The 130,108-nt window shown below is 36.5% G+C and overlaps 1 protein-coding gene across 1 annotated transcript; it reads right to left on the reverse strand.

Moving 5' to 3' along the window:
• Positions 1-15,787: 15,787 nt before the first annotated feature.
• Positions 15,788-100,103, reverse strand: MRPL1 (mitochondrial ribosomal protein L1). The gene is made up of 9 exons (XM_008693265.2): positions 100,058-100,103; positions 83,921-84,032; positions 73,802-74,060; positions 70,958-71,041; positions 69,521-69,592; positions 65,730-65,841; positions 55,557-55,663; positions 24,401-24,482; positions 15,788-15,978 (listed from the first exon to the last, which is right to left on the reverse strand). The coding sequence occupies exons 1-9, from the start codon at positions 100,095-100,097 to the stop codon at positions 15,860-15,862; spliced, it is 987 nt and encodes a 328-aa protein (XP_008691487.1). The 5' UTR covers positions 100,098-100,103; the 3' UTR covers positions 15,788-15,859.
• Between the last annotated feature and the right edge of the window lie 30,005 nt (positions 100,104-130,108).

The following is a 130,108-nucleotide window of genomic DNA, read 5'->3' on the forward strand; positions in this document are numbered from 1 at the left end:
AAAAAAAAAAATGAATTATGTGTGGTGATGAATGTTATCTAAACTTATTGTGCTAATCATTGCACAATATATACATATATCGTATCATTATACTGTACACATAAAACCAACATAATGTTGTATGTCAATTATATCTCAATTTTTAAAAAATGTCCCACGTGTCAGGGGCACCTGAGTGGCTCAGCTGGTTAAATGTCTGACTCTTGATTTCAGCTCAGGTCACCATCTCAGGGTCTTGAGATCAAGTCCCACCTCACCACCTCAGGCTCCACACTGAGTGGAGCTTGCTTAAGATTCTCTCCCTCTGTCCTTCTCTCCCCCCACTTGTGTGCTCTCTTCTTCTCTCTCTTTCAAAAAAAAAAGTTTAAGAATAAAATAAAACAAAAGTTAAAAAATGTCCCACATGTCACACACACACACACACACACACACACACACACACACTCCGGCTGGCTCTGCAAAAATTGACAAACTGACTATATAATTTGTATGGAAACTTAAAAGATCCAAAATAAGTCCAGAAATAAACCCTCACACTTCTAGTCACTTGATCTGTAACAAGAGTACTAAGACCATTAGCATGGGAAAAGTAGTAGTTTTTGCAATACATGGTGGTGCAACAACCAAATACTCATACACAAAAGGAATGAGGTTGAACCCCCTACCTCACACTATATAAATATTTAACTAAAAATGGATCAAAGACCTAAATGTAAGAGTTACAATTATTAATGCAGTTAGAAGAAAACAAGGTGTTAATTTTCATGACCTTGGGAAAAGATAAGATACCAAAAACACAAAAATAACAAAAATAAGCAAATCAGACATCAAAAGTAAAAACGTTTGTGCTTCAAAGGACACCATCAAGAAAGTGAAAAAGCCAACTCAAACAATGGGAGAGAAATTTTGCAAAACACTGATCTAATAAGAAACTTGTATCTAGAATACATAAAGACACCCCACAAATCAATAAAGAAAACAAATAACCCAGTTTAAAAAATGAGCAAAAATTTGAATATACATGTCTCCAAAGAAGAAGAAATCTCCAATAAGCACATCTTTAAGTATCCAAGAAATGCAAATCAAAACCACAATGAGATACCAAATCACACCCACTAAAATGGCTCTATTATTTTAAAAACCCAGATAATAACAAGTGTTGGTAAGGATGTGGAGAAATTGGAATCCTCACACACCACCAGTAGTATTATAATATGATGCAGCCATTTTGGAAAACAGCCTGATATAGCGACCAAACAAAGAGTAACCATTTGGTCCAGCAATTCCACTGGTAGGTAAATATCCAGGAGAAATTAAAACTGTGTCCATACCTATGAAATTCTTAACTATAGGAAACAAACTGAGGGTTGCTGGAGGGGAGGTAGGTCGGGAGATGGTGTAACTGGGTGATGGGCATTAAGGAGGGTACTTGATGTGATGAGACTGGGTGTGTTATATGCAAATGATAAATCACTAAATTCTACCTCTGAAACTAATAATACACTGTATGTTAATTAAATTGAATTAAAAAATATGTCCATATAAAAACCTGTATACAAATGTTTATAGTACCATTGTTCATAACAGCCAAACAATGGAAATAATCCAAATGTCCATTAATTGAAGAATGAATAAACAGTGATGTAGCCATACAATGGGACATTACTCAACAATAAAATAAAGTACTGATACATGCTATAGCATAGATTAACCTTAAAAACATTATGCTAAATGAAAAAGCCAGTCACAAAAGACCATATATTATATGATTCCATTTATATGAAATATCCAGAATAGGCAAACTTTTTAAAGATAGAATGTTTAGTGGTTACCTAGGGCTGGAGAAAGTATGTTAGGAAAACAAAGAATGAATGGATAGGAAATTGCCTTTGGGGGTTACACATTTCTTTTCAAATTGATGTTGGCAATGGTTGTACAACTCTGAATATACTAAAAAAACCTGTACACTTAAATGGGTGCATTGTATGGTATGTCACTTATATCTTAATAAAGCTGCTATAAAATTTTCAATTAAATATGAACTGCATAAACAGAGAAAAATCAATTAATCTAAAGCTGCTTTTTAAAAAAGATCAATAAAATAATAAACTTCTAGCTTAGAAGAATCAAGAAAAAAAGAAGACACAAATTACCAGTATAGAAAAGAGGGGCATCACCATAAATATTATCAATATTAAAAAGATAATAAAGATATACTTTAAAGACATTTATTGCAACAAATTTGGTAATTTAGAAGAAACAGACAAAACCAAAACAGACACAAGAAAATATTTTTTTAAAAACCCTGAATAGCCCTGCATCATTTGAAGAAATGAAATTAGTCATTTAAAATGTTCCCACAAAAAATATCCTAGTTTCAGATGGATTCACTGGTTAACATTTATCCAATATTTGAGGAAGACATAATAGTTATCTTACTGAAAGTTTCGGAAAATAGGAGTACTTCCCAATTCATTTTGAATCCAGCATTACCCTGATGCTAAAAATAAAGCTATTACAAAAAATTTAAAAATTAATTAATTAATTAAAGACCAATATCTTTCCTGAACCTTGCTGGAAAAGTTTCTAATAAAATCTTATCAAATCTAAATTGCAACATATAAAAAAGATAATGCAGCATGACCAAGTAGGATTTATCTCAGAAGCAGAAAGTTGGTCTAACATTTGAAAACAACCAATGTAATTCATCATGTAAACTAAAAAAGAAAATCCATATGGTTTTCTATGTAAGTGTGGGAAAAGCGCTTGATAAAATTTAACACTTATCATGAACAACAATAACAAAAAATTCTCAGCAAACTGGAAATAGAAAAGAACTTCCTCAATCTTTCTCTTTCTGAGAGCCATTAAAGAAAATTTAAATCAACTGAGAGAGATACCAATCATGGATTATAAGACAAAACTCTTAACATACTGCTTCTCTCTAAATTAAACTGCAGATTCAATGAAATCTCAATCAAAATACAACAGCCCATTTTGTAGAAACTGGCAAGCTGATTCTAAAATTTATATAGGACTACGAATGGCCTAAAATAGCAAGAACAAATTTTTTAAAAAATAAAGTTGGAGTGCTTACATTATCTGCTTTTAAAGACTTACCATAAATTACAGTTATCAAGAGAGTGCAGTATTAGTACAGACAAACAGGTCTGTGGAACAAAATGGAAAGTTCAAAAATATACTTATATATATATATATATGATTGATTAATTTTGACCAAGGTGCCAAAGATGGGAGAACAGATGGTCTTTTCAACAAATGGTGCTAGAAAAATTAGATCTACATGGAAAAAATGCACTTCAATCATTTTATCAGGCAAAAAAATCTATTTGAAATAACTCAGAAACCTAAAAATGAAGTTTAAAACTTACAATCTTATAGATGAAATGTAATACAGCAAAATATAGAAGAAAATGTTTGCAATTTTGGGAAGGGAAAAGATATCTTAGGAAACAGAAAGCATTAACTAAACAAGACATTAATAAAATAGATATGAAAATTGTAAAATTCCACTCTTTGAAAGACATAACTAAGAAAATGAAAAGTCAGTTCACAAATGGAAGAAAATATTTGCAACACATATATTACAAGGGACTTGAAACCAGATTATATAAAATACTCTTATAACTCAGTAAGACAACCCAATTTTTAAAGAGCAAAACATTTGAACAGACACCTTGTTCTAATTACAAAAGAAGATATGAGAACATCTAATTAGCACACGAAAAGAAGCTCAACATCATTAGTCACCAGAGAAATGCAAATTGAAATCACAATGATACCACTACACACCCACTAGAATAGCTAAAATTAAACAGATGAAAAACCCAACTAAGTGTATGAAGTAATTTCAACTTTTAAGGCGTTGCCAGTGGAAGTATAAAATGGTAAGGTCAGTTTGTAGACCTATTTGGTTGTTTCTTAAGAAAGTTGTCAGTTATCATATGACCTAGCAGTTCCATTATTTATCCAAGAGAAATGAAAGCAAATGTCCACAAAGAAAAAAAAAAAAAAGCTTGTACATGAATATTCACACAAGTTTTATTCATAATAGCCCCAAACTGGAAACAACACAAATACCCATCTGTTGAATGGATAAATAAACTTGGCATACCTACATGAGGGAATATATTTCAGCAATAAAAAAAGAACAATGTATTTGATATACACAGCAACACGGATGAATTTCAAAACATTATTCTAAGCAAAAGAAACCAAACATAAAATACATGCATCACATCATATGATCCATTTATATGAAAGTCTAGAGTAAGAAAAACTAGTGACAGAACGCAAATCTACTGTTGCTTGACGCTAAGGCAGGAATTAGTATAAAGTGCACTAAGTAAACCCTTTGAGGTGATGAAAATGCTCTGCATCTTAATTTTCATCACGGTCACATGAGTATAAACTTTTGTCATACTCAGTGAACTGTACAGTCAGTTCTACTATAATGCTTATTTTTGACAATGCAAATTTGTTCTAACACAGTACAAAAAATTTTAATATAACTTAAATTTTGATTTTATGTGTTATTTCATGCACTAAAAAACACCAGATGAACACAGAAAATTGTACCCAGCTGAAGTGAGACATGTATATGGGACTCGCCAACCTTTACGCTACTACTTTCATATATTTTACTTCCAGCTGTCATAAACCCCACCATACAGTTACTACATTTGCTTTTAAAAGGTAATTTTTTTAATGAAAAATGAAAAAAATCAGGGGCACCTGAGTGGCTCAGTCAGTTAAGTGTCTGCCTTCGGCTCAGGTCATGATCCAGAGTACCAGGACAGAGCTCCGCATTGGGCTCTCTGCTCAACAGGGAGTCTGCTTCTCCCTCTGCTCCTCACCCTGCTCGTGCTCTCTCTCTCTCTCAAATAAATCTTTTTAAAAAATGAAATCTTTCATATTTTCCCACATACTTACCATTTGTGGCATTTTTCATTTATTTGTATGGAACTAGGTTTGTATCTGGTATCATTTTTCTTCCTCCAGAACTTCTTTTATCATCTCTTGTAATTCGGGTTTGCTGGAAATAAACTCTTTGCTTTTGTCTGCCCAAAAATGTCTTTATGCTGCTCTCATTTTTAAAGGATATTTTCACTTGACATGAAATCCTAGATTAACTTTTTAAAAAAGCATATTAAAGTTATCATTCCGTTCCTTGTTTTGGCTTATTTCCGACAAGAAATCAGTAGTAATTCTTATTTTGGTACCCTTGTATTTAATGTTTTTTTTTTTCTCTGCCTGCTTTTCAGAGCTTCACTTTATCAGTGGTTCTCAACAATTTGAATATGATATGCCTTATAAGTTTTCCTTTCTATTATCCTGCATGGAATTTGTTGAGTTTCTTAGATTTAGGAATCAGGTTTCACCTTTTTTGAAAAAAAATTAATCCATTGTTCCTTCAACTCTTTCTTCTTGCTCCTCTCCCCTGCTCTTTTCAGGAATTCCAATGACATATACATTAGATCACTTGAAATATTTCTCAGGTCACTGAGAATGTGTTCTCTTCATTACTACTTTTTTTTTTTCCCTGTAGCTCAATTTGAATAGTTTCTATTGCAGTATATTCAAGTTCACTATTCTTTTCTTCTGCAGTGCCTAATCAGCTGATAATCCATAGGTGAATTTCCCACTCAGATACCGAATTTTGTAGCTCTAAATTCCCTTTGCTTCTGTTTAATATCTTCCACTTCTCTCCTTACTATGTTCATGTTTCCCATTACATACTTGAACATATGTGTAACAGTTAAAGTTCAGTGTTATCTGCTACTACATTAATCTCTGTCATTTCAAATCAGTTCCTATTGATTTTCTTCTTTGCATTTTCCTGCTTATTTGCTTGTCATATTTTTTATTGGATACCAGACACCATAAATCCTATGTTAAGATTTTAGATTTTGTTTTATTCATTTGAAGTGTTGAATTTGGCAGGCAGTTACTTGCTAATCAGCCTGATCCTTTTTAAGTTGTTTTTAAACTTTGCTAGTATTAGTCTAGAGTAGCCTTTACTTACAGTCCTTTTGATCCATTCTAAGGCATGACTCTGGGGTACCTACTGAGCACCCAAGATTTCAATAAAGTCTTGCCACTCTGGTGGCGAAAATTCAAATGTCTCTCCCCCATGTGTAAGCTCTGGGAATTGTCCAATTTACAGTTCCCCAGTAACAGCTTTTTGTCTGACCTTATGGCATTTCATTCTATGCATGTGCTCTTTAGCAAACAGCAAAAGCCCTTTGACACCCCTGCAGATCCCTAGAGCTTCTCTACAGAGCACCTATATCTCTGGGTGCTGTGTCCCACAAACTGAAGCTGCCAAAGACCTCCCATAATCTGATTTCAGTGTCTTCTACACAGAAACTGCCATGCTTTCCTTGGTTTCCCCCCTTTTGTACCCAATCTGGAAAGTGACTCTAGGCAAAACTTAATTTGACCTATGAAGCTGTAGCAAACCTCTCAGAATTTTTACTAGTCCAAATGGAAAAAATTTTTTTGATTAAATATTAAATAGAAAGGCAAAAGAAAATTTAAAAATGAAACAATACTAAACTAAAAGCCAGCCAGCTCCTCAATCACTATGATTAAGTAATAGATTTAAATTACAGCTTTCTAAGAATGAGACTCATTTCTTTTAGCCTAATATAGGGCTGACAAATATGGCAGCACTTGAGAAGATTTTAAGACTCAGCAAATTACCTTGTACCTTGAGATATAGGATGAAAAAGGTGTCTTAATGTTCTACCACACTTCTAATCAACAGTGTGACTGTGTAGAGCACTGGATTGAGAAAAAAAAAATCTGAGACCATGTAGAAGTCAGTGGGAATGAATTCTGTGATTCACACCATCTGTTACAATTTGCCTGGTTGGAGATGGGGGATGATAGAATGTAAGCCATGAATTTGCAGTCCTAATTCTAGGTTGAATAGTAATATTTGAAATTGCATAATGTACCAGAAACAACACTTTTAAAATTTTAAAGGCCTAATTTTATTGAATATTGGGATTCAGATTTAAAGAGGGGGCAATGTTCAAACCCAGGTTCTAGAGTCTGAGAACCCTTCATTACATAGGATAATCCAAACAAAATTAATTCCTTCCCATGAAGCCAGTAACTTGTTGGAATCATAAAATCATTATTTCCAGCACCTTTTAATCTTTTAAGAAAAAATTATTTTATAAATCCCAGCAAACTCTAGATCACCAAATTACAACTTTAATCTGTGGAGAGTGATATCCTAAATTGTTTCCTCTACTAAAGGAATTTAAAAATTCTTCAAATATTACTAGACAATGTCCATTCAGCAAAATGGTCAAAATGAAAAAGATAAACCAATTATTGGCAAGGACATGGAGGAGGTACAACTCTTACATGTTGTTCAGAGTGTATATTGTCACAACTACTTTGAAAAACTGTTGAGCATTATCGACTATAAAGCTGCTTTGTAGTCCATGAGCTGCTTCCTATCCTTTCCCAATACCAGTTGTTTGACTTTTCCTTAGATTCTGTGAATCATCCCAAATCCTTATGATACATTCCTTCTCCGGTTAAGTCAGTCAGTCAGTCAATTTCCATTGATGGTAATGGATATAGTTGGACGTAAATACACTCAATAAGAAGGTCACCACTACTTTTTAAGAGTCCATAGCATTGAAATTTTGTTTAGCTTTGTGCCATACCTAACTTATGATCAAGTAAATGCACTTCTTAGGTATATATCCAACAGAAATGCATATATATGTTCACGAAAAGAAATGGACAAGGCTATTAATAAGCATTATTCATAACCCTAAAACTTCACTAGAATGTACAAGAATGTTCATATCAGCTTTATTTGTAATACCCCGAACTGTAAACAATCCACATATGCATCACAGAATGGAAAAACTGTGATACATTCACACAATGGAATATTCTACAGCAATTAGCAAGTGAGCAAAATTACAACTACACACAACAATATGATGAAGTTCATAAACATACTGTTGAATGAACACAGACCTCCTCCCCAAATACTCATAATTATTATTCCATTTACATAGTTTAAAAATTGATAAAACAAATACATGGTCTTAGAAGTCATAATATTGGTCACCTTGAATAGTAGCTTCCAAGGAAGGAATGAAGGGGTTTCTGGGGTGCTGGTATTATCTATTTCTTGATCTATGTGCCAGGTACATACTCGCTTTGGGAAAACTCATCAAGGTGTTCCTATTTCTGAATTTAGGTTTTAAGTCAATAAAACTTGCCTTAAGAGCCGAGATGCCCTTCAACAGATGACTGGATTAAGAAGTTGTGGTCCATATATACAATGGAATATTACTCAGCTATCAAAAAGAACGAGTTCTCAACATTTGCTACAACATGGATGGCACTGGAGGAGATAATGCTAAGTGAAATAGGTCAAGCAGAGAAAGACAACTATCATATGATTTCTCTCATCTATGGAACATAAGAACTAGGATGATCGGTAGGGGAAGAAAGGGATAAAGAAAGGGGGGGTAATGAAACATGAGAGACTATAGACTATGAGAAACAAACTGAGGGCCTCAGAGGGGAGGGGGGCGGGGGAATGGGATAGGCTGGTGATGGGTAGTAAGGAGGGCACGTATTGCATGGTGCACTGGGTGTTATACACAACTAATGAATCATCGAGCCTTACATCGGAAACCGGGGATGTACTGTATGGTGACTAACATAATATAATAAAAAATCATTAAAAGTCAAAAAAAAAAAAACTTGCCTTAAAAATACTGGGCAATAACAACAATGTACAGGTATATAGCAGAGTTGGAATGTGAATCCCTATAGTTCGACTCCAGGGTCTGTGCTCTTAATCACTGTATTATTTTAGCAACCTACCTTAGAGAAGTATTTGCTCATACTCACAAAGACACACATGACAATGATGTTCATCAATATGACATATTGGAAAACAACTAAATGTCTATCAATAGGAACTAGTAACATACATCTTTATTCCATGACTACTATATTTTTGAAAAGTTTTTATGTTGCTCCAGAGATTGAGTAAAAAGTTAATTGTAAAACATTAAATATAGTATAATATGATCGATTTTTATCCATATGCCAACAGGCAGTTAACTGTCTAGATGTGGGAAGAGAATTTGCATAAGTATAGAAGATTCACATGGAGCCACCAGAGAGGTTGGGTGGGGGATTCACAGTTTTGGTCTGACTGAATATTTTTACCATGGGAATCTGTTCATGTGTTTATATTTATGTTTAACACAATGAAACTGACATTTCTCCCTGCCAAAAAAATAAATGGGCAACATTTTTTTCTGCATTCAAAAAATATTTGCTATGTGTGTAAAAATACTTTGACTAACAAATATTGAGTTCATAGAGGTAATAGTTATTGATTTCACAGAAATCACAGGAGACATTTAATAAAAATTCAAGGAATGAATCGGCCTTAGAGATTTGTGGACCCTCTGATCTGTGCTCGTAATTCTTCCTAAATATCCATCCAGTCTGTAGTGACTTAATGTAGTGGGCATCTATTTGGTTTTCCTGCCCAGCACGCAGTAGCTGCTTCTTTTGGTAAAAACACTTCGATGTTCTTCTGGGGAATTTCTTTCACCCTACTGCATGCACTTTAGGTGAGATGATCAATTCTGTCTTCTCCTGACCAAGGAGTGGGCATGTAAACTAAACTAGGCCAAGTAGACGCTCTGCCTTGAGAACTTAAATCTTGAGTGGAATGACAGAAGGTCAGAAAACAGAGCTGATTTAGTAGCTCTCTGAGGAAACTGTCCATTGGTTCCTGCCACTTAGATTCCATAAGCTGCTTCCTATCCTTTCCCAATACCAGTTGTTTGACTTTTTCTTAGATTCTGTGAATCATCCCAAATCCTTATGACACATTCCTTCTCTGGTTAAGTCAGTCAATTTCCATTGATGGTAATGGACACAGCTGGATGTAAACACACTCAATAGAGTCCACAGCATTGAAATTTTGTTTAACTTTGTGCCAGAATTTGCTTCTTTTTAAAATCTGCATTAGTTCTAGCTCTACCTGTAGAGCTTCATAGTATCCAAGCTCCAGCTTGCAATCGTATTTAAAAACTACTATCATTTATACCTAAATACTTTCTCAGCAAAAAACTCATTTTCTCAATTAAAATATGTATGACTACTAAACACTCACTAGAAATAGCTTTAATAAAAAAAGACAGACAGTTCCAAATGTTGACAAGAATGTGGAGAAACTGGAAACTTCTTACCCTGCTGGAGGGGAATGTAAAATAGGGATAGCCGCTTTGGAAAGCAGTTTACATATTTATACAATTTACTTAATGTTGTTAAATGGGCTTTACAAATAATCACCTATTGTAATGTCATCCATGTCATGATACCCATAAAATCATGGTCTTTATATGTTACATTTTTCTATGATACAGTAACGGTATACTTTACTATTAATTTAAAATGTGGTTCACTTACCATTAAAATTCATTTTTTTGTGCCACTAAATGGTATATACTTATTGCCCTTTGGGAAATGCTGGGTTTTTTCTATTTAAAAAAAATGTATAAATTAGTTTTCATTAAAGTCATTATCAACTTAGGAAACAATAATATAAAATTTATGTAACGTATAATGAGATACAGAAAGTGTTAGACCTTTCATTCAGCAAATACTTAGTAATTGGTTTTGGTTGCCTTTTTCCAAAAGGAAGTGACTAAAGAGCTGGTGATGTGGGAAACTGCCAGAGCCAAGAAGTCTCCCTTCTACTCTGAACCCAATATGGTCACAGCCACACTATTTCAGGGAAAAAGGTGACGTCCACATAGAGAAAAGGAAAAAAAAGGAAGTATAACAAGATGTTAAGTGATTATTTAAGGAATTATGGGTCATTGTTTTCTTTAAATTTTTCACTGTTGTTCTTCCTTTCTCTACTTTGCCAAATTTATTTAAGATGCTTCTATTTTTTAAAATAAAATATAGTAAAACTTTTTGTTCCTTTGACAAAAATATTACTTCAACCTATTCCTTACAATAGTTACATTTCTGATTTTATTTTTTGATTCAAAAATAAAAATTAGGGGCGCCTGGGTGGCACAGCGGTTAAGCGCCTGCCTTCGGCTCAGGGCGTGATCCCGGCGTTATGGGATCGAGCCCCACATCAGCCCCTCCTCCACTATGAGCCTGCTTCTTCCTCTCCCACTCCCCCTGCTTGTGTTCCCTCTCTCGCTGGCTGTCTCTATCTCTGTCAAATAAATAAATAAATAAATCTTAAAAAAAAAATAAAATAAAATAAAAATTAAAGTGAAGATATCAACTTCTTCCTTATATTTTGAAGTATTGATATTTATATACAACCTTTTATAGCTAATTATGTTACTATGCACTGAGTTCTCAGAGCAAGAGAAATAGATATCGCCCATTATTACATGAAAAATATATAGGTATCTTCCCAGTATTACATGAAAAATATAATAAAAACTAAATGCTCTCAATGGCCAGAGTAGAACACAAAAACAATGGGTTCTGAGACCCATTCTTGTTGTAATTATAGCTATAATTATAAAAAATCTTCTTGTAATTATTGCTTGATTATTCTTAAAACACTATAGTTAAGAGATATGACATATAGAATTCTTCAGAGAGCCATGTAGCCTAATGGATAAAGCGTCTGACTTCGGATATATGGGATTTGCTTTTAATTACTCTAGCAGGCATAAGGACAAAGTGGGGTCTGGTGGACAGATGAAAGGGATAGATGTAACTAGCACAGCTGCATAATATTGATAATTGCTGAGGCTGGGTGATTAATAGGTGTTATTTTTAAAAATTTACTGTATGTTTGAAAAATCCTATGGTAAAAGTTAAAACAGGAATAAAAGAATTCTAAATGCACTATTTACAATGACAACTAAAGCAAACTCCATGGTACGTCCAAAACAGAATAAAATGAACAAATAGAAAAGACCCATTAGAAAACAAAGCTCCAACTGGTCTATATAGTAATTTTGCTTCTTTATCTTTCTAGTCAAATGAAAAAACAAGTGTTTACCAATAAGCACAAGGCTATTTAAAAGTTGTATGATAGGTTATGATCGCCACCTACTGGACACTGTGATTAACTGCTTGCTACAGAAAAACGATCACTATTAAGCGCCCCCATCTCCTGCCAAGCACCTGGTCCTTCACAAGATAATCCTAATAATACCATTAAGTTTATGTTCACATGTATATTAGTAATATTAATTAATAGTCTTTATTATATAACTTCTAACAACATGAAATGCCACCTGCAAAAAAATGTAATATAAAATTTTGTCAGAAAGTACAGTGATCATTTTATGATGTCCTTATTTTATGGAAGATTCCAGATTTTGAACTGCTTTCTCACAGAGAACCCAGAATTTATTTTCTCATAGAGATAGACCAGAAACCTATAAATTAGTCCTGGCTCTTAAATTTGGTGCATTATCTTTTTATTATCTCAGTTTTAAAAATCACTCGGAACTTTTAACTGCAAATTTTACTTTTCTTTATAACCTAGCTAATTGCATATACCAGTGATTCTCAATCGTGGTGCATTAGAATTACCTGCGGAATTTTTTATTTGTTTTTGTTTTTGGTAAGTCGGCTCCATGCCCAACATGGGGCTTGAACTCAGGACCCTGAAATTAAGAGTTGTGTGCTCTACTGACTGAGCCAGCCAGGTGCCCCTGGAATTTTTAAATAAACTGTTGCTGGTACCACAGCCAGAGATTTTTTTTTTTTTTTAATCTAGCCAGGATTAAACGAGCCATTAGTAAATAACAGAGGTTCTCAAAATGTTGTCATGGAACAGCAATATCATCACATGGGAATTTGTGAGAAATGTTAATTTTCAAGGGCCACCCAAGACTGCTAAGCAGAGCCCAGAAATATATGATTGTGAGCCTACCAGGTGACTTGGATCCAGGCTAAAGTTTGAATATCACTGGTACTTAATAGAAAATTATTAAGTTTTTAATCTCTTTAAATACAAGATTTAATTTTCTGTTCTCTAAGAAGAAAATATAATAATACAAAAGAGAAAGATATTTACATTAAGGATAATCTAGTACAGTTCTATTTCCAAAAATAAACCATATAAACACTCAACATTAGTTCTACTTAGCCAATAGGAAAAATGCTTAATGGAAGGGTAGGGAGTAATTTATCAACAGGCCAGTTAATAAAACCCTGGAATGTTCTTGCCCAGAGCAAGTTTTCCAACCATATATTTCCTTGTTCTGGTTTGTTCTGATCACAAAGGCACCTTTCTAAGACATAATTAAGACTTCTAGCCATATCATACCTTTTAACCCAGGAATGTCACTGCTAGGAATAGAGAAGAAAATAAATTATACTCAACGATCTTCTCCAAAGCTCTGTAAATAATAGAGGAGGGGGATCTGAAAGCAAGTTAAATGCCCAACAGTTAAGAAACGAATCCATAAATTACAGCATCAACAAGACGGAATATTGCTCAACCATTAAAATGATGCTTTCCAAATGAGATTTTAAATAATATGGAAAAATGCTTACTTTATAGCATCATGTGTGTGTATGTTCTCTCTCTCTCTTTCTGTCTCCCTGTCAATTGAAAAAGACAATGAAGAGCACCAAAATATTAATGCTGGTTATCTCTGAGTAATAGGATTATGAATAGATTAATTTTTTATATTTATTAATGTTTCTAAAACTTCCCATCATAAGAGTACACTTAATCTACTAATCAGAAGATCTACAAATATAATAATAAGAGCTTTTACTCTGAATTAGGATCTTCAAATAACGACTAATCAGTAAGCTTTCAAAAGAGTAACTGGGGAAAACAAGTATCTTTTTCCTCTCCCTATCCTACACTACTGTTTTCTCATACCACTCCTTCTAACCCTTTTATTTGTACTTTCTTCACATCAGCTCTGCCATAACCCTGTAACTAGAGATACGAAGACACTGAAGTATAATTATCCAATGTTTTTACAATTTTAAACTGTTTGGCTAAATGGTCTGATTTATCTTAGAATATATAAAAAGGAGATCAATGCCCCAGTGGTTAAGAGAACAGACATATCTAGGTTTGAGTCATACTTTAGGGGAGCCCACACAGGTTTCAATTTCCTTAACCTGTAAGTGGGAGTACCAATCCTCCCTCACTGAACTGCTATGAGGGTGAAATGAGAGGATGCGTGTAAAGCGTAAGATAGTAGTAGGCACTCATCAGGAGGTAACTGCTATTACTGTTTTGTAGTTAATGTTAAGATTGTTTCTGGTGGGTGCCTGGGTGGCTCAGTCGGTTAAGCATCTGCCTTCGGCTTGGGTCATGATCTCAGGGTCCTAGGATCGAGCTCTGTGTCAGGCTCCCTGCTCACCAGGGAGTCTGCTTGTCCCTCTGCCTGCATGTGCTCTCTTGCTCTCTCTCAAATAAATAAATTCTTCTTTTTAAGAAGTTCTTTTTGATAAACAGCCCTCAAATTTTAATCTTCCTGTGGGAAAAAATGAGGTACAGTGGTTTCCTGTGGGAAAAAATGAGGTACAGTTGTTGCTCACAATCATTTGGACTCCTCCAACCACTTCTATTTCAAAACCAATTTGGGAGCTGCCAAAATACTCTTTACAAAGTGGGTGTTACTAAAACCCACCAACAAATTTATCAACACTATTGTTTCATGAAGAAGCAGCATTTGAACATCTGCTAAAAAAAAAAAAAAAAAAAAAGCAGTCTCTGAGTAAAGGAAATCATTCCAAAGAAAGGGCAGTGAGCAACTGCGTGCCTAAATTATCCTTATGTTTTCCATTTTGTCACCTACCAGTACATACTTAGACCAACAACAGTTTGTAAACTGACATTTGATGAAAGACACTCAACTTCCTAGTCTGATTCTTCTCCATTAAATGAAGTTTTTCTATCTACATCATGGGATGTTCATTCAACAAACACTAACCAAGGTTAACCTATTACTTGCTATTAAGCAAAGGAATTCAAGCTCAAATGAGGTTAAGTATACGAAAACACGATACACTATATGTATATTGCAAAGCACCATTAAGTTATATAGTATGGTTATTATTAAAAACCACAAATATTATAAATTAATTCCTAAAATGAAAAAAGATTTCCCACCCACATGTTTTAATGTCTTAGTCATTTTCTATATTCATGTTATCACAAACGACATTTAGAATCTTTAGAATGAACACTTGCCACACATTTTTTTTAGAAAATAATCATATTTGTGATATAGCTCATGACTCTGTCATTCTCTGTCTTATGAAAATTGAGAATATTACTTTTCCCTCAGATGGTATGGTTCTCAAGGGAAAGTTATTAAGCTAGAAATTGCTGCTATAATTACCAGCATGCAGAATCTAAATTCTAAGGAAGATAATTTTTAATAGGATTTAAAATATAGGTTCAGACAGAGAAAATTTTATTTTCTTATTTTTGAAAGTGTTGTTGTGGGGTGTCTGGGTGGCTCAATCAGTTAAGTGTCTGCCTTTGGCTGAGGTCATGATCCTGGAGTTCCAAGATCGAACCCCGCATCAGGTTCCCTGCTCAGTGGGGAGTCTGCTTCTCCCTCTGCCCCTCACCTGCTCGTGCTCTCTCTCTCTCAAATAAATAAATAAGACCTTTTGAAAAAAAAAAAGAGAGAGAGAAGAAAAAAAAATAAAGTGTTATTGTAGGATTTTCCAAGTGTTAAAATTCACTGTCAAGTACGATGACTGAGAAATAACAACACACCAAATGTAGAAATTACAGTTTTATAATTTTCTCTGTTGCTTCTTAATAAACTGAAAATAATTTCATAATATAACATTTTTAGGCATCTTCTCTGTTACTTTCTTCAGTTTCTACTTCTTTAGGCAACAATGGCTGGATCTTTAGTAACAAACCTTCACTTGTTGAAGTACGAAGGAAAGCTCGTACCACGAAAGGTCCTGGAAACAAAGACAAGAATCAACTTTTATTTTATTCCATAAATATATGAGCAAATAGAAACATACAACAACAAATCTTATAAAACTCATGCTATATTTTCCCCTTGAAAAGTACTGATATTACTGAACTAATATTTTGAATCATAAGGAATATCATCTCATGTCTAGAGAAGACAAACCAACTGTACTCTAGTATATTAGAAATTTATCCTTAAAACTACATATTCTATAATAATTCATTTCTCTCTTCCAGAAGATGACCACCTAGAATTTATTTTACTGCAAAGCTGAAAGTGAAGGGAGCAGGTGGTAATATTTACATTTGATGGCAATATTCTAAATATTTATTTGAAATAGCACTGATGCTATGTCTGTGTTACCGAACATTTAGTAAAATTCCCTAAAAATTAAAAAGCTTTTCATAAGAACAATTAAGGGACTTCATTTAAAATGGCAAAAAAAAAGATGGATAGTTCAAGATGGCAGCATAAGATCCCTAACTCACCTCCTCCCACAGACACAGCAAATCTACATACAAGGGCTGCACTGAGACAGGCAGGAAAGTCAGAGATGACACTCTCTGCAAAAACCCCACCCCAGGTAAGGTGACCGACAATCAGGAGGGATCTCAAAAATACAGAACTTTTCCCTGAGGACCAAGGGTTTTGTCTCCCACACCAGGCACCCCAACCACTGTGTCCTGTACCAGAGAGATGAGCTCCCAAAATATATGGCTTTGAAAACCAACAGAGTGCATCCAGGAGGACCACAGAACTGGAAAGAACAGAGAAATTACTCTTAAAGGGCTCACACACAAACTCACTCCACAATCCGGTTCAAAAGCAGTTTGAAAAGCCTCTAGACCATATGTGAAGGAAACCCCCTTATTAATCTTAAAGCCACAGCTGGAAAGCAGGAACCTGTTGAGACTCTCTTGGGGATAAAAGTGCAGGTGGATGCCATTTTTGCAATCTCATTCAACCTTTCTAATGCCAGTGCTGGAGCATGTTGGCAATCCTACTCTAACCTGCTAATGCCACTGGGCATGCTCTGCATCCCCATGCCACAGCCACAGCACAGCTGGTGGGCAAGAGCCCCATGTACTATTACCCTGCTGGGCTGCAGCCAAACCCCAACCAGCCAGGTGAGCAGCCCCACCCAAAAATGCAACCTGTTGCACAGCCAGCCAGGTGAGACCCCACCCCTGCTCCCTCATTCCTACTGTGCCACAGACAGACAAGTACCCCACACCCATCCCACCCCACCCCACACAGAGCTGGCAGGTGTGTGAAGCCCACACAGGGGATGCACCTTGAGTGCATGGCTCCCTCCTACTTCTAAGCCCAACGGAAAATCTTGTACACAGGGCCACTCCCTCAAGACTGGGAGAGGGAGCTATTTCAATACACAGAAATACACAGAATCAAGCCAAATTAGGAGACAGGAATTTGTTCCAAATGAAAGAACAAGGCAAAACCTGGGAAAAAGACCTTAATGAAATGGAGATAAGTAATCTACCTGATAAAGAGATCAAAGTACTAATGGTCATAAAGATGCTCACTCAGGAGAAGAATGAACAAACACAAGGAGAACTTCAACAAAGAGAAAAAAATATATGAAAGTACCAAACAAAAATCACAGAGCTGAAGAATAAAATTACTGAACTGACAACTACATGGGAGGGGTTCAACAGCAGACTGAATGAAGAACAGATCAGTAACCTGGAAGACACAGCAATGGACTTACCCAGACAGGGAAACAGAAAGAAAGAAGAGTTTTAAATAGTGAAAATAGCTTAAGGAAAACACAGGACAACATCGAGCAGAATAACATTCTCATTCTGGGGGTCCCAGAAGGAAAAGAAAGGGGCAGAAAGCTTACACAAAGAAATAATAACTGAAAACCCTAACTTGCGGGAGGAAATCAACATCCAGATCCAAAAGGGTCAGAAAGCTCCAAATAAGATGAAACCAAAGAGATTCACGCCAAGATGTAATTAAAATGTCAAAAGTTAAATAGAGAGTCTTAAAAGCAGCAGGAAAAAAACAACTTGATACATACAAAGGAAATCGCATAAAGCTATCAGAAAATTTTTCAGAAGTAACTTTGAAGGCCAAAAGTGCTGGTGGGACATATTTTAAAGGAAAAAACATACAACCAAGAATACTCTACCAAGAAGGTTATCATTCAAAATAGAAGGAGAGAGAGAGTTTTTTAGACAAGTAAAATCTGAAGGAGTTCATGATCACTAAACCAACCTTACAAGAAATGTCAAAGAGACTTCTTAAAGCTGAAAGGAAACAGTACTAATGACAAGAAAACATACTAAAGTAAAAATCTCACTGGAAATACATTGTAAAGGTAGCAAATTTACTCACTTATAAAGCTAGCATAAAAGACAAAAGTAGTAAAACTAAAACTATAATAACTAGTTAAGGGTTACATAAAATGAAAAAGTGTAAAATGTGACATACAAACCATAAAATACAGAGGGTGGAATAAAAATGTCGAGTTCCGGAATGAGTTTCAATTAAGTTGCTACCAACTGAAAACGGACTGCCATAGAATGGCATGGTTCATTCACTATGGGAACCTCATGGTAACCACAAAGAGAAAAACTTATCACGAACATAAAAAGAAAATGAGAAAGGAATCTAAACATAACACTAAAGGAAATTATCAAACCAGAAGGAAAGAAAGAAAGAAACAGAGAGGAAGAAAAACACCCAGAAAACAATGAACAAAATGGCAATAAGTACACACCTATCAATAATTACTTCAAATGTAAATAGACTAAATCCTTCAATCAAAAAACAGAGAGTAGCTGAATGGATTTAAAAACAAAAACAAGGGACACCTGGGTGGCTGACCTGGTTAAGCATCTGCCTTTGGCTCAGGTCATGATCCCAGGGTTCTGGTATCGAGCCCCACATTGGGCTCCTTGCTCAGCAGGAAGCCAGCTTCTCCCTCTACCTGCCGCACCCCTGCTTATGCTCACGCTCTCTCTCTGACAAATAAAATAAAATCTTAAAAAAAAAAAAAAAAAAAGAAACACCACAAGATTCATCTATACCCTGCCTATAAGAGACTCAGCTCAGAAGTAAGGACTGAGGCGCGCCTGGGTGGCTCAGTAAGTTAAGAGACTGCCTTCGGCTCAGGTCATGATCCCAGCATCCTGGGATCAAGCCCCAAATTGGGGTCCCTGCTCTGCAGAGACCCTGCTTCTCTCTCTCCCTCCGCTGCTCCCCCTGCTTGTGTGCTCTCCCTATCAAATAAATACATAAAATCTAAAAAAAAAAAAAAAAAAAAAAAAAAAAAAAAAAAGTAAGGACTGAGAGTAAAGCGATGGAAAAAGATATTCCATGCAAATGGAAACAAATAAACAAAAAGCTGGTATAGCTGAATTTACCCAACAAAACAGATTTTAAAACAGACTATAACTGAAGACAAAGAAGGGCATTACATAATGATAAAAGGGTCATCCTGGCAAGAAGATATACCAGGTACAACATGGGAGCACCAAAATATATAAAGCAAATATTGGGGCGCCTGGGTGGCACAGCGGTTAAGTGTCTGCCTTCGGCTCAGGGCGTGATCCCGGCATTATGGGATCGAGCCCCACATCAGGCTTCTCCACTAGGAGCCTGCTTCTTCCTCTCCCACTCCCCCTGCTTGTGTTCCCTCTCTTGCTGGCTGTCTCTATCTCTGTCAAATAAATAAATAAAATCTTTAAAAAAAAATAAAGCTAATATTAACAGACCTAGAGGAAGAGACTGACAGCAAGAGTAGGGGATTTTAATGCTCCACTTACATCAATGAAGAGATCATCTAAATAGATAATCTATAAGGACACACCCTTAAACAACACATGAGACCAGATGAACTTCACAGATTTATATAGAACATTCCACCCAAAACAGAACACACATTCTTGTCAAGTCACATGGAACATTCTCCAGGACAGATCATGGATTAGGCCACAAAACAGCTCTCAGTAAATTTAAGACTGAAACCCTATCAAGAATCTTTTCTGACCACAATGGTATGAAACTAGAAATCAATTACAAGAAGACCGGAAAAACCACAAAAACATGGAGATTAAATAACATGCTACAACAATGGGACATCAAAGAAATAAAAGGAAAAATTTAAAAATACCTAGAGACATATGAAAACAGAAATACAACATACAAAAATCTAGGGGATGCATCAGAAGCAGTTGTAAGAGAGAAGCTCATAGCAACAGGCCTACATCAAAAACACAAGAAAAATCTCAATTTAACTTGAAACCTAAAGGAACTATAAAACGAAGAACAAATGAAACACAAAGTTAGTAGAAGGAATGAGATAATAAAGATCAGAGTGGAAATAAATGGAAAAAAAAGAAAGAAAGAAATGAAATAGACCTAAAAGGACAACAGAAAAGATGAATGAAACTAAGAGCTGGTTCTTTGAAAAGATAAACAAAATTGACAAACCACTAATTAGACTCAGCAAGAAAAAGAGAGGGCAGGCTCAAATAAATAAAATCAGAAATGAAAGAGAATTATAACTGATACCACAGAAATACAAAGGATCATAAGAGACTACTATGAACAATTATATGCCAACAAACTACACAAGCTAGCAAAAATTACCAAATATCGAGAAACAAACAAACATCCAAGACTGAATCAGGAAGAACAAAAAATCTGAACAGACTGATAATAGCAAAGAGATTGAATGAATCAGTAATTAAAAACTTCCCAACAAACAAAAATCTAAGACCAGATGGCTTGACTGGTAAATTCTAACAGACATTCAAGGAAGATTTAGTACCTAACCTTCTTAAACTCTCCCAAAAAAACTAAAGATGACAGAATGCTTCCAAACTCATTTTATGAGGTAAGTATTACCCTGATACCAAAATTAGACAACACTGCCACAAAAAAAAGAAGAAAATTACAGGTCAATAACCCTGATGAACACATATGCAAAAATTCTCAAGAAAATATTAGCAAACCAAATTCAAATATACATTAAAAGAATCATACACCATGATCAAGTGGGATTTATTCCAGGGATGAAAGGATGGTTCAACATGTGCACATCAATCGATGTGATACAGATTAACAAAATGAAAAATAAAAATCATATGATCACCTCAACAGATGCAGAAAAAGCATCTGACAAAAGTCACATCCATTTACAATAAAAACGTTCAACAAAGCGGTTAAAGAGAGAATATACACACCTCAACATAATAAAGATCATATACAAACCCACAATCACTATCATACTAAATGATGAAAAGCTCAAAGCTTTTCCTCTAAGATCAGGAACAAGACAAGGATGCCCACTCTCCCTACTATTACTCAACATAGTACTGGAAGTCCTAGTCACAGCACTTAGTCCCGAAAAAAAAAAAAAAAAAAAAAAGTCACCCAAATAGGAAAGAAGATCTAAAATTGTCCCTGTTTGCAGAAGACATGATACTATATATTTAAAAAACATGAAGACTACACCAAAAAACTGTTAGAACCAATAAACAAATTCAGTAAAGTGGCAGGGTATAAAATCAATATACAAAAATCAGTCGTTTCTATACACTAAAACAAATTATCAGAAAGAAAAATTAAGAAAACAATCCCATTTACAATTGCATTGAAAAGAATAAAATACCTGGGAATAAATCTAATAAAGAAGGTGAAAGATTAGTACACTGAACACTGTAAGACAGTGATGAAACTGAGGATGATACAAAGAAATAGATATTCCATGCTCATGGATTAGCAGAATATTGTTAGGATGTACATATTACCCAAAGCTATCTACAAATTCAATGCAATCCTTATCAAAATTCCAATAGTATTGCTCACAGAAATAGAACAAATAATTCCAAAATTTGTATGGAAGCACGAAAGACCCTGAACAGACAAAGCAATCTCGAGAAAGAACAAAACCAGAGATATCAAGCTTCCTGATTTTAAACTACACTACAAAGCTACAGTAATTAAAAGAGTATAGTATTGACATAAAAAGACATATAGATTGGTGGAACAGAATACAGAACCCAGAAATAAAGCCATACATATATAGTCAATTAACTCACAACAAAGGAGGCAAGGATATACAATGGAGGAAGGATAGTCTCTTTAATAAATGGTTCAGTTGGGAAAACTGAAGAGCTACATGCAAAAGAGGGAAACTGAACCAATACCTCACACCACATGCAAAAATTAACTTAAAAAGATTAAACACTTGAAAGTAAGACTTGAAACCATAAAAATCCTAGAAGAAAACACATTTGGTAAGCTCCTCAACATTGGTCTTAGCAGTTTTGTTTTGTTTTTTTTGGATGACTACAAAGGGCAACAAAAATAAAAATAAACAAATGGGACTACATCAAACTAAAAAGCTCTGCACAGCAAAGAAAACCATCAACAAAATGAAAAGGTAACCTGGTGAACAGAAGAAGGTATCTGCAAATCATATAACTGATGAGGGATTAATATCCAAAATTTATAAAGAACTCATACAACTCAATAACAAAAAAAAATCCAATTTAAAATGGGGCAGAGAATTTAAATAGACATTTTCCCAAAGACATACAGGTGGACAACAGTCCCATGAAAAGAAGCTCAACATCATTAATCACCAGGGAAATGCAAATCAGAACCACAATGAGTAATCACCTCACACCTGTCAGAGTGGCTATTATCAAAAATAACATGTTGGCAAGGATGTGGAGAAAAAGAGAACCCTCATACACTGTTAGTGGGAATGTAAATTAGTGCAGACACTGGAAAACAGTATGAGAATTCCTCAAAAAATCACAAAGAGAATGACCATATGACCCAGCAATTCCACTTTTGGGTATATATCAGAAGAAAATGAACACACTAGTTTGAAAAAATACATGCACCCTATGTTCCTTGCAGCATATTTACAATAGCCAAGATATGGAAACAACCTAAGTGTCCATTTATACATGAATGAATAAAGAAGATGTGGTGTACACACACATACACACACAATGGAATACTACTCAGGCATATTAAAGAATGAAATCTTACTATTTGTGATGTTAATGGACCTATGCTAAGTGAAATAAGTCAGAAAGAGAAAGACAAATATCAATGATTCCATTTATAAGTGAAATCTAAAATACAAAACAAACTAATAAAACCAAACCAAACCCAGTGTCATAGATACAGAGAACAAAGTCGTGGATGCCAAGGGCGAAGAGAGTTGGGGGAGGCGACAAAATGGGTGAAGGGAATGAAGAGGTACAAACATTCAGTTATGAAATAGATAAGCCAAGGGGATGTAATGTACAGCACAGGGAGTACAGTCAGTATTATTGTATTAACTTTGTATGGTGACCGATGGTAACTAAACTTATGGTGGTGATCAATTTGCAATATATACAAATGTTGAATTATTACGTTGTACACCTGAAACTAAAAGATACTGTATGTTAATTACAGTTCAAGTTAAAAAATGGCAAAAAGAGGACCCACTGCTTTTAGAGATTTGCTATCTATCATTTCACTCCTGCCATGGTCTCAGAAGATCCTATACTGAAATCAAAGTGCCCCATGGAATGTAAGAATGCACACACACACAATTACTAAGTACTGTGGCCATAACTACAGCAGCAGAACTAACAAAGTATTTATTCACCAGTGTGCTTCACTCCCAAAGAAGGTAAAAATTGGTTAAGACTGTGATTTAATTATACATTTGGTTATAAATCTAAACCTGACAGAGTCCTGTCATGGTAAGTCTATAAATGAAGAGTCTACTGAGGATAATGAACCCTTTTTGGGCTACAACCGGCCAGGGGTGAAGTTCGTCTGAGGAGAGAACATGCATGGTACATAATGTGACACGAAGGGTCTGGCTATGTGTTCGTAGCCAATGAAACAGCTTCCGCATCTCAATCAAGTTTCATTGCTCTCCATGAATCACCCTGTTTATAAGAAGTGACTCTCATGACATGATTAAAAACTTTGCTTTTTTTTAAAAATAAATAAGAATAAGAAAGACAATTGCTAATGCCAGTGACAAAGTGAATGGTCTAGCCCGAAAATATTTCATAAATGATTTTAGTTTCTATTTAACACTATTGCAAGTTTAAGGCAATCAGTTACAGTTTTCTTTCAAAGTCTATTACATTTAATGATAGAAATAATGGAATTTACAAAGATTTCAGGATGTATTCCTTATTAATGTTACAGAGGTCTCCTCTCCAAACAACTACAACTTTTTAATAAGGTAATTATGAATCCTTTGGATAGTTAAGTTTTATTTATTTAATCCCTGAAAATATTGCTGCAATTTATATTGTACTTGCTATTAACTTGATTGTTTCCTTAATATTTTACATTTTTAAAGAATCCCAGAGCTATGGGGAAGTCTACCCCACCAAATCACTTACCCAAACTGAGTGGTCTGTGCTTACAAACTTCACTGATAACTGCTTGCAGATTTGCAGCTATCTGGTCACCTGGCATATCCAGCTGAAAGAAAAGGACATATAACATTGATAATGTGAAAGTGAGAAGATAATACAACTTCTGGTAACTGTATAAGTATTTATTTTAGACAGTATTTTTCAAATATTCAACTAATGCAAATCAAATCTAATGCAAACTATTAAGAGACCCTACTGTGAAAGAAAAAACTTCTGTAACTCTTCATTTAGAATGCTACCTTCACACGTCTTTACATGTCAAGACTTAATTACCTTATGGAACATGTCATAGTAAAGTATTTTGAAGTTGCTCTACTTGAGATTCCTTGATTTCCAAGTATTTTCCCCAAAGCACATCTCCTGATCTCTACACCCAAGGATTTAGGGATAGTTCCTCTTGAAGTTTTTTGTTGATTTACTTTTATTTTTTACTTTTTTTTTTTTTTTAAGATTTTATCTATTTTAGAGAGAGAGCAGAGGGAGTTGGGGGAGAGGGACAAGCAGACGCCACGCTGAGAGCAGAGCCCGACATGGGGCCCAGAGATCATGACCTAAGCAGAAGTCAGACCCTTAACCAACTGAACCATTCAGGCGCGCCCACACATTGACACAACACATATCTGATATAGAGACATTTTCAGGATGCTATCGTAACACTCGATGCAATACCAAATATCCTGCTATTCAACAAAAAATTACAGTAAGTAAATATATAGTGAATAAGCCCTATTCATAAAACTCCAAAACCTAGCTCACAACTTTGGAAAGTCCTTATGTTTATCATTCAAATTCAATGCATGTTACTCTTCTAAAATACACCAGTTAAAATCAGTTATATTACATCCCAAAGTTTAAAGGATTTTACACTTTGCCAAATGAATCAATTTTTAAAAATTCATGTAAAATTCATAATGAACATGGTAATAGTTCAAGTTCAAGCAAGGTTTCTATTTTCCAGTGACTCTGAGACCCCTGTGAAAAATGTGCTGTGTAAGCATGAAGAGAAGTCCTCATGAAAAAAAATTATTCTCATCATCACCAGACAACATTTATTTGACACTGACTTGGACATGATGCAATACCAAACCCTAAATGAGAAGGTCTGGACATTACTGAAGGAATTTTCACTTAAGCCAATCCATAAGTGGGAGTTTTGAGAGGAAAAAAAAAAAAAATCAAGCAATGCTTAAATTCACCTTCTTAAGTCCAGAGAACTTAAAGGATTTAATCAAGTAGTTCACTGGCAGAAAAGGCACCTTACATTTGCTATGTTAGAAAACAAAACAAAATAAAACAAAAACTAAGGGTATCAACGTGTCTCCCTTCATTCCTCTCTTAATTCTCCACATTAATCAAATTGCCCTTTTTCTATTATCAACTGAAGTACCCACCACAGCTCTAGTAAGTTCCTCTACCCTTTGTTAAAGACCTATAGCTACCTTAAATTTGGGAAAGTAATAGATGCAAGAAAAAGCAAAATGTCCAATATATGCTTTCACTATTTACTATTAAGTTATGCTCTACACTGTTATACTATAATGTACTAAATAATATACTAAACTCAACTATACTTTTGTGGACTTATACTGCCAACAGTTAGCTCAAATAAGATGCTAAACACATACAACATATGCTTAAGAAATACGGAGGAAATACTTCCTCTGTGACTTTCATTATTAGGATGACTTCAAGGATTTCATTAAGTTCTAAAATATATAAAAGTGTTTTTAAACACAGTTCACATTTTTGTCCCAATTTTAGCACCTCTAATCTTTAGTACAGTGTCCTCTGTTGAATTTTAAAATATTTATAACCATAATACTTCATTTTATCTTTTTTAAAGATAATATACAAAATTATGAAAAATCTATAGATTTTATGGCTTATATAGTAACTGTGATTATTTAATTGGCTACTGGTGCTAATTATGGTCAAAAAAGCATGCATAAATTTTATCACAACTTACATAGGAAATGTATTTGGGCTGACAATAACCTAGAGATAACTCAGGAAAGAAACATGCAAGCTTCTCTACCTACATCTCAGTTACTCTGCATTTCCATGGTGCTCTCATGCAATAACATTTTGTAGTCTTACGAAGGTAAGGATGGACCATTTTGAGATGATATTATCTATTAGATTCTCAGTACCAGAGCATAAGACTTGGTACACCGGGAAAGAAAAAAAAAAAACTGGGATTGGTGGACCCTGAATTATGGTAAGCATCGTATTTGCATATCTGCATGTGTGCATTTGCATATCTAATAGTTACAATACTACTTATGTTTAGCTAAAGTGACTGCCCACTCCAGGACAAGATAGTTATTCTTCATTTTGTAGCAGATACGGTTTCAAGAAAAGACTACCTTACTGAATCCTACCTTCTGCTTAACATCCCTTATTATGTCAGAAATAATTCCCTAAATGAACACCTACCACTTACATCAATGTGGATGGAACTGGAGGGTATTATGCTAAGTGAAATAAGTCAATCTGAGAAAGACAATTATCATATGGTTTCACTCATATGTGGAAATATAAGAAATAGTGCAGAGGATCACAGCGGAAGGGAGGGAAAACTGGGAAGAAATCAGAGAGGGAGACAAACCATAAGAGACTCTTGACTCTGGGAAACACTCTGAGGGTTGTGGAAGGAGGGGGGGGATGGAGCAACTGGGTGATGGGCATTAAGAAGGGCACATGATGTGATAAGCGCTGGGTGTTATACGCAACTGATGAATTACTGAACATCTGAAACTAATGATATACTACATGTTGGTTAATTAAATTTAAAGAAAAAAGAAACAATTCCCTAAGCAGACTACATGGAAAACTTACCAAAGATGTTTGGGTGGAGGCTCAGTGGATACAGGTGAACTCTATGTTCCCCTTTGCTTTAACTCTCAGATTTTCCTCTTTCCATGCAAATCCTAACCTTTGTCTTCAACCAGTTTTTACAATTACAAGAAAACTAAAAATTAGTGGTTCCCGACCATTTTTTCAGCCCTTTGAGATGCAGATGTATGCAAAGAAAACTGTAGTCATGAGTGTCTAACACAATGATTCTTTTTCCCCCAAGTTTTTATTTAAATTCCAGTTAGTTAACATACAGTGTAATACTAGTTTCAGATGTAGAATTTAGTGATTCATCACTTACATAAAATACCCACTGCTCATCTCAACAAGTGCGCTCCTTAATATCCATCACTCATTTAACCCATCCCCCCACCCACCTCCTCTCCAGCAACCCTCAATTTGTTCTCTATAGTTAAGAGTCTGTAGGGGCATCTGGGTGGCACAGTCTATTAAGCATCCAACTCTTGGTTTCAGCTCAGGTCGTAATCTTGGGATTGTGAGACTGAGCCCCGCATTGGGCTCCAAGCTCAGTGCAGAGTCTGCTTGAGATTTTCTCTCCCTCTCTTTTTACCCCTCCTGCTTGTGCTGTCTCTCTCTCTAAAATAAATCTTTTTTTTTAAAGAGTCTGTTTTCTGGTTCGCCTCTTTTTTTACTCCTATGTTCGTCTGTTTCTTAAATTCCACATGAGTGAAATCATATGATATTTGTCTTTCTCTGATTTATTTCACTTAACATAATACTGTTTTCTAGCTCCATCCATGTCTTTCCAAATGACATTTCATTCTTTTTATGGCTGAGTAATATTTCAGTGTATATATTTACCATATCTTCTTTATCCATTCATCAGTTGATGGACATTTGGCCTCTCTCCATAATTTGGCTATTGTTGATAATGCTGCTACAAACACTGGGATGCATGTATCCCTTCGAATCAGTATATCTGTTATCCTTTAGGTAAATACCTAGTAGTGCAATGCTGGATGGTAGGGTAGTCCTATTTTTAACTTTTTAAGGAATCTCCATACTGTTTTCCAGAGTAGCTGCACCAGTTTGCATTCCCACCAACAGTGTAAGAGTGTTCCCCTTTCTCCACATCCTCGCCAACATCTACTGTTTCCTGTGTTGTTAATTCTAGACATTCTGACAGATGTGAAGTGATATTTTGGTTTTGATTTGTATTTCCCTGATGATGAGGATGCTGAGCATGTTTTCATGTGTTTGTTCGCCATCTGGATATCTTCTTTGGAAAAATGTCTATTCGTGTCTTCTGCTCATTTTTTAACTGGAGTATTTGTTTTTTGGGTGTTGAGTTTATAAGTTCTTTATATATTTTGGATATTAAGCCATTATCAAATATGTCACTTGCCAATATCTTCTCCCATTCTGAAGGTTGTCTTTTAGTTTTGTTGTTTCCTTCACTGTGCAAGCTTTTTATCTTGAGAAAGGCCCAATAGTTTATTTTTGCTTTTGTTTTCCTTGCCTCAGAAGTATTAGATCCCTGGCCATGACCTTTTTTTGTCCTTTCTTTTGAGGTGAATTCCTCCATCTTGGTATCTTGTCTAGGTTTCTGTCTTCTGGGTGTGAGGAAAGCCTGTTATGTTTCCTGAACCTGAGAGTAATGGCTTTATGAAAAAGAGGTAATATAATGTCCAGGGCCTGGCACTTCAGGAAGTGTCTCCGGTGTGTGCTGTGTGCACCCTGCTGCTGTGTTATGGCTGCTCTATCCCTCAGGTCAGTCCCCTGCAGAATTTCTCCCTGCCTACAGTGGGGAGTGTTTGGACCTTGACCAGAGTGTGGCAAGTTTTAATGAGGCATGCTCTGGTCAACTTGCTTAAAGAGACCTGATGCTATTTCCACTAGAATTGAAGCTTTGCAGCACTCTATGGTCAGCAGATATGGTACACTTGCGGGTTTGTGCTGGTCTTCTGGGGGAAGGGCCCACTGCACTGGTCTTCAGGCACACTTGTTTTAGAAAAGTAGTACCAGTGGAGCATGGTGGCACAGGGGGGAGGGCGGGCAGGGCTTGGTACAAGCAGGTGAGGCAGCCAGTGTTGGCGCTGTGCTGTTTACTGAAGTTGGTTTGTGCCAAGGGGCAGGGGAAGGAAATGGCACCAGCCTGCTCCTTTGTCCCTGGAGAGAGGAGTCTGTGCTTGCTACTCTTAGGAAAGCACTTTTGGAGGAGTGAATAATTTCCCCTCATGTGTCACAAGCATTTTTCAGATCACTGATTTCACATTGCCTGTCTCTGGGTGGCTTGCCTGCCTGGAGCAGCACAGCACATTTTGGGCTCTAATTTAATCAGGCCTGCTGACTTTTAAAATTCCAAACTTCAGAGACTGGTGTGGCAGGGACCTGCACTGGTGTTCTGGGAAATGGTCTCACCACGCTGGGACTGATACAGGTTTGTCCAGAAGGGCAGTGGCACCAGACTGCAGGGGCATGGGATTTGGAGCAAGCAGGCAACAGGAGTGTCCCAGTTAGCTGCCCTCAGCAGGTGTCTCTGCACCTCTGCTGAAGGGTGGGGGAGGTTAATGGCACCCACCAGTTCTTTCATCCATAGAGAAGCAATGCCACCTCTCAGGGATGTGCTCCAAAAAGTACAGTCTCTCCCCACAGCCCTTAGGCAATTCTCAGAGAGCCCAATTCTCAGTTAGATAGCAATTCTCAGATAGTCTGTACCAGAGCTGTTTGCCTGCCACCACTCCACGAGTAGGACAGTGTCCTCAGGTCTCTATCACAGCCCAGCCGGGGAACTTCTGAAACTCCATTGAGCCCTGCTGGTTGCAAAAACTCACAAAATTCAGCCCCCCTCTGCTTCCCAGACAATGGCTTTGGGGAAGTGTTCTCCTTGTACCTATCCTTGTGTGCTCCACTCTCTTGCCTTTCTCTGTGACCAGGGCTCCGCTCCCTCCCCAGCACCCGCAATCCGTGTCTCCCCCAAACCATGTCTTGGCACTTTCTACCTTCCTTGAAGTGGCCTCTTCTCTCCCTCTAGCTGTGCTGTTTGTTCTCAGTCCTCATGCTGATTTCTTGAGTACTCAGAACGATCTGACAGTTATCTAGCCATGTCCAAGGGACAAGGCAAGCCTAGGGTCTTCCGACTACACCACCATTTTAGCTATCTCTCTCAAAGGCAATGATTCTTAAACTTTTTTTGGGTTATCAAACCTCACTCCAGAAAACTACACAGGCACACAAAAAAATTAGCCTATGTTTTCAGGGTCTTCATGGATTCTCTGATTAAAAGAAAGGGGAAGAGGGAAGAAAGGCTTCAGGATCCCCAGTCACACTTTGAGAACTGCTAGACAAAAAGTAAGTCTTAAAATATTTTGGAGGACTAACGACTACAGTATAGGAAAAGCATTTGACTTGATTTTTTACCTTTTACAGGGGAATAAAACTAAAAAACAAACGATGACAGGCAAAGTATTTACACATGATTTTTTAACAATCACATGATCCTCCCCAAAGTGGCCAGCTGCTGTCACTGTAAATGTTCTGACAGCCCGTAGATGAATGAGATCTCTAACTGGAAACTGGAGAGAGGACTGCTCCTTTGGCAAGCACCTGTTAGAACATCTGATCTCCAAAATCTCTTCCAAATGTAATGTTCTAAGATTAAATAAAGGATGCCCTAGCATACAGTTTCTGCAGATGAGCCAATGGTCTTAATCACCATGACTCCTAAGAGTCACAACCAAGAAAAGGGAAGATAATCTGTGTGTCTCCTATACAACATTAAGGAAGGTAATAATAAGAATAACTGACTGAGCAGCTCTATTTATTGAGCAAATACTCTGCGCCAAGCTCTACTCTAAGCATTACGTAAATATTCTCATTCATTTCTCCCAAGAATCCTTTGAGATAGGAACTACTTCGATTCCTTTTTTACCATTAGAAACTGAGACTTGGAAAACTTTGTAACTCATCCAAGGGTTCACACCCCTGGTAAGGAGTGGCTCAGCAGCTGTGTGCATGAGCTCTAAAGGCAGAGAAATTTGAATCTGAAGCCCACTTACACTACTTACTAGCTTCTGACCCTGGACACAGTTTTTAAGTATTGGTAACCCTTATGAAAAATTAAGTAGCAATTGCCTGGAAAACACAATCAACTTGTTATAAACATAGGGTAGAAAGAGAGGAAATGAAGTGAAATGCTTAACGGAAAAGAAGATGCATTTAAGTGGGAAAAATATGAATTTTTCTCTCTGCCAAATGAATCCTTTACTACCTTCCCAGGTTTTAGGTGGTAACACCATGCAATCCAGCAACCCTTTCTTGGTTCCCACTCTATCCATCATCATGCTGGGAACTAGGAATAAAAGATGAATAAGATACAAACCTTGCCCTCAAGGAACTTACAATCTGGTAGCTAAAATACAACATCACAGGTGCCACTTTAACTATATGAACGGCGTAGTACAAGGGCACAGAGGAAGTAGTGATTGATGTTGATGGAGAAGGCTACCCAAAGAAGGGGACACATGAGTCTTAATGATTAACTGAGTCTTAGAGGATGAAGAGTTTTGAGGAACAATGAGGATCTTCTAGGAGAGAGGAGCAGCATGAGGTAATGTGATAGCAAGGCAGAAGAGGTGAACATAAGGTGGCTCACTATATCTAGGCCCAGCATTGCAAACAAATGCCTACAGTGGCCAGAGCAGGTAATGTGCAGGATTCAGGACTAGGTTAGTGTGCATATTCTTGTAACACCTATGTGACACAGGCTGTGCAGAGGTGGACAGCACCACTCCATAAAGGGGAGGCAGGAAGCTACTTAGCACTAATGGACTGTTACACTGAGGGCTGTGGAGCCAATGTTAACAGAATTCCTGACTTGTCAAGAACTAGAAATCTGAATTTCTTTGTGAAAGTATCTAGTTTTTAAATGCTGATTCAGGAAAACAAAACCAAACCACTATTTGTACCCAATAAGCATGGGGACCAAATTCAGCCTGAAAGCTGCCAATCTTCAGCCTGCATCACTGAGAATAGCAAGAAATACTGAATTTGAACTTGACATAGTGATTGGACACCACAGAAATATCTGAATGTAAAGCTGAAGATTTTATTTAGAACTGCAAGCAGGGAGAAACTACTGTTTCTCAGCAGACAAATGGTATATCTGATCTAGGTTTTAGAAAGAATTCTACAGGAAGGGTCTATACAGAAGGTGGCAAACTTTCTCTATAAATGGTCAGACAGCAAATATTTTGGGCTTTGCAGACCAAACAGTCTGTGTTGCAAATACTCAACAATACTTTCCTTTTAGCAAGAAAGAAGCCATGGACAACACATGAATGAATGACTGCAACTGTGTTCCAATGAGACTTGCCTTACAAAAACAGGTAAAGAGCTAGAAATGGCGCACAGGCCAGCTTGCGAGCTTCTGGTGTGGAAGACAGACTGAAGGATGTTTGAGAGAGTGAACGGGCAAAAACAGCCATTAATTTTTGCTAGATCAAAAAAAATTTTTGTTTTGTTAACAGAAAGCTTTGTTGCGTGCTGAGAGACTTTTACTATGTATCTGTCTACTATGCAGATGAAGCAAAAAAAATGTTTTGTCAAACTAAGTATTGCATTGCCATTTAAAGTAACAGTAGGAAAAAAGCTTAGCAACTGTTTTAACAGCTGTCCTAAGCTTAGATATGTGTTTGGAAGAAGATGTTGTATGGAGCTTTTCTGGAAGCTTCTTCAGGACTGATGATTAGGTCCTAAATCTGAAAGCAAAAAAAGGGCATGTAGTACCCTATACTCTAAAGAAAGATGCCAAAAATTAAAGGCGCCAAAAAGATTCCATTATAATTAACATCCATCTGAGCAGAAGCAGGCCAAGCGAAGAGGCAAGACTCCAAGAAGCTACTCTGTAGAGATAGGGGGCACCTGTCAGGAGAGTAGACTAGCTGGCTGAACATGTGCTTTGAAGGACATCACACCAATAAGCTGTGATGTAGCAATAATCAAAGAGAAGTAGCAATAATCAAAGTAGGGACAAGAAACATAGGTAGGTAAGCAGAGGCATGTGCCTTTTCGCCCTTATTCCCTTCATCAGGCCTCTACCCCAGAGTTGTCAAGCCTGGGAAGCGATTGGGGCAAGGTATTTCAGAACTGAATCAAGTCACTGCAGCATTCTTCATGTCTAGAGTGGGAGGAGGTGAGAGTAAAAACTTGGGGCGCCTGCGTGGCTCAGTCGTTAAGCATCTGCCTTCGGCTCAGGGCGTGATCCTGGCGTTCTGGGATCGAGCCCCACATCAGGCTCCTCCGCTGGGAGCCTGCTTCTTCCTCTCCCACTCCCCCTGCTTGTGTTCCCTCTCTCACTGGCTGTCTCTCTCTGTCAAATAAATAAAATAAAATCTTTAAAAAAAAACCCAAAACTTAAAGCCCTCCTTACTTCAGATCACAGGAGCCATAAAAGCCTGGTTCCAAAGTGAGCAAGGGAAATCTTTGCATAGGAGATTAGAGTTCTTAACTGGATCAGATTGCACTTTTAATTATTGTCAGTCACTGGAATTATGAGATCTATCTAATGTGCCAGAAAAGGGAACAGAGAAAGGAAATCGTACACATGGCACAGCTAGAATCAGAGAACGAAAAAACCATTCCATGTTTGTAAACCACTAAATTCAGAGTTTTTAATAAAGAGTTACACATTTATACACAGAACTGTATTTCTGTACATATGAAAGACGTGAACTTACATTCACAGGAATGATGTATATAATGAGAGATACCAGAAACAGTCTAAATGCCCAAGAAAAGGAATATGGTTGAATAAATTATGATATATCTACATGACATGATATAGCTATTAAAATTATATCTTGCGGGGCACCTGGGTGGCACAGCGGTTAAGCGTCTGCCTTCAGCTCAGGGCGTGATCCTGGCGTTATGGGATCGGGCCCCACATCAGGCTCCTCCACTATGAGCCTGCTTCTTCCTCTCCCACTCCCCCTGCTTGTGTTCCCTCTCTCACTGGCTGTCTCTATCTCTGTCAAATAAACAAATAAAATCTTTAAAAAAAAATTATATCTTGCAAGAATTTTAATAATTTGGAAAAGTATTCAAGAAACAGTATTTAAGGAAAAAGAGAATACAAAAGTTAATATATAGTATGATAGCGACTACATAAACAAAAAATACAAGCAGAGACAGAGCAGTAATGAAAAGTACTAAAATGTTACCAAAGGCAATCTTTGAATGAATTTTATATTCTTCTGCTATTTAATATTTTTCAAATATTTTATTATGCACTGTTAGTAAAAAAAAAAATTAGTTACAGTTTAGCATTTAAAATTACAAAACCAGTCCTTTATGATGCTACAAATTACAAGGCATACTTTACTTCTTAATGTTTTTTTGAAATGAGACTCATTCATAGTGGTAATAGAGGAAAGAGCAAAACCCCCACCCTCACCACTACCACAGCTGCAACAGGCTAATTATGTTGTTACAGCTTAGATATTTTTAATTGTATTTTCAAGATTAAAAGGCAGTTACATTGGCCTTTTTTAGGTGTACAGTTCCATGAATTTTAACTCACACATATATTTGAGGAACTACCACCATAATACATGATAAACAACCAAAACAACTTCATCTGATCTCTCTTAGCCACTCCTAACCCCTGCAACCCTGGTGTCACTATCACATTATCTTCTCAAAAATGTCATATAAATGGAGTAACAGTATGCAATCTCTGTGTTTTCCTTTGTAATTTTTTAGAAGTGTGGTGGGTAAAATATACATAGCATAAAATTTACCATTTTAACTGTTTTGAAGTATGTGGCTCAGTGGCATTCAGTACATATTCACTGTTGTGCAACTCTCAACACCATCCACCTCCAGAACTTTTTCCATCTTCCTCATCTAAAACCATACCCCCTGAATGCTAATTCTCCATTCTCCCCTTCCCCCAGCCCCTGGCAACCACCATCCTACTGTCTCTATGAATATGACTGCTCTAGGTACCTCAAGCAAGTGGAATCAGAATATTTATCTTTTGTCAACTGGTTTACTTCACTTAGCTTAATGTCTTCAAGGTTCATACATGTTAAATATAGCATGTATCAGAATTTCCTTCCTTTTTAAGGCAATAATATTCCATTGCACATACAGGTACACCTCATTTTCTTGAGTTTCACTTTATTTTCTTCACAGATATTGCATTTTTCGCTAATTGCAGGTTTGTGGCAACCTTCTGTCCAACAAGTCTACTGGCAACATTTTCCCAACAGCATTTGCTCAATTCATATCTGTCATATTTTGGTAATTTTCACAATATTTCAAACTTTTTCACTATTACATTTGTTATGGAGTCGACTGATACAACAAACTTCACTGCTGACAGATTTTAAGGAATTTCCACAGCCACCTCACCGTTAGCAACCACTGCCCTGATCAGTCAGCAGCCATCACCCACAAAGGCAAGACCCTCTAACAGCAAAAAGATTACAACTCACTGAAAGCTCAGATGATGGTTAGGATTTCTTGCAATAATGTAATTCTTAATTAAGGTATGTACATTCTTCTTTTAGACATAATGCTATTTCACACTTTAACAGACTACAGTATAGTATAAATGTAACGTTTATATGCAGTAGGAAACCAAAAAATTCATTTGACCCACTTGACTGCAGTATTTACTTTATTGCAGTGGTCTAGAACTGAACCTGCAGTATCTCCAAAGTACACCTGAGTATACATTTTGTTTATCCATTCATCTGTCATGGACACTTGGGTTACTTCCACTTTTTGGCTATTTGAATAATGCTGCTATGAAAATGGCTATACATACACCTGTTTGAGTTCCTGCTTTCAATTCTTTTGGGTACATTATCTATAACTAGAATCTATAGATATATGGTAATTCTATGTTTAGTTTTTTGAGAAACTGTCATGTTATTTCCCACAACTGCACCACTTTACATCCCCACTACCAATGCACAAGGGTCCCAATTTCTCTGTATCCTCACCAACATTTCCTTCTTTTTTTTTTTTTTTTATAATAGCCATCCCAATAAGTGTGAAGCAGTATCTCATTTTGGTTTTAATTTGCATTTGCCTGTTGGCTAATGACGCTAAGCCTCTTTTTGTGTCTTTATTGGCCATTTGTATATCTTATTTGAGAAATGTGTACTAAGATCCTTTGCTTATTTTTTGAATTATTTATCATTTTATTATTGAGATACAGTGGTCCCCACCTTATCAATGGGGGATATATTCCAAGACCCCCAGTGGATGCCTGAAACTGCAGATAGTACCAAACCTCTATATTATGTTTTCTCCTATATATACACATCTGTGATAAAGTTTAACTTATAAATTAGGCACAGTAAGAAATTAATAAGATAGAATAATTATAATATACTGTAATAAAAGTTATGTGAATGTGATCTCTCCCTCTTACTGTACTATGCTCACCCTTCTTGTGATGATGTGAGATGATAAAATGCCTAATGGTGGGGCACCTAGGTGGCTCAGTCAGTTAAGTGTCCAACTCTTGATTTCAGTTCAGGTCATGATCTCAGGGTTGTGAGATCAAGCCCTGAACCGGGCTCCACACTCAGTGGGGAGTTTACTTGAGATTCTCTCTCTCCCTCTCCCTTTGCTTCTCCCCACTGCCCACTGTCTCTTTCTCTCTCAAATAAATAAATCTTTTAAAGAATGCCTACATGGTGAGATGAAGTGAGGTGAGTGACACAGGCATTGTGACATAGCGTTAGACTGTTACTGACCTCCTGACAATGTGTCAGGAAGGCCATCTACTTCCAGACCGCAGTTGACTGTGGGCGACTGAAACTGTGGGAAGTGAAACCACAGACTGGGGTGGGGGGGGGGGGACCATTGTATAAGAGGTCTTCATATATTCTAGATACAAGTCTCTTACCATATATATGATTTGTAGATATTTTCTGCCACTCTGTTGGTTGCCTTTTTACTGTGTTGATAGTGATCTTAGATGCACAAAAGTTTTAAATTTTGATGAAGTCCCATTTATCTCTTTTGTTGCCTGTGCTTTTGGTGTTAGTATGTGACCTTTTGAGACTACTTTCACTTGGGTTATAGAATGTAACCTTTTGAGATTCACTTAAGTTGTTCTATCAATAGTTCATACCCCTTTTTTTTATCACTGAGTAGTATTCCACTGTATGATATACCAGATGGGTTTTTTTAATCTATTCATATGTAGAAGGACAACTGAGTTTTTTCCAGCTTTGATGATTTCCAATGCAGTTCCTATAAACATGTGTTCAGATATTTGTGTGAATGTAAATTTTTATTTCACTTTAAATGTTTCAACTCTTGGGCACTTGGGTGGCTCAGTCAGTTAACCATCTGACTCTTGATCTCAGCTCAGTTCTTGATTTTAGGGTCATGAGTTCAAGCCCCATATTGGCCTTCCTCTCCTTCTGGGACACCAGTAAGAGGAAAATTAGATCTCTGTTATTGGTCCGTAGGACTAAGGCTTTCTCTTTTTTTTCCAATTTTTTGTCTTTGTTTTTCAGATTGGATAATTCCTATGATCTATCTTCGAGTTCTTTCTTTCCTCTGTCATCTCCATTAATTTCATCAAAATAATTTTTATGAGGTCCCTTTCCCAGGTTCCCCTCTCTCCTTGATCTTCCCAGTACCTTCTCATTTCCTAAGGCTCTCCTTTTGGAACGCTGGCCAGAAAGCTGGGGCTTTATATACCCCATTTTGCCATTTACTCTCTGTAACTGTTCCTACATTGGGGACCAACTGGCAGGACAGAGAAAAGAAGCAAAGATAGTGTGCCCCCCCTTGTGACCACAGATCCTCCAGCTGGAAAGGAAGGTTCCCCCTTCTCAAATTAAATTTAGATACCTGTACCCTTTCCTGCACCAACTGTCCCCACTAGGATCCATGATCTCTACTTCTCAAGCCTGAAGTAAAGGGCTTCTCCTGAAGCTCTCTCTGCCTGCACCAATGTCCACTTCCCAGTTTCAGACTATGGTGAGACCAGTTCATGTGACAACACAAGGAGAAAAATGGCAAACTCACCACCAGTAGTGAGTGGTGGCACTTCAAATTCTGGTCTTCCCTAATTTGCCTGCTATTGTTTACTTTTCAGAGTCTCCAAATTGCTACTCCATGCATTCTGTCCAGGTTTTATAATAGCTGCATTCAGTACAAGAGGCAAGTTGTCATGTGATTACACCATATCACCTGGAAGCAGATCTTCAGGCTTATTTGTTATGTTTTTATATTTTAGGGTTGGCAAATTTTTTTCTGCAAAGAACCAGATGGTAAATATTTTAGGCTTTTAAGGCCACATATGATTTTTGCTGCATATTCCTTTTTTTCCCCCATAAACCTTTAAAAGATCACTCTAAGCTCTCAAGTAGTACAAAAAACAGATTCACAGAGCCACTGTTTGCCAACTCCTGTATTAGAATACACTATTTGTCTCCAAATATATAAAAATTCATGCAAAAGACAAGTTGTAGTATGAGTTATGCTTGACATCACTTTAACAAATTCCTAACTTTCAGGACACCTGGGTGGCTCAGTCAGTTAAGCATCTGCCTTTGGCTCAGGTCATGATCTCAGGGTCCTGGGATCGAGCCCCATGTCGGGCTCCCTGCTCAGTAAGGAGAGTGCTTGTCCCTCTCCCTCTGACCTTCCCTGCCCCGCTCGTGCTCTCTCTCTTTCTCAAATAAATAAGTAAAATCTTTAGAAAGAAATTCCTAATTTTACCAAAATCTAAATGGGGGAAGGAGGGTGCTCTCAGGCAATAGCAGCTTTCATCATTGCTTATGCGAAAGTTATTCAGAAAATGCTTAATTTTTTGTTTCTATTTAATAATTCATAATAGGGTCTTATTGGTATTTTACTGTTTACTATATATACTATATTAGTGAATGTTATTTGTTTGAAAGTAACACTGATGAAACTCACAAGTAATCATCTTTCAGATCCATTCAATTTCCTCTCCCAGCATTTGGATAAAAACAGATTGCAATAAAAGCTATCAAACTTATCACTATTTCTTTGAAATAAAGTTAACACAAGAAAGCTGTATGTGCAGTATACTGACAACTACTTATTAACAAATGGATTAACAAAGGAAAGCAAATCAGTGTACTCCCCTTTTACATGTTATGACACACTCATATTTTTCATCATGTTATTCTATTAATCAATGACCACACTACATTATTGAGTTAATGCAATGAATTAAAAAGAAAAGTTAGCGGTTTTTTCCAAATGGTATGGTTTTTCTTATGCTATTATTTATATCTGATAGAAGAGGAAAGTCACACCTTCAATTCCCAAAAGTTCTGGGAAATTATCCTCTACTTTCATGACAACATAGGTAAGAAAATTGGAAATGATGATAAACGATTCTTGACCTAATACTCTTACTGGTAATAACACTGATGAATATCCATTCAAGGGATGTAACATAACCTACTACAAGGATTATTCATCCCATTTAAATACACATCCCATTTAAATACACATCTCTCACAATAAAGTATCAAGCAGAATGCTGTGGATAAATATTAGTTTCTCTCTCCTCTTTCTTAGCCCCATACTCTTGAAGATCTAAGATCTACCATCAATCTACTTCCTTCTTTTTTAATGAGAACTAACAAGTACAGAATTTGACTTTTACATTCTACAGTTTATTTTCTTCTCTTTATAATTCCCTTACCTATGAGACGGCATACTGTAGTATACCAAAAATAATGCAACAAATGAAAAGTTAATTATCAACTGGAAGGAATGGAGGAAAAGGAGGAGCGGAAGTGGCAGTGAGCTATGAGCCAATGCGCTACCACCTTTAACCAACTATTGTTTGTATCTAACTGCTTTAAGCAATATTCTTTGCTTGCCAATTGCACAACTTATGAGCCTCGTTGCTTTAAAATAATAAGCCTTCAATTTCCACGTACTATATTGTCCACATCTTGTTGAACTGAACTTCAACACATCCACTTTTCCTGTTGTAACATGTTCGCTAAAACTGGAGGCTCTGATATCAACACAAGATTTTACTATGTTTATATTCCCTTACCCTGAACTTGTTTATTTTTGTTACAATATACTTCAGCTTTTATCAGCTGCCAGGTTAACTATATTTCTTGCTGCAAAACAATTCACTATTACATAAGCAAAGCATAGTGATACAAGCCTATGAATGAACCATGTCTACAACTTTAAAAAGGAGAAAAAAAGCACATCAAAGAAACTGCATTTAAATTAATTGTGTCAAAGATCCAAGTATTTTTGAAAGCTGAACAAGAAACACTAGTTAAATCAGGTCTTGACATGATTTGGTATAAATGTAAATCTAAGCTGTCTTACCCTGTTTTTTCCCTTTTAGAAAATGAGCATAATTCTTATTTGCTGATACCTTTATCATTTACAAGTCTTCAAAATCTGGTTATTTATATGACTATAAAAGGGCTCTAGCTGTTTTTCTTTAATGCTATGATAACTGCTCATGTCAAAGCCAGTCTATTACATAATGCATATTTTAAAGATATTCTTCAAAATTTCAATCCTATTTAGTGAAGTTTTTACAAGTCTCTTCATTCCAAATCATTCAAGATTTTATGTTCTAATTATCCAAAGGATACAAACACAGTGATTTGAAGGGGTACATATTAATAAATTAAAAGACTAGAAACAGTTTCTAAACTGAAACAGAACAAATGGCACACATATTTTTAAAGTATATAGTTGCTTTAGAATACTCTTTTTTATTTACTTGGTTTTATAGTATACTACTGGTATCTTGTCCTGTAATATAAGAAAATAAATAGGAAGAGTAGGACTCCAGTCACTCACAGGAGGAATCAATATTTCATAATAAATTTACTGATGCCACTAATCTGGAAATTAGTAATAATTCACAGACCGTCAAATACGCTTTTAAAAAGTTTATAATGTAACATATGAATAATATAAGATTACAGGAAAACATTTAAACATCTTTTGAGAATAAACTTTTATATTAAAAACATTTTTAAATAGATGTTTGTGATTTATTAATGATATAGCATTATTAACTCAGGTAGCATCTACCAGGCAACATTCCGTGATTAGATACCCTATGTAATCAAAGTTAATTAACTTGAATGCTATTGAAAAACTCTTCTGTGGTATTCACTTCCCACGAATTCATACTAATTTTCCCATAAATTTAATTATATTTTCGTCTTTCCAATATGTAGGTGGACAAAGAGGGAGGGATGAGTAGAAAAGAAAGTAAAAAAAAGAAAAGCAAAAAGTAGAGGAAGAAAATAGAAAAGAAAAACTTCAAAGAGCTATTAAAAGATGGGGCGCCTGGGTGGCTCAGTCGTTAAGAATCTGCTTTCGGTTCAGGGCGTGATCCTGGCGTTATGGGATCGAGCCCCACATCAGGCTCCTCTGCTGGAAGCCTGCTTCTTCCTCTCCCACTCCCCCTGCTTGTGTTCCCTCTCTCACTGGCTGTCTCTCTCTCTGTCAAATAAATAAATAAAATCTTAAAAAAAAAAAAACCAAAGAGCTATTAAAAAAGAAAAAAAAAAAGGAAAGCGAAAGAGGGGAAGAAGAAAGAAGGGAAAGGGGAACCTGAAAACAAACACTACTACTGTTGCTGCTGCTGCTGCTGCTGTTGTTGTTATTATTGTTATTATTACTGAGCCAAGCCTCATCTAATCCCCCTCCTGCCATTATTATTATTATTATTATTATTATTATTATTATTATTATTACTGAACCAAGCCTCATCTAATTCCCTCCTGCCAGAGTTCTGAAAGCCAAATCAGGGGAGGGAGGGACAAGTGATAAGGGAAAGATTTCTCAGCATTCAGTATACACAGATTCACTTATTCTTCATTTTCAATTTTCTCAACTCCCAAACTCCCCCAGGTTAGAAACTCTCTGTTTTAATCTTTCCATCCACCTGCCAGCATGGGAAAGGGCAGTTACCCAGTGTCATGAAGTATTTAAGAATCTTCAACAGTTTTAAATAACGCTCCCTATTTCAGAGGGTTTTTGTCCCATCCCCAGACATACCACTAACACCCAGTTTCAGAGGTATCTAGAGGGAGATCCTGTGCCTTGTGCAAGATCCTGAAATGTAGACTAATTTTTTGGCTTTCTCCATTGCTTAGATTTGGCATTTTCTAATCAGTTATCACTGCAATGTTCAATATACTATCTTGACCTGGAAGCCTCACAATACATGTTATTTTCAAGTGTCACTGTTATACTTGAAAAAAAGAATACCAATCTTACACCACAGGCCATAATGAAAGACTCCAGAAATTTTTAAAAGTAGAAACTACAAACAGTGCATTCTTCAACAATAAGGCAAACTAGAATATAACTAAAACTTAAACAAGTCAAAAAAGTTTCCTGATATTTTTTAAAAAGGTTCCAAATTTTAAAAAACTGTGCCAAATAAGATTAAAAAGTACCATGTCACATTATTTAAAAAATAATGACAAGAAAGCTAAATATCAAGACATATAATGAAAGGCAAATTCACAGATTTAAACTCTTTGGAATCTAAGAAACAAAGCAGATGAACATAGAGAAAGGTGGAAAAAAAGAGAGGGAAGCAAACCATAAGACATTCTTAATTATAGAGAACAAACTGAGGGTTGCTGGAGGTGGTGGGTAGGGGTAAGGGCTAAACGAGTGATGGCTATTGAGGAGGGCACTTGTTGGGATGAGCACTGGGTGTTATATGTAAGTGATGAATCACTGAATTCTACTCCTGAAATCAATACTATCCTATATGTTAAACAACTAGAATTTAAATGAAAACCTGAAACAAACAAACAAAAAAAGAACAAATCTGATATAAAACTTAGAAAATTAGAAAACCAACAACAGCAAAAATCTTAGGGTAACAGGATAAAGAAAAAGAGCAAATCAATAAATTATATATAGAAAAAGGTACCAAAAAACAAATTACAAAAGCCGTACTAAAAAAATAAAACTACTTTGAAAAACACGTACAGGAGAATGTTCTTCTGTGCTTCAGAAAATAAAAAAGGTATCTATTACTTTCTCTAAGCAAACTACTTTTACTAGTTCTTCTAAGCAAATGTGGCAAAATTAGTGAATCTAAGTGATGAGAATATAGTATATAGGTGTTTTCACTGCACTATTCTTTCAACTTTTCTATTCATTTAAAATTTTTCAGAATAAAAAAACTGAAGAAAATAAGCAGACATTGAGGACATTTATAAATAGAAGCTTAACTAGAGGTAAGAATTTATAAAGCAATAAATTCCAAGAAAATGTGTGGTATTTAATTTCTTTACTTTCTTACCAGAAACATAATGAATATGGTTTAAGTGCAATTCAGATTTTCTTTTCTAAAGTGCTATGAATCCAGGACCCCATTGTTCTAAGAGAAAATGAAGATAAAACATCAAGATTCCTAATTTTATGGTTTTTCAGAAAATACTATAATGAAAAGTCATTTTAAAAATCCTCACTTTATGTACATTATACTTGAATTCCTTCGAAGTGAAAAATTAAAACAGAAACCGTTGACTGGAAATATAGCAGGTCTTCACTAACCATTTTCCAAAGGCCAAACACTTTATTTATAAAGTGTGGAAAATTCTGACAAGTTGCTGTGCTAACAGCAAAACACTTAATAAAGGAAACAAGACTATTAAAAAAATTATCTGAAATTAAGTAGATTCACAGTACATTGCACACTTTAAAAGGTCCAGCGTGCATTACAATGCAAATCTATGTCTTTATCCTCAAACTTTATCCAACTTTGTTAATCACAAAAGATTTTTCAATTAGAACTGATTTGAAAATCAAAGCCCAAAATCCATGGAAACTACAATGAGGACTTCTACATATGTGAGATTCTAATAAACTGGATTCAGACATAAAACTTAGCTTAGTTGAGGGGGCCAGGTTAAAAAAAAAAAAAGTTAGCTTAGTTGTTAGTTGAAAACATACATACAGAAACATGGGGCTGATTTATAGGCTCTGTAAGGCGTATATATAACAGGCCACGAGAGTAATATAATTTATTATGGTTTTAAATACTATGCTAGGCTAAATACACCAAGTAAGCACACTGCAAATTTTCCTTTAAACTACAGCGCATGTCCTCAGTTCCGGATAAATGCTTCCTACTTCAAGTCTTAATGTACCATATTTTATAGCTCTAGTAATTTTTTCCTAATGAAAAGTTCTGTCCCTTAATCTCCACCATTCTCAGCAACTACATTACCACACCTGTTTTTGAAATATGTGAGGCAGTCAACATCAACCAAAGTGAAAGGAGACAAAGAGAGACATTTTAGTATTTGACAAATATAAAAGTATTATGTGTATCTCTGTAAAATGGGAAATCCCATATTAATAGAAAATTAGAACTTTTACCTTATAAAAAAGGAAAACAATAAGAAATAAAGGAAAATAATAAGAAAGGCAACCAACAATGCAGCTGCTCTATAATTACACTTAGAAGTCCGAAAAAATGTAGGCTGGAGGCCAAGTATCTTAAATCACACAAGAAATCTATCAGTGAGAAAAAAAACAAGGCATGTTCTGAAAGCCTCACAGCTAACATAAAATGAATTTGTGGTATGTTATAAAATACTAATGGGCACCCTTTGAAAATTACTTCAAAGTCTTTATTCTGGCAGGTTTATGCTATAATATCTGGACATAGTTTCATTTTCTTGTTTAATATCAAAATATACACCTGGCTAAGCATTTCTACGAATAAAGGACAGGATTCTTAATTCCCTCATTCTGAGAAATTCCAGGAATTAAAATTTTCACTTTCAATATTACTCCATTAGTACTGTTTGAAAAGTTTGGTATAAATCAAATTTTTATAAAACATCGATTCACTATATATACATTTAAAATGTCTTTATTTCTAACTGATCTTCAATTGACAGTAGCTTTTGTTATTCATACATCTGTATATTCATTCCTTCAACAATTACTTATTGAGCACCTACTATTTATTCTAAGAACTAGAGATAGAGCAATAAACAAAATGAACAAAAATGCCTTTTATTTTTTTATTCTTTTAGGTTTCTTGGCTCCTCCTCAGCTGTGCCAAAGCCTGAATCGTTCCTCAAGTCCAGCCGGTTTTCTTTTAAAGTTTTTCTGGACTCATGGCCACTCAGCTAGCACAGATTTTCAGCTAAGCCAATTGCATAAGCTCTGAACCATGGTATGGGGGCAGACGTGGGGAGGTCAATGGTTCACATGCTTGAAAGAAAGCTAGCTGCTTGCTCTCCACCCCCTTCTTGCCTCCTTTACACAGGCTACAAATCAGACATGGTACCAGCAAGATTCAGCCACACAGAATAAAACACCCTAGGAGATGATAAAAAATAAATGGGTCAGGGGGAAGAACCTTGACCCCTGGATGACTCTGGAGCAGAATAGCCCTAAATTGCCCACTAGCTCAAACTTGGGAGAAAAATAACTTTCTACCATGGTTAAGACACTGTTATGTGGTCCCTTTAAAACAGCTAAACTAATATAGATGTGCAGGAGTCCACTCATCATTTTGTGTATTATTTTAAAATATGAATAATGACCCTTAATTTACCTGGTATGTATTTTCAGACTCCTCATAGAAGCCATCCTTGATCTACTCCATGCCATGATTACATTAATCACTGCTTCTTTTGTGCAACTTCTTCATATTTTACATGTATCTCTATTATTACACTTATCACACTCTACTATACTTTATTTCCATATTTATCTCACTATTAGATGAATCTTTCTTAAGAAAAAAGGTCTTATTCTTTTTTGTATTACACTATGTCTGGCACAGAGTACTTAATATTTATTAAATAAAACACATTAAATTGATTGGTTTTTTGTTTTGTTTTTTCTTTTCTTTTTTTTTTTTGGTTAGGTTATAAATGAACTACTAATTTTTCCTATTCAAAGAATAAAGTTTAAGAAAAATCAATAAATGAAGATATTTTTTATATAGGATGCAGTGAAAATCTCTAATACATTATGGCTCAAAAAAAAACATTGGGTAGAAAAGGCCTTATTTTCAGTAATTAGCAGATCCCATGCAATCTCAGTGTATGTGAACACTTCAGTTTACAAGCACTTTCAGTGACCATAGTTCTTATCAATTTCATTTAGTAGGCACTAGTAAACAAAGCAACTCATGGTAGAGGTGAGTCAGACAGGGTCCACAGTAAAGGGAGTCACAGGAGCCCACACGGAAAAAAAAAGAGAGTGGTGGAGAATCATAGCAGGCCTAGAAATGTGAGAAATACAGAAGAATGGGGGTGGGGAACAGATGAGGAAACCCCGAATCTTAAGTAGAACAGAAGAAGACTGCAACCAAAGAAGAAAACAATGGTAATAATTTACCTTGGAATTTTTAAGCTATTAAAAGTACACACACACTCACACACACACCAGTAACGGATAAAATCAGTTATCAGTTATCACCAACAAACTGATAAAATGATTACATTTGACAATACCTAATTCTGGTGAGTATGTGAGGCACCATAACACAATACTGGATGAATTATAAGTTAATATGAACATTTTAGAGAGCAATTTAGCGATACTTACAATAACATTTTTTCTTTTTTTTTTTTTTTAAGATTTTATTTATTTATTTGACAGAGAGAGAGGGAACACAGGTAGGGGGAGTGGGAAAGGAAGAAGCAGACTCCGAGCAGAGAAGCCTGATGTGGGGCTCGATCCCAGGACTCTGGGATCATGCCCTAAGCCGAAGGCAGATGCTTAACTACTGAGCCACCCATGCGCCCCAATAACATTTTCAATATACATTCTATTTCTGGAAATTTGCCTTCGGGGTATACTTGAAAAAAACTGGCAATATGTATTTGTAAGACTGTCATTAAAATATTATTTGTAATAGCAAAAAACTGGACATGATCTAAATGTCCATCAACAGGAAATGATTATTATACATGCACACAAGGGAATACAACTCTACGCAACCATTAAAAAGAACAGAACAGATTTCTTTGCAGCTTTGAAGACATCCATGCTATTTTAAGCGGAAAAGAAAGGTATGAAACAGTGTGTGTGGCTTATCTTGTATGTGAGTGAATTTTTATAAAGGTGTTTATGTTATGCCTTAACATTTCTAGAAGGACAAACTATTTTTTTAAATATATTTAGTTTAGGGGCGCCTGGATAGCTCAGTCAGTTGGGCTTCCAGCTCCTGATTCCAACTGAGGTCATGATCTCACGGAGATGGAGCCCCATGTTGGGCTCCACGCTCAGTAGAGTGTCTACTAGAGATTATCTCTCCCTCTCCTTCTGCCCCTCCCCATGCTCACATGCTCTCTCTAAAATAATAAATTTTTAAAAATCCATTTTAAAAAGTGCATTTATTTTTAGTAATCTCTACACCCAATGTGGGGCTTGAACTCATGACCCTGGGATCAAGAATTGGGTACTCTTCTGACTGAGCCAGCCAGGCACCCCAACAAAAAACTATTAATAACTTGTTCTAGGAGAAAACATTGCAGGGAGAGGGGCTTTAGTGTGTTCTTTTTGTAAACTGCTCGAATTTAACCAAGTGCATATATTAATTTGAAAATTTTAAAATGTCAGCAGAGTTATCTGGACAGGAAAATTATGACTATTATATTGTTTTCTATATTATAAACTCAGATAAACTTTTAAAATTATCTAATTATTATCTGAAATTGAACTGCTATTTATTTATTTATTTTTTTTATTATTATTTTTTTAATGATTTTTTATTATATTATGTTAGTCACCATACAGTACATCCCCGGTTTCCGATGTAAGGCTCGATGATTCATTAGTTGTGTATAACACCCAGTGCACCATGCAATACGTGCCCTCCTTACTACCCATCACCGGTCTATCCCATTCCCCCACCCCCCTCCCCTCTGAAGTCCTCAGTTTGTTTCTCATAGTCCATAGTCTCTCATGTTTCATTCCCCCTTCTGATTACCCCCCTTTCTTTATCCCTTTCTTCCCCTACCGATCATCCTAGTTCTTATTGAACTGCTATTTAGAATATATATACTAGCCAGGCTAGCCAGGTACATAATTATGTCTCAACATTTTTAGAGAATCTACCTTAGTTTCATCTCTTTTTCATGGAAAGAACCATAATTTTAAAGTAAGTTAGGGTCCAGTTAAATGTGTTTTTCTCCTATGTGAATCTTTATTTTTAGTTTCATGCTTTAAAATCTTTCCCTTAAATTGGGTCACTTAGCAATTTACTTTTATCCCAACCAACATATTCTTCACGCTGAGAAAAAATAAATGGTGACTACTTGACAGTCAGTTGACTGAAAAATAAAATATTCCAATGATAACCTGTTGTGTCTGCATGATGTTCAACGTATCACTTAAATGGCATTTTCATAAATAAAAACTTGAAAAAATAAAAAATAAAGAATATTGAGCCAAAAGTGAAGGAAAAAATATATAAAAATATTTTTTCTCTCAAAAAGTAAATAGCATTTTCACTGATAATAAGCATTTGATCTGACAGCATGCAGCCATAACCAATATCATGAATATGAAAATTATAGGCACAAATGGTAGAAAAGATTAGCAAAAAAACTAATTTACCTATAAGTAACACTACTGACAAATGTTAGATATTGGCTGGCTATAAGAGCATTTGTACAGGTTTGATATACAGGGGCATTAGCATTGAGTTCTAATACCCAAGACCCTAATCTTCAAGTCAGATAACTAAGAAAGATCATTACACTGATTGTACTTATCACTTTGATACAGAAGGAAAGCCAGCTTAAACTAACCAAGATCAATTTTATATTACATCAATACTAGAAATGGATCTTGAAGCCATGTGGCAGTACAGACCCTTTGAGAACTGTAACAAGGGATATCAAAATGATTTAATTGAAGTAAGTAGAAAAGTCTCTTTTCTACAGGCAAATAGAAACGCAAAATTAATACATTTCGCTCTTCCAAAAAACAACTTTTTAGATCAGGGGTCAGCAAACTTTTTCTCTAAAGAGCCTGAAAGTAAATATTTCAGGTTTTGCAGGCTACATATAATCTTTGTCGCAAATTCTTTATTTTTTACAACCTTTAAAGTTGTAAAAAGCATTCTTAGCTCACAGGCTGTACAAAAACTGTCTGCAATTGGATTTGGCCCATGGGCTATAGTTTTTTGACCCCCTCAATCTAGATACCTGCTTTCCTTCTATATACCAAAATGAGGACCCCTAATAGGCATGTACTGTCAGTGCTCCTTCATCTGCATACTCCTTCTAAATCCAGTCCTCATATCATACAGGTGGCAAAAACAAATAAAAACCCCAACATCTTCAATATTTCCAACTGTATAGTAAGAATAACATCACTCAGGCACCTAGGTGGCTCAGTCAGTTGGGCGAACAATTCTTGGTTTCGGCTCAGATCACGATCTCAGGGTCCTGGGATCGAGCCCCATGCGGAGCTCCATGCTCAGTGAGGAGTCTGCTTAGGGATTCTTTCTCCCTCTGCACCCCTCCACTTGTGTTCTCTCTCTCAAATAAATAAATAAATAAATCTTAAAAAAACCAACATCACTCATACAAATCTCAAACTTTTGAGAAAGATGTATTACTTTGCTTTAAAATCTTTTTTTCCTCTAATAATTATAAATAAAATTCATGTAATACTTATATTAGATACAATTATAAACGCATTTTTATTCCTTTTTAAATAACTATATTGAGGTATACTTGAAAAAATGAACATTTTTAACTTGATTGAGGTATATTTTGCATATCATATTATTTATCATTTTCTAATTTATGTTTGATTTTTTAGTAAGCTTATCAGATTGTGCAACAATCACCATAAGTCAGTTTTAAAACATCTTCATCACCCCACTATGATCCCTCATGCATTTACTGTTAATGCCTACACTTACTGCTTCCCCCCCCCCCGCTCAAAGCAGCCACCTATCTATTTTTTGTCTTCATAGTTTTGCCTTTTCACATAAATGGTATCACATAGTATGTGGTTTCTATGTCTGATTTTTCACTGAGCATAATGCTTTTGTGAATCATCCACACCAGAGCAGGTACCCATAGTTCATTTCCTTTTCATTGCTGAATAGTATTCCACAGGATATGTTGCACATTCCTAAAGTGTCAACTTATTAAGTTTTGACATATGCATATACTCATGAACACCTCACCAGTCAAAATAACAAACATGTCCATCAGGCTCCTCTGCTATGAGCCTGCTTCTTCCTCTCCCACTCCCCCTGCTTGTGTTCCCTCTCTCGCTGGCTGTCTCTATCTCTGTCGAATGAATAAATAAAATCTTTAAAAAAAAAAGGGGGGGGGGCGCCTGGGTGGCACAGCAGTTAAGCGTCTGCCTTCGGCTCAGGGCGTGATCCCGGCGTTGTGGGATCAAGCCCCACATCAGGCTCCTCTGCTATGAGCCTGCTTCTTCCTCCCCCTGCTTGTGTTCCCTCTCTCGCTGGCTGTCTCTATCTCTGTCGAATGAATAAATAAAATCTTTAAAAAAAAAAAAATAACAAACATGTCAATCATTCTCCAAAATTCCGTGTGCTCCTTTATAATCCCTCCTTCCCACCCCTCCCCAACCACTTATGCCCATAGCAATGACTGGTCTGCTTTCTATCACTATACATTAGTGACACTATATAAATTTACATTTGCCAGAATTTTATGTAAATAGAATCATACAGTATGTACTCCTCTAGCTTTCACTCAGTATAATCATTTTTAAATTCAACCACATTAAAGCATCAATTATTTTTTATTACTAAAGAATATTCTATTATATAGATATAACAAAGATTGTTTATACATTTTTATACATTGTTTATACATTCACCTGTCAATGGACATGTGGAATGTTTCTGGTTTTTAGCTATTACAAATAAATCTGTTATAAGCATTTGTTCCTAAGTCTTTTGTATGGACATATGTTTTCATTTCTCTTGGATAAATATCTAAAAGTGGAATGGTGGATCATCTAGCAGGTGGATGTTAAATTTCTTTTTTTTTTTTTTTTAAAGATGTATGCATTTATTTTAGAGAGAGAGAGTGAGCAAGCAAGTGGGAGAAGGGGCAGAGGGAGAGGGAGAATCCTGAAGCAGACTCCCTGCTATGTGCAGAGCCCGATGTGGGGCTCAGTCCCAGGACCCTGAGATCATGACCTGAGCCAAAATCAAGAGTTGGCCGCTCAACCGACTAAGCCACCCAGGAACCCCTGGATGTTAAATTTCTTAAACTGCCAAATTGTTTGTCAAAGAGGTTGTATCATTTTACACTGCCACAGTAGTGTAAGTGTTCCAGTCTCTCCATATCCTTACCAATACTTGCTATGGTCAGTCTTTTTAATTTTAATCATTCCAACAGATGTGTAGTGATATCTCACTGTGGTTTTAATTTGTATTTCTGTAACAACTAATAATGTTGAGCATCTTTCAATGTGTTTGTCATTTGTTTGCCTGTCATGTGTTTGTCACACCTTGATGAGGTATGTTTAAATCTTTTGATTTTTAAAACTGGGTTTTTTAAATTACTGAGATTTAAGAGCTCTTCATTTATTATGGATTTATCAGTTATATGATTTGTAAATATTTTACCCCGGTCTGTGATTTATCTTCTCTTAACAATGTCTTTTAAAGAGCAAATGCTTTTACTTTTTATACAGTGCAATTTATCAGTTTTTTGTGAATCATGCTATACTTTTCATTTCACATCTAAAAAAAAAAAAAAAAACCTCTCTAACTCAACTTTTTCTTCCACAAATTTTATAATTTTAGGCTTTACGTTTAGGTCTTGGGATACATTTAGAGCTAATTATATATGGTATGAAGTTATGGGTCAAAATTCATTTTACTGTATTTAGATATTCAACAGTTCTGGTACCATTTCTCAAAAAGACTAATGTTTCTCCATTAAAAATGACTTTGCAACATGTTTTAAATCAGTTGTCCATATATGTTTTGTTTTGGTTTTTGGGGACTTTATTCTATTTCATTATTATTTTGTCTTTTTTGACGTCAATACTACAATGTCTTAAATACTGTAGCTTTATAAATCTTGAAATCCCATAAACCTCTAACTTTGCTATTTGTCAAAGTTGTTTTAGTTATTCTAGATCCTTTGTATTTCCATATGAATTTTAGAAACAGCTTGCCAGTTTCTACCAAAAAAATGGCTATATGGGATTTTGATCAAGAATGTGATGAATCCATACATTACTTTGGGGACAAGTGACATCTTAACAATACTGGATTTACTGATCCATAAACATCATACCCCTCATCATTTATTAGATCGTCTTTAATCTCCCTCAACTATGTCTTGAAATTTTCAGTGTATGGATCTTTCACATCTTTTGTCAGATTCATCCTCTGAGTATTGATATTACTATGAATTATTATTTTTAAATTTTAATTTTTTTTAAATTAATTTCTAATTGTCGCTGTTACATAGAAGCAAAACTGATTTTTGTATATTTGTATCCTGCAACCCTAACTTACTTCTTTGTTTTAGTAGCTAGATCATATCAACCGCGAATAATAACTATTTTACTTTCTCCTTTCTCATCAGGATGCTTCTTTTTTGCCTGATCTCACTGCCTAGAATCCCTAGATCAATGCTGAACAGAAGTGGGGAAAGTGGATATCCCTAACTTGTTCCTGGTGTTAGAAGAAAAGTATTCAGTCTTTTACCTCTAAGTATAATGTTAGCTGTTGTTTTTAGATGCCTTTTTTCAGGTTGAGGACATTAACTTCTACTCCTAGTTTGCTGAGACTTTTTAATCAGGAATGAATGTTAGATTCTGTCAAATGCTTTCTTTGTATCTACTGAGATGATCAGATGGCTTTTGGTTTATACTTTGTTAATATGGTGAATTTTAATGATTGATCATTGAATGTTAAACTAACTAGTATTCCTAGGATAAACCCTACTTGGTGATGACATGTTATCCTTTTTTATATATATTGCTGGATTCTATTGGCTAAAATTTAGTTTATAATCTTAACATGTATTTTCAGGAATGATACTGGACTATATCTTTCTTTGCCTGGTTTTGGTATCAAGGTAATGCTGATTATCATTAGGTGAAAGAGTAAATCAGGCCCCTGTTAATCCACGTTAGCCAGAAGTAGAAGTCTGTTTTATAATCATTATTTCAATCNCTCTTTCCTAGCCTAGTAAGTATGCATCATTATTAACTTCATTTTGCATTTAGGGGAAATGGGGAATGGGGGAAAACTGAGGCCCAGAGAGCAAGGGAACACAATTCCAGTCTGGAACTAGGATTTGAATCCAGACAGCATAAATCTAAAATCCACTCTCTTAATCTGCTATACTATATAATACTATAATATTTAAGTTGTATTCAAAAAGATTCTCTTTAAACACAGAAATTAATTTATTTTTCATTAAGAAAAAGCATTCTCCCTCTAAATGATACAAGCAGTCTGACCTGGGGCCCATGTAATCACTTAAGAACTATGGTATTTGTTGAGAAGAATAAATGAGATGCCACAGTTTCCTATATACTGAGTCAGGATCCATATAAACTATTAACTACTGAATATACTGAAAACATTACTCAGTAAAAAGAAAAGATCCAGCTGAAAAGAAATAGTTTTATAAAGATGTCCTACAGTCCCCAAAAGTCCAATCAAAACAGTAACAATGGGGAACCTGGGTGGCTCAGTGAGTCAAGCATCCGACTTGGTTTGGCTCAATTCATGATCTCATGGGTTGTGGGATCCAGCCCTGTGTCAAGCTCCCTGCTCAACGGGGAATCTGCTTGAAGATTCTCTCCCTCTCTCCCTCCCTCTGCTCTCTTTCTCTCTCTAAAATAAAATAAAATGCATCTCTAAAAACAAAAAACAGTAACAACTGCTGCTACCATTTCAAATTTTTATTTAATCTTCAAAACCACATTGTGAAATAAATATTAAATATTAAAAATTCTATAGCTCAGGAACTCAAGACACAACATTAAGAAACCTGTTTAAAGTCTGCCATTCCATAAGTAGCAGAATATGTATTCAAACCTCGGTCTCTACAGCTCTAGAATGTTTTCTTAAAATTTCCATTTTTTTCATTTGCTTTTTACATTACAATGTTATCATTCTTAACAAACAAGAAGCACTGCCAAGGGCCTTTTGGAAATAAGGGAAGTGCAACATCAGATTTTAGCAGGACACAATGCCACACAATTGGTGCTGAGCTCTGACGTAATGACAGCAATGAAGGCTTTCCCAATCCCTGACTGAATTAAACTGTTTTGCCCTCTTTCTAAAGCAAGTTTTCCTTCCATAAAACTAGCTGAGTGCCTTGTCTCTACTTCTGATCATCTATAGTGGGCATAACTTAATTAGCCTGGACTACTAGCTGTTGGCTATAATGCGGAATTCCTCTTAAGAGCAGGATGGGAAAAGGAGTAACAGCTATTCAAATAATTCCAGGCCTGAGGCAAGATGGTGCTGGGCAAAGAGCCTGGACTCTTGAAAAGACTGCCAACATTCAAATACCTATTCTGCCTCATAGTAGCTGTGAAACCTTGGAAAAATTATTTAACCTCTTTGGCCTTCAAGCATAAAATGGGGATGATAATTCGTCCTCTCATAGTGTTGAAGATTAAGAGAGAGAATATATGAAACGAAGAGACTTTAGAATAGTACCTGGCACTTGTGAGGCACTGTTTAAATCTTATTATCAATATCACTACTATTCTTATGGTTACTGAACAGGAAAAAGTACTTTAGAGATTCCTTAGCATAAAGAAGATATTAGCAAATAACTATGTATCTAAAAACACAGTCCTATAAACCTGACATATTCTATAAGTAGGCAGTTTTTAAAACACAAGCAAGGATAGTCAAACAGTTCATAAAAATAAAGCAAATTACTCAATTCCATTATAGCATTAAATACCTACTATGGGCTCAGCAATAGGCAATGTTTCACAGGGGATATACCAGATCTAACCCTACTCTCAATAAACTTAGAATATTAGAGAGCAAAAAATACATGCTCAGAATAATCAAATAAAACAAAATACAATATCACTGATTGGCACATGAAGGAATTCTCAAATACCGTTAAAATTTATGAGTTCAATCTAAAGAATTAAAAAATTATCTCCGTATATTTAGTGCTACTCCTGACGCCAGTGCCAAGAACAAGTTCAAAGGACTGGCATATTATATTATAAATTATCAGTCACTCAAGCAAAAAACAAAGATGGTTATTTAATAATTTCAACTGTAACTTACTGTTGCTATTTTGGTCTTGAGAAAGTTCTCCCTTTCTTCATCTACCTTAATTTCATGTCCAGTTTTAAATAATTCAAGCATTTTGGGGATGTCACGGCCAATGGAATCTGGTTAGAAAAATTAAAAATCCAAAGTTATTACTACATATAAACAAGTAACAAAAATTACTGAGTAAGAGAAACATTCATCCTATATTAAGATATAGCACACAAGTCGTGGCGCACAGACTTTAGAGTGGCCCCCATGATGCCCATTTCCTGGTTTCATGTCCTTTTCATGACCCCCTCCCCTTGAGTGTGGATGGGAGCTACAGCTTGCTTCTAACCAAGAGACAGGATGCTTATAGGTACATGATTACATTACATAAAACTATAATGCCCATCTTGGAGGAGACTCTCTTCTTTACTGGTTTTAGCAGAAGCAGCTGCAATGTTTGAAGCTGACATAGGAAAAGGGCCCCAAGACAAGAAACTGATGCCCTCAACCTAGCAGCCTACAAGGAACTGAATCCTGCCCCAAAGCCACATGAGTCCAGAAGTGGATCCTTCCCCAGTCAAGTCTCAGATGAAACCACAGTCCTGACTGATGCCTTGATCAAAGCTTTATGAGACACTGAAGCTTTACTGTAGGACCCAACTTAGCTGTACACACATTCCTAACATACAGAAACTATGAGATAATAAATGTGTGTTGTTTTACACCACTGAATTTATGGTAGTATTGTTGCACACTAATAGATAACCAATAAATAAGTATATGCAAGGATGATGTTTATCACACTTTAGAAACCTAATTAAGGACAAATTAAAATCTGTAAGATTTTCTGTGATAAAAGCAAACAGCACAGTTTTGAAATCTTTTATGAAGTTTTTACCTACTTTCATGTGAAACTCACCTGACCTGCCTTACCATAAAAAAAGGGAAAGAAACTAGAAGTCACAAGATTTAGCAGTAGAAATAATAATCACAGTGACTGATAGTCTAGAGGCAGTTCATTATGGCATAAATGGCTACAGAAGCTGGCATGAAAAAGAGTTAAGAATTGAAACTCAATTTATTGGATTCTAATGTCACTTTGTCCTCCATTATGGTAGAAAAAGAAGTACAACTGAATACAGAAAGGAAAAAAATGAAGTAAAGGTAAAAATTAAGAATTTTCAAAGGACCACACAGAAGACTTCAAAAATAAACTGTACCTTCCAAATATTAGTCATTAACATTTAACTCAAATTTAATACACAAAAATACAAGTTTTTAATATTTCATGACACCATACCTGAACTTGAAAATTTTTTAATTTTGTACATAGAAAATATGAATTATTTGAAGAGTAAGAAATACAATAAGGGATGTGCTACTAAAGACACACCACTCTTATACATCTCCAATAATTCTTCCCATGATAAGTCAACGTGAAGATCTCATTAAATAGAGTACAGTATATCTTCAGCATACATTACTTCCAAGGATCATCTGGGGAGTTGTTCAGTATGGCTCAGGAGCATTTCACTATAAATGAAAGCAATTATCCACAAGGAAGTTACAATCTAATTGTAATTGATGGGGAGAAAAGGGACTTGCAGATAGAACAACTACTAAAAAAACGCTACTTTTTCTTAGTATCACATTTTGATGTAACTAGTACTAAACAGTTATGAAAAATAGTATAATACAAACAATGAATGCTAACAGTGGTATACAAAAAATAGGAACCTGGTTAAATCATTTATATCTCTACTTAAACTTAAACTCAATATCCCACAACAGTTTTCCTCCTCTCAGTCTTTATTGCCACTGCTCAGATTCTGTCTTTATTCATCTTTTACTTAGACTACTGCATTAGCCTCCTACTGGTTGCTGTTTAAGTTTCACCATTTCCCCATTAGCACACTGTCACTTAGACAGCTCCTACATATAGTCATTCTAATATACAAATCTTACATCATTCTTCTGAGCAACATTTTCCAATGGCTCCTAACTGCATAAAGGATAAAATCTAATCTCCACAGTACGTCACGCAAAGCCCTTGGTGATCTGGCCCACTGCCTATCACTGTCTAACCTCACTGACCACCACTATCTGATAAAACATTATGTGCCAAATGATAGAAAGGTATTTATAATTTCCTAAACACAACTGAGTTTCTCATACTTTTGTGCATTAGTATAGGCCATTTCTTCTACCTGGAATGTTCTCCCCATGCATGTCAGAAAAGAAAATACTCATGCTTAACCTCTCAACTTAGCTGCTATCTTCTTTATATAATCTGATTCTACAAAGTAGTCCCTCACTCCTCTCAGCACTCTGTACACTGTACTCGGTACACTTTCTGCATTGTAGTGCAGCAGTTTGTTCTTATCACTCTCACCTCTCAATTTCTATCTCCTTAAAAATGGGAACTATCTTTTCATCTTTCAACCCTCAGTACTAAGTGTACTGCCTGGCACATAGTAGGTACTCAATTGTTATGTGCTTATTCAAGAAATAAATTACGAAAGTAGAAATGATATACGAAGGCATGAAAAAGAATGAATACTCCTAAATTAATTGCAGAGAATAAATAGCTACCTTAGGAATTGCAGGGAGTCAATAATAATTGCAGTTCATTTATATTATGTACTTATTACCCAGCCTGTGCTAGCTCTTACATACACTATAACAAAAACACTACAGAGAGATGTTACCATGAAACCCATTTTGCAGAAGAATAAACAGAGGCACAAAAATATTTTAAAAAACTGGTTCAAGGTCATAGTAAGCAACAAACCCAAGACAAGAGAGGTTTATATTAACTACTGCTCTATTCTGCTTTTCAATATAGCCCAATGTTAAACCTTCACTGCTATTTCTAGGCCTCTCCTAGCCCTTACTGCTATGTAATTGCGCTCTTCTTCACTTTCTCTTTTCTCTGTACTTTTATGTTCTTCTACTTCTCTCTCCTTGTTCTTTCTTCCTTTCCCTTTCTCTTCCTCTAATTCTATCAATTTCCATAATGAACATAATCAGCACTAAACTATATGATCAGGTATTTCACCCTAATATTCTCTTTTCTTCTCTACCCAAGAATACCATAGGGAAGAAGCAAGTAGAATAAAACAATACAGGGACGACAAAGTAGGAACAGTTAGTAAGAAAGGAGGTGACTAAAGATCGTACAGTGTAAAAGAAAGTTTCAAGAAACAAAAAAAACTAAGAAGAGATCTTTGTGGCAAAAGAAAGACTGATGATTATTACTGAGAGTAACATTTTAGTTGAATTATGAGAGAAAAGGATGTAAGAAAGAATAAGACTTGGTAAAGAAATGGAGACATCCAACCAGTGAAGACCACTTATTTAAAAAACTTGGTATAAAACAACAGAAAAGAGAAGATCATAGCTAGAAAGGATAGCTAAATCAAAGGTTTTGGGGGTATGTGTTTTGGTTTTTGTTCCTTTGTTTAACTAGAGAATCCGAACATGATTAAATATTAAATTAAACCAGTTTGCCTGCTGCGAAAACCAAAAACTGTTAGTTCTGTGACGGCAAGGACCTTGTCTGTGTTGTTCATACTCACCACACTCAAGGCTTGGATGTACTAGATACTCAATAGCTACACATACAGTTATTCTAATCCAAAAAATCTATAAATTATAGATAATTCATTCCTCAGTTGATTAATTTAATGCTGTATCTTCTATCAACTGAATGTTGCATTAAATGTGCATTCATTGTACAAATATTTGTTGAGTCCCACTATGTGCCACATACTCTAGGCCATGGGAATAGAATAGTGAACAAAACCAAAAAATGCTCATTCTCTAATGAGAAGAATCAAATACACATCCACAACAAAAAATATAAAATGAAAGATGGAAATCATATGATCATCTTAGTAGATACAGAAAAAGCAATGACAAATTTCAACATCTGCTCATGATAAAAACTCTCAACATCGATACAGAAGGAATATACTTCAACCTAATAAAGGCTGAATTTGACAAAACTACAGTCAACACTATTCTCAGTGGTGACAAACTGGGAGTTTTTCCTCAAAAATCAGGAATAAGATAAGGATGTCCACTCTTGCCACTTTCATTCAACACCTACTAGAAGTCCTAGCCACAGTAATCAGACAAGAAAAAAATAAATAAATAAATGGCATCTAAACTGGTAAGGAAGAAATAAAACTGTTATTATTTGCAGATGATATAATACTATACAGAATACTCTAAAGACCACCAAAAACTATTAAAAGTAATAAATGAGGGCTGCCTGGATGGCTCAGTTGGTTAAGTGCCTGACTTCGGCTCAGGTCATGACTGCAGGGTCCTGGGATCAAGCCCCACATTGGGCTCTGCATTCAGTGGGAAGTCTGCTTCTCCCTCTTCCTTTGCCTCTTCCCACTGCTAGCTCCCTCTCTCTTTCTCTCTCTCTCTCTCTCTCAAACAAATAAATAAAATCTTTAAAAAAATACATGAATTCAGTAGGCTTGCAGGGTACAAAATTAGTACACAGAACTCTGTTGCATTTCTATACACTAACAATAAATTAGAAGAAAGAGAAATTAAGAAAATAATCCCATTTATGATTACACCAAAAGAGAATAAAATACCTAGGAATAAATTTGACCAAGGAGGTGAAAGACTGAGAATTGTAAAACATGGGTGAAAGAAACTGAAGATGACACAAACAAATGGAAAGATACTTCATGCTCATGGACTGAAGGAATGAATATTATGTTAAAATTAAGTATTATGTTAAAATATCTATACTACCCAAAGCAATTTACAGATTCAATAGAATACCTATCAATACCAACAACATTTTTCACAGAACTAGAACAAATAATCCTAAAATTTGTATGGAACCACAAAGACCCTGAATATCCAAAGCAATCTTGAAAAAAAAAGAACACAGCTGGAGATATCATAATCCCAGATTTCAAGATATACTACAAAGCTGTAGTAATCAGAAAAGTATGGTACTGGCACAAAAACAGACACATGGATCAATGGAACAAGACAGAGAACCCAGAAATAAACCTACACTTACATGGTCAATTAATCTTTGACAAAGGGGGCAAGAATATACAATGGAGAAAAGACAGTCTCTTCAATAAATAGTGCTGGGAAAACTGGAAAGCTACCTGCAAAGGAATGAAACTGGACCACTGTTACACCAGATACAAAAATAAACTCAAAATGGGTTAAAGACCTAAATGCGGGACCTAAAACCATGAAACTCCTAGAACATAGGCAGTAATCTCAGACATCAGCCTTAGCAACATTTTTCTGGATATGTCTCCTCAGGCAAGGGAAACAAAAGCAAAATAATCTAATGGGACTTCCACAAAAAAATAAAAAGCTTTTGCACAGTGAAGAAAATCATCAACAAAACAAAAAAGTAACCTACTGAGTGGGAGAAGATATGTGCAAATGATATATCAGATAGTGGGTTAATAGCCAAAATATATAAAGAACTTACACAACTCAACACCAGAAAAACAATCCAATTAAAAATGGGCAGAGGATCTAAATAGACATTTTTACAAAAAAGATATGCAGAGGGCCAAAAGACACATGAAAAGATGCTCAACATCACTAATCATACGGAAATGAAAATCAAAACCACAATGAGACAACACCTTACACCTGGCCAGAATGACTAGTATCAAAAACACAAGAAATAACAAGCGCTGGTGAGGATGTGGTGAAAAAGGAACCCTTGTGCACTGTTGATAGGTATGTGAATTGTTGCAGCCACTGTGTGAAACAATATGGAGGTTCCTCAAAGACAGAAATACCATACAATCCAGTAATTGCACTGCAGGCTATTTACCCAAAGAAAATGAAAAGACTAAATCAAAAAAATATATATATATGCACCCCAATGTTTACTGCAGCATTATTTACAATAGCCAACATACAGAAGCAACCCAAGTGTCCATCAATAGATAAATGGATAAAAAAAAAGATGTGGTGTACATATATATGCAATGGAATGTTACTCAGCCATAAACAAGTATGAGACCTTGCCATTTGTGACTGCATGGATGGACCCAGGGGGTATTATTATACTAAATGAAATAAGACAGATAGAGAAAGGAAAATACTGCATGATTTCACTTACATATGTAATCTAAAAAACAAAACAAATGAACAAACAAAAAGGCAAAAATGACCTATAAATACTGAGAACAATACGGTGGTTGCCAGAGTAAGATGCTAAGACTGTTAAGTCCTAAAAAATATAAAAACCACAATAATGAAAAATACAGTGATAAGGGAATGTAGGGGATAACAGTTTATATAGGATAGTTATAGAAGGCCTCTCTGTGTAGGTGATATTTGAATGAGAAAGTGAACCAGGCTAATAAGCAAAGAACATTATAGACAGATGGGACAATAAGTCCAAAGATCAGAGAAGGAAGAACACTTAGTGTGTGTGAGGAAGGGCAAGGAGGCCACTATAGCTAGAGTAAAGGAAATGAAGGAAAGAGTAATAGAACCATCTGTAATATATCAATAATTCATCTCTAATAATTGTAATTATTCATAATAATCATTGGAATCTTTCACACATAGTTTTTAAACTAATACATGAGGGGAGAAATTTGGAAAAATTTCAAATTCATTACTGTGCAAAAATTCTCTATGTCTTAGTATTTTTCTTTATATAACCAGAGTTCTAATTGTTTCAATAATCCAAGCAATACTCTTAAGTACAGCATGTCAATGAGTTAAAAATATTTCACATTAGGTTTCAGTAAGTTCACATCCACTAGTCTCAAATACGATACTTCCATACAGAAAGCGGTAGATGTGAATACTCTTTGGACAAGACTGCTACCACATCCTTTTGACAAGACTCCAACTGAGCACTGATGTTCAATTCTATGCATTAAGAGGAATACCCATTAGTGAGTCCAATTTCCCAATCATGTTCCTTTTTCACCTACCTGCCAATAACTAAGCATGGTTTAAAAGAATTCAACTTTCTCCATATACGCCATAATACCCACCCATGGGTTAATATGTAATAAAAAACTAATTCCATTAAGTCAAGGTATTTTTCATACTCGTATTTTTTGTTTAGTAAGTGCTAAAAGATATGTTAGCAATTTAAAAATCTAATTTGTCAATAAAATATATATATATATTAGAGATGAAAATTTCAGAAGGCACTTACATTGGAAGAAAAAAGCTAGCTGACAAGCAAAATGAAGCCCAACTTCTTTCAAGAAATTTAAAAAGCAAGTTTTAAATGCCTTTTTTTTTAAATAAAAAAGAAATAATACTAGGAAAAGAAGCCAAATGTGCATTTGAAAAACAGAGAACTTGCCTACAGTTACGTAAGCAATTAAAATGAATAAAAATGCAGCATTAAACATGCTGCACAATGTGCACACTCAATCCAGCCAAGACAGTTACACCCACTCCCATTAGTAAAACAAAATGTAAGACAAAATGGGAAACGAATGAGCTCAGCTGCAGGGGCTTGTTTGTTTGTTTTTTAATTTCATCCATTTGCTCAAAACGTAGTTTCTATTTTACCCTAAAGTCTTTTGTTGGATATAAGGGGAATCAAATGTTCCTAAACAAAAATCAGAATAAGCTCTGAAAATGCATAATACAAGCCTCATTTGTTCTAATGCACATCTGGTGTATTCAGTTTCAACATTTTTGACAGGTTAATCGTTTGTCTTCATGTTTAAAGAACACAAATGTTTTGCCAGTGCTGTTAAACAGATCCTGGGGTGGGGGGTGGAGGGGGTGAAAAGACAATGTTAGAGAAGGAGAAAGGTCTATTTTTTTTTATAATAATTTTTTATTATGTTATGTTAATCACCATACAGTACATCCCAATTTTTTGATGTAAAATTCCAGAAAGGTCTATTTTTTCAAGATGCTTTGTTAAAGCAAATGGAGGCACGGGGACTCGTACCTAGGAAATCTGACCATGGTATACGGAAGCTATGAGTCATTATGAAAGTACAAATAAAGTCAATTAAAAAAAATAAATATTTTAAAGGGACACTTTTCTTATTTGAAATAAAGAAATACATTATTTGAAAACCTTTCAGGCTAAAAAACAATAGTCTCAAGTTTTATGATGAAAATCGTAGTAAAAAAACTCGAGGCTAAAGAATAAAGAAAATAGAGGGCAAAAGGATTATTCAAAGAATGGAAAAGTAGCAAAGGTGACAGAGTTAATTTCTGTGAAAAATCATTTCACTGTGCCAAGCAAGCAAGGAGATGACGGGATACTGATACATTCGGTATTCAGTTTCACTTTTAATTGACTATATTTAGTATTGTTTGGTTTTAGTGAGCTTGAATTTAATTAGAAACAAAAAAAATTATGAGAAATATTTTCATCAAATTCAACTGTAATTCTGGTTTAAATTTTAAAATAATGTTCAGTTTCAGGTTTTACTTAGGAAAGAGTATAAGTCTGATTCCATTACAACAAACACTCCCATAACGGATATCCATAATAAAAAGCAACAAACCTCAGTCAGATACCTAATGAGGATGTGTTATTCAATGCAGGTTACCAAAAATAAACAAATAAAACTCTATGACAAAAGAATCGGAGAGGACATTTGAATTTGCTTAAAGTACAGAACACGATCTATAACTCAGGTTAAGTATTAGTGGCTATCATGTATGATGAATTAGTTTAACTTGAATTAAAATTTGAACACGAATCTACTAAAACAATTTTGAAATACTTGTTCTGTTTATACTATAAAATTTATCCCAAATCCAGCACACCTAAAACAAACTATCTCAGCAAATGAACTTATTTTTCCTCCCAAATCTATTCCGTTTCCATTAATAATCAACTTATTAGGAGATCCCTAGGCTTCAAAAATCCCAGCATCATGACTCCCCCTTTTTCCCCCTCAACCTGTCCATTCCTAACTGTTAGCACAAAGACCTAGTGTCTTTGACATTTATCTCCTTACTCCAGTCTCATTATGAAGACTTTAGTTTAAATATTACCTTTATCAGACTCTGGCAATTGCACTTAAACTAGTTTCCCCACTTCCAGTTTTGATTCATGCCAATACATGTTACGAGTTCTCTCTAGATTAAAGCTCTAAGGAACTCCCCACTTTAAAAACTTTTAAGAAATTCCTGCTAAAAACAAAATAAAAGTCCAAGCTTCTAAGGTCTTATTCAAGATCCTTCTCAATATGGTTATCAATCATCCAATATGATTCCCATTATTCTCTTTCACTTCAATGTAGGGGTACCATTCACTATAAGCTAAAGAGAATTAACTGATATTTTTTGTACATGGCCTATTCTTACTTACTTACTTCAACGTATAAAATTAATAGATTCCTTCTATTTAAAATAATATCACCCTTAATCCACTCGTTTAATTTTTCAAGGTACAGTTTTTATGTTTGTTGTTTGTTTTTTTAAGGAGGCTCCACACCTCAATTCACAACCCCAAGATCAAGAGTCCCACGCTCCACCGACTGAGCCAGCCAGGAGCCCCTCAAGTTATAGTTTAAATGTTATCTCCTTCAGCATGCCTTCTCTGATTTCCCCACCAATGTGTAAATTCCTCCTCTACTAAATACCTTCAGCATCCTGTGAATTTATCATATAATACTCCACACTATGGCTATTTACATAGTGACATTACCTCTTACTAGATTTCATAAGGGGGAAATATCCATAAGAGGAAAGTTCCTTAAGGGATATATCTATAGAGCCATGTACACAGTAAGCATTTATATATATACATATATGCGTGTGTGTGTATATATATACATGTATGTATATAAATATGTGTGTATACATAATATATAAATATATATGTTGAATGCTGACACAATAACCACATGTATTATATCGATAAAGAGGTATAAAGCAGTATGATAACATACCTAGTGGGTAATATGTGCCATTAATTTCAAACCTGAATTTAATTTAATTTTAAGCCTAAATTTAAAGAACTGGTATTATAAAGTAACTGGGTTTTCAAATTATTAGATTACCAATATAAATGCCAAAGGAAAAAAAATCAAATCCACATGTTCTTACACAACATGAAATTTAAATACCAGAACATATTATTTACTCTACATATATATTAGTTTTGTTTTATAACTAAACATACATATTAGAAAGTTGTTGACATATATTAAAATAGTAAAAAGAATTCTCCCTTACTTCGAGTTAGTTTTGGAAATCTTTTTTTCAGCTTTTTCTTTAATGGATTAAGCTCAGGCATTATTTCTGGAACAGCTACATAAAAGTCTGATTGAATTTCATCATCCAAAATCTGAAAATCAAGGGAAAAAAGATAACCTTAGATTACATGAAAAGCTTTATCCTTCTGAAAATAAAGTATAATGTAGTAATTTCCCTTATAATTTAGAAAACAGACATTAAGCACAATTCTTTCCTTCAAAGAAAGATCCTACAAACACATTTACCAATTATGAAAACCATTAGAACCAAAACATTTTCTGATGTTCTTTTAAAAATAGCCACATTCTTTAAAAAAAAAAAAAAAAAAACATTTACTGGGTTTAATTCTTCTGTGGGGTTATGTTAGGCAAAAGTGTAATAAACTAGAAGATAGCACTGATGTGTACATGGCTCATATAATCCTACAAAGTTGAATTCATATGTCCATTAAAACTGAAGAAACAATGCTGAAAATTTTGCAACATATCATATGTAAAATTAATAACACTCAAATCACTAGCAACCAATCACTAGCAACCACAATACTTTGCTAAATTTAGAGCATCAAGAGAACTAATCTATAATTATTTTCACAAAGAACTGAAACTACAATTCTATATTTGCCTCCAATAACTAAAAATAAAAGAGGAGTGGGATAGTCAAAGACAAATTCATTTGTAATTTATTTATCCACACTCTAATTCCATTTTAATAGCAAAAAGAATAATATTCAATTTTAAAAGACAGTTTTAATTAATTCAGGCAAACATCCAAAATAATTATTAGACTACTAAAATATACTCCATTTAAACATTTAGTTGATTATAAAATGATTACAAAAACATTTAGTTGATTACAAAAAAGCAACTTTTTAGAATAATACTGCCTGGACAATAAATATTTTACCAATGATTCTTTTTACATATATTACCACAATATGTGTCATTCAAAGACGTGGTTTGGGGTTTCACAGTGAACCCTAAAATCTTGTACCACGGTAAAATTAAGCAGTGATTCTAGAATTTTACCTTCCTGTTACTGTTCTTATTTTTCCAAATTCTTTATTCCCTATATAACTTACTGTGGTCCCCTTAACAATAACAACATGCATTAAATGAGCAATTACTACATGTACCAAGCATTCTGCTAAACATGTCAAATGATTTAGTTCATTCAGTCTTTACAATAACTCTATGAGGCCAGTACTAATATTGACCATACATCCCACCCAGATCAGGAAACTGAGGGCTTAGGGCAGATTAGTCAGTCTGTGCACTTATAAAGAGCAGACACAGATTTCAAACACATGCAATGTGGTTCCAGAACCCGGGGCTCTCATTCATAGAAATATGAAAACAGAGGCATTTTTGAAATGTCAAAGAACTGCATGTGAAATTTCTACTCTAAGACCTTCCAATACAGATTTTATGACATGTTCCTTTAAATTTAAAATTATGTTTAAAAGTTATGTTATAGTTAACCTTAAGATCACCTCTTGGAATAATACAAAACTACATAAATGAAAACCATGCTTTAGAGGCAAGTAAAAATGAAGTTATTTTAAAATCTCTCAGAACCAAATATATTTGATATTTCAAAATGAAACAAAATGAACTTATTAAAGGCGTTACTTAAGAAAGGACTATTAGTTCACTAAATTTACCCTCCATTTACCTTTTATAAGTGCTAAGTAAAATAGTATTTAACCTAACTAAAAGAAATGTGTACAAAAAAATTACAGCCATGATACTATTTACCAAAACCATCTTGAATTTATTTCATAATCTGAATGTCTTCTAAAAATAACATGGATGAGGGATGCCTGGGTGGCTCAGCCAGCTGGAGGGCTGACTCTTGATTTGCCTCAGGTCTTAAGCTCAGAGCGGACTCTGCTTGAGGATTCTTTCCCTCTGCCTCTGCCCCTCCCCTCCACTCTCTCTCTCTCAGGTAAAAAAATACATCTTTAAAACAATAAAATAAAAATAACATGGATAAGCTTTGAAAGATTCCATGGAGTAACTTGCAAGAATGTGCTAGTGATGCCTTATACAGCTGGCATTTTCCCTCTAGTAACCAATCACTGCTGGCATCCTTAAAGAGAAATTCTGTACCTGTAATATTTTATTTACCAAATAATTTCAAAATGTACTTGGTTTCCTTATTTGGGTTACTTTTTCAAATATGTTTTATTTAATAAGCTTAATGCTACAGAACACTTTCTGCTCCCTTACCATTTCTTTCTTGAGAAGTAATTTCTTGCTTAACATTTAACTTCATTTAAACTCTATTGTTGTTTTGACAGTTCTAAAAGACACTCTTATGCTTTCAGAAAAAAAAAAAAAAAAAAAAAAACAGATGGAAGGCGGTACACTAATTTAATAAGAATAGTTAGTTCTCTGGCTCCAGAAACTAAGCTCCTATTCTCTAATTCCAAAGAATCTGTGGTATTGCTTATTTTTAAAAAATTAAAAGAATTTTAATAATTTTATTAAATTAAAGTTTACGATACATTAGAAAGAACTGGGTACCACCCTCTGACTTTGACCCAGAGTCTGCATGAAAGCATAATTTCTTTGTATTTTCCATTAGTGCTACTTCCAAAAATCATCCTGGAAACTCTCCTTAAAAATCCAGAATGCCCCCCACATTTGGAGTACGATTGGGGTGGGAAAAAAAAAAAAACAGCACTCTTGTACATCCTAAAGGAAGGGCCCAGTTCAAACTTTCCCCAAGTCAAAATCTGGGTACGGAGGGCGCCTGGGTGGCTCAGTCATTAAGTGTCTGCCTTTGGCTCAGGTCATGATCCCAGGGTTCTGGGATCGAGTCCCGCATCAGGCTCCCTGCTCAGCGGAAAGCCTGCTTCTCCCTCTCTCACTCCCCCTGCTTGTGTTCCCTTTCTCGCTGCCTCTCTCTCTGTCAAATAAATAAATAAAATCTTTAAAAAAAAAATCTGGATATGAAACAAAGAGAAATTTTCAAATCACTTTCTCCTGTTCTAAAACCAAAAAGGTATTCTATAACTTAAACAATTAAATTTAGAAGATTTTAGAAACTGTTAAGGAAAATCTCTTGTAATTTCAGAAATAACGCCCAAAATTCAACAGACGTGCCTCTTCTTTCTACCTCTTAAAAAACAAAACAAAACAAACAAACAAAAAAAACATTCTGGTCGCAAACCAGCTCCACAAATTCTTTGTTACTTTCTCAACACAGACTACATAACCACTTGTTGCCTCATGCTGAGCCTACACCACTCTGAAGTGGCTGAAGAGTAAAAGTTAAAGGTACAGAGGTCAGATACTATCCTTTGTGACCTGTAAAGTTAATCACATTTTTCACTCCAAGAAGGCAAAACAAATATTTGATCTTCAAAACATGAACAGTGATATTCATGAGTGCTACCTTTTATATTTCATTTTAAATCTTGCATTCAAAACCACAAAGAGTCATATTGCCCTTTCCAGTCTACACACAAAAACTCACATTGCCCTTTCCAGTCTACCCACAAAAACTCACATTAACATGTAGGAAGCAAGGGGGGGAAATCATGATATAAATCAAGCATAATTAGTATCAGACTGTCTGGATAGTTTTTTCTTAGCTTGACTTTGAGACTCAAAAGAGTAGGAAAATTTTTCACTGTTCTACAAAGCTTTACTAACCATTTGTCAAAAGATCTAGGCATAGTGGTTATGTTCCACATGAAAAAAATCAATGGATGGCAAAGAGAACAATTTCTATAACTAATGAACATGAAAACAACATTGTACCTTCTGAATCAGATTAGTTCCTCCTGCAAACGCAGCTCCATTTTCTTCTGCTATTTTAATCTCTGATGCATTCTACAAAAATACAATAGTTTGAACATCAATCTTTAAACAAATTCAGTCTGATTTCAAGTATTTTGTACAAAAAATTTATCACAGTTCAAAGTAAAAATTGTGGTTTCTACTTTTAACTGAAAATGCATCATTTCTCAATCAGATGTATCAGAGATACTGTATCATGAACAAGTTTACTTTGTAGGTGATTAAGGTGTTTCTTGACTAACACATGAGGAAATATATTGAAATGACATATTATGAACCTAAGAAGTGGCTCAATCTAGCTCTTCAATGCCATCAATACATCATCTTCCAGAGGTAAAAGAATAAAATATATTTAGTTTTGCTAACTTAACTGGAGACATCTTAACAAACTAAAGAGAAGAAATTACATAAGAAATGATAGAATCATAACTATATTGTATGCCTGAAACTAATCAACTAACCAGAATTAAAAACTTAAAAAAATTTAGCCAGTTGTCTGAAAATTCAAAAGAAAAATACACAGTATTAGTTATTTTCTATGCTCCACTTATGCCATTTGGTTTTACTGTGAAAATGTATCACTTCCTTAAGTCACTCAAGTTCTGTAGCATTCCAACAGCTATATTCTCCACTTTTCTAGAAAAAAAAAGTAAAGAATCTCTTCCTTGAAAGTGAGGCAGATACAGAAAAATGAAAACTCTCTAAAAAAGAAATTCATAAATACATTACAAACGTTTATGATACAAAAAGACTGACAAAGAGCCATATGACTCTATTTGTTACAGCCTCAACCTTCCTGGTTTTCCAGACTATAGATATTTTTAAGTGTGGTTTCTGTGTCTTCAAGCACTAAATGGATCCATGGCTTTAAAACAATTTTACTGGGCACCTGGGTGTATCAGTCGGTTAAGCGTCTGCCTTTGGCTCAGGTCACAATCCCTGTAGTCCTGGGATCAAGTCCTGCATCAGGCTCCCACCCAGCGGGGAGTCTGCTTCTCCCTCTCCCTCTGCCACTCCCCCTGCTTGTGTGCCTGCGCACAGGCGCACGCTCTTCCTCTCTCCCTCTGTCAAATAAATAAATAAAAATCTTTAAAAATAATAATTTTATTGTTTTTGTTTGAAGAGAGTACTTTGAGTAGGAAGCAGGAGCTAGTAGGACAAATTCTCTATTTCTCTTCAGTTTCTTATGAGAAACATAATGTAGTGATTAATAATGATGAAATTAATATTCTAGTTTAGCTTTCTCAAATGACATAACCTCAAATAAGTCATTTAACTGCTTCAGATGGGGAAAATAAGACTACATGAATAGTCCACTCATTCAATTAATCTAAGCACTGATTAATGTGATATGTAAAAAAAATTAAATGATATGAAAAGTTGACAAAGGTTACTCACCCCTGTAAATACAGCAACTTTATTGATTTCTGAAACAAACGGGTATGGAAAGCGAAGAACACTGGCAAATGGCTCCACTTTTTTCTAAATACACAACAATGAAAAAATAATTATGAAAAATTCATTCATCTTTTCTGTATCTGTCACATCTATAAAAAACAAAACTGGTAGGTTTTGTTTTCAATGTTTTAATTCTACCATATGTCCTCTAATTAATCTAGAACTATTCAGTGATTACAATTTAAAGCATAAGAGACTATATTTCTTTCCTAAGAAATCATAATGAAAATCTGCACCTCTCTCCCCACCTCCGTACTGCCACAGCACTTGGCTTCTATCTCTATATCATTCATCACAATCTCTCATATATTAAGTGATCTGTTTGCATATCCATATCTTCCTCAGCACCTAGTACAATGCTATCTACATGATGGATATCAATAAAAGTTTACTACTCTAATTAAATTCAAAAGAACATGTAATTTTTTGACACCATCAAGGAGGACATGAGCACAGCTATGCATAACAGATGACAGAAAATATCCAGCTAATCTGCTCAGTAGGTCACTATTAACTCTAAACCTAAGACAGAATGCAAAGCCTGAAAGGCTCTTCTGAGTGAGTTTATTTTGAAACAACATGAACTGCCCGCCACTTTCAAAGATACCTGGGAAGTCAGCTGGAAAATCCAAAACATATAATGGCATGCATTAAGGCACCCAAATATGGATAGAGATTTACAGGGCCTCAGAACTTCTTTGTTCAGTTATCTAGCTAAGGACCTGTCTAGCCCTGTGGCTCATATCACTTAGAGAGACTTCACATGGAAGGTCTAACCCCATAGTTTTGGTGCACTAAGGTCTAGAAGAAAGGGAATTAGGGATGTTCCCTAATTAAAACTGATTGAAAGGTTAAATTTTTAGCAAAACTTTATTTTGAGTAGAGATAACCTCCTGAGGATTTCTTTTCAGACAAGAAGGCACAAACTCTTAAGCACACTTGACACCAGACAGGCAACTCAATTTTATTGACTGGCATTCCTTTGCCATTAACATGTCACAATGGGTTTCAGTAAATTTTTCAGTGGCAAGTAATCACAATAAAAGTATCCCCTGGGGGAATATTGGCTTCTTGCAAAGCACTCTATCAAAAACAAAAAATGTCTTAGAAAGACAACAGTACCCTTTCAATGTTAATAGTTTACAAGTGGCTTTCATTTATGAAATGAAGCCTGTGGTCCTACAACTCTTCATTATGAACCACAGTTGACTGCTAAGGAATTCAGGGGTTGGGGCACCACCCCCAGCACAGTGGAAAATCTGCATAAACTTTTGACACCCCCAAAACTTAACTACTAATAGCCTACTATTGACCAAAAGCCTTACCAATAACTATAAACAGTCAACCAACACATATTTGGTATGTATGAATTAGATACTGTAGTCTTAAAACGAAGAAAGCTGGAGAAGAGAAAATGTTATTAAAATAAGGAAGAGAAAATATATTACAGTAGTCTACTGTATTTATCAAAAAAACTGCGCAAGTGGATCCTCACAGTTCAAACCTATGTTGTTCAAGGGTCAACAGTACATTAACGGCTGACTGAGAAAGTGATCATCTTAGATACTACAACATTTTTAAAATAAAAGAACGAACAGTAACACTGTACTATTACATAAAATTACAGCATGGCTGGTATAAACTATTTCTAATAAATAAGAACTAAGAAATGAGATAGACCTTGATTCAAATCCTAACTTCACCTCATATTCTGTGACCTTGAACAAGTTACTTCAGTTTTTCTGTCTCAGCTTCCTCTTTTGAGGTTATTATAGGATTAAATGAGAAAATGCATGCAAAGCACTTAGCATTGTGGCTGGTACACAGAAAGTTTCCAGTAAATGTTGATTGTGATTATTAAACTCTTACCAAGTACTTCACATGCATTATCTCATTTAATCCTCTTAAAAACCGTATGAACTAAGTATTTTATCTCCCTTTATAAAGAGGTGGAAAAATAGATCTGAAGAGGTTAAACCAGAAACCCAAAGTCAAAGAGCAAGTAAGTGGTGGTGACACCAGGATTCTGGTCTGTACTGTAATCTGACTCCAGAGCCCATGATCCTAAGTACTACACTGTACTGCCTCCTCCTAAGTGTTCAACTATTGTTGTTATTGAGGTTGTTAAATTGTATTCAAAAATTTGTACCTTCTAGTCTGACCAAAAAAAGACATCCTCAGAATAAAAATGAAAATACCATTTCCAAGAAAATCAGATTTCTTAAATGAGATACAAAATTTAGCCTGTAATGGACCTCAACTCTAATTCAGTATTTTTTTACTACTTTTAGAGGTTTATAAACAAAAGTCATCCAAGGAACTGCATATAAACAGATAAAGCAGAAAAGTTTTGGTTGAAGCAAGAGTAAAGGGCTTGGCACCTGCAAACAGTCTCAAAGCAGGACTCTAAGGAACATACCTCTAATCCCAAACCCTCATTTACAGAAAAGGAATACTTTTCTGTATTTTTGACACCCAGGCAGCTTAAGTCATTTTTCAAAGTTACAGTAATTCCTCAGTTAATTTTAACACTACTTTTGCTGAAATTTATACCAGTGATTTTCAGGTGAGTAGGAGATACATGTCCATTGACACTGCAGAGTATGTTCAACATTATATTTTTACATTTGGAAAATAAAAACAAAGTTTTTCATCCCACAGTATTGAAAGAGCAAAAGATTTCCCAAAAATTATTACAGGAAACAAGGAACTTTAAAAATTAAGAAACAGCAATTCATACAGCCACTGTTCACAAATAAATTTATGTTAGTTGAGTCTACCTACCTTCTTCCCCAGTGCCATATCCAGTGTCAGATCAAGATAAACACCTTGCTTTGGATTAGTAAAGTCTAGAGCTTGAAATTTTTTAAGTAACTGAATAGCTTTCTCCACCTCATATATCTGCCTTGGATATAAGCGCTTTAAGTAGACATCATCCTCAGGTTCGCCTTCCATAAAGGAGTATGACTTTATTTTTTCTATCTCATCTTTTTTCTCATCTGATGCTTTGTCTTTCACACCTTTTTTTGTTTTCTTTCCAGGCCTTAAAAAGAGACAAATTCAAGATCAGTTATCTCAATACATATTCTAAGAAACTTTTTTTTTTCTTTTTAAAGCCAATGTAGGGGCATCTGGGTGGCTCAGTCAGTTAAGCATCTGCCTTTGGCTCAAGTCGTGATCTCAGGATCCTGGGATCCGGCCCTGCATCAGGCTCCCTGCTCAGCTGGGAGCCTGCTTCTCCCTCTTCTCCCCATTCATGCTCTCTCTGGCTATCTCTGTCGCTACCTTGGTCTATCTCTCTCAAATAAATAAATAAAATCTTTTAAAAAATAAAAAAAAAGCCAAAGTACATAAGATAGAAAAAATAAAAATAAAGTTTATTTTATTTTTATTTTTTTAAGTTTAACTAAAAAGCATAGACTGCTTTACAACATTTCTATTTGAACAAATATTAAGTGAACTTTTGTACCATTTTCAGTTGATGCAAAGTTGGATAAAGCATTGATGCTGCCCTCCAAAAATTTAGAGGAATGGAGGAGACAGACATGCAAACGGATAATTTCAATACAATGGGTAAGTACTTTGACACAGTGTTGTTGGGAAGACATTTAATCCAGTCTGGGAAGCTAGGGAAGTGTTCTAGAGGAGATGACCCTAACATCAATTCTTGAAGGATAAGGAAGAGTTAGCCCAAGTATATACCCAAGAGAGACGAAAACATATGACCGCATGAAAGCATGTACACAAATGTTCATTGCAGCATTACTCATAACAATCAAAAAGTAAAAACAACCCAAATGTCCAATAACCCAGATGAATGAATACATAAATGTGATATATCCATACAATAAAATATTAATCAGCAGTGAAAAGGAATGAAGTACTGATACAAGCTATAATAAGTATAAACTTTTAAAACATTATGCCAGTAAAAGAAGCCAGTTACAAAAGACTAGATATTTTATGGTTCCATTTGTATGAAACATCAAGAATGGGCAAATTCATAGAAACTGAAAGTAGATTTAGTGACTGTCCAAGGCTGGGAGAGGAGGTTAGAAAAATGGGGTGTAACTGCCAATGGGCATGAGGTTTTAGGGGAAGCTAACAAAAATGTTCTAAAAATGACACCGTAGTGGTGGCAAAAGTGTGAATATACTAAAAACCACTGAATTGTACACTTTAAATGGGTGAATTGTATGGTATGTAAATTATAGCTCAATAAAGCTATTATCTTAAAAAGTACAGTTAGCCAGGCAAAGAAACAACATAATAAAAGTATTGAGTCATGAAACAGAATACAAGTACATAAGGAGAGTTATTATAAATTCTAACTGACGAGAGCAGAGGGGGGCAAAATTTTCCTAAGGGACCAGAGAGCAAATATTTTATAGTCTCTTATCTCAATATTTCAATTATGCCACTGTAATGTGAAAGCAGCCACAGACATTGAAAAATGAATGAGAGTAGCCATGTTCCAATAAAACTTTATTTATGAACAAATGGCTTAAATTTCATAATTTTCATGTGTCACAAAATACTGTTTTTTCTTTTTTTAATCCAATCACTTAAAAATGTAAGAACCATGTTCATGAATCATACAAAAATAGATGGCTGAACACATTTTTTGGCCCCCTGGACATATATTGCTGACTCCTGAACTACAGGACAAAACAGAAGGCAAGAAACATCAGAAGATGGGGCTGGAGAATCTAGATCATAGATGCCTTCACTAGAGGCAATGAGAAGCCACAGAATAGGAGTAACATCTGTATTTCCAGTAGAGTATTCCGGCTACAATATAAGAGATAGATTTGAAGGAAGCTGGACTGGAGACAATATAAAGACTAATCCCTCCCTTTCTTCTCAAGGAGATATGACAGCCTCTAGAGCAGTGGTGGTAATAGGCCAGAGAAGATGAGAGATTAGATATTTATAAAGTAAATACTGCAGAAGAAGAAAGATGGAAAAAGAAGACTATACGCAATATGTCCTACGTTTCTGGCTTGGGTGACTAGGTATAGAGTAATATCATTAAGACCAGAAATAAAGAAGGCAAAACAGTTTTTTGTAAGAGAGGTATTCACAGAGATGAGTTCAATTTAGGGCAATACAGAGTTTGAGTGTGGGGTAGCACTGGCCCCAGTTCTTTATCCCCTCTTTTCATCAAGTCCCTTTGCTGAGTTACTTTGCAGTTCCTCTCATTTAAAGGGGTAGCACATGTTTTCCAGTACTTTGACTGGTCATGTGACTAGTTTGGCCAAAGCACTTAATAAAGGAAAAGTAACAGTTCCTCTGCTCTAAGCTTAGGCCAATAAGAAGTTTCATGTTTCCACTTGCATGCCTGTATTTCTGCCATTTCCATAAGAACATGCTTGTGCCACCCTAAAGGCAGGAGAATAAGGGATATGTGAAACAGAGTTGCCCCCACAAAGCCCCAGGCTAGATTGGACAATTCACAACTGATGTGCAGGCTCACAAATGTGCAGCAAGCCCAGCCAAGGTCCTAAGAGACACCCATCCAAACCCAGCTTAGATCAGTTGACCCACAGATCTATGTGCAATGATGAAGAATTCTTGAGTGGTTTGGTATATAACAAAAGCTAACAAGGTGTTTACAAAATATCTAGGAAAACATGTTCAACTGATAATTCCAGATAAGAGTTTGAAACTAAGAAGAAAAGACAGAAAGAAAAAGAGCTAGAGATAATATGACGTATTTTCTCAACACTATTTCAAATCACACCTATCATCTTTCAACCACAGAGTTTTAAATTAGTTAAGTAATATTTCTAGAAAAACGTTTTGAGTTCTGTTGTACGCAGAATAATGATTTTCCGAAGATGTTATATCTACATGGCAAAAAAGGCTTTGCAGATGTGCTTATTAGGGCTAAAGACTCTGAGATGGGGAGGTTATCTAGAAAATCCAGGGGGCCAATCTAATCACACAAGTCCTTGAAAGCAGAGAAACTCTCCCCTTTCCCACCTACATCTGAAAGAGATGGGAAGAAAGAGAAGAAATTGGAGCATGAAAGGGAATCTGCCATTCCTGGCTTTGAAGATGGAGGAAGAGAGCCACAAGCTGAGGAATGTGGGTAGCCTCTCAAAAGTGGGAATGGAAAAGAAACAGATTTTCCCCTAGAGCTTCTAGAGAGGAAGGAAACCCTGCTGACACCTTGATTTTAGCCCAGTGAGATCCATGACAGACTTGACCTACAGAACTGCAAGATAACAAACTTTTGATGTTTTAAACCACAAAGTTTGTGATAATTTGTTAACAGAAAACAAATACGGGGTCCTATAAAATGTATGGGAAAGAAATAGATGACAGTAAAATAAATTTTTAAAAAAGAAACTCAAAAATCCAATTGAATGTATAATTCCATTCTCACTCACTCTCAAAGAATCCTTATTACCACAAATAACAGCATCCTCCCAGCTGATAAGCAATTCAACAGAATTGCAGATAATGACAATGCTCATTTTTAATGGGACACAGGTGTCCTTCTGGACTGATGACAACAAGTCTAAGCAGGTGTCCAAGCGGATGGATGCAACATGCCCCAATAGCTACTTTGGAAGTACTCCACAAAATTTCGAATCTTCCCAACTGGAGAAATCACATTTTCATTTTACATTTAGTAAAAGAATAGGGAGGCCAATAAAAGAAGGAGCCTAAAGAGTATGTGTTGGTAAAATACTCTCCATCTAAAATAAACAAAACAAATAAATGTCCTAGCTGTAACCTACAGACTTACTTTACATAAACGCTGATTTCAGCATGAAATTTTTAATCATGGCCAAACCTGTCCATATAAATTATAATTAATATCAAATTCCCAGGGACTGAAATATGATTTTTAAATTAATAAATATATGCAACACCCAAAAGAAGTCTGATATACAGAATGAGCTGAGTATACAGGAATTTATTTATACTTTGCTCCTTGTTTCACAAAATATTTGAGGTGATTCAGTAAAAATACTTTTAAGTTACAAATGGAACACTGTTTTAAAGGGGGAAAAAAAGCATAATATTATAACAGATCAAATAGGACTCTAAAAAACACTTTCTTCCAAAATTAAAAAAAAAACACAACTGAACAAAATCTGTCAGTAATTAATTTTATATACCCACTGCCAGTTTTCCATGACCCTCCAAAAAATGTCTATCTTTATTCATTAGAATCATATCCAGAAGATCTATGTTGTTCATGCAATTATGTAAGGCCCTATCAGGAGAGCCTAAATACTATGATTCTTGGGGAATAAAAATAAATCACAGTAAAAAGGTTTTTGCCAAGGAGCGCCTGGGTGGCTCAGTTGGTTAAGCTTCTGTCTTCAGCTCAGGTCATGATCTCAGGGTTCTGGGATCAAGCCCCATGTCTGGGATTCAGCCCCGCATCAGGCTCCCTGCTCAGTGAGCCTGCTTCTCCCTCTTCCTCTGCCTGCAGCTCCCCCCGCTTGTGCTCTCTCTCTCTGACAAATAAATAAAATCTTAAAAAAATAATAAAGCAAAATAAAATAAAATAAAATAAAAAGGTTTTTGCAAAGGTTAGGGAAAAATACCTGGCAGTCTGAATCAAAGAGAATTTTGCTGCGATTACCTGCGTACCTAAATTACATAGATTAAATGAGTAGTAAGAGATTATACTCAGATAATAACTTTCCCCCCCGCCTCACCTGTCCCTTAACTCCAAAAGCATGAAAGGAAAAATAATCCCATCGTCATACTCAAACAAAAAAAAAAATCAGTGCTACAATAAAGCTCACTTCAAGACCTTTGAAGATCTGTGACCCGAGATTCAAGTCCCTTTGAGGCTGAAAAACCCTTTACATTGAGAAATAGGGGGATGGAAGTTGGGGGCGCATGGTGATACACAACTTCTGTCAAACTAAACTGAACTAAACAGAACTAAAGAGAAAATGGCTAGGGCATGTAATTATTAATGGAATGCAAACATCTGGACATCTCATTTCTCAGTACAATCCTGTGAATAAATTAACTAATATCTCTGACACTGGTTTATTCATGAAACTAAATGCAGAGGTTCTGCTTATGCTTACACCATGAAAGGCAAAAGAATAAAACCCACTCAATAATACAAATAAATGAAAATTTAAAAATAAAACCTGTGAAGAGTATTAACAATAGAGAGTAGATAAAACCACTTTTTTTGAATGCATCACAAAGCTGAGATCACAGGGCAACCAAGTAGCCTTAAATCTAAGAAGAATCAGCCCGCATTCCCTACTCCCACTCCACATGCATGCATACTCAGGACACTCTCATCTGTAGCAGAGTATAAGAGAAGGCAAACAGGTAAGAATGTTAGGGCTACTAGAAAGCCCCTGAGACATCCACACACAACGGGAGTTCACAGTTTGTAGGCCCTTTCCACAGACCTCCACCAGATGCTCCTGGGAAAGACTAAAGCAGGCCAGGAGACTAGAAAGCCTCCCTAAAGAGTATAGGCACAGAGATTAGCCACTGCTGCCAGGAAGGCATGTAACCCTGAAACCATGTAGGGCACAGATAAACACCCATATGTATAGGGAAAGGAAAGAAGGAAAAAACACAAAAACTTCTACCCTTAGGCGTAGATCAGGAAACCATCCGGAGCACAGTATCCTCTACCAGTAGAGTAAACCTGGGGAAGGGCCTGGATACTCTGGCAAAGACCAGCAGTAGATAAATACCACGGGGAGAAGGGACAGAAATACTGAGAAAACCCCATCCTGATGGTCCAGCCACACTAGGCCCACTTAAGATAAAGGCTGGTTTGGAAAATAGAATCCCTCCTGCATCCATCTCCAAGACTAGCAAGCACTAATAAGCAACAGCAATCTACTCTAGAGAAGGAGCAATTGTATAAAGAAAGAACCCCCCCCCCCCACCGCCGCCTCTGGGGCACAGCTGCATGGGTAAGCAGAAAACAGAGCATAAAACAGGAACACTGAGAAAAAACGTCCAGCAACCCAGCCCCCATCCTACACATAAGATAAAGAAATTTGAAGCTGGCGGTAACCATAGCAACAACAAAACCAAAACCTAGCTCAACTTCTTAGTGGACTGATTCAACACTGTGACAACAGGATTCCTGGGCATGAATACTAGGTACTTCAGTTTCAACTGTTCTACACAAGATGTTTGACAGTCAGTAAAAATTTCTGAGATACGTGAAGAAGAAAAAGAACCTATTATCAACAGAGAAACAGAACCAAAGTCAGAGATGACCAAAGTGGCCTTTTTTATCAGCATTTGTCACTGGCAAACCACGAGTATATGCACATACATGGACAAATGAAGAGATTCAAAATGACAAGAGAAAAGAGAGAAGCAAGCACAAGCCTCTCCATCCTGTCTTAGATCCTGATAAAAAAAAAAAATTGCCATACAAAAACTATTTTTTAGTATATTATAAAGTCAGCATATTAAAAAATCAAAACCACAGGGGCGCCTGGGTGGCACAGTCAGTTAAGTATCCAACTCTTGATTTCAGCTCAGGTTGTGATCTAGAGTCATGAGATCAAGCCCCACATCAGGTTCTACAGCATGGAGTCTGCTTGGGATTCTCTTTCCTCTGTCCCTCTGCCCCCACCCCCCCAGCGTGCATGCATGCTTGGGCACTCTTTCAAATAAATAAATAAATAAATAAATAAATAAATAAATAAATAAATAATCTTTAAAAAATCACAACTAAAATTATAAATTCTATGATTCTCTCAACCTACTGAATAACTCTCATTGTCAGATATGAAAAAAATTGCTAAAAACTTTTCAGGTCTTTTTAAGTATGCGTATTTCTTATACTTTTTAGGTGAGTGAAATTGCTTTTAAAAGTTGCACTGGAATAGAACATGGGGAAGACATAAAATGAAAAATTTCTGCTGGATAAAAGAAACATTTAAAGATAAAATATTCTCAAAGTAATTAATATCCCTAATAAATATTTTCAAAAAGCAGGAAAAAAACCCAAATATTCCAACAGAAAAACAGGCAAAAGATATAAATAAGAAATACGATGAGGAAACATAAAGAATGATGCTACTCAGAGTTTTTAGGAATGCAGACACTCACTGCTGGATGGGGATGGGAATGTAAACTGGTACAACTAATATGCCTCCAACTTCTCAAAAACAAAAAAGAATCCAGATAATATGCACACTCAAAGGAAGGTAACATTTCTGCCACCTCCCTCTTCATCCTATACTCAAGCCATGGCCGACTGTATTTTGTCCATCATTCACTTTCATGCTTCTGCACTACTGAAATATGTTTCTTTCAATCCCCCTGCAAAATTCTTTTAGGACCCAGCTCAAGTACTTCTTGCGATACCCTCTTCCAGGTAGAATTAATTTACGTTTCATCTGTGATCCCATAGCACTTCTTCCATTTCTCTACCATAACAGTTAAAATATAAAATTATAGTGCAGATATGTGCTAATTTATTATATATAAAGAAGTCTTACTAATCAACCACAAAGAATTGGAATAGGACATGAACAAAAAATTCACAGTCATCAGTGCTCACTTCAGCAGTACATATACTAAAGCTGGAATAATACAGAGAGGAAAATTCAGTTAACAAAATATACATGGCTCTTAAACACATGAAAAGATATACAACCTCAATAATAACAAAAAATATAAATTAAAACTTGATGATACCATTTATTACCTATCAAATTGGAAAGTTCAAAAATTTTAACTATACTGTATATGGAGAAATAGACATTCTAATACAATTTACTGGTAAGGATATAAACTGACACTATCTCTATGAAGGCAATTTAGTATTACCTACCAAAATTATAAATGCACATATCTTTTGATTCAAAAATTCTCTCTCTCAGAGTTTATACTACAAATACATTCATAATCTTTGACAAGATCTATGTACATGATTATTCTTTTATAATAGCAAATGATTAAAAAGATAAATGTGTACCATAGGGGGAAACAGGGAAATGGTTAAATAAATTACGGTATATTCACACAATGAAATATTATATGCATGTTCACTATAGCATTATTTACAACAGCCAAAACAGGGAAACAACCTAAGTGTCCATCAACGAATGAATGGATAAAGAAAATATGGTATAGATACACAATGAAGTATTATTCAGCCACAAAAAAAATGAAATCTTGCCACTTGAGACAATATGGATGACCTTAAAGGCATTATGCTAAGTGAAATAAGTCAGAGAATAACAAATGCCATATGATCTCACTTATACATGAAATATTAAAAAAAAAAAAAAAAAACCCTCACAGACGCAGGGAATAGATTGGTGGTTACCAGAGGCAGGGGTGGGGGTGGGCGAAAGTGGTCAAAAGTACAAACTTCCAGTTATAAAATAAATAATCATGGGGATGTGACGTACAGCATGGTGACTATAGTTAATAATACTATATTGTCTACCCGAAAGCTACTAAGAGAGTAAGTCTTCTAAAGTTCTCATCACAAGAAAATAAACTGTAGCTCTGTATAGTGACAGATATTAACCAGACTTACTGTGGTGAGCATTTCCCAAAACATACAAATACTGAATCATTATGTTGTACACCTGACACTAATATATTTCAGTTATATCGCAATCAAAAAAAAATAACTAGACAGCTCCATCTGAAACAATCTCCAAGTTATATTGTTAAGTTTTAACTTAAGTTAAAACTTAACAATATAATAAGAAGCAAGATGGAGAACAGGGTATACAGTTAAATAAGAAATAACAATTCTGACACTAAATATGTGGATTATTTCCCCCATACCAACTAACTATCTGACACAAGCCGGGTATCCAACAATTGAAGACAGTTCTGATACTACCTACCTGGATTTAGCATCAGATCCCACAAGTTAAGGACACAGTTCCATAAGACTGCCCCCACTTCAGATGCCAATCGCATTTCAAGGCCTCTGGCTATTTCTGGCCAACTGGCTATAAATCAAAGGGTCACATGACCCCCTCCACAGACTTCATAATTTGCCAGAATAGCTCACAGAACTCAGAGAAACACTTATATAACATTTATCAGTTTATTATATAATAAAATATATGATAAAGGATACAGATGAATAGGTACATAGGGCAAGGTCCAGAAGTCTGGAGTACAAGAGTGTCTGTCCCCGTTGGGTCTGGGTGCACCACCCTTTGGGCATATGTATATGTTCACCAATCCAGAAACTTTCAGAACCTCACAGTACAGGGATTTTTATGGGGGCATGATCAATTATGAATTCAATCTCTAGCTCCTCTCACCCTTCTGGATGACAGGTGGGGCTGAAAACTTCTAATCATGGTTTGGTCGTTCTGGTGACCAGCCTCCATCTAGGAGCCCACCAAGAGTGCCTTATTGGAACAAAAGATGCTCCTATCACCCAGAAAATTACAAGGGTTTTAGGAGCTCTGTATCAGGAACTGGGTCAAAGACCAAATATTAGAATAATAGATGCTCCTAGTATCCCTATCACTCAGAAGATTACAGAAGTTTAGGAGCTCTGTATCAGGAACTGGAGGCAAAGACGAATATAAATATTTCTTATTATGTCACAAGTCATAACTCCAACACTTACTACCTCTGTGAACCTAGGCAAGTTACATCATCTTTCAATGCCATGCTTTTCAACTCAAAAAAGAACATAATAACAACAGCTTCCACATAAAGTAGCTGTGGAGACTAAATCAGATCAGTCATTGAATGTCAGTGTTCAATAAATGTTAAGCATTACTATAATAAGTCATATTTTCCTTTACAACTATAAAAGGTCAAAAAAGCAGAGACGATAAACTTTCACAACTGTATGTCTCTGTACATCTTTATGGGACAAAGCATAATGTTCTTTAATCAAAACTTTAAATGAAAGCAAACAAAATTAATAAAAAAAATACTTACTTTGTAGCAGCAGCAAAATGTCTGCTGGGCACGTGAACACATACAGAGCAAGGATAAAGAGGTGTCTGATAAGCCATCTTGGAAAGACTATGCTTTTGATGATGTATCAAGACTTGAGAGAAAAAAACATGTAAAATATTAATATTAACCATTACATCCATCAATTTTACATTCTTAATCAATGTTGTCCAAAATAAAAATAGTCAATTTTTTATGAGTCTCAACCATTCTTTAAAAAGCATAATAGTAGGGGTGCCTGGGTGGCCCAGTCAGTTAAGCGTCCAACTCTTGATTTCAGTTCAGGTCGTGATCTCAGGGTCGCAGGATCAAGTCCAGTGTTGGGCTCTGTGCTCAGCGTGGAGTCTGCTTGGGATTCTCTTTCCCCCTACCTCTACCCCTCCCACTTGTGCTCTTTCACAAATAAATAAATAAATCTTAAAAACAAAAAAGTTTAAGAGCAGAAACTGCAATTCTTGAAACTAAAGCCAATTAAACATCTAACTGAATTATTCTGTCTTATTTTTTTTTAATTTTATGTTTAAGTAATATCTACACCCAACATGGGGCTCGAACTTACAACCCCAAGATCAAAAGTCACATGCTTTTGAGCCTGTCAGGCACCCCTGTCTTCACTTATTTTTAACTTAATCCAATTCAGGTTCAACAGAGTATGTTAGCTCTACTGTTATGGAATATGTATACATATCCTGAATTTCTTTTTAATAATTTAAATTTTAGGGGTGCCTGGGTGGCTCAGTCATTAAGCATCTGCCTTTTAGCTCAGGTCATGATCCCAGAGTCCTGGGATAGAGTCCTGCATCGGGCTCCCTTGCTCAGCGGGAAGCCTGCTTCTCCCTCTCCCACTCCCCCTGCTTGTGTTCCCTCTCTTGCTGTCTCTCTATCAAACAAATAAAATCTAAAAAAAAAAAAATTATAATTTAAATTTATTCTTTACTTACATATATAAACATATACATTCACAGAGTTGCCTAAGGTACTTCTGAAGAATAACAGCAAAGTGGAGGGAATTGCCTTACCAGTTATAAACTTGTTATGAAGCTATGGTAATTAAGACATTTGGCTATTGGCACAAATATAGAAAGACAAACTAATAAAACAAAAACAGCCCAGCAACAAACCCATACACATATGGATATCTGAAATATGACAAATGTTACTACATTTGTGTGAATAATTCAATTAAGTGGTGTTAAGGAAAGGGATTATCCATAGGGAAAAGAGTATATTTAAATCCCTATCTCACACCACACACACACACTCAAACATCAAATCTAGGTGGACTAAGGATTTACATTTGAATGGTACAACTAAAGGCTTTTAGAATACAGGAAAATATCTTTTTGACTGTTTGGGAAGGAACAATTTCACAAACAAAATCCAAAAGCACTAGCCAAAAAGTGACTTATTAGTGTTAAGTACTTCTGTTTATTAAAGAAAGTGAAAGACGAGCCAAAAACCGGGAGAACAGAATAGCAACCTATATAACAAAGGATTAATATCCAGAATATGCAAGATCAAACCAATTAAAAAATAAACAAAAGAGATGAACAAGCTTCTAATTTAAAAGGAAACATAAATGATACATGAATGATGGGAAAATGCAAAATCTCATTAGTAATCAGGTAAATATTAATTTAAACCACAATAAAATATCATTCCACAGTGCTATTTAAAGAGTGGTCAGTTGGCCCATAAATTAAAACTACACCAGCATGTAAATCAACCACATCACTAAGTGTATTATTTACTGCAGCTGAAAATATTTTTTTTCACAAGACTTCCTCAGTAAAGCAAGCAGTGCTTTGACTAAATTGTGGACAGGTAACAGTTTCTAGATGCAAGCACTTAAGTAGCAATGTTTTACATATGTCAGATTGGCAACTTTTTAAAAAAAGTCTGGGATTGCTGAAAATGTTAAGTAAGGGTAAATTTTACACATAGTAGATAAGAGTATGAATTGGAATACCACTTTGGAAAACAATATGGCATAATTCAATGAGCTGGGCATATACATATCAATGATGCAGTAATTCCACTTCTGGGAATATGCCCTAGAGGAACTCCTGCACATGTGTACTAAGAAACATACACAAAAATAACAACATCAAAACATCAGGAGACTTCTGGGAAGATGGCAAAGTAAGAGGACCATAAGCTCACCTCATCCCAGGGACACAACTAGACAACAGCCAATTCAGTATAAATAACCCAGAAAATGACCCAAAGGCTGGCAGAACATATTCTCCACAACTAAATGTAGAGGAGAGGCCACTTCGAAGAAGGTAAGAAGGACAGAGATGTGGCTGGGAGGTAAATGGACTTGCAGGACTGTCCACAGGAGGGAGGGACACCATGGGCTCGAGAGGAGAGAGAAAGAGAACCTCACACCACGGAGCTCACACAGGGAAGACCAATCCCCACAACATTTGGCTTTGAAAACCAGAGGAGCTGAATTTTAGGAGTTCTTAACAATCAGTAAGATTTACCATCTGGAACTTTAAAAATCAGCAGGCTTATGGGAGAGACAGGAGGGAGAAAGACAGGAGGGAGCCAGGAGGGCAAGAGAAACTGAGTCCCCACCCTTAAAGAGACAGCAAAACAAACAGCCCCCATGGAGATACAGCACAAAAGCAGCAGTTTGAAAAATGCTTGCAGTGACAAGAAGGAGACTTGTTTATACAAATCTCAGAGCATGTGCTGGAGAGGCAGGGATCTTTGGGAGACTTCTCCAGGAACAAAATTACCGTCAGGCACCATTCTCATGACTCACCCCCAGCATAAACACACCAACACATCTGGTAACCAGTGCAGCACCAATACTTGGTACCTAACTTGCTAACAGTGCACCCCCCCCCATTCTCCAGCTGACATGCCCCCTCCAGCCAGGCCTCTGATCCAGGTCTTCCAGAAGAAACCCATGTAAACCTTGCTAACACCATGCATCCCAACCCAGAGCACTTCTGCAGATCTGCCCCCTCCAACACAACCTGCCTCACTCTCCAGTGCTGGAGGTCCAGTCCTGTCAATCTGGACCTTGCTGGCACCAAGCACCCTGTCCCCACATTCACCTGCAGTTAGGTGCTACTGCATCTCTGGCAAATGCCTGGTCTGACTTAACTAAAGCCCAAGGTGTCCCCAGACTGGACCACTAACAACACAGGGACCAAACCTTGCCCACAACAGGCAAAGGGAGCCATTGCAGATGACTGGACTGAAGGCAAACATGGCTCAGCCACAACAGCAGGGCACATGCAACACTCAGAGGAGACATCCTGAAGGGCCAGGTTCTGATGAACAGGGGACATTGCACTGCAGCACACTACAGGACCTATTCTTCATAAGGCCACTACATTCAAGAGCAGAAGACATAGCTGACTTTTCTAACAAAGAGAAACGACATAGAGAGTTAGACAAAATGAGGAAACAGATCAATATGTCCCAAATGAAAGTACAGGACAAAAATCACAAGAGACCTAAATGAAATGGAGATAAATAATACACCTGATAGAGAATGTAAAGTAACGATCATAAAGATAACTCACTGGACTTAAGAAAAAGAAGAGAATCTTAGTAAGGCCCTTAACAAATGGGTGGAAAGCATAAAATAATGATGAAGAACTCAATAACTGAAATTAAAAATACACTAGGTAGAATAAACAGTAGTGACCTGGAGGGCAGAATAATAGAAAGCAGTCAAGCTAAACAAGAGAAAGAAAAAGTAATAATAAATATGAAAATAGACTTAGGGAACTCAGTAACACCATCAAGCATAATGACATTTGCATTACAGGGATCCCAGAAGAAGAAGAAAAAGAAAAGGGGGCAGAAAATTTACTTGAAGAAATAACAGCTGAAAATTTCTAAATCTTGGAAAAAAACAGAAATCCAGATACAGGATGTACAGAGATCCCCCATCAAAATCAAACTAAGGCAGTCCACACCAAAACATATACCAATTATAGTGACAAAAAGTAGTTATTAACAAAGAATTTTAAAAAGCAGCAACAGAAGAGTTACATATAAGGGAAAGCTTTCAGCACAAACTTTGCAGCACAAACTTTTCAGCGCAAGATTTGCAGGTCAGAAGGGAGTGGCATGATATACTCAAAGTGCTGAAAGAAAAAAGCCTGCAGCCAAGAATACAGTATCCAGCAAAGCAATCATTCAAAATAGAGGAAGAGAGTTTCCCAGACAAACAAAAGTTAAAGGAAGTTATGACCAGTAAATCAGCACAACAGGAATGTTAAAGGGGACTCTTTGAGTGAAAGGGAAAGACCATAAGTGGGAGTATGAAAAGTAGGAAACACAAAAGCTGTAAAAATAAGTATATCTATAAAAATCAGTCAAGGGATTCACAAAAATAAAAAGATGTAAAGTATGACACCACATACCTATAACATGGGGAGGAGAGGAGTAAAGAATGGATTCAAACTTAAACAACCATCAACTTAATTTAGACTGCTATACGCATAAGATGTCATATACAAACCCAATAGTAACCAAATCAAAAACCAGTAATAGCTATGCAAAAACAAAAAGAAAAAGGAATCCAAGTATATCACTGCAGAAAGCCAACAAACCATGACTGAAGAGAGGAAGAGAAGAAAAATACAGAGAACTCCAAAAACAACCATAAAATAAGTAACAAAACAGCAATAAGTACATACCTATCAATAATTACTTTGAATAAATGGACTATACACTCCAGTCAAAAAACACAGAGTGAAAAAATGGATAAAAAAGCAACACCCATCTATATGCTGCCTATAAGAGACTCATTTCAGACCTAAAGACACATGCAGATTGAGGTGCCTGGCTGGCTCAGTCAGTAAAGCACGAAACTCTTGATCTGGGGTAGAGTTTACTTTAAAAAGAAAAAAAAAGAGACACATGCAAATTGAAAATGAAAGGATGGAAAAGCATTTATCATGCAAATGGAAGTGAAAAGCAAGCCATGGTAGCAATACTTATAATGGACAAAATAGACTTTAAAACAAAGACTGTAACAAGAGAAAAAAAAAAAGGACACTATATAATCATAAAGGGAAAAACAAAACAAGAAGATATAGTGATTGTAAATATTTATGCACCCAACATGGGAGGACTCAATATACAAAGCAGCTAATAATAAACATAAAGGGAGTAATCAATAGTAATACAATAATAGTAGGAGACTTTAACACCCCACTTATATCAATGGATAGATCATCCAAACAGAAAATCAAAAAGGAAACAGCAGTTTTGAATGACACACTGGACAAGATGTATCTAACAGATATATTCAGAACAGAACAAAAGGCTACATATTCTTCTCAACTGCACATGGAACATTCTACAGAATAGATCACATATTAGGTCACAAAACAAGTCTCAACAAATTCAAGAGGATCAGAGTCATACCATGCATCTTTTCCTATCAAAACACTATGAAACTGGAAATCAAACACAAGAAAAAATCTGGGAAAAACACAAATATATGAAGGTTAAATAACATGCTACTAAACAATGAATGGGTCACCAAGAAATCAAAGAGGAAATTAAAGAATACATGCAAATGAAAATGAAAACAGAGTGGTCAAAATCTCTGGGAGCCAGCAAAAGCTATTCTAAGAGGAAAGTACATAGCAATACAGGCCTATGTCAAGAAGCAAGAAAAATCTCATATAAACAACCTAACCTTACACCTAAAGGAGCTAGAAAAAGAACAAACAAAACTCCAAACCAGTAGAAGGAAGGAAATAACAAAAATTAGAGCAGAAATAAATGAAACTAAAAACAAACAATAGAACAGATCAATGAAACCAGGAACTAGTTCTTTGAAAAGAGCAATGAAATTGATAAACCTTCAGCCAGACTCAACGAGAGAGAGAGAGAGAGAGAGAGAGAGAGAGGCAGAGAGGCAGAGACTCAAATAAACAAAATCAGAAATGGAAGAGGAGAAATAACAACTGACACCACAGAAATACAAAGCATTATAAGAGAATATTATGAAAAATTATATGCCAACAAATTGGACAACCTGGAAGAAATAGGTAAATTCCTAGAAACACATAATCTACCAAAACTGCAGAAAGAAACAGAAAATGAATGTATCGATTACCAGCAACGAAGGTGAATCAGTAACCAAAAGTCCAACCAACAAAAAAAAAATCCAGGACCAGATGGCTTCAGAGAAAAATTCTACCAAACATTTAAAGAACCGTTACCTATTCTTCTCAAACTATTTCAAAAAATATAAAAGAAAGTAATGCTTCCAAATTCATTTTATGAGGCCAGCATTACCCTGATGCTGAAAGAAGATACTACAAAGAAAAAGAACTAAAGGTCAGTATCTCTGAACATAGATGCAAAAATCATCAACAAAATATTAGTAAACTGAATCCAAGAATACATTAAAAAACTCATCTACCACAATTAAGTGGGATTTAGTCCTGTGATGAAAGGGTGGTTCGATATTCAATCAATGTGATACATCACATCAATAAGAAAGAACAAAAAAACACAGTATCATTTCAATAAATGCAGAAAAAGGATTTGACAAAGCACAACATCATTCAAGATAAAAACCCCCAACAAAGTAGGTTTAGAAGGAACATGCCTCAACATAATAAATGCCATATATGAAAAACCCACAGCTAACATCATTCTCAGTGAGGAAAACCAGAGCTTTTCTGCTAAGATCAGGAACAAGACAAAGATGTTCACTCTCATGACTTTTATTCAACATAGTACTAGAAGTCCTGGCCACAGAAATCAGACAACAATAAGAAATAAAAGGATCCAAATCAGTAAAGAAGAAGTCATACTTTCATTATTTGCAGATAACATGATACTATATAAAGCAAACAGGAAAGGCTCCACTAAAAAAACTACTATAACTGATAAATGAATTCAGTAAGGTTGCAGGACACAAAATCAATACACAGAAATCCACAGCATTTCTTTACACTAATAATGACATAGCACAAAGAGAAATTAAGAAAACAATCCCATTTACAACTGCACCAAAAATAATTAAATATGAAGGAATAAACTTAACAGAGGAGGTGAAAAACATGTACTCAGAAAACTATAAAACACTGAAGAAAGAAAATTGAAGATGACACAAAGGAAAGATATTCCATGCTTATGGGTTGGGAGAACAAATATTGTTAAAATGTCCATACTACCCAAAGCAATCTACAGATTTAATGCAATCCCTCTCAAAATATCAACAGCATTTTTCACATAACTAGAACAAATAATCCTAAAATTTGTATGGAACCACAAAAGACCTTGAATAGCCAAAGCAATCTTGAAAAAGAAAAACAAAATTGGAGGTATTACAATCCCAGATTTCAAGATATGCTACAAATCTGCAGTAATCAAAACAGTATGGTACTGGCACGAAAACAGACACATAGATCAATGGAACAGAATAAAAAGCCCAGAAATAAACCCATAATTATATGATCAATTAATCTTTGACAAAGGAGGCAAGAATATGCAATGGGGGGCACCTGGGCAGCTCAGTCAGTTAAGCATCTGCCTTCGGCTCAGGTCATGATCCCAGGGTCCTGGGATCGAGCCCCATATTGGGCTCCCAGCTTGGTGGGGAACCTGCTTTTCACTCTCTCTTTGCCAACCCCTGCCCCCCACTCGTGTGTGTGCATGCGCACATACTCTCTCTCACTCTGCACTTTCTCTGAAATAAAATCTTTAGAAAAAAGAAAAAAGAATATGCAATGGGAAAACGACAATGTCTTCAACAAATGGTGCAGCGAAAACTGGATAGCTACATGCAAAAGAATGAAACTGGACCACTATCTTACGTCACCATACATACAAAAAAATTCAGAATAGATTAAAAACCTAAATGTGAGGGGTGTCTGGGTGGCTCAGTCGGTTTAATGTTCAACTCTTGGTTTCAGCTAAGATTATGATCTCATGGTCGTGGAATCAAGCCCCGCATCAGGCTCCACGCTCAGAGGGGAGTCTGCTTGAGTTTCTTTCTCTCCTCTCCTTCTCCCACTGCCTCTCCTGTTGCTCACACTCTCTTATCTAAAATAAATAAACCTTAAAAAAAAAAACATAAAACAAAAAACCACTAAATGTGAGACCAGAAACCATAAAAATCTTAGTAGAGAGAACAGGCAGTGGTTTCTCTGACATCAGCTATAGCAACATTTTTCTAGATATATCTCCTGAGGCAAGGGAAACACAAGCAAAAAAACTATTGACACTACATCAAAATAAAAAGCTTCTGCACAGCAAAAGAAATACCTAAACTAAAAGATGACCTACAAAATGGGAGAAGATATTTTCAAATGGCATAGCCAATAAAGAGTTATATCCAAAACATATAAAGAATTTTAAAAAACCCACAATAATAATTCAATTAAAAAATGGGTAGTAGACATAACCAGACATTTCTCCAAAACAGACATAAAACAGACACATGAAAAGATGCTCAAAATCACTCATCATCAGGGAAATGCAAATCGCAACCATAATGAGATAGCACCTCACACCTGCCAGAATCGCTAAAATCAACAACACAAGAAAGAAGTGTTGGCAAGGATACAAAGACAAAGGAAACTTCAAGCACTACTGGTGAATGTAAACTGGTGTAGCCACTGTGAAGACTGTGTGGAGATTCCTCAAAAAATTAAAAATAGAAAAAAAAATTAAAAATAGAATTATCATATGATCCACTAATTCCACTACCGGGTATTTACCCAAAGAATATGAAAACACTAATTTGAAAAGATATATGTACCCCTATGTTGACTGCAGCATTATTTACAAGAGCCAAATTTTGGGAATAGCCCAAGTGTCCATCAATCAGTCAATGGATAAAAAAGATGTGGGGTTTGTGTGTGTATGTGCGTGTGTGCATGTGTACACATACAATGAAATATTACTCAGCCATAAAAAAGAATGAAATCTTGACATATGCAACAACATGGATGGATTTAAAAATTATAATGGCAAATAACATATGATTTCACCCAATGTGGAATTTAAGAAACAAAACAAATGAACAAAGAAAAAAAGAGACAAACCAGAAAAAAAGAAAAAAAAAAAAAAACCAGACTCTTAACTATACAGAACGAACAAATAGTTACCAGAGGGGAGGTAGATGGGGGGATGGATGAAATAGGTGAAGGGGATTAAGAGTGCACTTATCACGATGAGCACTGAGCAATATACAGAATTGCTGGATCACTAAACTGTATACCTGAAACATTTATATAACACTGTATGTCAACTATACTGGAATTAAATCATCATCACCATCATCATAACATCTTTGTAAATGGCAAAACTACAGAAGAGAACCCAAACATTTATCTACAGTAGGATGGATAAATAAATTGTGGTATATTCCTATAAAGGAAAGCTAGAGAGGTGTAAAAATGACTAAACTATGTATTATATGGATGAATTTCACAAACATAATTTTGAGCAAAAAAAGTAAGTAGCAGAAGAATTCATTTAGTATTACTTAAAGTTCAAAAACATACATAACTAATCAATACTGTATTTATGGATATATATATACTATTTGTATGTATGTGTGTGCATTAAAACTATACAGAAAAACAAGGGAAGGATAAAACAGAAAGTCAGAGAAAGTACTTACTACTGGGGAAGAAGCAGATGAAAGAAAAAGACACTTGGGCATTTAAAGAATCAATAATGCTCTATTTCTTTAAGATTAATAGTGAGTATTCAGAATTTTACATTTTTCTTTATATAGGTTATATTCTTTTGCATGCAGAAATATGAGGAAAATCTCCTTATTTAAGAACCACAAAAAAAAAAAACCACAAAAAGTCTTTGGGAGGCCTGAGTGGCTCAGTTGGTTAAGCGTCGTCACCTTTGGCTCAGGTCCCGATCCCAGGCTCCTGGGATCAAGTTCCTCATCGGGCTCCTTGCTCCCCGGGGAGCCTGCTTCTCCCTCTGCCTGCCACTCCCCTGCTTGTGTGCGCACTCTTTCTCTCTGACAAATAAATAAATAAAATCTTCAAAACTAAAGTCTTCCTCTCATCACTAGCCCCCAGCATTCCCCCGTCCCATGTTAGCAATTTCTTGTGCCTCTTTGTGGACATATTATTTCCCTCCTCTCCAATAAAATGGTAATACATTCTACTCACTATTCTATACACTTCACTTTCTCATTTAAAGGTAGTTAAGAGTCTATTTTCACACACACACACACATAGATATAAATACATTTATGTGAGATATACATACATAATCTCACATAGGCCTTTCATAAAAGTGTGTGTACGTGTATATGTTACAGTGATAATTTCCTATCAGTTCATAAAGACTTTATCTTCTTATAGCTGCAAAGCACTCCGCTATATGGTTGTATAATTTACTTAATCAGTAACCAACCATTAGGTCATTTATAATATTTTGCTATTATAAACAGTGCTGTGTTAAATAACTTGATGTAAACATCATTTTGTACACAGACAAATACATTTATGGAATAAATTTCAAGTAAATTTGCTGAGTCAAAGGATATGAACGTTTGTAATTTTGATAAATACTGCTCTCCATAATGATAGCACCATATACATTTCTCCCAGCAATGGAAAGGTTGCTTATTTCCACACACTTATGCCAACATAGTGTGTTACCAAACATTTTGGTCTTTGCCAATCTAGTAAATGAAAGATGGTATGAAGAGTTGTCTTAATTTGTATTTTTCTTATACATTAGAGTAAGTTTCCATATTTTTGGCCTTCTATATTGTCTTTTCTGTTGAACAAACTTCAACTCAATTTTTTTAAGTTAGTACTCTAGAACGAGATTTTCATATAAAATGACTTAAAATCTAATCTTAAAATCCATTCATTATATAAAACCATGCAACAACCAATAATATGGGAATTATAATACTTGTCTACACATCAAGTGAATTCATTTCATTAGTTAAGTTTCCAAGTGCATAGCACTGTACATGCAGAATAGGTACAAATTCCTTACTGAGGTCTACAAGGCTTTCTGTGAGCTGGCCCCTGCCTATCCTCAATAGCATTCTTCTACTTGTTTACCATGATCCTACTTTCTAACCCTTGAATCCCTCAAGTTAATTGCTGTGTTTGTCCCATTGCATTTAATGTTCCATTTGACTGGGATACACCATCTTCATATATTACCTTAGCCTACTCCTTATCATCAGTTCAAATGCCATCAAAGTCACATGCCTAACAACTTAAGTTCATCCCTCATCTTTCAAGAAAAAGTTGAAGTACAAGATAATCACCAAAACTGAATTCTATGAACATACAGGAATAACATTTGGGGCAGTGTAAGACACCTGTTTAATGTTGGGAATTCTGTGTGGTACAATAGCCACAAGGGGTTTTAAAGGCTAAGGAAGAAGAGGGAACTAGACTAAGATATCTAGTTCCTGCCCTCAAAAATCTCAAATTTAGTGGGCTATGCTCGTATGCAACAATTTAAGAGGAGATCCTCCACATTTCAAAGAAGCCAGCTACCTTCAAAATATCACACATGGTAAATGAAGGAACAGCAATTATCCATTCAAGGTTTGGCAAACACTTCCAAACAATAAACAATAATTCTAATTGTACTAAACAAGAACCCAACAACCTTGGTAAGGTCCTCAAAATAATAATCTTCTTGAATACATCAAATGCAACCTACTATAAAGCAATCAACCACTACTATTTAAAATCCCAAGTCATGACAACCAGAAATTAAACTTTTCAACAGAAATCTATGAAACTGTGACAGACTAATAAAAACTAAATCACAAAAATACCACTATAGCTGACCCTTGAACACGGGTTTAAACTGCGTGGGTCCACTCATACAGAGTTTTTTCAATAAATACAGTACAGTACTAAGTGTATTTTCTCTGCCTTATGATTTTCTCAATAACATTTTTCTCTACTTTATTGTAAGAATACAGAACATAACACATATAGCACACAAAATATGTGTTAATCGACTGTTATCAGTAAGGCTTCCAGTCAACATTAGGCTATTAGTTAGTTATGTTTTTGAGGAGTCAAAAATTATGGGGGGGGGGAGTGGGGAGGGTGGGTGTGTGACAGTTATCATGGTCTGTCCCTGTTTCCCTGGCTGGGGGTAGACTCAATAAAGAAAGAAACTCAAAAAAATATATGCAGATTTTCAACTGCATGGGATTGGGGGGGGGGCATCCCTAATCCCTACATTGTTCAAGGGTTAACTATATTTAAATAGCACTGTAAAACCATAATATCTGTATTTTCAATCCCTCTAAGGTCATTTCGTCTGTTATTATTACACTTATTTAACACATTTCTTCTCCCTTCACTCTTAGCAGATAACCTCACTTGCTACTTCAGAGGAAACAGAATTATCTCAACGACTTAGGAGACTACCTGAATCTGTACTCGTTCTCAAAAGTCTCTCTCACCCCCATCTCCAATCCCACCCCTTGGCAGTGAGATGGAAATTACTCCATCTCCTTTCCTAGCTTATTCTTATGGCTGATACTGAAAGCTTAGAGTTCTATAATCCTCAATTTCCCTACGAGGTCTTATCCATCTAGTCTTTGCCTTCCCACTGCACCCATCATAGTCCAGGCCACCATCATCTACCACATGGATTACTGCAACAAATTCCAAACTATTCAATCTTCCACTCTTGGTCTCCTCCATTTCTTTTCTACATACTAGTAGGAGGGATCATTTAAAAATGAAAATATCATCGCATCCCTAAAACACCTGGATGGCTTCATCTTGCTCTTTGAATAGAGTAAATTCCTAACAAGGTCCTCCATGAGCTACTCCTAACCTATAGTGAGCTGCATCTAACACTACCCTCTCTCATGCTTGCCGTACTTCAAATAATACACTGGCCTCCTTTCAGTTTCTTTTTTTTTCTTTAAGACTTTATTTATTTATTTCAGACAGACAGACAGAGAGAGCGTGAGCACACAAGCTGGGGGGAGGAGCAGAGGGAGAAGCAGGCTCCCAGCTGAGCAGAGAGATCAATGCAGGCTCGGTCCTGGGATCATGACCTGAGCCGAAGGCAGACGCTTCACGGACTGAGGCATAAAGGTGTTCCCACCTTTCCGTTTCTTAAACACATTGTGTTTCTTAACCACTTTGGTATTTCAAATATAATCTCCCTGCCATCCATAACATTCTCCCCTGCCACGTCCCACTCCCCCTTCCATAGCTAATTCCTAATTAGCTAGTGATCTTTCAGGGACTCTGTTAAACTACTTCTTCAGAAAAGTTTTCCCTGAAGACTCAGAATAGACTAGGTCTCTGACACTCTTACAGCACCTTGTACTTTTCCCTCACATCACTTAGAACAACTGTAATTAAAGAAAATAATCAACCAGTTCATGCCTGCTCCTCATAAATAATAAGCATCACGGGGAGGGAATGTGTATAGCTTATTCACCATGGTTGAATGGAGGAAGGAAATATGAACAAATGAAAGCAAAAACTGGATTCAAATTACTTTAAATATTATTTGTTACAACACATGGAAGAGGGGTGGCACCACGTTGAAGATCCACTGATTTATTCATTATTCAGCACACTATGCCAAAAAAACATGTGCTAGCACCACTTTAAACATTTAGTGAACAAAACTGACAAAGATCCCTGTCCTCGTGGAGCTTACATCCTAGTGGGAGAGAGAACGCTAATAAACACAAAATGGTAGTGATGGAGGGGACCCAGTGGGTAAAATGGAGAGTCAAGGGGAAAGTGGGTTGTAATTTTAAGTAAGATGGTTAAGGTAGACTTCATCAAAAAGGTGACACCTAAGCAAAGACTTGAAGGAAATGAGAAAATAAGTCACACAAATATCTAGAAAAAGTGTTCAAGACTCACCCTAACTGGGAGAAAAAGTCTTCCAAGGCATAAATGTTCTTGGTGTTGAATAGGGAACAAGGAAGCCAGTGTGGCTAGAGCACACAGAATGAGGGGGAGGGTAGCTGGAGAAGAAGTTAGAGAAGTAAACTGGGTAAGGGGAGGCGGGAACAAGGTAGGCACAAGACGACGTGAAGACCCCAGGCCAGTGCTGTCCAATGGAAGTAGAATGTAAATTACATGTATAATTTTAAATTTTCTAATAGCCACATTAAAAAGGTAAAAAAGAAACCAGTGAAATTAATTAATAAAGATTAACATATTTTATTACAGCTAATACCCCAAAATATTATCATTTCAACAGTTAACCAATATAAAAAATTCAGGTATTTTATTTCGGGTATTAAGTCCTCAAAATCTAATGTGTATTTGACACACTCAATTCAGATTAACCACATCTGAAGTGCTCAATAGTGGATAACAATAAAGACAGCACAACTGTAGGCCATTCTAAGGACTAAGAAAAATGGGGAGGCCCTGCAGAGTTTCAAGCATAAGAGTAACAAGACTTAGGTTCTTAAAGGACCGATTTCATTACTTGTTGAGAATGTAGTGAAATTCAGGTAAGGAATGGTAATGACATGCAAGGTAGTTGCAGTAGTGTAGTGAGAAGTTAGATTTTGGATTTATTTCAAAGGTAAAACCAATGGGATTTGTCAAGTATTTAATGTAAAGTGTGGGGAAAAAAAGGGGGAGTTGAGGATGTTCTGAGGTTTTGGCCCAAACAATTCAAAGGATGAAGTTACCATCAAATGAGATGAGGAAGACTGCAGGTTATGATGAGTCTGATTTTAGACAAGTGTTAACTGCTAATGAGATACACAAGTGGAGATCTAGAATTGGCAGATGAGTTTAAGAATCTTTAAAATTCAAAAGAGGTCCCAACTGTAGATATAAATTTGAGAGCCATTACGATATAGAAAATAGTCAAAGCCATAAGACTTGGATGAAATCACCAGAGTGAATTTATAGACATGAAGATGAAAGACAGGATCCTGGCTCCTGAGACATTCCAAGGTAAGAGATTGGGGAGAAGAGGAGGAACCAGCAAAGTAATGTGAGAAATGACAGGTGAGATAAAAAGAAAATCAAGAGTGAGGAATTCTAGAAGCCGAGAGAAGAAAACGTGGCAAGGAGAGAATGATAATCTTCAGTTCTCTTTTTGGTTTATTTGATTTATCTAAAATAATGTTATTTCTGTCACACATGAAGAAAATACTGTAAGTCTCTTCAGTAAAGATATACTTTTTGGTTTGCTCGCTTAGTAGTTATCAGGTCTGCTGTGATCTCTTGCCACCACTCTTTTAAACAACTACCCCCAAAACAGAATCCTGTCTTGACACTAAACGTTCCTATAAGAACCTCAAAGAGAAAACTAGGATGTAGTTTAAAATTAAAAAAAAAAAAAAATCACTGGCCTAGGAGTGAAGCTTCAGTCCCCCCCCGCCGCCCCGCCACTTACTAGTTATATGCTCATTACCACATACTTTAACAGGATCAGTTTATTCCCCTGCAAAATGGGAGTGATGCTGGCTGCTGCTTCCACCTAAAGAGCTATCTTAATTAAATAACAATATCAGTGTTTCAAAAACACAAAACAAAAATTAAAAAGCACTGTAAAAAAAAAAAAACAAACCATAAAACAGCATTGTACCAAAAAAGGGCTTCCTCCTAGACAATAAATTGGACTTTACTAACTGCTGAAAGAGCTGCTACCAAGAAGTACTACACAATTAGTCTCCAAATGATAAATGTTGATGCAAATTAAACAACGTCTGGACGTTTAAGAATTAGAATTGCCTGCAACGATGTACTCCCAAAGCACCAACAAGAATTCTGTAAAGCGTTGAAGTTTATAGACGTAGATCACTTAAATAGACCACCTTTTCCACACCAGAATTCACTTGGCTTGTCACACTCTCCCGCGCAGCCCACACCCCCAGTATTGGAGACAGAACCGCGTCTTCACCTTCGTCCCTACCTGTGGCTGGAGGACTGGCGGTCCACATCCCCCTCCCACTCTACCCCTAGGAAAGACAGCTCCAGAAAGGAGTGAAGCATTTGATAAGGTCGCTTTTAAGCGACCTGAAGAACCTAGAGCCCTGAGCTTTTCGAGCACCCAATGCAGACCCGTGCCTAGGAGAATCCAGCATACAACGGGAGACTCCATACCAGAGCTATTTTCCCCTCAAGCCCAAAAAACTCCTTGCTTTACCTCTACCGAGGCATCTTACGGCGGCCGCCATGCTGACCATTCCGGATTGTGTTGACGAAATTGGTCCTACGCTTCAACTTAGAACAAATTTAAAAAGGGTTCCGCTCCGGAATTGGCAGAGGGGGAAGGGTTAGAAAGAGCAAGAGGAAAAGGGGCGGGAACCAAAATAGGCTTTCAAGCCGGCTGGGAACCGCGAACGAGGCGGGTGCCCCGTGGCGGTGTTACAGTCAGTCTTCCGTGCTAGTCTCCCGTGCTAGGACCCTGTGTTTCGTGGTTCCGGTACGGCAGTTTAAACTAACCAGAGAAATCTGCGCTTCGTGGAATAGACGGTCCTGTTGGCGTTGCCCTGTTTTATTTCCTTTTTGAGTCTTCGTATATACTCAGGACGATAATTTTAATATATTGAGAGAGTATCCAGGGAAGCATGAAAAACAAAATCTGAAGAATCTCACCAGCTTCCATCGCCCCATTTCCAGCCTTGCAAAAACTTTAAAATCGCCAAACTTTCCACTACCACCCAACGCGGGTGCCCCACTCACTAACAAACTTTCTTTTCATCTCAACGCGAGATCAGCGTGGTTTTAAGCTCATCGTAATATTAATCAGCTCTACATTTTCCCTCTACTGGCAAGCTAGGCCATTAGGATCAATTGAATAATACTTGAAAAAAGTTATATAACTTCTGGTATTAAAATGGCAGGTCTTGAGACCTGCGCACAGGTTATTAGGACTGAAAAAAAAAATATCAGTATCCTTTCCATTACGTCACAGCTGTTGTCAGCGTAGTTTAATCTAAAAAAAATCTTATTACAGATTATATCTCTTCCCAGTTTAAATAAAACCCTCCAGTAACTGCTTCTGGAGCTTCTTTCTGGCCTCAGCTTACCTCCCCAGCCTCAACACCCGCACACACACGCACACACACTGGAGCTCCCTTCTCCATGAAGCTACCCATGAGAAGTTAGACTGGATCAAAGTAAGAATTTTCCAGATGATTTATTTCATATGTATATATTGTACCCAACTAAATGAAGAATAAGATTTCTAATTTATTCCCCTGTCCAATTAACACCTAAGCAATTACTTCAAAGGTTCCATACCCATTTATGACTGTTACACACACACACACACACACACACACACACACACTCAAAGAACTTGAATCTACCTTTATAACTGTCTTCCTTTTCTCCCTTCTTCTTTTCTTTTCTCTTCCCTTTTCACAAATATGTGACTGTTTGACATGTGTCAAGCAGTGTGCTTGGTTGGCTATGCATACATGCAGCAAACAAAACCAACATAGCCATTGCTCTGATGGTGCTTAAAAACTAATTTCAAGGGACACCTGGGTGGCTAGTCTGTTAAGCGTCTGCCTTCCACTTGTGTCATGATCCTGGAACCCTAGGATCAAGTCCTGCATGGGAACCTTGCTCAGCGGGGAGCCTGCTTCTCCCTCTGCCTGCCACTCCCCCTGCTTGTGTGTGCCCTCGCTCTCTCCCTCTCTCTCTCTCTGACAAATAAATAAATAAATAAAATCTTTTTAAAAAGACTAATTTCATTTGAGGGTAAATTCAAGAATTGGGGCAAGTCCACCAAATCCATTTTCAGACAAAAAAAGGTGATTAAAGGTGCTTTTCCTTAGCCTCTACAATTCCCGTTTTCTATACCCAGGGTCATTTGGCCCCCATCTGTGTACTTCTTTATGCCTCCTGTTATAATGAGATAACTTAAACACTTAATATTGGGACTCAGAGTAACATGTAGTATGCTTGTAGTAGTGGCCGTATTAAAGCCATGTCCTGTAGAGGTGCAACTTCTCTGATTGCCCACTTGGCCACCAGAACTGGATGGCATTAGTCAGATGGGGTCCAGAATTCAGTTATCCGTATATAACAATATGTAAAGAGGTTATTTAGTTTGAGACTTATTAAAAACTACAAAAATCCACACTCTAAAATGGGAACTCCAGGCCTCTAAATATTTAATATGTAATGAAGTTCTCTCTAAAGAGGGGCAGTAGAGCTCTTGGTTAAGCAATGGTGCTCTGGAACCAGACTTTCTGGGTTTGAATCTCAGTATCATCACTTACCAGCTGTGTGACCTGGGGCAAGTTACTATACCTCTTTGGGCCTCAGTTTCCTTATCTGGGATACAGAGCTGGTGAGATAATTTATTGAGGTACTTACTATAGTACCTGGCACAGAGTAAACATTCATTAAATGCTACAACTTGTCATTAGTGAGGAACCAGTGAGAGCTCTTAACCAGAGAGGCAAAATGAATAAGTTGTACTAGTACCTTTTTTCCATTATCTGCTAAATTCTTACTATAATACATGCTGATACATGTATGATACATGTGCTAGGATGTCACATTCTTTATATCAGAACTTTGATTAGTATTTGCAGGAAGTCTTTAGGCTGTTGTTTATGCACTTCCTTAAAGTTCACTTTAACGCAACTTTTCCCAGTTGATTTCTAGGAAGGTTTATACTCTCCAGGAGTCTTGGCAACATGCCAGCTGCCTGCCTGCTTCACTAACTTCCCTGGGAAAAGCTTCTGATTATTTGCCTAGCCCTATAGTTCCCTTGATCTGTGCTCTTTGCTTTCTTCAACCATCTTTCAGTTGTTCTGGAAACTCCTTTGCAAGAAGAGTCACTTCCCATTCTGGGTTCAAGTTGAAAATGGATTCTCTCATTGGACAAAAATAAGGAACTCGATAACATTTCCTCCTTCAATGGTATGCATCAGAATCACCCAGAAGCCTTGTTAAAACAGATTGCTGGGCTCTATCCCCCAGAGTTTTGATCCAGTAGGCCTGGGTGTGGTCCATGAATTTGTATTTATAATAGGTTCTCAGGTGGTGCTGAGAACTGGTGTAGTTGTCCAGAGACCACATTTTAAAAACCACTCCCTATGTAATATCATGAAACATTTGCATCCATACCTATCATTAACTTGGAGTTGTTTTGTTCAACAATTTTATACTCAGTATAATATAGGCAATAAAAGCATTAATTCCCATATGTGGTACGTCTCTAGGACCAGAATCTACCCACTCTTATCTTCTCCTCTATACAGAAACTGCTATTCCATACCTAGGTTTCAGCTCCAAAACTGTCCAGCTGCCAGCTGGGAGATTTTCTGGTCTCTGCCTATTTGTCTATTTGGATTTTAAGTATTACCAAATCCTAGATTGCCTTCCTTCCTTGTGCTTACTGCAAACTCAAATTATTTTTTTATACAGAAATGTCTACCTAGAATAATGATTTCTTAGTCCTAAGGTGGAAAATTTGGGGAGGAATTAGAGCTCATTTTGTCTTGCTCCACACCCATTCCAATATGGAAGTGACTCTGTCCCACAGCCCCTCGGAGACTATTTTAATTCCAGATTGAATTAGGAGATTTAGAACTGTCCAGTGGAATGCTGGTAAATGTTTAACAACTGGCTCTACATAAAATCAACCGATCCACAAAATTCTGACAAGTAGCACTTGGTTCTCCCACAGCTACAGCACACTACCAGGGGTTTCCTAGTAAAAGCCTTTGGTGACTTAAAAGACCTAAACCAGACCAACTTATCCTAGAGCCACACTTCTCAAACCTCAATGTGAATACAAATCACTTGGGAATCTTATTAAAATGTAGATTCTAATTTAGTAGGTCTGGGGTGGAGCCTGAGCTTCTAGTTTCTAACAGGCTCCTAAGTGATGTCGATGCAGCCAATCCATGAACCACACTTTGAGCAGCAAGTTCCCAGAACACATCCTAGAATAAAATTCATATTTCTATCATTAGTCTCAAAGCAGAATCTTTTGAATAGGCTCTTTCTTCTTAATACACAGAATAAACTGAAGTGGATTCCTAAATTTCTGGGTATAAACTCCATGGCCTCCATCTTTCAGTAGTGATACTAGAAATATCAGTAACTCCCTGACCCACCCACATCTGTTTCTGGTGGAAATTTCCCCCTCCCACATGAAGAAAATTCCCCAACCCCTGCTATCAGGACCAGTTGAAGCCATCTGACCCAAGGAAAGTCCATCCATTCTGTAGCCACTGAGCTGGCTTGAAAAAAGCTAGGCCAATCCTTTTTCTCACAAAACTGGAATTGGGGAAAATGAAAGACAGAAACGTTTAGGTGGGAAAACCCAACCTATAAGGTCATGAGTAGATTCGAGGCCAGAGAAGCTTTGAAAGACAAGCTGAAATTATTAGTGAGCAGAGATGGCGCATGAACAGAGTTACATGAAGCCAGTCAGTTTTAAGAATAGACTAGAACGAGGATGTGAAGGAAAGCAGAGTTATCATGAAGAAGAGATCAGCCGGCCCCTGAGAGGGAGATAGCGGATGCAGCCTCAGTTCCTGTTACAGTTTCCGTCAAGTCTGCTGTATCACAATGCCTGTCCCTGTGTTCTTGTAAGATCCCTATCTACCATGTATATCCCCACAATAACCCCTATTTGCTTGAGCTAGTGCCAGTGAACTTCTGTATCTTCTAAACAAACAAAGAACCAAAACCAAAAAAAAAAAAAAAAACTAATTAAAATCATGGAATTCTAGTTATTCTGGTCATGATGCGTGAATTGGCAGCTCTCTACCAGAATTAGTGGCAAAGCCTTAATCATGGAATCTCAGAGTTTGAAAAGCTTCTGAGGTTTTCTATCTACCTGATGTATTAACCCTATCTATAATTCTTTGCTTAAAGTTACAGTGGCAAAGTTTTGAATATTCTATAAGGTAGTTCACTCCATTTTTGGACAATTCTAATTGTTAAAGTTGCTCCCTATGTTAAAGCTGAAATCATCTTCCCTCTAACTTGGACCCAACTGAACCCTTTGGGTCAATTCCATTTCCACATGGCAAATCCACGTTCCTGGTATTGGTGACAGCTATCAGGCCTCTTAAGTCTTCTCCTCACTTAGGTGAGTATGTTCATGTTCTTACCCACCCACAGTTCCTCCCTTGCATGGCATGGTGATGAAATCTTCTCATTTTCCTAAGATATACTCTGAATTGCCTATGTGTCTCTTAAAAAGTAATCCCAAAATTGAACAAAACACTCCAGAGGAGAAAGGAGCATCACTCCTGGAAAAATTAACACAACGTGAAATTGCAGCAACTTCTAATGGCTTCACTTAGTTCATTGCAATTCCTTTTCTTCTCCGCAGTACTTCTTTATTTATGACTAAAAGCATACCACAAATATCCCAGATTTGAGCTAAACCAAAAGGTAAGGTTCTTGTTGATGAACTTTCCTTGGGTCAGATGGTTTTCTTTCTTTTAGATAAGGTCGAACTGAGGCTGAGTTCAAGCCCCAGTCTTAGGGGTTAACAAGCTCTTTCTCTATCTCCAGACATCTTTCTACGGTGTCAGATTTCCATATTTTAGAAGACCTGTGTCCAAAACAAATATAATGCAAGTCACATATGTACTTATAAGTTTCTAGTAGCTACATTAAAACAGTAAAAAGACACAAAATTCATTTTCACAATTTGTTTAACTCAATATATTCATATCAATTCAATGTGTAATATTAAAATATTGATATAGTTTACATTACTTTTTGATACTGTCTTTGAAGTTCTATACGTATTTTACACATAGAGCACATCACAACTAGGACTAAGTGCATTTCAGATGCTCAATAGCCACATGTGGCTGCCACAGTAACACAATTTTAGAAGAAGAATAACAGCTAACACTTACTGAACACATACTGTGTGCCAGGCACTTTTCTTACATATTTTAACTGTTTAAATCTTCACAACAACCCTATACGATAGGCACTATAATTATTCTCATTTTACAGATGAAGGAACAGAGGCACTGGGAGGTTAAGTAACTTGCCCAAGTAATAAGTACTTGAGTTGAGATTTCAACCCAGGATGAGACTCCATTCTTAACCACTATTATACATGTATCACACACATCCTTCATGCTGGACACTGTGCTGAGCACGATACATAGAGTATCTTGCGTAATTCCTATTTTAGAGATGAAGAAACTGAAGCTCCAAGAAGTTGGTGACTTGCTGAGGGCCACACAGCTAGTGTTAGAGCCTAATATCAGTTCAGTATATTTGACCACTGTACCCTCCTCCTGCTTCACTTCCCTGAAACTCTGCTGTGTAAACATACATACACCTGTGACTCAATATTTTCGATGCCGATGTTTTAAATTAGAAAATGGCCAGATAATATCAGAGTGTGTGGGAGAAAGTAAATAACATGTAAGCACATGTGTATTATTTTTTGATCTTCAAAGCCGAGCATGTAAGTCACAAGCACCAACAAAACACTAATTAGAGTTAATTTTTATCTTCAACGCATGCAGTGGTAAAACTTGCTTGAAATATTTATCTAAATGTGGAAATGCATTTTTACTTCTTAAATTTATTTTTTAAGAGCCTCTCTTACCCAACTTTTTAAAATTTTTTTTCAAGTTTATTTATTTATTTTTTCAGTAATCTCTACACCCAATGTGGAGCTCGAACCCATGACCCTGAGATCAAGAGTTACATGCTCTACCAACTGAGCCAGCCAGGTGCCCCTGGAAATGCATATTTTAAACATTTTATGGTTCTGAGAAAGGTAACAATACCAACAAAGCAATTCTCGGGAAAATGTTTTATTTTTATAGAAGAGTGTGCCCAACCCACAAGGGGAGGCTGTAAGTAACTGAAAGGATATGACTCTCTTCCTCCCTTTTGTACTGTGTGGCTTTATTGTTTTGTAGACTTAGAAGTGAACTTGACATTTTGTTGTTGCACTTTTTTCAGGTCTTGTCTTTCTTTTAGATAAGGTCAAACCGAGGCTGGGTTCAAGTCCCAGTCTTAGGGGTTAACAAGCTCTTTCTATATCTCCAGACATCTTCTTTTTACTGCTTCAGGAAATGAGCCCAAGGGTTTTAGGGAATCTTGGGAATTATCTCTTAGTCATTTTATCTGAAAAATATTGGGCCTAAATACTCCAATCTTCACCCATGTACAGTAGCATCTCATCTTTGTCCACATTGTCTTATTCTGTCTAACAAATTTTCTGGTGTTGCAACTGGGTTAGCATCTGTCTTCTTCCCTTACTTATCAGGTGGTGGAGGTAGAAAGGTGGGTTGGAGGTAGAATGGTGGGTTGGAGGGAATGGTGGGAGAAGGATGGGGAGGAAAGGGACTCAGAGTGGAGGAACCTTTAATAATCCAGAAGCCGGAGGTTCGGGTCAGGCTTTCCTAGCATGGCCAACGCTAGCAAGTTATGTCCCCACTCAGTGCCTTAGTCTTTCCATCTGAAAATAGGGATGACAACATTTTTGTGGCACGTGATTCTTCATTGTATTCCTAAGCGTCAGTGACATATTGTTAATTTATGCTAACCAACTACGAATAATTGTAAAGGGTTAATTTTTAATGGACAAATAAAAGATGTTTCTGGCTCCTCTAGGAAAGATGACACGGTTCTAACCCAAGGAAACAAAACAAACACAGATCAAAGACATACACAGGGGCCCAAGGAAAGGGAGTAATGCGCATCCTTATCCATCAGGAAAAGTATATTGTATTTAGAAAAATTAATAAATGTCTCCCTAGGTCAAAGGAAAACAGTAATGGCTGGGATTAGAAATAAGGATAGATGGGTTCCTAAATAACATTTATTTTCAACTGTAATAATCTATTCTAAAATACCACCCAAACTGATATAAAACATGTAATTCTTCAAGAAGACACAAGAATGCATTGCTTTTCTGAACTCTCTCCAGAAGGAGGGCTGCAGAAATTCAGGGAGGGTAAGATGCCCTGGTTCCCAATGTCCCACTCTCGCAAGAGGCCCAGAGCCTTCTGTGGTTGACGGTGAGTGGGGATTTTTGCAGTGTTACCACAACTCGCCACTTCTACAGCATACAGAATAGATTCAGGAAGTAGTGGCTGTGTCATAGGAGGGCTTCACTGAACCCAAGCTGTATGCTTCTCGAGACTTAGACACCCGTTGGACAGACAGAAGAGCTACAGGGTGTCTTTGCTTGGCTCTGAGGAGCCATTCCTTGTAAGGGAGGTGAGAGCATTCGAAGGACACAGCACCAGTGTGGAAGAGAAGGCAGGCTTGAGTGTATGTGCCTCAGGGCCCTGCTTCTGCCCAGTGCCTTCCAAGCATGAGTGTTATACCCTGGTCAGGGAGGCAAAAGAAAAATGTGTAAAAGAGACATTTCACTGTAACCACCCAGGGACCCGTGAGCACAGGACTTGTTTATGGGAACCAGGTGGTAACAAAGAGGACATGTGAGAAATTCTTGAATGCACCATGCTGCAGTCTGACACACTTGGGACAGTGATAGCTTTGATGGCTTTGGCTCCTTTCTTACATACAGAAAGGAACCAAAAACAGCAGAGGAGGATAAAAAGGATAGACACAATGTAGTAGCAGATGTGTTCGGGACCACTCAATGTGACAGTCCCTTGCAACAATCAGTGCATCCAGCCAGAGTTCAGGAGCACTGGAGGGTGACAGGTAGAGCCACTCATTATTAGTGGGGTCCTAAAAGCAGAGAAATACCAAGGCTCTAGCTCACCCTTGGTCTGGAAAACACCAGCTGCATGTAGAGACCCATCTCAGAATAAGACAAGCAACTGTGATTATTTTTTACAATAATGTTGCCCACTTATGAAGTTTATTAGATCTCATCCAATGTTGATTTTCCTAGATTTCCTTTGGCCAAGGTTAGCAGGTTTTTTTCCTTGTACCTTTTTATAAAATATTTTTAAAAAATCGAAATATGGCACACAGTACCCTATATCTTAACTTACTATTAGTTGAATTACAGTTGACCCTTGAACAACATGGGGGTCAAGTGTGCCAACCCCCTTTGGAGTCAAAAATCCATGAATAACTCTTCACTCCCCCAAAACTTAACTATTAGTAGCCTACTGTCGACTAGAAGCCTTACGGATAACATAAGCAGTCGATGAGCACATATTTTGTAGTTATATGTATCACATACTGTATACTTACAGTAACGTAAACTAGAGAAAAAAATGCCACTAATGAAGTCATATGGAAGAAAAAATGCATTTACAGTACTACACTGTATCTATCGAAAAAAAAATTGCCTCTAAGGGAAACCAGGCAGTTCAAATCCATGTTGAGGGACCATTGTAATATGAAATCCTTGTCTAACTTGCTAAATCTTTATTATTATTATTATTATTATTACTATTTTTACTATTATTATTATTATCTTAATTCCAGAATAGTTAACATACAGTGTTACATTAGTTTCAGATGTACAGCATGGGGATTCGACAATTCTATACATTACTCAGTGCTCATCATGAAAAGTGTACCCTTTACCTATTTCACCCAGCCCCCCACCCACTCTCTAGTAACCATCAGTATGTTCTCTATAATTAAGAGTCTGTGGTTTTCAGGCGCCTGGGTGGCACAGTGGTTAAGCGTCTGCCTTCAGCTCAGGGCGTGATCCCGGCGTTATGGGATCGAGCCCCACATCAGGCTCCTCTGCTATGAGCCTGCTTCTTCCTCTCCCACTCCCCCTGCTTGTGTTTCCTCTCTCGCTGGCTGTCTCTATCTCTGTCAAATAAATAAATAAAATCTTTAAAAAAAAAAAAGAGTCTGTGGTTTTGGGGCGCCTGAGTGGCTCAGTCAGTTAAGTGTCTGCCTTCAGCTCAGGTCATGATCCCAGGGTTCTGGGACTGAGCCTCCTATATGGGGCTCCTTGCTCAGCGGGGAGCCTACTTCTCCCTCTTCCTGCTGCTCTTCCTGCTTATACTCTCTCTCTGTCAAATAAATAACATCTTAAACAACAAAAAAAAAGTTTGTGGATTTGTTGTTGTTCTTTTGGTTTGTCTCTTTTTCTTCGTTCATCTGTTTTGTTTCTTACTAATTTACTAAATCTTACCAAGTTACCTATGACTATTTACCTTATCCCTTATTCCATGAGAATTAAGTATCCTTCATCAACTACAAGAAGGCATTATCATAATTCATTGCAAAATCGGAATAAATTGTATTCACTGGCTAACCGTTCTTTGTCATTTATATTATCTCTTCCAAATAATTTAGTAGATTACAAAGAAGCTACTTAGTTTTACTAAATTGTCCGTATCATGTTGGCACAAATCCACCTGCTACAAAAATATTTCATTATCATTACTCATTTTTTCCTAACAGATTTTTTTCCTTCCTTGCTCTAATCCGGTAAATTACTGGTAATTTCTTATTTTAACAGAATGATGTATTGATTATACTCCATTTGCCACCGGCCACATTTATTCTTCACTTTTGTCCACCCTGCTAGGTGTACCCTTAGAGACCGACCCTTTTAAACTGCGCCTCCGGGGCTCCCTTGCCTCTGCATTCTCACTGGGCTTGGCAGTAGGCAGCTCCAGCAAGAGACAGAGCACAGGAAGAGAGAGAAGCCAAGGTATTGCCCTGCTCCCTCTGGTTAGCTGGGGTCCTGGAGGTGGCTGCATTTTGTCGATGGCCCCTGGTTCTCTGAGGCAGCTTTCCTTCCATAGCTCTACCTCTCACCTCATTTCACACCATGTTTCCCGTTGTTCTTCAGGCCTGGCGTGGTAGTAGCTCTCTCCCTTTCTCCTCTATGTTTATTTCAACATCCCTTGTCAGTGCCCTTAACCCTGCCCACACCTATGTAAATAGTCCCCCTTTTAAACTCTCTTTGGTTAAACTCTGAATTTGCCATCTGTTTCCTGCCAGGCCCCTGACTAATACAGACACCTGGTCACTATATTGTTAGATCAGATTTTAACTGAGCTGGTGGGATAAACAAAGAGAATTACATGTGTTGGCAAAAAAATTTTTAACAATATGCTAACAATAACAATTTCCACAGTTCAAAGGAAACACAGGCAAGAAGTCATAGCAGGTTGTCTTATGGTTGACTTTCGTTCTTCACTCTGCCCTGAGGTTTATGTTTTATGGTAAGAACACCACCTTCATCTTCTTTCCAAACTGCAGTGCTACACCAGTCTGCTGAACCCCTCTGTACATAAAAGAGACGGTCTTACCCCCATGACGTACACCCCTTCCAACACAGTACATATTCAATATTTGTAGTTGTTTGGTTAAGAGTAATGGCCTGGAGACTCCAATGCTCCAAGATAGTTCTTCACGTTCTTTAGCACGCTCCAGGGCCCATAGAACAGTAGGAGGGCTTAGCCGCTGGACTATGACCCTCTTTTACTTTTCCTTCTAGTGTGAGTTGCCAAAATGTCACATTCTTCCTTCAACTGTCTAGGCAGAAAGCTATTAGACTATTCATACACTCACGTACAGACATGCACACATATCCTAAAGAGAAATATGAATTCTGCTTTGTTAATACACTATTGGCCCACAAATATTTTTTTAAATTATACTGACAACTAATTAAGCTAACATTTTTCATTTCTGTCTTCTTTTGAAAGTAATCAGACCAAGCCATACTGGGCCCATATTGCTACATGGCCATGACCCACTGGAGCTGAGTAGGCATCACGCTTTTTAGATGGCAGGTCAAGCTGCATTTGCACCATAATCATTGTTGCCTCTAGAGGCATTTCACTCACTCACAAAGTCGGCCAAAACCCTGTAGACCCTTGAGTCTGCACCCCCTAATCCCACTCCTTTTCAAATGTCCTGCTCTGATGTCTATCAGAATAACAAATAGGCCTGTTGCTGAAGAATAAACCTCTTAATGGTAGTTCCATCATCCAAACACCAGGCCAAAGCTGCAAAATTACCACTTGTAAGGGTCTGACTAAATTCTTAGAGAAAGTCCTTTCGCCTTCCGTATTTTAAGGGTCTTTTCATCTGATTCTTATTATATTTGATAATTATTTATACAATTTGCACTTTGTGTTAAGGGGGTGGATATGTTATATCCTGTTGCTATCTTTTTCTATTTTATATACTTTTAACACCACTCTTAGTCAAAGTGGTTTGGATAAACTAGGTTTTATTTATTCATTTTTTAAGGTTTTATTTATTTATTTGAGAGGGAGAGAGCACTGAGTGCATGCATAAGCAGGACGGGGGTAGAGGGAGAGAGACAAGCAGAACTGCGGAGCCCGATGTGGGACTCAATGTGGGGTTCGTGGGACTCAATATGGGGCTTGTGGGACTCAATATGGGGCTTGATCTCAGGACCCTGAGATCATACCTGAACTGAAGACAGATGCTTAACCAACTGAGCCACCCAGGTGCCCCAAGATATACGCTTTTAGTGAATTGGTCTGAGCTCACTCGATTATACTTTTTAAGTGGATGAGTTTTTTAAATGTTTTTTCCATTTGAATCTTGGGTCGGTTTTGTCCAGTTTGACTCAGTTTTATATGCTGCAGAATGTCAGAGAAATCGAGGGGACTCCTTGATGGACTGCTTTTTGCTCCTTTTCCCGCTTCTATTCTTGTTAGGACCTGCACCCTGCCCCATATATGCCTTACGTACAGATAATGTATGTTCTCCTAGTAATGGTCAAGGAGTTAGTGATTTCTTTGGAGTCTTCCAGCACACTAGATAACATCTAAGGAGTGACCACTGATTCATCAAGACCCCTGGCTCCAGGGCGTAAGTGACTTATGGAGGACAACTGAGCATTCAGCTTTGTTTTAACCAGTTCCTGGATGCGTGAGAAGACCTATACACCAGAGCACAATACTCAATAAAAACCCCAGACCCCAAGCAAAAACAAGAGTCATTCGCCTTTCCTCCCAAGTCTCCCAGACACTATCTGCTCTTTCTCTATCTTCAGTAAATTCTACTCTCACTTCCTTCCAGCTTGCATTTGATTTCTATCCTGTGCAAAGCCAAAAACCCCCTTGGCTGGATCTATGGGATCCCCGCCCCATCTGGGTCCTTGGACCAGGCCAGCCTGCATCAGTGCTAGTTGAGATATTTTTAAATCCCCAGTCCAGAATTCTTCTTTGTAGTCTGTCCACTATAATCTCAACCCATTACTTAAACTCAACTTCTGGCATTACGTATGGAAATATAATGAAACACTTTACTTAATTTATTAGGTCTGTTGTTGCCATGAGCATGCTATGAAGGCACACACACGAGTTGTGTCTTTCCACAATGTCAGCTTTATTCAATCATAAAGCAAAGTTAAATCACAATTATGAAGCAGGTTCAGGATTCTAAACTCAATGACATTTCACCATGTGGTGAAGCTTGGCTTCCGACACGGCACACAAAGCAGGACAGAAGACATGCTGCATAATAAACAAGTTAACAGAAGAGTATAGGAAGTTAACGAATCAAATGTGAAGTCAGTCTATGGGCACACAGTTGAGATAAGGCTTCGGTCTAGTCCGGTCTAGTTCAGGTCAGCTCTCAGCACTTAGGGCTTCTCAGGTTCAAGCAGTGAAGGATCTCGGTTCTGTTCGGAGATCCATCAAGCAGAGCCTTTTTTAAGTGGTCACAAAAGGGTCAGCTCTGAAGAGTCTGACAGATTGCTGCCAAAATCCTTCCCTTTTTAAAGGGATTTAATCAGTTTAGGGTCTCTGCAGACCTCCTCTGGTTCTGCTTGTTATCAGTTCTAGGGGGTCAGCTGACATGGGTCCTGGTGAAATCTCCTAGCTGCAGTACCTTTAACGGCTTGCATCAGCGCTTGACACAGGCCCCTGCTTGACGTGAGAGACTCCATTTTTCTCTCTATACTTGTACTGAAGTTGTATGCTCAAAATGTAATCTCCATTGTCAAGAAAACTTTATATTTATTTTTAAAGTCCTAAAACTTTTTTTTAAATGTTTTTTTATTATATTATGTTAGTCACCATACAGTACATCCCTGGTTCGATGATTCATTAGTTGCGTATAACACCCAGTGCACCGTGCAATACGTGCCCTCCTTACTACCCATCACCAGCCTATCCCAATCCCCCACTCCCCTCCCCTCTGAAGCCCTCAGTTTGTTCTCAGAGTCCATAGTCTCTCATGCTTCACTCCCCCCTCTGATTACCCCCCCTTTCTTTATCCCTTTCTTCTCCTACTGATCTTCCTATTTCTTATGTTCCATAGATGAGAGAAACCATATGATAATTGTCTTTCTCTGCTTGACTTATTTCACTTAGCACTATCTCCTCCAGTGCTGTCCATGTTGCAGCAAATGTTGAGAAATCATTCTTTTTGATAGCTGAGTAATATTCCATTGTATATATGGACCACAACTTCTTAATCCAGTCATCTGTTGAAGGGCATCTCGGTTCCTTCCATGATTTAGCTATTGTGGACAATGCTGCTATGAACATTGGGGTGCATATGGCCCTTCTCTTCACTACGTCTGTATCTTTGGGGTAAATACCCAGTAGTGCAATGGCTGGGTCATAGGGTAGCTCTATTTTTAACTTTTTAAGGGACCTCCACACTGTTTTCCAGAGTGGCTGTACCAACTTGCATTCCCACCAACAATGTAGGAGGGATCCCCTCTCTCCACGTCCTCTCCAGCAATTGCTGTTTCTTGCCTTGTTAATTTTTGCCATTCTAACTGGCATAAGGTGGTATCTTAATGTGGTTTTCAAAATCATTAGCCATCAGGGGAATTCAAAATAAAGTCCTAAAACTTTTAAGACTAGTTTGCTCACTGGGAAATCTCACAGAGCCCATTTAAACATTGCCATGGTCTGGTCACTGCTGGCTTAAAAATACCGATAAAGATGGTCTTGTTGCATTTGTACACCTATTAACCAACTGCCGTATAATCAGTTAACCAAATTAATTGAACCTGACCAGCGCCTTTGTAAACAAATGACTGATTTCCATTGCACCCTGAAAACCCGGCTAGTAATCTTGTAGCCGGAGCACAGGGGTGCACGAGCACCTGGCTCCGGGGGTCCCAAACACACCAAGTTGGTCCACTCACTGCTGACAAAATCCAAAGACAGAGAAATGAGTAGTGGTGAAACAAGGAAGGAATTTAGTTCAGTGAGGCCAACACCGGGAAGACAGCAGACTAGCCTAGCATCTCAAAAACTGTCTCCAACGTACTGAACATACTTCCAGGTTTATATGAGGAATATGTGGGACAAAGGTGGGTGGGGTACGCGAAGGTCAAATCGATCATTGTCTTGGAGTCAGTCACGGCTCTGGTCTTGCTGGCTCTGGGCAGTTTGTATTGCTTGAGGGGTAGTTTCGATTCCCATCAGGAGATGCTTTGCCCTCTTTCTGTCAGGGTTTTCTGCCTAAGCAAGAAGACCAGCTGGTAAAAAGAACCCAACTTGAAAGTCTGAGGCCAAAATCGAGTCAGCTGAAGTTCTCTTCCCATCTCTTCTGTAGTCTGCCCACTAATTATCCCACTAGTGCCATTTTATACCTAAGAGCTCATTGTTTTCCCAAATCTGCCATGTTTGTTGATGAAATGTGTGCGTACAAGAAACTTTTTTTTATATATATAAAATGTATCTGAGTGCTTTGGAATTTTGATAAAGCTGCTAAAACCCGCTAAAAACCATTGCTGCCAAATTTGGGGTAACAAGGCAACTCTAAAAATATAGAAAAAAGAATAAAAATCTAAGATTCTTCCTTCAGATTGTGCCACAAGTTCTTGTTCCATTTTAATGCAAACACCCATAGCATACTTAACCATGTGTGCGATAAGTGTTCTCAGTGATTAACATATATTAACTTATTCTCTTATGAGATAAGGACTATTATTACTCTCATTCTACAGATGAGGAAATTAAAGCCCAGACAGGCTAGGTAAGATGCTCTGGATAATTACGTGGTGGAACCCACTTTTAAACCTAAGTCTGAATTCTAGCTGAAAACACTATCATGTGGCTATCATAGGCAATGCATTTTATGTGTCTTTTATGAAAAAAAAAGATAATTTAGAACAACGATCAGCAGGTCCATATTCAAAGAAAAGTTTAGCAAACAAATGAGTTCTATACATTTTAAATTTTAAAAAATCTTTAAGGTATGTAGTTATAATTTTATATGATTAACTAACCAGCTACTCATTCCAAATGAGCTAAATAAAAAACTCTCTTCTATTCAAAGAAGTGAAACATTCAGTCACATGTTAAAAAGTCATTAAAGTAGACAATTTAGGGGGTGCCTGGGTGGCTCAGCCATTAAGCATATGCCTTCGGCTCAGGTCATGATCCCAGGGACTGAGCCCCGCATCGGGCTCCCTGCTCAGCGGGAAGCCTTCTTCTCTCTCTCATACTCCCCTTGCTTGTGTTCCCTCTCTCGCTGTCTCTCTCCGTCAAATAAATAAATAAAATCTTAAATAAAAAAAAGAAGACAATCTAGGTTATGCAGAAAAATGAGCACTTCATGAATTATTCTTTCAGAGAACTGTAAAATGAGGTGGAAGATGGGAAGCTTTTATAGGATAAGGGATAAAGAAGAAGGAAATGAAAAACAGAAAATATCTGATTGGCGGTTCCAAATAGTCAGCCTTGTTTGTGGTGAGAAGGCCCAAGCTGGTTTGGCATTTGTGGATCAACTGATTGATATGCTATGTTTCTAGCCAAGCAGAGCATTTACAGGGACACAAAAGTGACCCCAGTTTCAGTTTGCTGACACGGCATCCCATGTAGACGCAAGCTCCATTTTGGGTCTAGAAACCTGTTTCAACACACACTATAAAAATAGAGTGTTTTCTCATAAGAGAAATAATAGAATTTGACATTAAAAAGAACAGAATAGTCTCTTCAACAAATGATGCTAGGACAGTTGAATATCTAAATGCAAAAAAAAAAAAAAAATGAACCTTAACCCATGGCATACACCTGACATAAATTACTCAAAATGGAACATAGACCTACATGTGATACACAAAATTATAAAACTTCTAGAAGCATACGAAAAACTCTAGGTGACCTTGGTTTTGTCCATAACATGTTAGATAAAACACCAAAGGCACGTTCCATGAGAGAAAAAACTGACAAATTAGACTTTATTAAAATTTTAAGATTTTGCTCTGTGAAACACATATTAATAGAATGAGAAGACAAGCCACAGACTGGGAGAAAGTATTTGCAGGCCCCGTATCTGATAAAAGACATATCCAAAATATTTAAAGAACTTAAGTATTGTTAATAAAGCCAAAATGAATATTTTGTCCATAAATTTTTGCTAAGTGTTTGACCATTTAAAAAAAAAGAAAACAGAATTCTAGAAGGACAATGACTAGGGTCAGAGAATATGAGCTATTTAAAGCATGCATCTTAACTTCTAAAAGTGGTAATATTTTATTTTTTGTGACAAAATTAATTATTCTATTAAATCCAAATGAGGCAGAGGCAGTAAAATAAGAATGGAAGAGAACTTTGTCTGCTTCTACTCTGACCTCAGACTTTCTCGTTGGGTTCTCATTTACAGCTGGTCTCCTGGCTCTGGGAGAAAACCTTGACAGCAACGTGTCCCCTTCTGGGAATTGAAACTACCCCTTCAAGCCATAAGGACCGCCCTGAACCAGCAAGACCAGACCCATGACTGACTCCAAGACAATGATCGATTTGACCTCCGTTGCCTACCTGCACGTACCCACCCACCTTTGTCCCACAGATTCCTCATATAAACCTGGAAGTATTTTCAGTACTTTGGAGACAGTCTTCAAGGTGCCAGGCTAGTCCGCTGACTTCGCGGTGTTAGCCTCACTGAACTGAATTCTTTGCTTCTTAGACCGCTGCTCCTCCTCTCTCTGCTTTTGGATCTTGTTCGCAGTGAGTGGCTAAACCTAGTCTGTTTGGGACCCCTGGAGCTAGTTACTCTTGCTCCCCTGCACCCAAGCTATAAGAACAAGACACATCGAAGAGGAAATGAAGATAGGTGAGTAGAACCCATAGAAGAATAAAAGCAGAACTAGGATTTGGATACGCAAGAAATAGCTAACTCGTATATAATGCTTACTCTATACTGGCACTGTTCTAAGCACTTCACATATATAAACTCCTTTTATTCTATGACAACCCTATGACATGAGTACTATTATGTATTATGCCCATTTTATAGATAAAGAGATTGAGGCATAGAGTGGTTTTTAAAAACTTGCCCAAAGTCACGTGGCTGAGAAATAAAGCGCCGTTTGAACACAAGGCGTGGCTCCAGTCTATCCTATCTACTATTCTGTGAACTGTCACTGAAGCCATCAAGCATTCCTCAAATGTCTACTACATGCAAGGCATTATATCAGACATAACAAGAAAAACAAGAGTTTTACTCATGAGAAATTCACAATGTTACGGGACAAAACTGCAGCTAACTCACTTTGGGAACAAATAAAAGAGAACGACTTAGCGCAGGTGGGGAAAAGATCAGGTTTCAAATGAAAGTTGAGAAATCATCAGTGGCTTAAAGAATGTGTAGGTGTGGAAACTGATAAGGAAGTAAAAAGCACTCAAAAGAGATTGAACTTTAGGTAAATTGTTCATTAAGAGTCCTGATCATTAAGTAACTAACATTTGGAAAAATTGGGTTGAGGCTAATTTATTTTAGTTAACCCATTTTAGGTAACTATTTTTGTTTTTATTTGCCTGTTTAGAAGGATTGGTTTTATATGAAAGTCTTCTTGAGCACCTGCTATGAAAACTAGTGAGAGTCTGGAGATATTTGTACGGCTATAAATTGATGCCCTAGGGCCATGGGTCAGAATCCAGAGAAGGGCTGGTTAAAATACAAAAGGTCCCACCCCTAGACTTACTAATTCACTATGTCTAAAGTGCACCAGAGAACTTCCAGTTCTAGCAAGTTTCCAGGGTGATGAGGTGCCTTTGATAAGTCACCTTCAACTTAGGAAACCCACTGCCGTGGGGGAATCACTAACTGGGAGGAAGGTTGGTATTTGAGAAGCCTTCACAGCTGACTTTGTAATGGAAGGCATTTGTAATGAAAATCCAAGGCATAGTGGATTCTGGAAGGGGTTTGGCATTGACAAAAGCAAGGACTGTTAGAAAGGCTTCTCAGAAAACAAGTGGTATAGGATGTTTGTAAGTTAGGAAAGATGGGTGAGAGACCCGACGGAAAAAGCAGCCCTTGTCTGCTAGGATAAGGAGCTTGACTTGTCACCAGTCCTTGGGATTGAAGGTTTTTAATAAAGACAAGGGAGAAACTAGTAGCTTCATCACAAACCTCCTTTGGCACCATAAAAGGTGGGGATACCTGCCACAGTCCTTAAAAAAAGTGAGAAAAATAGAACTTAATAACGCAAAAGGACTAAAGGCAATTATTGCTAACTAATCTTTTCCCAAACAAAAGTCTGGAAGTGGGCTGCATCTCCCAAACAGAGGGACTTCTATTAGGCATTTTATATTAGAAACTCAAGACAAATTTATTTAATGCTGTAATAACATTTAAATAAAAGTATTTCAATTCTTTCTTCCTTTCTGGTTGTAGCTAACTACCTGGGAGGGGAATATACTTGATTTTTCTAGGCAGATTTTGACATTTAAAATAATGCATAAGCCCGAGGGGTAGGAATTTTCATTACTTAGGTTTACTTTCAGGAAATCAAATTGCTGTTTGTATAATGTTATCCAGCAGGATTTGTTCCATACTAAGAATCACAAGGACATTGTAAATGGATATTAATAATATCTCAAGTATATTTAAATTTTAGTAGGGAATTAAAGCCAGCACAATAATAATGTACATTTGTCAGTGATTACACAGAGGCATAATGCTGGTCAATACTTCAAAGAGGCAGGTAAACCTAAAAACAAGAGTTTGGAATTGAAAAAAGTAAAGCACCCAGAAATCGCTCAGAGAATTCATGTTCGAAATACAGCTATGCAACAAAAGAGTTTTGTGCCTATTAGCCAAAAGCTTTAATTCAACATCGACATCTCTCAATCACCTGTACTGTTGCTTAGCCTTGGAAAGGTCTAAGCATTAACTAGCACATGCCAAGAGTAGATTGTGTTCTAAGAGTTGCATGCCACAAAGGAAAACTTCTAATTTCCAGAACAGTTTGTAAATGCAACTGTGAACGCCTCATTCACATGAACAATAGGTGGAAGGGAAAATGCTCTTCAGAACACAGAAGATGAAGAGAGGTGAATACCCAAAGCCAAAGAAACTGAATAAAAATTCCTGTGAACATTAAATGAATTGAGGAAAAAATCCTCATTTCTGCATGCAAACAATTTTCTCCCTAGAGCAACTCGGTGAATTCCAAAAAAGCTCCAGGAAAACACTCAATAAAATGTAACAAGGAGAGGAAAAGAAAGGAAAATAGATTTAGTAAAAGCTGACCTACTGCCAAAAATATAATTTTCCCTCTTTTCCTTCAAAGTATACCTATCAATACCAATACTTTTTTCAGTAAGAACTGTTCCATCAGTTTTAAAATGTGAAATTCAATAACATATAGCAAAGAAACCTTGGTAATTCAGATCCATTTAAATTTTGTTCTTATTCTCTCTCTCTCTCTCTCTCCTCTCCGTTTCTCCCTCCTTGGCGTAGAACAGAAGGGAATTATGTTTTGGCACTGGAGAAGAAATGTGAGTTTGTGCATTTAAAGAGTGCAAAGCCAAAAAAAAATGCAAAGCCTAGCTAATAGTGATCATAATATTTACTATAGGTAAGTTATAAACCAAGATGCTAAACCATACCTGTAGCGAGCAGACATTTCTTATCTGGCTTAGTCTTTCAACTTTTCCTGCCAAGCATTAACAAATGACCCACTACTACTGCCATGAAGAAAGCTCTGCAGTTCTACCTCCCTGTTCTGGGGAGACGACAGGGCTCCAGGAAACAGGCAAGGGAGGGGCCAATGAACACCAACTTGTCTTTGCTGCTCCTTACCTTTGGGATTTTAAGCAAAGCATTTATTCATTCATCCATTCATTCATTTGATTACTCCCTTTGAACTCAGATAACAGCGCCAGAGGAGTAGCTGTGAGGAACAGCTAATTAAATAATACACAAGCGCTTTGCCAACATAAAGTGCTTTATTTAATCATTTCTTTAGAAACTGAGCTATCGTAAATGACTTAATTTGTTAAGTCTGATTTTTTTCACAATCAACTTATTTGTTAAATCAGATTTCCCTGAAAGTAAGTAGGAAAATTAAAAAGATAACTTTTAGAGACGATTATAAAATCTTTAAGGTTACTTGGGAAAAACAACAACAACAATAACAACACTGTTCCAGAACCCAAACTGGTATCCTTCTCCTTTAAAAGTTTTTCTGATTTCAAAATAGACTAGGATTAAGGTTTATTTAATATAGTCCTTCAACAAACATTTATTGATCACTTGCTACGTACCAAGAATACATGTATCAATCTATCCCTTGACAAAATAAACACACAGAAATCTCTAGATACAATAAAATAATCAAATACTCGTGAAGAGAAGGAAGCAAATGAAAATAATTTTCTTCCAAATACCTACAAACCTAAGCCATTGTGGTAAAATCTACTCTAGAAAATAGAGAATAATTCTTTTCAGCCTGAGAATGACACCCATTGCCTGAAATGTCTGGATGACAAGCCTATTTTCAGTTTAAGATTGTTAATATAGCACATTAAAATTCTTTTTTTTTTAATTACAAAAGTAATACAAATCCAATGAGTAAAAAAAATATGCAAGTCTCTCCCCAGCAATCCCATTCCCCAGGAGTCACCACTGTGAACATGTTTATTCATCCAGACTTTGTTTTTCTGTATACTAAATTATAATAGATGACCCAAGAAAGTAGAAATTCCCAAAGTACTAGGAAATTTGACAGTCAAACCTCTTCTATAATTGATGAGAACCCAAGAGAGTCTTAAGTTACTCAAAGATTGCCAGCAGTGTATTTCCAGTGCTGTATGCTTCTCCTAGTTGATCAGTGGTCTATTGTGCTTCCTTGCCACACTAGTGTATGAGTAGCAAGGTACAGAGAATTGGTATCTTCAGCCCCTTACTAGTCCTGTTGATGACCATGAAAGTAAGAGTTGAAAACTTCCAAATAATCACAGTATCTAAATTTGGTCATCACTCTTCACAGGGCTTTAGCTGGTCCTTAATGATCCCTAGACTTGAATCATGGCACCTCATGTTGGATACTTCCAGCAGGGAGGACTATAACATGCCCCCTTTCCTGGCCAGGCCTCTCATTCTGTTGATGTCTGAGAGACCCTCATAAGTCTGGCCAAACATACATGTGAAAACCAGGCTAATATTTATTCCTTCAATGAGTGTTTCTGAACTTGCTTTATGTCAAAGAATATTTACGAAGGAATACCCTGAGGGGTGTCTGTTAGTTAGGCATCTGACTCTTGGTTTTGGCTCAGGTCGTGATCTCAGGGTGGTAGGATTGAGCCCCACGTCAGGCTCTGCCCTTGCAGAGTCTGCTTGGGATTCTTTCCCTTTCTCTCCCTTTCTGCACACACTCTCTCTTTCTCTCAAGTAAATAAATAAAATCTTAAGGAAGAAGAAGGAGGAGGAGAAGGAGAAGGTGAAAAAGAAGGTGAAGAAGGTGAAGAAGAAGAAGAAGAAGAAGAAGAAGAAGAAGAAGAAGAAGAAGAAGAAGAAGAAGAAGAAGAAAGAAGAGGAGGAGGAGGAGGAGGAGGAAGAAGAAGAAGGAGGAGAAACCCTGAGAGAAACTTAAAGCCAAATTTCTCATAACCTGAGGTCAAAGAGGTGAAAAGATTTTTCAAAAATTACACAGCTGGCTGTTAAACACAGTCAACTTAGGACCTGGGTCTGTGTCCAGGTTACGGTGATACAGCAGGGAAACTGTTTCCAGCAGATGTAAGCTTCTCAAGAAAATAAAACAAATTTTGAGAAAAAAAAGGTAATATTTTAAGATAAGTATACAAAATATAGCATGATTAGGTGCTTACCAATCTTTTCGGACTTCCATGAAATTGCTACTGAGAGCAGAAAAATAGAGCAATGTACAAGAAACATCAAAGGCAAGATTAACAATTTAATCTCCTGAATAAAACATTCTATGTATCCCATGTAAACTGCTCATAAGATGTTTTAGATCAAAAGACTTTCCAATAGCCAAAACAAAACCCAGTACTAAATTCTAGGAGTACTTGAAGAGACTGTTATATCTACTAAGTATCTTAAATCAGGTTCTATTCTCAACTATAAGGATTACATTGATGCTGACATATTTCTGTTCTAAGGCTGTCTTTGCTTTATGCCAAATCTTAGTCCACAAGTGTATAATCTTATGAATATGATAGAAAAATATGGTAAAAATACAGATGATAGAGATTTTAATCCACATCTTAAATGACCTTACTGAATTTTCTTACCTGATTTTGGTTGTCATACTACCTGAGTGACAAACATCCAACACATAAATACCCAGGAAGCAAAACTAGGCTGTTAGACCACTTTTATTTTATTTTATTTTATTTTATTTTATTTTATTTTATTATTTTAATTTTAAGTAATCTCTACACCCAATGTGGGGCTCAAACTCACAACTCTGAGACCAAGAGTTGCTTGCTCTACTGACCGAGCCAGCCAGATGCCCCTAGACCACTACTTTTAAAACTAAACTTTTGGAAAGAAATTTTTTTTTTTTTTGTCAGTTGGGGTCTGGTGTTATGTGAGAGGCATGGGAAAGAAAAGGCTTTAAGAAAATTTGTTTACCATTGGCTGATTTGCTGTTTACCTTTCAGTGTGGCAGGCAGCTAAGTACATGAGACTTTTGAGACTTAGTTTCATATGATTTAGACATATGTAAGACTAGTGAAGACTTTAGGAAGTAATATTATCAAGTCTTTCATATTTGCTTCATTTTTAGTTAGTCATTTCCATCTAATCCTTCTATTTAAAAACTCTCTGATGATTTCTATTCATTTACCTTGACTTTAAGAAATTGTCAAGCTGCCCCATGCTGTTTCACTGAGACAAATATCTAATGCTACAGAATTTCATTTGAATGAAGAGTCAGATCATTATTATATTCATTTAATAATATAATAGCCCCTTAACTCTCCAATATTTTGATATTCGGAGCTAATTCATTGATATAGACAAATGGCTCAGTGTTTTCACTTTATGCAGTCTTAAATAGAGCTCATTAGAAAGTGCTCTTTGGGTCTAATGCAATTGTGCAATTATTTAGGTCCCTGGAGTTCATCTCCTGGGTTTCTCCAACTCTACACTTCAAATGACATGGCGCTATCTCCATTAGTAGTTACTAAGGTCTACATTCAACATAGTGAAAAGTCTAGTCCTACCGATTAAACATATAAATAATCTATCCTAATTTTCTATACAAGGGCTTAGTGAAAAATATTTATACAATAGAGGTTGTGGTTCAGAAACTTCAAGACAGAGTAAATAACATTTAAATTTACATATAAATGACCTGATGAAATAATGTTTAGCATTATTATTAGAGGCAGAAGAAGAATCAGGTCCTATAGGTAAGAATGCCTGAATTTGAGATCTAGGTTTGCCACATACAAGGAGAGCTTGTGAATTTGGAGATGCCATCTGGCATCTCTGAATTTTCTTATCTGCTAAAATTGACAGTGATGATGAAATAAGTCTGATTTCTTCAAAACAATACTGTTGTAAAGATCAAATGAGCTGACTGTACATTAAAAAGTTTTGTAAATTGTAAGGTGCTATGCAAAATCAGAAACACAGTCATAAAATATTTGTTAAAAAAATGCAAAGTAGGGGCGCCTGGGTGGCGCAGTTGTTAAGCGTCTGCCTTCGGCTCAGGGCGTGATCCCAGCGTTCTGGGATCGAGCCTCACATCAGGCTTCTCCGCTAGGAGGCTGCTTCTTCCTCTCCCACTCCCCCTGCCTGTGTTCCCTCTCTCGCTGGCTGTCTCTCTTTGTCAAATAAATAAATAAAATCTTTAAAAAAAATGCAAAGTAATATCTCATTTTCTTTACCAAACGGGAGAAAACTGGAGAGGTTTAGAATGGCATTATACTTTCTTGTCTTACCTCTGTTTATTGGACCCTTGCTGCACACCTCAGATTTCAGGTAACTATGCTTATTGTCTTTTATTATAATGAAACAATATTGTGCATATGTCCACCATTAAGAATTTCAACCAGCTTCTGTAATATACTATGTGTTAAAGGGAAAAAACACATTAGGCACAGATTTTTCACTTTACTAATAAAACATTTACTTAATATCTTTTGGGGAAAATATAAAGAGGGCTATTCTATTAAAAGTTAAGAATGGCCGGCCTGAAGTACAGAAAAACTTTTTAAGAAATGCAAAGCAACCTAACTTGAGAGATAATCAAAGAAAAGCCTCCAGGGAAGTCTTTTCTTCAGTCAAGAAGGATGTATTTAAAGCTTACTGAAAAGAGAGAGGAAAGAGCTCTTAGAACAGTAAGAATTGTTGATATGAAAGAATCTAAGGGTGGTGTCAAGGGAGTGAATCAGGCAAGGAAGGTGAAGCAGAAAGAACAAGTGTTCTTACGGGGGAGAGAAATTGAAAAATGCTTACAAAAAGAGAGAAAGGTAATGAGCTAGGGAACTTCAGATATCCCCGAGGTTACACATAAAAGAAATAGTTATTTATGTCTGTGCCTGTCTAGTCACTAGATTTTTAGCTCCTTAAAGCAAGATGCCATATCTTATTCATAGCGGTGTCTCCGGGAGCAACTAGCTTAGTTCCTGGTTCATAGGAGGTATTCAGTAGGTACTGAGTTGAACCTGAATGGTTCAAAACGGCATCACAGCACAATAAGCTGAACATTCTCTCAAGAGATACATACATACAGTCATAGCACAGGTGGGAAAGTTAGTTCTGTATCGTGAGGATACTAAACTGTAGTAGTTTCCTCTTTTATCTGTAATTAGGAAAATGGGCTCCGTGTTTATTAAAATAAGAATAATATAAAAACTAAGTTTGTTGATTGAGTCTAGATATCCCACCAAGTTCCATATGCGTATTACACAGAAAGGAAAAAAGCCTGTACATACACAGGTTCAAAATTTGAACCTTCATTACTTTGGCTCAAAGCACTCGGGTGAAGGGGAAAAGGCTGTGAGGAAAGGATAGACAAAAAGAAAAGCTACTCTTCAAATGTTTTCTATGGCTAATATAGTTCTAGCAACACTCATAAATATCTCATTGTGTCTTCCCAACAACCCTGTGAATTTGGCTCATTTAATAGGTGTGGAAAACAAAATACAAAGGATCTAAGTGAAGAAATTTGTTCACGTTTAGCTTATAATTATTGTGCTGAATCAGATTGAACTCAGCTTCCTGCAGTCACGCAACGGATATTTACTGGGAATTTACTATGTGCAAGCATTACAATGTATCATAGGGGAAACGAAATGACATACATTCTCTGTCCTCAAATTACTTCCATTCTTGTAATGGAGGAAAAAACACTCCACTAACGAGGAGGTTATTCATAACCACTGAAATAATATTTTCAGATGACAATAGTGGGATTAAAGCCACCACCCAGCAGTTTAAAAAGTGAGTGGCTAGTGAGGAAAAAGAGGCGATGAACATGTAATAGGATACTCCCTGGGCCTGTTAGTTCAGGTTAAAAATTCTCAAGCTCCTTTAAAAATTAAATTTGCTCAGTTATATTGAGTCATTCATTCAGAGACTGCCTGGGGGTAGGGACATTAATTAGAACCAATTGTAGCAGATCCAAATCGAACACAGATCTTCACTTTAAAAGGCAGGGGGAGGAGGGAGTGGCAAACAGGCTTATATTTCCAGAAAAGAACTGTTCTAGAAAGATCAAAAAGGAAAGGCAATTATGAAGGAAGCTGCATCAGAAAGTAAGAAAAGCACTGAACAGAAAGAGAGTGGCTACTCTAAGAAGTAATAAAAAACTATATCTGGCAATATATTGTTGTAGCTTAGCGCATGGACCTAAACATTAAAAAGACCTGGATTTGGATTCTGGCTCCCTTAAAGAAGGTTATTTGACATCTTTGAGACTCAGGTTTCTTATCTGTAGAATGAGGGGAAATACTACTATTACCTTTATATGGTGGTTATAAAGGTTAAACAAGCAAATACAAATTAAATGTCTGGAGCATTGCAAGGTCTCAGGAAGTGATTTCTATTATGATTATTTGGTGATTTAAGGAGACCGTGTCCTTGAATTTGGTGAATAGTTGGTAATCCACTAGTGTCATATTAATTCAATGGAATGTTAAGCAATCTTTAAAATATATTCTACAACTGCAATTCTTAATTGGTGTGTCTAAGGATAGGGGTATTTTGAGAGTTTGTATGAAAGGATTTTGGGCAACATAATCATGGGAGTGGCAGTGGGGAACGATACTTGGGATTAGTGGACAGGGGCTGAAGATACTGTAGTCCTATAATTCTCAGGAAAGTCTTCCACATAGACAGTTGCTACCCATGCATCCTACAAGATTTTCTTTTCTTTTTTTTTTTAGGATCAGTTTTGTTTTTAGATTTTATTTATTTATTTGAGAGAGAGCACAAGGTGGGGCAGAGGGAAAGGGAGAGGGAGAAGCAGGCTCTCCACCAAGCAGGGATGTGGGACCAGGACCCTAGGATCATGACCCCAGCCGAAGGCAGACACTTAACTAACTGAGCGACCCAAGCACTCTCCTACATTATTTTCTAATGTCCCTTTTAGACATTAGTGTAGGTAAAAAAACAAAAACAAAAACAAAAACATCCCCAAAACCCCGTGTATAATGATGTGTATCTAGAACTGAACTCCATTTTACTTAAAATATAAAAGGATTTTTTCCCCATGGTTAATATGAATTTTGTAGGAAGGCAGCTATTACATAAATGGAGGAAAAAAATGTACGTTGTTCTGCTTGGAATTTTACCAAGGACAATTCATCATTTTGGGAAAATCCAGTCACTCAACAGTGTTACTCCTATGACAAATCAACACATCTGAATATCAGTCTGCTTTTTTGGCCATGACATTCGCATTAAAGCTACATACAGGTACCAGCATCTAACTTCTTCATTCTGCCTTCTAATGAAGTCATGTCTGAGCACTTCATTGTATTATTTCATTATAAAGTGCTTTGCTTTTATTATCCTATATTTTATGGCTAATGCATTGTATTGCTTTTAAAAACTTGTTTAAAAATGAAATTTATGTTCACTGAATATATTACCTATGCATTTCATCTCAGGATAATAAGGAAGGCATTATAAAATATTTGCTATTAGAAGGGAATATTGGGTCTAATGGGTTTGAGAACCATGCCCTAGGATTATAATTAATGGCAAGAAAACAATTAATAACATAAGGTCACCACAAAAGACCCAGAATAGCTAAAACAATCATGAAAAAGAAAAGCAAAACTAGAGGCATAGTCTGGACTTCAAGTTATATTATAAAGCTGTGGTAATCAAAACAATATGGCACAAAAATAGACACATAGATCAATGGACAGAATAGAGAGTCCTGAAATAAACCTATAATTATAAGGTCAATTAATCTTTGACAAAGTAGAAAAGAGTATCCAGGAGGAAAAAGTCTCTTCAACAAATGGTGTTGGGAAAACTGGACAGCAACATGCAAAATAATGAAATTGAACCACTTTCTTCCACCATACACAAAAATAAATTCAAAATGGATTAAAGATCTAAATGTGAGACCTGAATCCATAAAAATCCTAGAAGAGAGAAAAGCAGTAACTTCTCTGACATTAGCTGTAGCAACTTTTTTCTACATAGGTCTCTGGAGGCAAGGGAAACAAAAGCAAAAACAAACTATTGGGACTTCATAAAAATAAAAAAAACCTCTGCACAGCAAAGGAAACAATCAACAAAACTAAAAGGCAACCTACAGAACAGGAGAAGATATTTGCAAATGACATCTCTGATAAACAGTTAGTATACAAAACAACTCAACACCCAAAAAACAAATAATCCAAATTAAAAATGGGCAGAAGACATGAACAGACATTTTTCCAAAAAAGACATACAGATGGCCAATGGACACATGAAAAGCTGCTCAACATCGCTCATCATCAGGGAAATGCAAATCTAAAACTACAATAAGATATCACCTCACACCTGTCAGAATGGCTAAAATCAACAACACAAGAAACAACAGGTATTGGCAAGTATGTGGAAAAAGGGGAACCCTCATGTGCTGTTGGTGGGAATGCAAACTGGTGCAGACAGTGAGGAAAATAGTATGGAGTTTCCTCAAAAAGTTAAAAAATAGAACTACTCTATGATCCAACAATTGCACTACTGGATATTTATCCAGAGAATTCAAAAACACTAATTTGAAAGGATACATGCACCCCAGTTTATAGCAGCATTATTTGCAATAGCCAAATTATGAAAGCAATGCAAGTGTCCATTGACTAATGAATGGATAAGGAAGATGTGGTGTGTGTGTGTGTGTGTGTGTGTGTGTGTGTGTGTGTGTGTGTGTTTGTAATGGAATATTATTCAGCCATGTAAAAAAGAAATCTTGGCATTTGCAATACATGGATGGAGCTAGAAAGTATAATGCTAAGAGAAGTCAGTCAGAAAAAGACAAACACCATATGATTTCACTTATATATGGAACTAAGAAACAAAACAAATGAGCAAAGGAAAGAAAAAGAGAGAGAGAGAAACCAAGGAACAGACTTTTAATTACTAGAGGAGAGGTGGGTGGAAGGATGGGGTGATGGGGATTAAGGAGGACACTTGTGTTGAGCATGGGTTGATATATGGAAGTGTTGAATCACTATATTGTACACCTGAAACTAATATAACACTATATTAACTGGAATTAAAAAGACACTTAAAAAATAACATAAGATCAAGTGAAAAAAGAAAATTTCAAAGCATCACCTATGGGTTGATCCCATTTTTATAAACAAACAAAAGACACAAGAACTCACACTCTTTCCCCTGTAATAACTTATGGAATCACAGTGACCCACTGAAGAGGCCTCTTATGTGCTCTATAGTTTGGTAGCATTTTGATCAAATAATTTGTGTGCTTAATTTTAATTGGAGAATTATAGAAATGTATTGTTTAGGTTCCCAGGAATCACATAGGAAACAAAATGTGGGTTCTAATCTTGGCTTTATTTTATAAATGTGTTTCTTTATCTGAAAAACCTAAGACCTAGGGATCCATTATCAATAAAAAGAATTCCAGCTTTCTTTTTTTTTTTTTTTTTTTTTTTTT

This window comes from Ursus maritimus, unplaced genomic scaffold (genome assembly GCF_017311325.1).
Source record: "Ursus maritimus isolate PB19 unplaced genomic scaffold, ASM1731132v1 scaffold_8, whole genome shotgun sequence".
Taxonomy (NCBI): Eukaryota; Metazoa; Chordata; class Mammalia; order Carnivora; family Ursidae; genus Ursus; species Ursus maritimus.

Bases quoted from the DNA above. Each gene is read 5' to 3' on its own strand.
- MRPL1 (XM_008693265.2), bottom strand. From the start codon at position 100,097: ATGGTCAGCATGGCGGCCGCCGTAAGATGCCTCGGTAGAG. The intron at 71,042-73,801 runs GTAGGTAGACTC...TTGTGTATTTAG, and splicing joins ATATGGCACTGGGGAAGAAG to AAAAAAGTGGAGCCATTTGC. The intron at 65,842-69,520 runs GTACAATGTTGT...CTTGATTTTCAG, and splicing joins GAACTAATCTGATTCAGAAG to ATTTTGGATGATGAAATTCA.